The 144,179-nt window shown below is 39.3% G+C and overlaps 1 protein-coding gene across 3 annotated transcripts; it reads left to right on the top strand.

The window, feature by feature from the left end:
• The first annotated feature begins 38,095 nt into the window (after positions 1 to 38,095).
• Positions 38,096 to 101,257, top strand: WT1 (WT1 transcription factor). 3 transcript variants are annotated; one of them, XM_031944141.1, is made up of 10 exons: positions 38,096 to 38,978; positions 46,702 to 46,824; positions 47,854 to 47,956; positions 64,512 to 64,589; positions 65,363 to 65,413; positions 81,919 to 82,015; positions 86,899 to 87,049; positions 93,379 to 93,468; positions 94,153 to 94,236; positions 99,846 to 101,257. In XM_031944141.1, the coding sequence occupies exons 1-10, from the start codon at positions 38,543 to 38,545 to the stop codon at positions 99,965 to 99,967; spliced, it is 1,335 nt and encodes a 444-aa protein (XP_031800001.1). In that variant the 5' UTR covers positions 38,096 to 38,542; the 3' UTR covers positions 99,968 to 101,257. The 3 variants fall into 3 exon arrangements, with proteins under 3 accessions (XP_031800001.1, XP_031799999.1, XP_031800002.1); XM_031944139.1 differs by having other exon boundaries at positions 94,153 to 94,245; XM_031944142.1 differs by lacking the exon at positions 65,363 to 65,413 and having other exon boundaries at positions 94,153 to 94,245.
• The last annotated feature ends 42,922 nt before the right edge of the window (positions 101,258 to 144,179 follow it).

Below are 144,179 nucleotides of genomic sequence, written 5' to 3'. Positions count from 1 at the left end.
GATTTTTTTTAGTTATATACTTTGACTAAACAACATATTTATGGCATGGGACTTGGTGGAAGATATAAAGGGATAAATTGAGAAGAGAAATACTTAAGAAAGAAAAAGTGAGAGAGGGTTAAGAGAAAGAAGAGGGGAAGTTAATTCTAAGGAACTGACCACTGTTTCCAGCTCTGGAACTGCTCTAATTTTTAAAGCTCTGGAGGCTTCACTTAGGCCAGGATGACCCTAGTAGGCCTCCACCCTGGAAATAATCTTAGGGACTTAATTGAGGTCTAGAAAAAAAATTCCCCACCCAGGTACAACCCATATAAAAACTTATAAAAACAAAGCAGTCTTTGGAAATTTATTGTTCTCCAAAGCATTAGTGGCCTAAATTGGCTAAGAGTCACATATATGTAATAGTGCTGGAAAGACTGTTTTCAGTCTTTCCCGATTTTTGCCGCAATCCCATTTGACGCTTTGTTCCAGGCAGATTTATGCAACATTTGAACAGACTCTTGCATTCCATATGTTTCAATTTACACATTCCTTCTGGGGTCAAGGAGGGGAATGCCATGCATGCTAATAACTGGATTTTCTATATGACCTTAAATGTCACAAGCCTTCTATTTGCAGTTCATATGGGCTTTCGACCTTGCTTCTCAGATGATTTTTTTTTCCAAAGTCATAAACTATAGATGACAATCGGATCTTGCTAGTCTGGGCTATCATGAGATCACAAATCTAGAAAGGGTACCTAAAGAGTGCCTTGTTCAATTCCCCACCTTGAAGTGGAGACCAGGAGACCACCTCAACCAGACTTTGGGATCTCCAGAAAATGAATTTATTTTTCTGTAAAATGGCAGGGTGGTATTTAGCCTGTATAACTGATCCAATCCATTTTATGACTTATTGAGATTTCTTGGTAGAGGTTTCCTAAATTGAGGGCAAAATTCTGTCTCAAAACAGTGAAAAACACAAATGAAATCTCTCAAGTTTTTATTAAAAAAAATCTTTGTGCTAATTTTTAAGATTACCTCCATTTCTGACTCCCTTCTCTCCCACCCAGTGAACGATGATTTAAAAAGAGAGAGAGAAAAACAAGCAGATCAGCAAACCAAAAAACTAAAATCTCTGTGCTTTTCAAAGAAGCAGAGTGATTTAGTGGGACAAGTGTTGGGCTTCAAGTCAGGAGAGACCTGGACCCATGCCAGAGTTTTGAATTCACGCCATTTGAGAATTGGATGGAGGAAATCAAAATGTTTAGCCTGCAGAAGGCAAGACTCAGGGGGATGATAAGAGCTATATTCCTGCATTTCAAGGAAAGATGGGATTAGGTTTGTTCTAGTTGGCCCCAGAGGGCAGAGTTGGGATCAATGGGTGGAAACTGGAAAGATGAAAATGGAGATTTGATGGAAGGAAACCCTTCCTAACAATTAGCACTGCCCTGAAGTGATAGGACCACCTAGGAAGACAGTGGTTTCCCCCTCATTTTCTTCCTTCGAGAAAGCACTGGATGACCACTTGATGGGAAAGTTTTAGAGAGGGATCTTTTAAAAGTATGATCCACTTTTGATGTCCTTTTGCCCGAAATTCCTACGTGAACTTATGTCACGTAGTTATACAACTAAAACATTTACTGATAATAAATCATAATTTTGTGACCCCCACATTCAATTATGTGACTCCATATGTGGTTGTGACCCACAGTTTAAGAAGCTTTGGACTACACGGCCATTAAGTTCTAAGATTCTCATCCTGAGCTCAACTCTTTTCTTTGACATTTTCTAACTGTGTGACAATGTCAAACTCTTTGTCCCTCAGTTTTCTCAGCTATAAAATGGACATGATAATGCCTGTAGCACCTTCTTTGCAATAATAAAGTTACTGATGGGGTAGGTGTCAGGCAAGGTAATGGGTATGTCCTCTTAGCTGTTATTTGAGTGCTGGTTAGATGAGACTCTTCACTGGTGAAGAGAATGATTAATCAACATTATATGTAGATGTATGGAACTACCTGCCACCTAGGGGAAGAGGTGGAGGGAGGGAGGGGAAAAGTTGGAACAGAAATTTTTGCAAGGGTCAATGTTGAAAAATTACCCATGCTATGTTTTGTTAATGAAAAGCTGTAATAAAAAAAAAAAAACACTATATATAGAATTGGAGTTACAGGTTGTTTTTTGCTTTGAAAAAGCATATATGTGGTTCTAGACTCTGGGGAAAACGTGAAGAAAATGGCAGACATGTAAAGGATCTGCCTCCTCAACATATTTCTGGTTTCCAGTTTGCCTCCTAAGAGACCATGGGCAATTTCCCCTTGGACGACTCTTGGTGAATTTAGGAAATCTCTCTCCAGCATCTGAATTCATTCATTTCACTCATATGTATTACCAGTTTGGGGACTCATATGGTCGGTATTCCCAGCTACTGGGTTTCTCTGCTGGGAAGTCTAGGTGATGAGCTCCTCCCTAACCCTGCATTTAAAAAAAAGTCAATGGCTCTTTTCAACAATGTGGTGATTTAGACCAATTTCATTAGATCTGAGATGGAGAGAGCCATCTGCATCCAGAAAGAGGGGACTAAATGTGAATCACTCCATGGTATTTTCATCTTTTTTGCAGTTTGTTTGCTTTTTTTTTCCCTTTCTGATCCGACTTTTCTTGTGCAGCATGATAAATGTGGAAATATATATAGAAGAATTGTACATATTTAACATATTGGATTACTTCTGTCTAAGGGAGAGGGTGGGGGAAGAGAGGGAAAAATTTGGAACACAAGGTTTTGCAAGGGTAAATGTTGAAAATTATCTTTGCATGTATTTGGGGGGGAAAACTACTATCAAAATTAAAAAAGAAATGAAAAGAAAAAGAACATTCCATTGAGTATAGGGAATTTTTTTTGCCTTTCTTTGTATCCCTATGGTCACCACTCAAACCTTACGTTTAGGAAGTGTATTGCAAGCCTTAAATTGGCATCTAAGTGATGGTCCAGCCTGGCTCTGAAAGCCCTACAAAACAACACTTCTCTGCTACCATTTACTTCATAACCCAAGCAGCTTCCAGGCATATGAGCAGCCCATTTGTCACCCTGGTGAAAGTCTCCATGGGCTGGTACCACCTCTTGCCAAGGCGGGCTGGCCAAGATTTTTCTTTCTTCTCCTTAATCTACTTTTTGACCAGCACAGTCTGTCTACCTCTCTCTTGGTAACATTTGTCAAAACACGATTGTTCTTCCTCTTCCTTTTTCCATTTGTTAACTAAAAGTCAGAGTGGTCTTGTGTGGATCACTATAGAGTTTATTGACTCTAGAGAGCTGAACTTGTAGCCAAGAGTGTCTCGCGGCTCCCTCGCTCAGGGCACAATACACCTTGGGAACTGGAGTTCGCCAACCTGTTTCAGTGCCAGGAGGAGAGCGACACTCACAAAGGAGTTGCCTTCATTAATCCCATAGCCATTGACAGTTCCGTGCTAGGGCCTTCACCCTTGAAAGGGGATCCCTAGATTATTGCAATCTCTCCTCCTTGTAATGTAGCCCTGGAGATGGAGAAAGTAACAAATTGGCTAAGCCACAGGGAAAGAACAGGATGCATTGTTTTCCTGAGATCTGCTTTTTAATGTATCTGGCATACAAAATGTATCTGACGTTGTCAGTGAAATGATACATATCCTCCAAGTCTGCCTCAGTGCCTTCAATAAATTCACATCAACAATCAGATAATGGTCAAGGCATAGAGGCAGGAGCACGGACTCAGAGATTAGAAAACTTGGGTTCAAATCCTCCTTCTCATATTTACTATATGTATCATCTTGTTTAAGTCACTTATTTGCCTTTAGTTTCCTTAGGTTTGAACTAAATGGCCTCAGAGTTCCCTTCGAGCACTTTTAAGTTTGTACATAGAGGAATACATATTATTTTTGTGGAGCAGAGTGATCACGTTACAGCACAGGGAAGGAGAGTATTATAAAATAAGTCTGGAATGAAAGGGTGGTGTTGGATTCAACCCTGAATTTTAGGCTTTTAACATTATCTTCCGGCAATAGGGAGCCATTTAGGATTCTGGAGCAGAGGAGTAACACAGTCAGGTCTAAGGTGGTTTGTGAATGTGTTGCTAATGAGAACTGGATGTGTTCTGGATCCCCATCAAGGAGATAACTACCTTGAAGTCCAATAATACTGAGTTATAATCTCATTATTGTAATAACCACAGAACCACAGAATGTTAGAACTGTAAGGGACCTTAGAACATAAAATGTTATAGTTGTTAAGGGACCTTAGAACATAGAGTTAAAATAAAAGAAGCCTTAGAATGTAGAATGTGGAATATTGGCCTAGGAAAAGACTTCAGAATATAGAACATAGAGCATATATATGATATTGTGTCTTTCTTACAATGAGAGACAATTCCTGTTTCTTTACTTACAATGGGGAAAATGGAAGAAATTTTGTTTTTTCTTGAAAAAAGATTCATCAGACAATTATTAAATAGGATTATCTCCTGCAGAAGGAAAGATTGATAATTCACATGGAATGGGAGAGAGATTTAGGATTGTTCTTGCTCTGGTTGATTATAAAGAGAAAATATATCAATCTTATATTGGCCCAATAGGAAACTCTTGATTACATACAAGGTAAAGAAGACCTGGATCTGGACTCATCTAATTGCATATCTATTGTTCAGACAATAGCCACAGTGTAGTATAGTACTTTAAAGTTAGGAAATAGGATCAAATCATATATATACATATACATATATATGTGTGTGTATATGTATATATACACATATATATATGTGTGTGTGTATATATACATATATATACACATATATGTGTATGTATATATATATAAACACTTATATGATGTTGTATCTTTCTTACAATGAGAGGCAATTCCTATTTCTTTACTTACAATGGGAAAAACGGGAGAAATTGTGTTCTTCTTGAAAAAAGATTTATGTATATATGTATATATATGCATATATATATTGCATTGAAAAATGTACAGAAGACAAAATCTTGCTGTGTGTGTATGTAGCTTCTTTTTAATTAGCCTTTTAAAACAAAATATAGCCTCAAAGATTATCCTTTAATAAAACATTTTATGTTACAATAACGAGCGATCTCTTGATAAATGTGTATTAGCCATTTTTTTTCAGTCATGCCTGACTCTTCATGATTCTACTTGAGGTTTTCTTGGCAAAGATATTGGAGTGGTTTACCATTTCCTTTTCCAACTCATTTTACAGATGAAGAAACTGAGGCAGATAGAGTTAAGTGGCTTGTCCAAGTAAATGCCAAATCTGAAATCAGATTTGAACTAAAAAGATGTCTTTCTGATTCTAGATTAACACTCTATCCTCTACACTACTTTGCTGCCCTTTTCGATAAATTATACAGCAAGTTAACTAAATGATCTTCTGACCATCACTATTAGTCAAGGTGTCAGAGTGATTCAAATCCATCAGAAGTATTCACTGTCCTCAGAGAGATGGTGAGGATATCCTCTACTGACTTGATCCCATGACTGCACAACTCATGAATCAGAGGTAAGACTTCAACACAGGCATACTTATCTTCCAGGAGAATTTTCTACCCACTGGGCTACACCATTCAATCAACAAACATTTATTAAGTGCTTAAAATGCACCAGGCACTGTACTGGGCCCCAGGACACCGAGGAAAAAAAAAATGAAGCTGTCTCTGCTCAGGGGTCTTGCCTTCTCTCATCACATTAACTACACAAACCCAAAAATCTAATTTTTATAATCCTGAAAAAAGAAGTAGTTGACTAAAGAAAGGAGATTCTGAGCATGGCCTCACAAAGTTTAGCTTGCTCAAAGAGGGATGCTTCCTTTATTAGGTCTGCACAGCAATAGAGATCGGCTGCTGGCAGCTGCTTGGGAGTTTTGTTCATAATCGTTAGTATTATCATCATGATGATCTTTGTCAGAGATAAAAGAAAGCAGTGACCAACAAGCCTTTCAGAGGCTAGCTCTGGATTTTCCACGTACTTATAAATATCAAATTGATGACATGTGGTTGTTTTCCTGGAGCGTTCAAGCAGGCAAAAACATTTCAGCTCTTCCTACTTTGATTTTTTTTCTGAATGAGACATTTCACCTCTTTCTCCTAGCAGTCGTTAAAGGAAAGCTTCAGGTCTACTTCCTGGGTGTTTCCTTTTTAACTTTGTTCTGGATAGCTATTGTTTTATTCTAAATAAAACATCTTCCTTTCACAGATATGGTGAACACAGAGAAGCATAGAAAAGAGTTATATGAATTGATGCGAAGTGAAGTAAGCAGACAAGAAAACAACACAAACCATGAATGTGACAATGTTCTCAAGTAGAGATACAACATAAACGAACAACAATGTAACAATAGAAAACAAAGTAAATGGAAAAAACTACATCATCAAACAATTAAAAATAAACGTGTAAGGCAAATGTCTGAGGCAAAGTACAAGCTTTGCCTCAAAAAAGAAAGAGGGTGACATTCCCTTTTTCTCCCTTTACCTATTTGGGTTGTCAGTTTTTTTCAATATATTGATTTTTTTCCCTCTTCTTTTCTTTTTCAATTTGTTATTTCATAAGATGCCTCTATGAAGGGAGAGGGAAAGAGAAGGATACAAAGGAAAACGTAGGTGATGTAAAAACAAAAGATATTAATAAATTTTATTTTCTTAAAAAAAAACTTTTTCTTTTGCACAAAACTAAATTATTCTTTCTTCTCATTTCCACCTCTTCCATCTCTATTACTAAGGGGGTAGAGTGAAATGAGAAGAGATGATGTCAAAAATCTTCTTTTCTAATGGTAAATTTCTGTGATTTATTGGTTCTATGCCTGGATCAGCTTAGCCAAGGAAGAAACATTTGACCCATGAAATATATCACTTAGCTGGAGCAGAGACGAACATATATTCCTATCTTCTGCGTGTGTGTATATATGCATATATACACAAATTTGACATACCCATGTATGTTTATATATATGATATGTATTACATATACATATGTGTGTATGTGTGTGGGTATAATCCTGCATGAGAAAACTCTTTTCTGCCAATGTAGCTCAGTATCTTCTCTGATACTTATAATCTTAAACAATCACCTGGAGTAGTTGTTCTCAAAGTATAGTCTGGAGAATCCTGGGGTCTCTGATACTCTTTTACAGGATCTACAAATTCAAATTTGGTTTTATTTCTAATATGGTATATATCTATAAATATAACCCATGTAAACAAAACCTCTTTGGACTGAACTGCAGTAATTTTTAATAATATAAAGAGACAGTGAGAACAAAGTTTGAGAACTACAGATCTAGAGCAGATTAAGAAGATTTAACTTCTTAATCTAAAAGTTAAATGATTCAAAGCTACCCAGCCAATTTTTTTTTTTCAGAAATGAAGATCTGAGCCCTGATATTACTGGTTTTGAGGTCAACTCTAACTAGTACATCATACTGCCTCTTACTTGTGAATTCATAGCATTTATATATAGAAATATGTATATCTTTTTATCATTTTCATTTTGCAATCACTCTCCCCTAAATTCCTCACTTGCCCCACAAGAACCCTTTCCTGTAAGAAAGGAAATTAAGCAAGGTAAAGAACTTCTTTGGTCTGGATTGACAAAGTATGCTAGACTAATCTCAAACCCAGAGGCAGGAGATATATTCCACCATGAGATTTCAGAGGGAGTGACATTTGGTCAGTGCCTCGTTCAAGATTCCAATGCCTTTGACTGCTGTTTTCCTTTTCCAACGTGTGCATTTTTCCAATGCATTCTCAATACTTAATGTTGCTAAAGAAGTTACATCATCTTTTTGATGTTTCCTTGTTTCTGAGCCCCTGCTTTTCATTTGGTTTTAAATGAACAAAAATTCAGTCTGACATCAAAAAGGATGTCAGCTGTTTTGTCTTTTTTTTTTCCTTTTCCAGGTCCTTCTACATCCTTAGTTACTGTTGTTTAATAATCATGGGGTCACTCAAAGTGCTTTTGTTCTAGGGACCTTTCAAGGCAAGCCAAGGCAGCGGTTTAGAGAACTTCTCTTGTTTGTAGACAAAAATACATTAAAACAACCAAGGGAGCTATTACTCTTCTGGATAATTATTTTTAATGTCTCATTGGACATGTATGAAATGCCTTTCAGGCCCTTGGGAGACAAATTAGAAGAAATGCTTTGTTTTGTTTGAAATCTTGGAACTTGGTCTTTGTTACATTTCTGTTTGGTTTGGGTGTTGTGTAACACTTCCTCCCAAAGATGCTGCCACATTTTGGCTGATTCAAGGGATACAGACAGGGACAGGAGATAAGCGAGGCCTTTGTGGATCTCTTGCTATCTTCCTTTGGGCCAGTTGCCTTTATCCCAACACACCCACCTATCTTCTACCCTGGTTTGAAGTTGACCTTTTGCCCCATTCAGGTAAACTGGGTCAGATGGTTTTCCCGGCAGGCATCTGGCTTGTCTCTCTTGGGCTCATTTTTCCTCCTGTCCTTTCTCTTCAGCGTCACAGAGAGCTGGGTAGGGAGCAGAGAGAATTGAGTCACCAATCTAATCTATCTATTAAGCATTTATTAATGAACAAGGTAGAGAAGTAGTGTAGTATAGTGGAGAGAGAGTTGGTTTTGGACTCAGCAAGACTGGGATCCAAGTATCCCTCTGATACATAAGAGCTCTGAGACCTCTTAAACCCTCATCACCATAGTAACTCTTTAAGTTGAAGAAAAACCACAGATTGTTATTGGTAGAGGGAGATTCCACACAAGAACTTCCCAATACTTACAAAGTCACAGGTTTGGACTCCACCACATACCCTCTACCAGTTTGCAAAGCACTGAAATACAAAGATACCCCCCCCCATAAAAATCCCTGTCTTGCTAGGAACTTATATTCATCTTAGTTTGGTGGAAAGAACAATAGAGTCAAGTTTGAATCGTGTCCCAGCTACTTCTTATCTTTGTGACCTTGGAGACATCCCTTTGTCTCTTTAGGTTGTAGCTTCTTTAAAAGGAGAGAGTCATTTTGTATGAATGAGCAGGTCCCTTCTAGATCAAATTTCTATGGTCAATGTTCATTTCCTGGTTGCTATAAATTAATAATTTTCAAAAATATCTTTTCCCCCATCATGTTCTCTATGAAGCACATAGGTGATTACTTAATTTTCAGAATTCTGAGAGTGATGTTGCAGAAAGAGTGTTAGGGATCAGAAGCCAGGTTTAAATTCTGCTTTTGACAATTACTTGATGTGAGATTGGGACAAGTCAACAAGTTCTCAGAATCTGAGTTTCCTTATCTGCAAAATGGGGATAATAATACTAATGTCCTTTCCCTCCCTCATGATGGGTGAAGAAATGGCAAATTGTAAGCAAAAAAATGGCTAAAACGTCCATATTCAAAGGTCTAGAGATATCACTGCTAGGTATATACTCCTAAAAGCCACTGATAATGAAGAAAAGCTCCATATACACAAAAATATAGGGTGTCCTAAACCCTCACTGGAATTTAAACTTTATATTTATAGCAAAACTTTTTGTGGTAGCAAAAAAAAAAAAACCAAAACATAAACTACCTAAAACAAAATAAATGCCAGTCAATTGGGGAGGTGGCTAAACATGAACATAATGGGATACTACTGTGCTGTAAGAAATTATGTATATGATGGACACGGAGGCATGGAAAGATTTACATGGACTGATGCAAAATGAACTAGGAAGAGATAAGAAAACAATAGAAACAATGACTCCAACCATGTAAATGCAAAGAGTAATAACCATAAAATAATTGGAAAGAATGTTATGAAATTATTAAAAACAAATCAGTTCCCAGTCAAATCAACAAGCATTTATTAAATACCTACCATGTACCAGCATGTTCTTCTCTAGAGTACAATGGAAGGCAAAGAAGTCCCTGTTTTGAAATGTCTTATAGTTTAATGGGGAGACAGAATGAAAACAGCTATGTACAAAGAAGAAATAGACGGGTCAAATTGGAGATAATCACAGAGGGACAGCACTAAGGAAGGCTGAGAAAGCTTCTAACAGAAGGAGAAACTTTAGCTAAAGTTTCAAAGACACCAAGGAATCTAAGGAATCTAGAAAATGGAGATTAGGAAAGAATTTGATGCTTGGAGGAGAGCCAGTGAAAATGCCCAAGTCAAGAGATGGAAGATCTTGTTCAAGGAAGACCATGGAGACCCCATGTCTCTAGATTGAAAAGTGGAAAGGGTTAAGGTATAGAAGGACTGGAAAGGTAGAAAGAGTTCAGATCATAAAGGGTTTGAACATCAAACAGAGGATTTGATATTTGGTTCTAGAGGCAATGGGGAGCCATTGGAGTTTATTGAATAGCAAGGTGACACAGTCATGTGCTTTAGGAAAATTGAGGCTGGACTAGAGTGGGAAGACACTTGGGCAGGGAAGACCATTCATCAGGTTATTGCAATAGTTTGGGAATGATCTCTAAACATGGGTGATAGCAATGTCAGGAGGTGCAGATGAACGATGTTACAAAGGTATAAATGGCAGGGCTTGGCAACTTATTGGATATGGAGGGAGTAAGAGTGAGGAACTTATAATGATAAGTCAGTTGAGAGCTCCAATGACTGGGAGAATGGTAGTGTCCCCCACCTGCTATAGGGAAGTTGTTTCGGAATCTAGTCCTAACAAAGAAAAATGAGAAAATATCTTCCCTTGTTCCCTTGTAGTCAGTCAGTTAGCCAGTCAATAAACATTTATTAAGCACCTCCCATATACTACTACTAGAGTAAGTGCTGGGAATAAAAAAAAAAGATAAAACATAACCCCTGCTTTCAAGGATCTCACAGTCTAATGGGGAAGATAACCTATGTATGAAAATCTATGTAAAAAAAAACTGTATACAAGGTAAATGAGAATTAATCAGGGAATTAATTTAGGGGGATCTGAAAAAGCTTCTTGAAGAAGGTAGGATTGTAGCTGGGGCTTGAGGAAATTAGGAAAGCCAGGAGGCAGAGATAAGAAGGGGAGAATTTCAGGCACGGGGGACAGCCAGAGAAAATGCCTGGAGTCTGGAGATGGAGTATTTGCTGTACTGGTCTCTGACTTTTACTAACTGTGTGGCCCTGGGTAAGTCCCTTTACCCTGTTTGCCTCAGTTTCCTCATTCTTAAAAAAAAGAGCTGGAGAAGCAAATGACAAATCACTCTAGTAACTTTGCCAAGAAAATCTCAAAAGGGGTCACAAAGAGTCAGACAGACCTGAAAAGGCTCAACAACAACAAAGTTGTTACTAAGAAGCTCAAGTTAAATTTGGGAAATTCAGGAGAGCAGAATAAATACACTTAGTGACAAAACTTCTTCTCTCACAAGAATTATTTAGAGAATGTCAGTTTTGTCTGAATATGAGAACCTAGGCTTTGTGGATACTATTTCTTGAAAACTACCATGTTGTTAATGGCTACAATAAAGTTTTCTTTTAAAATTTTTAAATTTAAAAAATCAATTAATCAGCATTTCTTTTTTCTCTTTACCATATCCACATTTATTTCTATTAGAAAAAGAAAATCAGGGCAACTAGATGATGAAGTTGATAGAACCCCGGCCTTGGAGTCAGGAGGAGCAAATCTGGCCTCAGACACTTAACACTTACTGATTGTGTGAACCTGAGCAAGTCATTTAACCTCAATTGCCTTACTAAAAAAGAAAAAGAAAACCTTCATAACAAATAAATATAGTTAGGTAAAACCAAATTCCCATATTAGTCATATCCAAAAATGTATGTCTTGTTATGCTATTTGAGTTAAAGAAGAATAAATTAAAGAAGATTTGATTAAAGAAGATGCTTTATCATTGATCCTCTGGAATCAGAGGGCCACAATAATACAAAGACAAACAACTGTGAAAGGGTTCAGAACATTGAAGCTGCTTGTCATCCATCCTGATCTTGGAGCACTGCCTGTGAAGCATGCCTCTGACTTCTTAACAGAGAGGTGGTGGTCCACAGGTACAGAAAGAGGCATACATTTTTAGATGTGATTAATTTGTTGGTTTGCTTAACTTTTGATTATTATTATTGTTCTGTAAGAAATGACAAGTAGATGTGCAAGAATGTTTGTGGCAGCCCTCTTTGTAGTGGCCAGAAACTGGAAACTGAGTGGATGCCCATCAGTTGGAGAATGGTTGGGTAAATTGTGGTATATGAATGTTATGGAATATTATTATTCTGTAAGAAATGACCAACAGGATGATTGCCTGGAGAGACTTACATGAACTCATGCTGAGTGAAATAGGCAGAACCAGGAGATCATTATATATTTCAACAACAATACTATATGATGATCAATTCTGATGGACGAAGCCCTCTTCAACAATGAGATGAACCAAATCAGTTCCAATAGAGCAGTAATGAACTGAACCAGCTACACCCAGCGAAAGAACTCTGGGAGATGACTATGAACAACTACATAGAATTCCCAATCCCTCTATTTTTGTTTGCCTGCATTTTTGATTTCCTTCACTGGCTAATTGTACAATATTTCAAAGTCCGACTCTTCTTGTACAGCAAAATAACTGTTTGGACATGTATACTTATATTGTATTTAATTTCTACTTTAACATATTTAACATGTATTGGTCAACCTGCCATCTGGGGAAGGGGTAAGGGGAAGAAGGGAAAAAGTTGGAGCAAAAGGTTTGGCAATTATTACATCACTAAATTATTACATCAAGGTCTATATATTGCCTTGCATATAAGGCAAGTTGTGCATATAACTTGTAAATAAAAAGCTATAAAAGAAAAAAGAAATGACAAGCAGGATGATTTTAGAGAGGACTGCTGGAGAGACTTATATGAACTGATGCTAAGTGAAATGAGCAAAACAGGAGATCATTGTACATGGCAGCAACAAGATTATATGATGATCACTTCTAATGGACGTGGCTCTCTTCAACAGTGAAGTGATTCAGATCATTTTCAATGATTTTGTGTTGAAGAGAGCCAACAGCACCTAGAGAGAGGATTATGGGAACTGAGTGTGGTTCACAACATGGCATTTTCATTCTTTTTGTTGTTGTTTGCTCGCATTTTATTTTCTTTCTCATTTTTTTCTGATCTGATTTGATTTTTCTTGTGCAGCAAAATAATTGTATAAATATGTATGCATATGTTGGATTTAACATATTTTTATCATGTTTAACATATATTGGACTACTTGCCATCTAGGGGAAGGGATGGGCAAAGGGGGGGAAATTAGAACACAAGGTTTTGTAAGGGTTAATATCACAGAATTATCCATGTGTATGTTTTGAAAAATAAAAAGCTTTAACTAAAAAAAAAAACCTTACTGATTTATTAAAAAGAAAGGTTCTGTTGGGAGCAGGCAGTTATTAAGTAGTGTACAATATAATAAAAAAGGGAATGGTGCTTTGTTTTGTTTTTAGTTAAGTTGTTTGAATCCAAATGATTCTTCTTTTGGCATCTTCATAAGGAATTTATTTGGACAGGATTCCTCTAGATCTAAGCCCCAAATAAGAAAGTCATTCTTTAAGAGGGTGATCTGATAACCAATTCCTCAGGGGCACTGAGTACCCTCTTTCTGAGTCCTCAGAGATTGAGGTAATTAGATCTGTGTTTAGAGAATCCCTTGTCTTTAAGGGAACATAACACAATTGACAGAACAGATGTTCCTGCTTATTCAATAATAATACATTGTGTTCATTTGGAACATGGCTAAACTGTTCATGCTGACTTAGATGTCCAACTGCAAAATCTGGGATTCAGATCCTGGGGATTTATCACACCCACTGGAGCACATTGGCTTTAGAAGTTTCTGAATGGATGAGCCATCTCCATTAATGTAGGTTCTGTCCTCTCCAATAGATAACAACTTGTTTCTCTAGCCTACATTTTCTGTAACTTCTTTCATAACACAATTTGGGGGAAAAAACAAAACCCTATAATGTGTGAGAACACTTCAAGCTGGGAAAGGCTCAGAGGGGATGTTGCAATAAATATGTCAGGTATCCGGAATAGCTGGTGATATTTATTTGGTCCTTGAGCAGAAATTATTGGACTGTGAGAAACTTGAGTCATTTCTCAAGATCTCAGATTTCCTGGTAGTGCGTATATGTTGGCAGGCAGCTGAAGTTCATGCTAATTTGTTTATAAATCATCAAAAAAAGGAGGATCCAATAATCTCCCCAATTGGATGTGCTAATGAGACAACCCAATTGGATGACAGAAGTATCTTCCATTTCCTTTAAGAAATATCTTAGCATGATGAGTCAGTCAATAAACATTTATTAAATGCTCACCATGTGCCTAACACTGTGCTAAGTACTAGGGATGGCACTGGAAATGCAAAGAAAAGCAAAAGATAGTTGCTGTTTCCAAAGAGCTAAGTCTGCTGGGAAAATATGCAAACAACTATGAACAGATAAGCTTTATAAATATAAATTGGAATTAATCAACAGAAGAAAGGTGTTAGCATTAAGGGGGAATAGGGAAAAGCTTCTTAGAGTACATGGGATTTTATTCAGATCTTGGAAGGAGCCAAGAGAAGGCAGGAAGTGGAGAAAACAAGAAAGAGAATTCCAGGGTTAGAAATCATTTAGCCCTGATTACCTCCCCCCGCCCCCCACCAAAAAAAAAAAAACAACACTTAAAAAAAAGAAAATTCACAGGAAGTGGAGAAGAGGAGTGAGAGAATTCTAGATCTGGGGGACAATAGATGAGAATGCATAAGACAGATAGCTAGGTGGCATAGTAGAGCCTGGGTAAATTACTTAACCCCTGAGTACCTCCTTTCCCCATTTCCCCCCAGAAAAAATACTTTAAAAAAAAGAAAATGCTTAGGAGGTGGAGTTTCTTTTGAAAGGATGAGCCTTCAGCTAATGCCATAAATGAGTGCAGCTCAGGGGCTAGTGGAGTATAGAGCTCATTTCTAGGGTGTCTAATCAAGAGCTCCAGGATTAGAATGTGCTTTAAGGAGACAGAAAGACAGGAAAAAATACTCATGTTCTAGCTCCATTCCCATTGAATATATATATATATATATATATACATACATATATAAATATATATGTATACACAGACACACACACACATATATATAATATAGGTTCAGTTACTAGTATAACATTTGGTCTATTAACAAGCAATTAATAAATTCATGACTGACTGGATTGGATTTAAGATGAATGTCCCATCTGAACTAAAATATTCATGGGAGGATTTATGGTAGAAAAACAATAACAACAACAACAAAGCGGAAGCAAACCATGAACCTATCAATTAGGAATTGTTGAGCAAACTGTGGTATATAAATGCCATGGAATATTATTACATCACTAAAAAACAGACAAGTATTCAGAAAATTCAGAGAAATATCAGAGGGACTAGTGGTAAAAACAATGCAGAATAAAGAAAAGAACCAAAAAAAATAGAGACAATGACTAAAATAATGTCAATAAAATATTAAAAGGCATTAGAATTCAAGTTAGAGGCAATGACCAGTGCCAGTTTCAGATGATAAATGAAGAAGCCCCAAATCTTCCTCTTTGCTTTAGTGAAGTAGTGGATCACAAGTACGGGATGTAATGTAGGTTGTCTCATGTGGGTAGTCACTGTGATAATTTTTTTATGATGGTGTTTCTCTGTTACAAAGGAAAGTTCTGAGGTTTCCTAGGCAGTAACAATTTTTTTTTGAATATGGAGAATTGATGAAAGAAATCTTTCCAATTTGTCAACCATAAATCTCCTCCTTAGGTATACTACTTCTGTATGTGTAACCAGAGGCATCTTGTTGAGAGTCTGGAGCTGATTCCTGGTTGAATTTCAAAGACTGGGGCTACCTCAGGATAACTGGCTGGTACCAAAGAGATGCATTATTGCTTTTCTCCTTACACCTGTCTTTCAAAGTACAGTGTAGAGTGGGTATGGGGGAAGGAGAAGGCAAAGAGAGAAAGAGTTCATAGTGCCTTGGGGTAGGGCAGAAATGCATGGAAAAAGCAGATGTGTTTGCCCGTGTGGTTTGAGAGAAGAGTTCCTAAAAGTGTATATTCTTATCCCAAGAGATAATGGCAGCCAAGATAATGATAATGCGCTTGCTTTCTCAACTGAAAGAGTTAATGTGATTATAGATCTAGGATTGTAAAGCTCTAGAGAACATCTTCTTCAACCTCTTTATTTTTTAATCATGAATAAACCAAGGCCTGTTGTAATTACATGTCTTGTCTAAGGTCACAAAGATATTAAGAATCAGTGGAGGGATTTGAACCTGATGTTTTTGTGTTAAGAGTCCATGCTCTTTCTATTGTACCAAAGGATTGGTCAGTGTTTCTGAATCTAAACCTCCTGTATAGACTGAGGGACATTTCAATTTCCTAGGCATTTTAAAAAAGGGGTATTTTTTGAGCATTATCTGCCTTAGAGATTACCTTGAAAGTAATCCTTCCAGAGAGAAGAGGAGTTCCTGATATGGTTTGTTTTTCGGAGAAAGAGGGTCCCATATGGTCCCAGTAAGAATAGTAATAGTTTTCTAGAGAGCAATTTGGAACTATGCCCAAAGAGCTATAAAACTTACATCCCCTTTGATCCAGTATTACCACTACTGGATCTGTATCCCAAAGAGATCATAAAAAAGGGAAAAGGACCCACATGTGCAAAAATATTTATAGTAGCTGCTTTTGTGGTGGCTATGAATTTGAAATTGAGGGGATACTCATCAACTGGGGAATAGCCATTCCAGTTGTGGCATATGAATATGATGGAATACTATTGTTCTATACTAAGTAATGAGAATTTCAGAAAAATTTGGAAAGACTTAAATGACTTGATACTGAGGGGAATCAGCAGAACCAGGAGAACATTGTACACGGTAACAGCAATATTATATAATAATCAACACTGATAGAATTAGCTATTCTCAGCAATACAATGATCCAAGACAATTCTAAAAAACTCGAGATGGAAAATGCTATCTATACCCAGAGAAAGAACTATGGAGTCTGAAGGCAGAGTAAAGTATACTTTTTCACTAGGTTTTTTTTTTTTTTTTGCCTTTTTTCTTTCTCATGATTTTCTCCTTTTATCCTGATTCTTCTTTCACAAAATGGATAATGTGAAAATATGCTTAATATAAATTGTACACATATAATCTATATCAGATTGTTTACTGTTTCATGGAGGGAGGAGAGAAGGGAGAAAGGGTGAAAAATTTGAGACTCAGAATCCTAAAATGAATGTTGAAAACTATCTTTACATGTAATTGAAAAAATAAAATAATATTAAGTGAAAAAAAGAATAGTAGGTCAACAAGCCATGAATTGGAGAACAAGAGATTAAGCTTGCTACCAACCTCACTATCCCCATTATTATAGTGAATGATTACAATGTAGGTCTGGTGAGAAGTGGGTTGCCAATTCAATAAACTAAAAATAGTTTTGCCTTCCAGGGGGAGTCTAAACCACTGGGAGGCGTTACAAATCTTGAATTCACCATGTAAGACTGAAAGATAAAGAGATTTCATTGCAACATAAGAGTTTCTCTCATGGCCACTGAAGTTCAATTTGTTTGCAAGGGAAACTTATGGGCTATTTTGTAAATTTTATGTGTTTTCAGTATTTGTTTATATGTTACATCAAGTATGTTTCACTTTTAGCATTTTCTACCGTTCCCTACCCATATGCATCTACTTTCTTCAGCATATTGTATTGAAGCTAGAGATCCTTTTTTATCCATATTTGTGAAAACCTAGACTCAAAACTACATTTGGAAATTTTACTGGAGTAAACTCTCGATGGAGTCAACAAGGCAAAAAGAAAAATGACTTCCTTAGACCATCCTCCCTTAGACCACAAATGATCTGTAGGACTCCAGGGATTTTAGACACCCCTGGGTCATAAATTATAAGTCTAAAAAAGGGGCATCAATAAAACATTTTTTAATCTCCATGATCAAAAAGAAAGTTTATCTGGAGCAGCATCCATCAAACCATGGTATTTGATTACTGGGAAGAGAGAGACAGAGACAGAGAGACATACAGAGACAGAGAGAAAGAAACTATAGATTCCATTTATAACAACATTATTTGTTATTGTAACAAACAAAACGAAATCTGGAAATTCAGTTGAGGAGTGAATGAAATAAAGCATTGTGTATAATGTGTTGGAATATTAAATGTTGTGATGAGGTGCTACTGAAAAACAAATCTAGTTTTCCCATCTGTCTCTGGAGCCCCATCTTATGAACTTAACTCTAGATCTTGTCCATTCTCCTGCCTTTCTTAGTATGGGATAGAGCATAACTTTTAAAGTACAGTCTCACAGTTCTCCAGGAGCTCAAGTGGATAAACCATGGGAATTCCTATTTATCAGTGTACATAGCTGCCCAGCTGTGTCCTGTTATACATTCATTGGGATAAATGAGCAGAAGGTTAAAGGGGGAACAGGGAATACTTGATAAGTCATCAGGGACATTTCATTTGTAGAATTTCATTTATTTGTAATGTGACTACTTGTGAAGTATATTCAATCAATTTTATTGATATTTAAAATGCATGTCTAGTCATGAAATTAAAAACAATAAAGAATCATAATGGAGGTTATTAGACTGTTCCATTCATTAATATTAATAGTTAAAATTTATATGGCACTTAACATGTGCCAGGTACTGTAAGCACTTTACAATGATTATTTCACTTGATCCTCACAACAATCCTGAAAAGTAGATGCTCTTATTTCTCCCATTTTATAGTTGAGGAAACTGAGGCAAATAGAAATTAAATAACTTGCCTACAGTCACACAGTTATTAAGTGTTAATAAGTATCTGCAGCTGGATTTGAACTCAAGTCTTCTTAGCTCTGGGTCTAGCACCCTATCCACTATTCCACCTCGCTGCCCCTTATTATAGAAATTGTTCAGTCTTGGCAGTAATATTAAAAAACAACAAAAGGACAATCAAGAACAACCAAGATTTTGATGCATTTACAATATACATAGCATATACAAGAAGAGATACAAAGTTTGATTTTAAAAGGTTCAAAGAACTTACGATTGATTGTGATGATGATACTGATACAGATTGAGAAATCATTTTTATTTAATGATTATATAATTATGGACCACAAGAAACTATTAAGGTATGAGTGATGAAAATAATATTGAAGAAAAGTAGAAAAATATATCCCCAATTATTCAGAAGTTTGTTCTTTTTATGCATTTAATCATTAAATGCTTATCAAACGTGATTTGTTTAAGTCACACCTTGGATAAAGGAGCTGGGTTGGGGAAATTCAAGAAAAATTTTTAAATGATTCTTGATCTCAAGGAAATTACTGGATGATCCATTCATGTTTTCTTCAATCTCAGAACCTTCCTATATGCAAATTCCAAATGGGATGTCATCGTTGTGGGTAATTCCATTAAAGATGCAGACTGTAATATATCTATACCTTACCTTTCTGGGGTGGAGGGGGGTACTTACTCATGTCCTCCCATAAGTTCCCTTTAGAGGCGTCTTCCCAACATGCTGAGAACCTTCTTTGCTTAATCCTGATTTTGTCAGGATACCAGTGGAACACCTCAGTTGTCTAATTGACATTTCTTGTTCTTGCTTATATTTCTTTAATGACAATGCACTTTACTTTGATAATTTTCTGTTCCTCCCATTTCATCAATTTCTTTGTTGTTTGGAACATTATAATTTTCGATTCTTCAGTGATGGTGGTTTGATGACTACATAGAACAACCCCAGCAGCATGATATATATATGTATAAAATGGGTTTTTGTTTTGGTGAGAAACTTGGGGTCTTTAAAACAGTTTTGCAATTGCTCAGGGGCAATTTAATCTATTCTACCACCTCACTGATCTTTTACAATGTGAAACCAACATTTCTTTATGTCTATAGATATAGATATATGGATAATAGATATAGTGTATATTATCACACACAGAAATATGTACATATACATACATATATACACATATACTTACACGCATACACACAGATAGATGGGAACTCTCTTGGCTGGTGAATTGAGGCACAATGCAGTTAATGGCAAGATGTCCCTTCTAATTCCAACAAATTCATGCCATCTTCCTAAATGGACAACAGAAATTAGATAAGTCATTAACCCGTTAACACTTTGTGATCTCTGTTATCAATTCCTTTCTTTCTGTGATTACATGAGCTAAGATGGAGACCAAATCTCCTAACTAGGTATCTAGGTGGACAAACTCAATAAATTGTCCATACAATGCCATAACACCACCTGGACACAGGCATTCCTCACCCAATTGGTTTCTCCTCCCACCAATGGACATTTAATCTAGTCTTTCCATCCCACCCCTCCCCAGCTCTATTCCTCATTCACTGGACTTCTTTCTCCATCATGTCACAACAACCTTCTCACCCTGGAAGATCACTCTGTCCCAATAATCCTTTCCCTTGATTGGTCCGTTGTTCCAAGGATCTTCATGTTGTGATTGCCCAGATCAGCTATGTTCACTCCTTTATTCCTCTCTGTGAGTCATTCCTGACTCTCTGAACTTCTTTTTCTACTATACCAATCATGAGTATCATCTCTTCCTGTTTCTACTTTCCTCTCATGTGTTATTTCCCCTCCTCCTTTAGAATGTGAATTCCTTAAGTAGAGTGATTGTTTCTCTTTTTTTAAATAAAGAAATATTTTTCTATTCGCATTTCTTAACAGTGGCTGGCACATGGTAATCACACAATAAATGCTTCTTGAATTGACTTGATTATGATTCTTATTCGAGAAACTCTGCCATATTTTGGGTCTTGATGTAAAAAGCCCAATGTTACTTGTAAACAGGAACCCAGGAATAGTTTTGAAAAAAAAATCCCCAACCAAACTTTTAGGTATAGCTTATCAGAACTTTGCCCTAAATTTGTGGTTACTCTTCAGGCTTCTCTTTCACTGCCCTATACATGAGTTTTCCATTCTAGCCAAACTGGTTTACTCGTCACCCAAATGTTGCTTAGGTTTTCTTGCCTCTTCACCTTTGCTCATCTATTCCACTCGCCCATAACACCCACCCTATGTATCCTTCAAGACTCAGTTTGGTTGCTACTTTCTTCATGAAGGTTACTCCACACACCCTACCCCAGCTGAAGTTAACTCTTCCTTCTCTAAACTTAGTGACTCAAAGGATGACCTATTCCCTTTCCTTGCTCCGCCAGGTACCATGATGGACAATGTTGAATGGTGAAGGCCAGTTGGCTTTGGAATCACAAAGACCTGAGTTCAAAATCCTCAGAATACTAGTAGAGTATATTTGATATTTATTATCAATATAATCACAAGTAGGAAAATGCAACATCTCTGAGCATTTTTTTACACCTGTAAATTGGGTATATGGAGAAGCTAGATGGTGCAATAGATAGAGTTCTGGGACTGGAATCAGAAAGACTCATCTTCCTGAATTCAATCTGACCTCAGACACTTTCTAGCTGGTGACACTTGGTCACTTCCCCCTGATTGCCTCAGTTTCCTCATTAGTAAAATGAAGTGGAATCCACTTCAGAATCCTTGCCAAGAAAACCTCAAATTGCAACACAAAGAGTTGCACACAACTGAAAATGATTGACCAGTAACAAATTGGGAATGATATTCATTTAGAGAGTTGATATGAGACTTAAAGTAAGAAATTCATGTAAAATCTTTTACATGTTGCATAAATGTTACTTTTTAGGTGAACATAGATCATCATTCAACAAGCACCTAAAAACTGGACTGTGCATTGAGGATACTAATTCCAAATTGAGATTGTCCTTGTTCTTAGGATCTCATATTTTATTCAGGGACAGTATATAGTTTGTTTTTTTCCACGGTACCTAAGACATGATCTTAAACATAATCTGTACCCTTATAAATATTTATAGAATGTATAAATGAAAGGTGCTATTTAAAATATATTAAGAAGAAGCTGTGAGTAATAATAGATGACATTTATATAGCATTTTTAAGTATCTAGAGTATATGCCAAATTTTATACCTATATTTTTTCATTTGAATCTTACAAATAACTTATCCTCATGTCACAGATGAGAAAAATCAAGCATATAGGGTTAAGTGATTTGCTTATATTTAGTGACATAGATAATAACGAGTCGGGATTTTAGAATCTAGCTCCTCTTGACCAGAGTGTCTCTTTAAAATAGAGAATGTCTGAGAATAAGCAAGATGGTAGACTTGAAGCAAGACCTTTACATTTGCTCCATCACTAGGATGGTACTCTGATGGAGGACCAGTTTTCTTCCTAAATTTAGAATCAAATATAACTTACATTCTTTTGTTAATCTATTAAGGAATCAAAAATACCATGACTATTTCCCTAGCCTGACTGATTAAAGTTCATATTTGTGATCTCTTGGGAAATTTGTAATTATTAGCCTTTCTATCAGTAGATACATAACTTGGGCTTTCTGAGAGTCTATGAAAGGAGGAAGAGGGAAAAAAAAAACTACCTCTTAGATCTGGAACAGTGATCACAATGGACGGTTCATTTGCCTGTGATTTATGAAAGCTGGAATTAATGGACGATTGACCAGCATCAGATTTCTGGAGACTTTATCTTGTTTTTTCTAGGCAACTTCTCATAAACTTGGTAGTATCGAAAGCAGCAAGATGATACTGTGCATAAGTCTGTTTACAGAGCTATTAATAAATGCCATGGGGCAATTCCAGAAAGAGGGTCAAACCAAACTGCTTTTCCTCATCATTTGCTGAAAACAATCCCTAACTTATTTGGAAAAAAAAGTCCAAAGTTACCAACTCTGAGAGTCAGAGTTGAGTCAGCAAGGAAAGGAAAATGAAAATGGTCCCCTCCAGAGACAAATGAGAGATGAATAAGGTCATCTTAGAAAAATTGAGATCAGTATTCTGGGAAAAAAATATTCTTTTTTTTTTTGTTGTTGTGGAGGGAAAGTTATTTTTTTAAAAAAAGGCATACCAAAATAGTAAGGCTTTGGTAAGACATTGGCAGTTTTCAAAGAGGAAATGGAAAATTCTTTGTACATGTGCTCAGAGTCCAGCTTTCAGCTTGGAGTAGTGGAAAGAACATTGGACTGACCAAGAGTTGGGAGCAGAGCTATAACTTTGGTTGACCAATGTGGGCTATGCCTCAAGGCATTGAGAAATAGAAGGCAAGAAACTTTTTAAAAATTCCTTCCTTCAGAAAGAATTATAGATAACATTTAATTAACAAGAATAATAGATTAGAAGTCCTCCAGATGGCCTGTTATTGGTGTATTGCTAAAAAAAAAAATACTCAGCATAGTAATATTCTGTTGGTTTTTATTATTGTTGTTGTTTTTGTAAACTTAATGGTAATAAAAAATCCAAAATGTTTTAAGATCCAAAAAAAAATCCAAGAAGAAGACAGTATGAGTAATTGAGAATCTGTGAACTTAACTTTTGAGAAAATTGAAACGTAATCTGGGAGAAATTAGATTTAGACCAACATCTCATAGCATATACCACAACACTTTCCAAATATATGTATGATCTAGAAATAAAATGACACACCTTTAAAAATAAGAATGAGAGAGAGAGAGAGAATAAGAACATTTTTCTATGAAATAGATGCAGTGCTGAGTCAAGAGTCAGGAAATCAAGAGCTTTAGATAATTTACTAGCTGTGGGATCCTGGGCAAGTCACTTAAACTTATGTGTGCCTCAGTTTCCTCAACTGTAAGATGGAGATGAGAATAGCACTTACCTCCAAGGATTGTAATGAAGATCAAGTGAGATAATATTTGTAAAGTGCTTTGCACAGAGGAGACATTATATAAATATTCATTCCCTCGCATCTCGTTCTTATTTCATCTCTTGAAATTCAACAAATATCTGTAACACAATTACTATTTAGCATAGTGACACAGTGAATCTTGCACTGGGCTTGGGATCAGGAAGTATCTTCTTGAGTTCAAATCTGGCTTCAGATACATACTAGCTGTGTGGCCCTGGGCAAGCCACTTACTCCTGTTTGCCTCAGTTCCTCCTCTGTAAAATGGACTGGAGAAAGAAATGGCAAACCACTTGAATATCTTCACCAAGAAAATCCCAAATAGGTTCACTAAGACTCAGATATAATTGAAGTGACTCAACAACAACAACTATTTAGCAGTACTGTATTAGGCACTTTGGAGGAACAAAAATCAGTCTCTCCTCTCAAAGAACTTCAATTCTACTGGGGGTGGAATATGATGTATATATAGATAATTAAATATAAGGTAATTAGAGGAGGTAATAGAATAACATCTATGGGAATCAGGAAAGACTTCCCAGAAGAGTTAGCCATTGAGTTGAGTTGTAAAAGAATCAGAGAGTCTAAGGAGCAGAGAAGAAGAAGGAGTGCATCCTAGAAATGGGGGGATTCGGTGTGTCTGTTGGAGGGCTTTTTCTGTGTCTCTGTGTAACAGTGGCCTTTGTAACAGATGGACTAAATGCAACAGGGATTTACAGGTAGAACTGAAGTGCCTCGCTCCATATCTCACAGAGACCAGATTTAGATCTTTGAGGTAGTAAGACTTTTGCCGCTAGTCGATTTATTTCTCCTTTGATCTCCTATTGAAGGTATTGGGCTGGAATTAGTTCTATCTATTACAATCAGATATTTGAAGTCTAAGGTCACTCTGTAGTCAACTAGCAATAATTAAGCAGATCCTGCATCAAACACTGAGGATAAAAAGACAAAAGAATACCCATTCTCAAAGAGTTTACTATCTAATGGAGGAAATGACATGCAAACAATTATATACAAACAAGATCCATAGAGGATAAATTGGAGACAATCAATAGAGAGGGGGTATTATCATTAAGGGGGATCAGGAAAGGCTTCTTGTAACAGGTAGAATTTTAGCTGAGACTTGGAAGCAGAAAACATGGAAGCGAGGAAGCAGGGATGAGGATGGACAGCAAGGAAAAACAGTTCAGAGGTATAATCTTTTTGGGGAAAAGCTACTTACCTCTCTACTATGGAGGAGCAGATAGTTCCATCAAGACTTAGAGATTAAAAGTCAGTTTTATCTTGACCGGTTTAGTTTCTTTGCTCATCTCTGATGACAAAGAAACATTTATAAAATCAGACAAGCAAAAATAGTAATGAGGAGAAAAATACTGGTTTAAATACATGTGTTAAGAGGTTCTGTGACCTAGTATAACTTAGGAGACCATAATCTCACTGGAGGGGTCCTCTCTGGGGAGGTAGATGCTGAAAATCATAGACTTGTTGGGGTTGTTGGCTTTCCCCCACATATCTGGGTCTCACAGGTTTCCTGTTCATTAACTAAAGTCCAGCTCTTGCTTCTCTTTGCCCTATATCTTTTCCTCTGCTTTTTTTCTCTTAGAGTTCTATCAGACCACCAGTAGTCACATCTCTCTAAATCCACAGAGTCGTAATGTCCTTACAAGGCACTTGCAAGAGTCGGGCTACATGTGTAAAGCCATAGAAGTGAGAGATAGAATTCTGACCTGAAGGAATCATTTGACACAAAAAATATACTTTACAAATCCTGGGGACTTTTTTTTTTATTTTCAGTTTTTAAACTATGTCCAGGGGAACAACATGAAATAAATCTAGATAGGTACGTTGTAGCCATACCCAGCTGAGTGTATTTTCTCCTAGAGGCAATAAGAAGTTACTGAAGATTTGTGAGCAGTGGAGTAATGTGGTCATTCACATGCTATAGGGACATCATTTTATCAGCAGTATAGAGGATAAATTGTAGTGGGAAGATGTTTAAATGGGGAGATAAATTATGAGGCTTCTGCAGTGGCCCAGGTGAGAATAGCCTGAGTGAAGGTAGTGTCTAAGCACTTGTGAGATGCTTAGAGACTCAATTGTTCTTTCTGTAAAGTGGGACACCAATAATACACCATTGTTATGAGTTATTGACATAAAATGATGTCAATAAAAACAACTCATAAACTTATAAGTTTTCATATATCTTAGTCCTTATCTGGTGGATTTTTTGGAGAGGGAGGAGGGAGATTTTCACAAATGTAAACAGATACCTTTAAGATTTCAAATGAATGTGATGGAATTTCTAGAGTGAGATGCTATAGACATTCACAGTTACAAATGCCGCCTTGATCTGGATTCAGGAGGTTTATTTTGCTGCCCATAAGCAAAGGACAAAGTTCTCTATGAAGATTTGCACAAGCATCCATAGTCAAATAATAATGGGAAATGGTTTTTTGTCTTTAATAATTTCTATTGATATTTCTGTTTCTTATATCATTGTAGTTATTCCAAGCATCTTTCCCCCTTTCCTAATGGGAATAATGGGGATACAAAGAAAGGTGAAAAAACAGTCCCTGCCCTCAAGAAGCTCACAATCTAATAGGTACAAAATTCAATGGAGGCAACACGCTAATGGAAATATACAGGCAAGATAGATGCAGAATAACTTTGGAAAGAATCTCAGAGGAGATGCACCAGGATTCACTTTCTCCCATTGCTAGTAAAAGAAAAAAAATACATATTAAGGATTAAAAAATAGTTTTAATTTACCTTAATGAAAATATTTCACTGTTATAACGGAATATTATTGTTCTATAAGAAACAATCAGCAGGATGATTTCAGAAAGGCCTGGAGAGACTTGCATGAAGTGATGCTGAGTGAAGTGAGTAGAATCAAGAGAACATTGTGCACAGCAATTATGTGATTATTAACTGTGATGGACGACTCTTTTCAACAGCGAGGTGATTAAGGCCAGTTCCAATGATCTTGTGATGGAGAGAGCCATCTGCACCCAGAAAAAAGAGTGTAGGAACAGAGTGTGTGGAAAAGAGTATTTTCATTTGTTGTTGTTGTTTGTTTGCATTTTGTTTTCTTTCTCATTTTTTCCCTTTTTGATCTGATTTTTCTTGTGCAACATGATAAATGTGGTAATATATACAGAAGAACTGAACATTGATATTGAAAACTATCTATGTATATGTTTTAAAAATAAAAATCTTTCAAAACAAAAAAAACAGACAAAAAAGAGAAAATATTGTATTGGAATCTATAGCTTAAAAAACACAAAACATCAAATCTCTGTATCATGTCCCTTCCATAATGTATTTTTTTTAGGGAAGTTTTTTTGTACCTTTGTTTCTCATTGATGTTATATCTATATATCAGGACTGTAAATTTTATGTGCTTTCTATGTAGTCAGTTATGATTAAACTTGGTTAAAACTGTTTTTACATATAACTGGGAAAAATAGAATATTCAAATATTAAACTTAGAGCTCTCATAAAAGTGAAGGGCTGCTTTTCACTGAAAGGAAGTAGAGGGTTTTTGAATATCCTCCTTACATTCTTCATCTATTTGGTCTTTCCTGTGTGGATAGAAAGACCGATCTTCTTTTTTGTGCTTAGAGATAGACCCCTTCCATGACATTCCACAATGTTCTGGAGCTTAACAAAATCAACATGATGTCAGAAAAACAGGATTATTCATAAGACTTTACCATCCACAGGAAATGCCTTTTTTTATTTGTACTCTTTCCTAAAGCTCTCTATATTTACTATTTTATGCCTTAACTCATGTTTATTATTAGAACATCATTGAACAGAATTATTTCTGTTGTGATATTTTCCTCAAAGAATACTGAAACATCCTGATGTATAGGATTGGAGATATTTTATTGTAAAAGACATGCTAAGGTAATATTTTGATCTATTGAATCTGATGCTTTTTCATAACCAATAAACAACAATCACATTGAGATTTTACATCTTTCAATTCATTGTGAAATGGTAAAAATGTGTTCTGTCATTGAATATGACTTGAAAAAGACTGCTTGTTTCCTACTAGTTTTGTCATAAAAGATTTTTTATAAAGGTTGGATATAGATGGGAGGTAGACATATGGGGTCAGCAGTTGTTAATGCTCTCTCAATCATATTTTTTGGTATTATGTTCTGAGTTATTTTTGCGCCTCTAATAATTTTCCTCTTTTGGATAACATGTATATTAGTTGCTAAATGCACTCTAAATACAATTATCATATTGACCATAGAGCTTCTTTATATATGATTGGTCCAAAATGATTACTTGTCTCATGTTTTGTTTTTTTTTAGTGCTGTTTTTATTCTTCTATTAACATATATAGGACTGTGATTTTTTTTTTTTTTGATCCATGTGTGTGATTCCTGTATCTTTAAAGGGAAAATATTTTGTTAAATTGACTTTTACCACTTTCCTTCTTTACAAAGTTTTTCCATCTTTAGCCTTGAAAATCTTTGACATGACTTGGGAATCTTGTCAAGTTGGTTTTACTTTCCATGGTTTCTCTTTGTTTATAAGATGATACTGCTTCTAATGGTCTATTAACCTTCTTTGAACGATTTTATATCAAGTTTATATTCAAGTTTAGTGTTGCTTTTGATAGGTATCTTTCTTAAGTTAGCAAGTTAGATATTTGTTGTCAGACTGTACAGGGATCTTACTGGTAATTACTTTGCATTGTTTATATATGATTCATATTGATCTCATTTCTGTTGTCCATTTCTTATGTATTTTCAATTATTTGCTTGATTTCTAAGACAAGTTGCTTCAAATGTACTATCTTTTCTTCTTATGATTATTCTTTTCTTTTCTTTTAAATTTTTATTTTAGCTCTAATGAGGTAGTGGTTTGATTATATACAGACAGATAACTCAGGGATAACTCCCATCAAAAACAATTATTTTCCTCATTGTTCAAATATAATCTAATTTATTCCTTACAGTGTTATTTGGTGTTTACCAAGTTCAGACTAGTTCTTTTTTTGAAAAGTGTTCATGAGATAGAGAAGATTTCCATATAATCTTCAATTCCTTTGCTTCTTTCTTCCTGAACCATGCTTTTCCATATATTTTCCCATCCTCACTTTTTCCCAGCTTACTTTTAAAGTCACCAAGTATCAAAATCCCAGCTTCCATTTGAAGTCACCAAGTATCAAAATAAATGTTGATTTAATTTGGATGATCTTCTCCAATTATTCATATAATTTTTCTTCCACTTCATTGTCAGCACAGATGTTGATACATAAAACATTAATTATTTTTGTGGTTGTCTTTTTGTACAGCATAAACCCTGCAACACATGATAACTAAATATCCTATGAAAATTATGTTTCTTGTTGCATTGAGCATAAAATAAAATTCAGTCTGCCATTTACTTTCTTTGTCTTTCCAAGGAGTTCCTGTGAACCATCCTTGCATTTAACTATAGCTTTTTTCTTTTTTCTTGTTTTGTTTATAGCAAGAATGTCACGGTTGATATGTCACAGCTATGTTTGTAATATGTCCACCCGCTGGTAATTGAACAAGGATCCAATGTTGAAAGCATCAACAATCGAAGTTTATTGATGATCTAAGAACTGTGATTCTTAGTACCTTCCTTCTCGGGTTCCCTTTCCCTTTGTACTAATCTGACATTATTGCAGAAGAAAAAGGACAACACATAGGACTGAGGGATATTTTTTCTTTTTTTTTTTCATGTCTTGTCTTAACTATTATTCTCCCTTCCTCAAGTCAGTTTGGTCATTTAAAAAACAAGCACCACCACCACAATAACAAAACCCAACTAAACTAAATCTGTTACGGGGCCACAGTCAAAGAATTTCTAGAATGGTTAGGGAATGACATTGTAAAAATACAGTGAATTAAGAAAAGTATGGGAAGACTCATATAAACTGATGCAAAATAAAATAAGCAAGGCTAGGAAAACTATCCATTGTAATAGCAGCAATGTAAATGGAAAGAACAATAAAATCCAAACTGAAATTATGTAATTATAATGAACAAGTTTGGCCCTGGAAAAGAGATGGAGAGGGATATTAGAATAATAAAGTAAGATGTATTTTAGACAGTGGTCAATATGAAAATTTGTTTTGTTTTACTAGGCATATTTGTTACCAGTATTTTTTTCTCCAGTGGGTGAGGAAAATTGGAAGGAGAAAAAAAATAAAGGCTTGGTAATTGGGGGCAGAAAGAAAGGGAAGAAATGAGGAAACAGGTTTCTCCCATATCGCTGGGAAATTAGGGGATTATGGGTGTGGAATGCTTCATATGGTGTCAGACAGTTGATAGAAATATTTAAAAATAATTTTTTTAAACAAAGTAAGATTCACTAAAGAATGGAAGGAAAAGGAATATGTTCTGAATGAAATGATATGTAAATTTAAAAAACATTAAAATATTATTAACTAAATAAATTAAAGGAACAAATCAGATTTGTCCTAATTAAAAATTCTTTTTTTTTCCAGCAGTTTCTGGGACACAAAGTAAAGACTAAGTCGGGTGACCTTAGATGGGTCCAGGAATTTCTTGAAGGCTAGAGTGTGGGGCCATAGCCCATGTCTACCTTTCCAGTCTCCTGATCCAACTGAAATAGAAAATCATACTTAACATGTGCCCTTTATATTGAAGAGATGTCAACATTGATTCAAATTCTGGCATTTTAATATGGATGAGGGTCAGAATTCTTATTTACTCAATAATAAAAGTTGACATTCATATGCTTTTGAAGTTTATAAAGCATACATACCTTTTGTCATCTGAGGGTCAAAAGGAGCCTGTGAAATAGATGCTATAGGTATTACATTGTCCATTCTGATGATGGGGAAACTGAGGCTTAGAGAGATTAAGTGATTTATCCCAGATCACTCAGCTAGCAAGTGTCAAATGCAAGATTTGAATCCAGATTTTCCTGACTCCTGTTCCCAGGCACTCCTTCTCCCAAGGATATTACACCAACTTTTGCTATGTCAATATGCCCAAATAGCAGCTGAAAAGTAGGAAATTCAGTTACTACATTGGGCTACTTGGTCTAGAAACTACCTAAGATTGGTTTTTATCTTTTACTTCATTGATGGATTAGTTTGATGATGCAGAGATCAACTCTGTGAGAAAGCTGGTTTTCTCCATCTTGCCTTAAACCCTTGAGATCTGCAGCAAGGAAAGAAATAGGGAACTCTTTTGGACCTGAAGGCAGGAAAATTGTTTTCAATCCAAGGACTACATCATTGGAACTGACCATCAGAAACAATCATAGACTAGAAGGCAGGGAACCTCATGGATTGTGAGGGAAGGGATTTCAAAACCTGGCTATAAGGTCAAGCTTCACTATAATGCTATGCTTTGAGCAGGTGAGAGGTGCCATCTGTATCAGGACTCCAGGGTGGAAGAGTTGCACCTGTCTTGTTGAATTTAACTTTTTAATTTTTGTATTTCCAATGACCAGCAGAATATTTTACTGATAGTAAATACTTAATCTTTTTTATTTGAATTCTCTGATTTCAGGGAATTTCCTTAACCTAGTTCCTGAAAAAAAAATATCTTCTGTGTCCCCCCTCCCAGAAAGATACATATTACGCTATCCCCACACATGAAAAGTGGACTTTGAAACAATAGTTTCCAAAAGGCAAAAAATGTTCCCTCATTTAACTAAGATAGGAAGACCCAAGGCTATCAACTATGTAAGCATCCATTGCAATCAGTTTTATCTTGCTCCCTCCTTGCCTTGGGGATATTTAAATCAGAAACTCTTTTGACACATCTCAGGACACCTTCCCTTCTCACTCTCCCCCTCCTGCCAATCCCCTTTCTCATTCACTCCCCATCTTTTCTATTCCTTTCTTCTTTTCCAACTCTGGCTGACCCACAGGCATATCCTTCCACTGCAGACTGGATTCATATCCGGATTCACAGACAGACATCCAGGTGTCTGTTCAGTAATGTCTCATTAAGTTATCTACAGGGAGAACGGGTGCCACTACATTTTCTGTTTAAATTGCTCATGAGATTAAATTAGTCTTTGAAAAATAAATTTGCAACTCTCTCTCTCTCTCTCTCTCTCTCTCTCTCTCTCTCTCTCTCTCTCTCTCTCTCTCTCTCTCTCTCTCTTTCTCTCTGTTTCTTTGTCTCTCTCTGTCTCTGTCTTTGTGTCTCTATCTCTCCATCTCTCTATGTCTCTCTCTCTCTATGTCTTTCTGTCTCTCCCTCTTCCCTCTCTCTCCTCAGTGATAATTCCACTAAAAAATTGCTTTCTCTATATCTTTAAAAAATCATTTATAAATCGTTCCCATGAAATGCAAAATATTCCTGTTTTCCTCTTCCCCTCACATGCTGAAATGGCTATACTTAGATCCATTTAATAACCCTCTCTCAACCCGAAAAATTTTGGATACATTTACAAGTTCCTATATATCCAGCATGAAAGATAATACGGATACCTTGTTTTATATGAACTTTTATACACCGGGATTTTGGCAAGAGGAACTAGCTTCATTGGGATATTTTATGGCTTAATACATCGGGATGATTTATATTCACTTTTTGCCTAAGCATTATACTAATAAATTTAACCAGTTTCCCTGCACTGCCCTGGGGTTCCTTTTCTTTAGAAGGTCTTCATAAGAGGAAAATTAAAGCAACAAGTTCTTACCGAGAGGAAGAAATTGGCTCAACTGCCTCGGACCACAAATAAAAATGACTAACTTTCTGGGAGACTGAAGCAGTCATCAAAACCCAGAAGTTTTTAGCTCTAGAAAGATCCCTGCCCTTAAGCTCTTTCTCAGAGCGGGACTTAGAACCAGATCAAATATTGCTCATTTGCTTGGGAAGTGTCCTCCATAATTAAATCCAACACACAGAGGCGCTGACCATTATTAAACTCGCTCCAGCCGGTTGGAGGGAAGGTGAAGGAGATAAAATCCAGCCTATAAAAGATGTTCCATTATCTTCTGTACCTTTTTAAAAAACGCCCCCCCCCCTCCCCAACATTTGGAAAGAATTTTATAAGATCAGAAAGATTCGGAGATTGAGGACCCCCCCCCCCCTTTTTTTTTTACAGGTGCAGAATAAGTACGTTTTTTTGGTTCTTTGCAAAGTTGAATCTGGGGTCAGGAGTTCTAATTGTAACCTCAGACTGGAATTCCAGATGGCGTGTTCAGGACTGGAAGCAACTCTCAGTTCATCAATTTCACGAGCTGGAGGGATCTGTTCTGGTTATGGCCCCGACTCCATTCCCAATGTGGCATTAATGCAGAACAAATTGAGACATATCCTCTATGTAATTAGTTCCAGAATTTACAAGATTTACGGTAAAATAATAGCCCGGATTCTGCCGGATTCTGTTATTTAGGGCTTCCCGGGGGACCCGGGAGCGTCTCGCGGTGGCAGGGCTGCAGTTCGGGAGCCCGGGCTGGCATTGACTTTAGCCTTGGAAGGAAGAAAAGGGAATTCTGATGGAGGATTTTGCACCTCGCACAAGAACCGGGGAGCACGTCTCCCCCTCGCCTCCACGTCCTTTCTCGCTTCCATTAGGGCTGTCAGTTTCACAGGGACCCGAGTCTGGGGCCGGGGGTGCAGGGAGGGCCCGAGGGCAACGGGCAGTGTCAAGTTAAGGGGCGGTTGGGCTTCGGTCACCCCGAGGGGGAGATTAGGTTCTACGTAGAACTGTCCCGCACGTAGCCTATGGGGCAGTTCATTCTTCTCGGAGAGCATTTTTCGGTTTTGTTTTGTTTTTCTTTTGAAACTGATTTTCCAAGTCTTTAAAAAAACAAAACAAAACACAACAAAACGCAACAATTTCTGCGGAGGGCCCGCTTGGTCCTGACCCCTGTGGTTCCCATCACTATCAGAAGGGGGGGAGCTGGGGGCGCCATGAAAAGGGAGCAGGAGGAGCAGGAGGGTGGGCGCAGCGGCCCGGAGCCTCCCACAGCCCACCGCGCGTCCCGGGCTCTGCCGGCTCCGGGGCTGCCCTTCTCGGCTAGGTGCTAGGTTAGCCTCGAAGGAGCGATCGAGCGCTGAGCGCTCCTCCAGAGCTTTCCAGGAGGGGCAGGGGGAGGTCAGGCCCACTATTTATTACGGACTTCAGCTCGCCGGGGCAGGAGGACAAGGTTCTTGACAGATCGCTGGGCTGCTGCATGTTTGTTCAGTTGTCCGCGGCTCAGGAGGTTACGGAGGGAGAGGGGCCCGGGCGGCTCTAGGAGCGCCGGGTTATTCCCTGGTGCCGGGAGGCTAACCTGGCCCTGCCCGCGCTCCGTTAGATGTGAATGACAGCGCTCGGGGAGGGAAGGCAGGAGGCTGGGGACACGGGAACTCCCTCTCAGTCTCTCTCCCAGGAATCCCGCTCCTTTTGATCTCACAATAATATATGTGTGTGTATGGCACAACCGTGGGCACCGAGAAGTACACAAATGTATAGATCCAGAACCGAGAAGCGCTATATCAGAGGCTCCTTTGGCACGGGTTTTTTGCTGGGATCCTCCCTCCCCTCTCCGTCTCCTCCCCGCCGCCCCCTTTCTCGGCAACCATCCTTCCTCCTCCCCCTTCCAGTGTCGCCACTCCGGCTCCAGGGAGCCCCTAGAGAAGCGGTAGGGGGAGGGAGTGCAGCCCAAGACCGCCTCATCTCTCCCCGACCCCGATCTTTCCCATCCCGACCCCCAAGCCCACCCCCGCCAGAGAGACTTCGCACCAGCCGCATCCTCTCTCGGGTGCAGGGAAGGTGCATTTCCCTTTTGTCTCCGGTTTCTTTTCTCAGATTGCTTGGATACCCCTGGGGAGGAAAAGCGGAGGGATTGGGCCGAGGAGTCTCAAGGGGAGGCCCGGGAACCTTTGAGGGAGGTCGCGGAGGCGGTCTCCCACTCCAGATTTACTTGGAGAAGGAAACGGAGTGCGACTAGTGGGCTGCGCTCCCGAGGGGGCGATCTAGTAGGGAGAGGGAGGTTTGTCCGTCGCCTTCCTCCCTCAAAGCTGGGACTCCCCTTTCCTCTCCTTCACAGAGCCCTGGACGCTACCGATTCCCCATCCCTCTCCTGGAGCTCCTAGTAGGAGGGAGAAGGAGGGCAGCCATAGACTGCCCCACCTCCCCCCGACCCCGCTCTTTCTCATCCCTACCCCCACCTCCAGAGAGACTTCGCAGCAGCCTCATCCTCTCTTGGGTGCAAGGAAGGTGCATTTATTTCCCTGCATGACTCGGGAAGGAGGTGAGGAGGCTCCTCTGGGAGCATCCTCTGTGGGAGCCTTGACTCTGGCTTTAGTCACGCGGATAGAACCGAGTCCGGGCCGAGAACCCTTTTCCTTAATGTCCCCAAGACGACAAAATTAATAGGAAGGGAGAGACTAAAGGGAGTCAGGAGAGAAACCTCGTTCGTTCGTTTTGGTGTTCTCCTTGGGGATCTGGTCGGACTGGGGTGAGGGAAGTCCCAAAGTGGGAGAAGGGACAAGAATTCGCTCCCAATTCTCTTATCCCTAAATTTCTTCCAGGAAACGGAACAGGTGTATGTGGGGAGGGAGGGGAGCCGGCAAAGGATTTGGGTGGCCTCCAGCACCCATACTCAAAGCAAAGAAAATCCTTTTAAGTGGAAAACCCGGCAGAGCCTTCACTCACAATTAAGTCACAAAATCCTTCCCCGCAAAAAGCAACAAAAACCAAAGAAAAAGAAGCCCCAAATCCACTCCCCCAACTCGGAACCTACAAAGGCTTCAATAATCGAATCAATCAGGCCCGATTCGTTTAGAATCGAAATCCCGGGATTTTCTCCCCTGTTTCCCCAGAAAATCCTGCTAGCCTACGACGGGTCCCAGTTTAGGAAAGAGCAAACCGATCCTTAAATCCGTGAAAAGAAATCGGACTAGAAAGTCTGGCCTCGCGTTTCCTGGCAGAGTGAAACTTATTAATCAGGGGAGAGTTTTCTATTTTCCTCAAAATGTGGGCAAAACAACTCAGAAATGAGGTATGAGACCCATTTTACTAAAACAAACAAAATAATCCAAAAGATTTGGATCGAGGAAAGGAGGGAGGGACTGAGGAGCTAAAAGGTGAGAATTAGGCAAGATAAAATAGGAGCTATGAAAATATTCTTTAATAACCTAAATGGGGGTAGGAGGTGGAAGGCTGCTGGGTTGCTGCACAATTCTGAAGGCGATGCACAATTATCAGAGACTGCGTGTGTCTGCGTGCGTGTATAAGGATTCGAGTATTCTGAAACAAAATACGAGTGCTACGAAATATGGGGTTTTATTTGTTGGCCGTTTCTTAAATATTCCCCCAGGCTCCTCTGCAGAGGGGACTTTACACAGTCTTCGAAAATATAAGGTGTCTGTAAAGTGTGCTTCCTTCATTCATTCATCCAACACAACATAGAGAGCTACACTTTTCGGGCAGTACCTGATCTGTTTCGGGACGTGTGTAAGAGCATCTCCTCATGACCCACAACCAGGAGCCATTGGTTGAGATTTTTAAAAAAATCATTTCTGTGTAAAATTGCATCTCTCTAACCTTTGGGCTAGTGGGAAAAACACCAATTTCAACAATTCAGCGCCCATTCTACTGGGAAAGCTACTGGGCCCTTCCTTTGCATTTATTTCTCTGAAAAAGAAAGAAAGAAGAAAAAAGAAGAAAAAAGAAGAAAGAAGAAAGAAAGAAAGAAAGAAAGAAGGAAAAAAGGAAGGAAGGAAGGAAGGAAGGAAGGAAGGAAGAAGAAAGGAGGAGAAGGAGGGAAGAACGAAAAAATAAAGAAAAAAGGGAGGGAGGGATAGAAAAAAAAAAAAACAGGTAGTTGCTGCTCGTCCTACAAGAAGAGGACGGGGCATCGGGCAAAGCGCTTTGCGCGATTTCCCCACCCAACGATCCAGATGACACACTCTTGTTATAATCTTAGAAAAAGCAAGGGACAGAAGGGGCACGGGCTCTCTGCTTAGGGCTGTTTTCCTAAACCAGACTATGGCACAGACTGCCTGCACTCTTTCCAAGAAATCGAGAAGGGTTCCACAGGACGGGTTGGGTGGATGGAGAATTTTGCTTTAATTAAACCCTTGAAAATAGGAACACTTTGACTTTTCCATCCCCTCACGATATGTTTCTTAGGCCTTAAGAACGCTGTTGAGCCTCTGAGCTCGCGGTATTGAATCTCCAGGGTTGAATTCTCTTCGGACATCCTTTGGGATCTTCCTACTAATATCATTCAAGCCACCCCTCGACTCCCATTCTTGTTCTACAACTCCCGGGCCTGAGACTGGAATTAATGAAGGAGGATTTGGAGGGTGTGGGATCTCCAGAAAAAGTAGGACGTCGGTAATTGGTGGGGTGGAGGCGGCGTTCATAGACGCGAGAGATAGGGACAGATACCTATGTGGGGGTTTCCTGAGTTCTAAGGCTATAGAACCGAGAGCAATCCCACCCCAACATCCCGGATGGAGAACGTGTGTTTTCCTTGTCGTGCCCTCGAGTTGGTGTGTGGGATATTCCCAAGTGATGGTACCACTGTCACGGATTTTCAAGGAAGGCACTTCCACAGAAGAAGGAACATCGAAACAAAGCACATTTATTATGCTGATACACTCTCGTTATTCCGGGCGCTCGCTCACTTCCCGGGATCAGCTTCCTCCCCACTCGCCAGTCCCCCAAGCCAGATTAGGGGAGGCAAAATCCATCCCTCCGCGCACCCGCACAGCCCGAGCTCAGTCAGCACATCCCTCCGCCCCCCCTCCAGAACTCAGAAGTGCTCTGGCCGCTATAGAAATCCACGGCTACCTTCATCCGCCCCCGCGGAAGGTGCCTCCTGCCCGTAAACTCCAAACTAACGTGTCCCCTCCACCTCTCTTGGCTCTGTAGCAGGTACCAGAATCGTGAGCAAGTGCAAGAGCGTTCCACACTCCTCCCAAACCAGAGAAGTTTCCCCAAGTCCCGCCTCCCTCCAAGTGACCCCCCCTCCCCCGCCTACGGCCTTCCTGACAACCTCTCCATCGCCGGTTCGTCCAGTCTCTGCGTAAACACTTACGGCTTACCTGGAGTGCCCCCCCCTCTGTCTGGAGACCCCGAAACCCGCAAAATCTTAGAGGGGGAGCGCAAGCTTGGGGGCGGGGAGGCAGGGGAGTCGTCCCATGGGACAGTTGACCTCGAGAGGTGTGTGGGGTTGGGGGCGGGGGGCGGAGGCCTTCTCTGTTTGAGATCCTCCCCCAAGTCCACCCCACCCCGCCCCCGGCTAGCTCTCTCTCCTCCCCTCCCCACGCTCAGGTTGCCCCGGGGAGCAGCGCCTGCTGCCTGGTGGGACCTGGGCTGCGGTGTGAATGGAGCAGCTGGATGTCCTAGCTCCTCCTCCTCCCCCGCCGCCAGCCCCTCTTATTTGAGCTTTGGGAAGCCGGGGGCAGCCAGGCGGCCGGGGTAAGGAGTTCAAGGCAGAGTCCACACCCAAGGGGCTCTCTCCAGCAGGACAATCGGCTCCCTCCTTTCCTCCTCACTGTCCTCCCACTCTCCCACTCATCTACCCACCCACCCACCTACCCAACTCATCCACCCCGGACTGCAGCTCATGAGCTGGGGCCCCGCTGTTGGTGCCTCCGCCTCCTTCCCGCCGCGACCCTGGACTTCCTACTGCCGCCGGAGCCGGCTTCCACGTGTGCCCCCGAGCCGGCGTCTCCCCGAGCGCTTCGCCCTGGGCCTTGGTGCCTGCAGCAGCCCGAGCAAGCAGGAGCGAGGGGCCCGGGTGGCACCTGGAGCAAGTTCGCTTCAGTGGGGCAGGGAAGCGAGCGCCTTCAGGGGCGGCGGAGCCGGGGGTCGGCCAGCGGGGAGCAGTCCATGGGCTCCGACGTGCGGGATCTGAACGCGCTGCTGCCCGCGGTGCCCTCTCTGGGCGGCGGCGGCGGCTGCGCCTTGCCTGTGAGCGGCGCAGCGCAGTGGGCCCCGGTGCTGGACTTTGCGCCCCCGGGCGCCTCTGCCTACGGCTCCTTGAGCGCCCCCGCGCCCCCGCCTGCCCCGCCGCCGCCTCCGCCGCCACACTCCTTCATCAAGCAGGAGCCGAGCTGGGGCGGCGCCGAACCCCACGAGGAGCAATGCCTGAGCGCCTTCACGGTCCACTTTTCTGGCCAATTCACCGGTACGGCGGGAGCCTGTCGCTATGGCCCCTTCGGTCCGCCTCCGCCCAGCCAACCGCCCTCGGGCCAGGCCAGGATGTTTCCCAACGCTCCCTACCTGCCCAGCTGCCTAGAGAGCCAGCCGACTATCCGGAACCAGGGTAAGCACCAGGGACTGCGTCTCGGGAGAGGGCAGCGCCACCCCATTCCCGAACCCGGGCAGCCCTGACAATTGCCGCTCGCTTCCTGAATTTGATGGGCCTTATCTGAAATGGGAAGATCCCTGGGGATCGGGAAGGTGGGGGACAGCGGCGTTGTCCCCCAAGATTCCCCCCTGGCCCTCACTCACCGTCTTCATGGAAAGGAAAGGCTGAAGTCCTTGGGCCAAGGGCTTTCATACCTAAAAAAGCCTGGGACAGGGAGCCCGGGGCCTGTAAAAAGATTTCCTCCCGCTCGCTTTCTTTCCCCTGGTCCAGGCCCGATCGGGGGATATTTCTAAAGTGTTCGCAGGAGCCGGGAGGGACCAACTTCTGGGCTAATGAGGCATCCTATAAAGCTGGGGAGAAACGAGGGGGTAAGAGGGAAGGGTTGGTGCTGGGCCGGGAAAGGTGTCCAGTAGGCAAAGATATCCGTTAGTAGTTTAAGAGATTTAATTTTCCACCATCGAGCCCCAAATCAGAGTTTCCCTCTCAGTGTCTTCTATTCCGATCTCAGACAAGGGTCCGGAGAACCCAAGTGCTGCCTTCGCAGCCAGTTTGGCGGCTCGGGCTGAAATGTGAACCCGCTTGTTGATTGCGGATTTCTCTCGGTCTTTATTTTGACCGTTTCGGGGTACTTCCCTTTTCTAATGACTATCCGTTTCTAAGCACCGATTTTGAGGGATGAAGGAGACAGATGAAAGGTTCCTGGGTATCCTTAATATAAAAAGTAGTCAAGTTCGGACTTGACAATATTATTCAAATCTGTGTGATTAAAAACCATGTTATAACGGGGTTGCACCCAATAGAAAAGGCTCTAAAAGTTTTACCCGAACTCTGAAAACAGCCGGCGGTGCAGCAGACCCAGAACTCATTTAAGCCCTCCAACCTTTGGAAGGGAACTGAATTTCAGAGCTGGAAAGGAACTTAGAGGCTCTCTTGGTCCCACTTTTTCATTTTACAGAATAGGAAACTAAGGCCAGAAGGGTTAAGTGATTTCTTAAGGCCTCGTTGGAAGGAAATATTTATTCCCCAAATATAATTCAAAGGAAGGATGCTTCACGATGTTATGGAAAACTGCTTGTGGGAGGGAAGAAGACAGAAAAGGGAACCTGAGGCTGATTTCGTGGGTCTGCGCCTTTTTTGTTAATAGAGGGACGAATTTAGGTACTTCGAGGTAAAGATAGAACCCTCGGTCACCTCCATTTGAGAATGATTCGTTCGCAAACGTCACGGTAATCCAAAAGGGAAAAGTGACCGGGTTGGATTGTTGTCCTGGGGGATTCTGTACTAAAGAAGTTGTGTGAGTCTGTCTTTCCAGTCTCGGAAATCCCACCTGATTTGGGGATTTCGTTATTTCTAGAATTACTGAATTGGTGGGAATATATTCTGTGGCGGATTTTAAGGACTAACTAAATTCAGTGTCCTATTCCAAACTACCTCGACTCACTTACCAGGGTGCTGATTTTTAGTTTCTGCTCTGAAGCCTCCATGACCCATAAGTGGGGGAATTCTGCACTCCCCGAACCCCCCGCCCCCCCACTATTCAGGCCTTCGGAGAAACTGAAACTTGATTCAGCGTCTGAGCACAGAAGTTGCTTATTCCTTCCTTCCTTATCCCTGACTTGTTCCCTCGAAGTGGCCATACGGATAGAGATCTAGGGGTCCTGGGAGCTGTGGACAATCTAAAAGTGGCCCTCTTTTCATGGGGAAGGCCAGAAGAGATGGGAAACCTTCCTAGTCTAGAAGTCCATTCTTTGTCCTCCTTACCAAGTCAAGTCAGGGCCTTTGCCCACATCAGGTTGGAGAAGAATGGAAAGAATACTACACTTAGAGTAAAAACTCCCAGTTGGAGTTTTTACAAGCTCCACTTGTTTATTAGCTGTGTATCTTTGTATAAAACAGTTCACCTTAGTGCCTCAGATTTTTAAAATCAGGGCTTCTTAACTTAAAGCCACAAACTTGTTTTAAGAAACATTTTGATAATTATTTCAATAAAACTGGCTTTCTTTGTGATGTATTTTATTTTATACATTTATCAGTGTAATTCTGAGAAGGGTTTTAAAGGTTTCCTCAGACTGCCAAAGAGGTCCAGGACAAAAAAAAGATTGAGTCCCTTTACTGGATGATCTTTAATGGTTGAAATCCTTCCAGATGTGAATCCTATGATTGCTCAGGGTTGAGACTTCATTCAGGAGTTTAGTAGGGATAGGCATTTACTGTTTCATATAATTGAAAGAACCCTTAATCTGGCACAGTTCTAATTCATCGACTTAATCCCTATGTCCTACATAATTCAGGAAGGGCCCAGAAGTCCAGGTGTATGGGGTCAGGAGGCCAAAGGCAGACACCTTCTTTGATTACCTGAGAGTTTTAGCCAGTCTGTTGCTGTGGACTAAGTATTTTTCATAAACTAGGAGACCAGCGAAAAACTGGCAAGAGTTTTATTTTCTTGTATAATGGGGGAGAGAGGGAAAAAGAGAGAGAGAGAGAGAGAGAGAGAGAGAGAGAGAGAGAGAGAGAGAAAGGAGAAGAGAGTAAAAAAGAAGAGAGACAGAGAGAGAAAGAGAGGGGAAGGAAGAAAAGAAGAAAAGAAGGAAGTAAGAGAAAAATCTTTTGGAGGGACTCCATCCTAGCCATTATTTTATAAGTCTAATTAAATCCCTAAATAGACATTTTACACCAGGGTGAACCACAGCCCCCTTCCCTTCCCTCCCTAACAGAGACAGAGGCCATTTCAGCTTTATTTCAGGTAATAGATTAGAAACTGGGGTTGGAGATTGAAGATCTGGGTGGAAGAGGAGAGACAGATTTCAGGATCTGGTATCTCCTTAGGCACCTGGCAATGGAGAATATTGGATATCTGTCCTCTTGACAGATAATATACCTTGTAATATCCCTTGAGAAACCTAGGACAAGATAACTGGGCCTTCTCGGATCTCCTAGCTTTTTTCTGGGCCACTTGAAGCCTTGCCACTGTCTAGGAGAAAGAGCTGGGATCGCAGAAGGCCTAGTCCACTCTTCAGACGAGTGTACGAAAACCTTTTTGTACTTAGATGAACAAAATGGGTCAGTGTCCTGGCCCTGCGTCCCAGATTCAAATGATTGGGTGCTTGAGTCCAGTGGGGAAGGAGAAGGGAAATTGTTCTTTTTCTCTAGGGCATGGAGTCCCCTACCAGAGCGGCCTTCTGCCTTGCTTTTTTATCCCAAGAGAAGTGAGAAGGGCCCAAATCTCTGCGGAAATTTGTGCTTTCCTTCCCATGCTGAGAGATCCAATTCAGAGCTGACTGAGCTCCCTTCAGAAGAAGCTCTTGCATCTGGGACACTACCCCAGGATGTCAGAACCCATTCCCCTGAGGGTAGAGGGGTAGGGTAAAGGCTTCCGAGGGAAGGAAGAACTTTTGTGGAAGTCTAGGAGCAACTCATTTCTGCTCGATTGTTGAGAGAACACCCAAAGTTCCCTGCCCTTCCCCAAGGCCACAAAAACAGGTCTGTGTACCATCCGGTTGCAGGGTTGCAGGAAAAAGATTTGTGTTGCCTTTTCCCTTATTTTTTTATTTCACAAAACTTCAAGCCTTCCATGGAGAAGGATGCTTTTTTTTCCCTTCTGGAGAGCTGGCTAGGGTAGAGAGGAAGTAGCTTTGGAGTGTGAAATATCAGTTAGATTCCAGGACCACATCTACCACTTGCTAGCTTTATAAGTTTTGTACCTCAGTTTCCTCATCTTTAAAACTATTAAAGTATGAATTGTAGCATCGTAGAATTTCAAGGGAACTTAGCTTTTATCTTGTTCAACACCTTCATTTCACAGAGGAAGCTGAGGTCCCAGGAGATGAAGTCTTCCTCTAGGTATATGGCTAGTTTCCTCACTGACCTCAGAAGGTTGTGAAGAACATGTTTATTAGAGTACTAAGCATTATCCAAATAGAAACCCCTTTTACCGATTTTCTTCTGGGTCATCTGGTTATTGGCACTAGCTAGCTCCTTGCTCTCCCCCTTCCCCCTGCCTTCCACAATGACAATCCCATTTCCCCTTTAAGCTCTAGGCTCCCTTGAAGAGGGGATCCTTAAGACCAGGGCTGACCTCCCTTTCAGCAGTAGGAGGGGAGGTGAGTTAAAATCCACTTCTCACAAAGGCAGTCAAGGCTGCTCTCAGCTTGGAGGCCCAGGCTGACCGTGGGAAAGACGTTACCTTGGCCCGCCAGTGCCTCCCTCTCTCGCCAAGAGCTGGAAAACAGAAGCTTTGCCCATTCCCTGCAAAGCAACCTCCAGTTCCCTTCCAGCTGTTATTCAGTTCTCCCCCACCTCAAGCTGAAAGATTGCAGCAAGCAGAAGGGCTACGAGGTTTAATCAGCTCCATTTCTGATAAGCTCTGAATTTCAACAAACCTCCTTAGCTCCAGACATCTTCAAAACAGAATCTCCCTTATCTTTTTAGGGGAGGGGGGCTCTGAGACAGGCAGGGGGACACTTAGGATAATGGGGTGCTGATGGTTGAGATGATGGGGATGGACACTACCAGAATCTTCTGATTCAGATCGATGACTGAAGGCTCATATGATGCTTTGGAAGGCTGAAGGAATCAGTGAAAGAAACTTTTTCCTGGGGGTCCTCCAGGCTTTTGGTCCCCTTCAGGACCGCAGGCCTCTGGGCACAACCTCCATAAATAGGTGATGCCATGGGGAGAATGAGAAGCGCAGACAGGGAAGGATGCTCCACGTTGAGGTGCAGGAGCTAATTCTATACAGTCTCAGCAGGGGCTGGAAGGCAAGCTGGATGATACATGTCGGGGATCTGTCCAGAATACATGAGCTATTGGGTAAAATGTCTGGAGTTCAGGGATGAGGGAATGGTCATAGGGTGCAACGAGAAGACCATCTTGTTCTCAGTTCTTAAAAAAAGGGGGGGGGGGCGGAATGCAAAATAAGAATATTTCAAAACTCTCCTCTTTCCTAAAATCCCTGGATGATGATGGCCAAATTTTGTTTGGAAATTGTGATTTGTGTCTTTAACTGGCCAGGTCACTGTGACAAAATAAGCAATGATTGGGACAAAAATCCTAATCCTAATCACTGGACACCTTTGCAAAGCACTTTGATTTATCTCATTTGGATTAGAGTATTCATTTAGCATATCTAGCTACTCCATTTTATAGATAAGGACATGGAGATTCAGAAAGCACAAATTATTTGCTTAAGGTCATCGAGATGGTTTATTGAGGACCCATGTAGGGACTGGTTCTGGGTCCCTGTTCATCTCCTAGTATTGTAGTAGCCTACCATATAGACCTCGTTGCTGACCATCTAATCCAGTCCTTTGAGCACCTTGAACATTACAACTGTGATTTGGATATTTGAGGCAGAGCCCTGGGGTTCTCTGCTGCACACACCTGCTTGCTAAAGTGGGGGGACTCAGTTCTCAGCCCTGTGGGTCAAGTAAAAATCTAGCTGTCCCAGGAGGCTAGCTGGGGCTTCCAGGGTAGAGTGTTATAGTTTCAGGGAGACCTTGAATCTCTGAAAAATGTCCTGTGGGGTGCCTCGCTAGGGTCGGTGCAGGAGCTCAGAAAGTGGGTCTAGGGAGACACCAAAGGGTCTTCCAGGTAAGTTAAATGTGCTAGTTTGTTGCTTTTCTTTTTTTTTTTTTTTGAGAGGTGGAGGGAAGATTCCTAGACGTGAAGTTAAGAGCCGGAGATTCCCTTGCTTTGAATTACCAGCTATGGGCTTTAGCTAGGACATTTCCCCCCTCTCGCTCCCTACCTCACACTATCATAAGGAAAAAGCTTTGTAAATGGCTACAGAAATGAAAATTAGATTTATTCGGGACTCACTGAATTTCTTTGGTACCCTGGTTAAATCCGTTCTCTGCCCCCATAAAAGACACTGTACTGGTTTTCAGGGATGAGAGGATTTGGGAGTTGAAAAGGATCTTCGAGATTAAGTCCTCCAGTCTCCTCACTTTACAGATGGAAAAACCGGGGTCCATAGAAGTGTCCTCCGAAGTTCATAATTCAGTTGTAACAGAACTTGCATTTATACCCATTTGCACCTTGTTGCTTATATTTGCAGTGAAAAATTCCCCATCACAAATCTCCATCCTTTGTAGTAATCACTCCTTGATCTTTCTCCCTCCCCATCTATCAGTGTCCCCCACTTTCCTTAGACCCAGATATATACAAAGCAAGAAACACACACAGGGGGAGGGGATAGAGGTGGGATGAAACAGAGCCCTGAGTTCCAACAACCTTGGAAGAATGCCTTCTCTCCCTCCCTTATCCACACCCCTTCCAGATCCAGGAACTCGGGGTGGATTCTCCTATTGTCTCATATATTCTCCCACTCACTGTGCCCACAATGCCAACACACACACACACACACACACACACACACTCCAATTCCCACCAACAATCCAAACCTCTTTCTGCAGTTCCTACCTCCCAACAGGGAGGAAGAGGACAAGCAAAAATTGCTCTTGGTTTTTAGGTGGAAAAAACAAGTAGTAAAAATAGAAATGGCACAGGACAGCAGAGGATGCCAGATTTGGAGTTAGGTGACTTAGGCCTTTGAGCAAGACATTTACCCTTTCTGGGACTCAGTTTTCTTATTTCTAAAATGAGGAAATTGGATTAGGTGGCTTCTAAGGTCCTTTCTTTTCAGCTCAAAGTTTATAAATCCATGCAATAAAAGCGTTCATTTCTCCATGGCACATAATATCTAGGGAGTAAGCAAATCCAAACCAGTTCAGTAAGGTGGCCTTTCTTTCATCAAGAGCTGAATCTGTGTAAAATTTTATCTCACAACTACTCTGTGTGTGTGAGGGTGTAGAGATGAGTATTATTCTCCCCATTTAATCCATGGGAACTCCAAGGTCAGGAGATCATTTGATTGGCTCAGGATCTCATACAAAACACCTGGAGAAGATGATGGGAGCAAAGTTGGTGTTCTAGTCTCCTGGGCTGGGAACGAAGGGAAAGGTGGTCCAAATCAGAGGCAGGCTCACCGAGGAGGGCCCGAAGCCAAAACACCCCTTCCACAGCTGCTAACTTGGGGGATCCGGGTGTAAACTGTGATGAACCGAGGAGCAGCCGACTGATAACATTTACTCGGTAATTACATTAAAAAAAATTTCGGGCTTGTTTAACTGGCTCCAAATCATTAATGAAAGTTGGTGCCCAGCTGCAGATTTGCGGTTTGATGTCACTAAGGGGTCACCAGAGCGAATTCATTTCACTTTCTGAATCTGCTTGGTCCCAGGAGCCTGGCTGTTTGATTCTGGGGAGGAGAGCAACTTTCCCATGGGGGAAGTTGTGTTTCGTTTTAATCCTGTAGACCTGGATGTCAATCAGTTAGGAAAAAGTTGAGGAGCAGCTTTTTGAATGGGGGAGGAGGACTAGCCATATCCCTTCTTCTTCCCTCCCTCCCTCCTCTCCACCTTTCCCTCTTCCCTTCTCTTTCTTTCCTCTGCTCTCCCACTTTTCAACCCCTCACCCCATGCTACTTAATAGATGGTAATAGGGTAAAATGGATGGTTTTAAACTTGTTTTACCCAATGTGGGGGGTGTACAGAGGGCATATCCTCATCCACCACCACTGGCTGGAGAGGGGGAATCCCGAGAGTCTCTAGCCCTAGAATGTTACCTTCCAAGGGAAGCTGGCCCCACTGATCCCTGTGCTTCTCCTTGCTGCTCCCAGGATACAGCACTGTCACTTTTGACGGAACACCCAGCTATGGACACACGCCCTCGCACCATGCAGCGCAGTTTCCCAATCACTCCTTCAAACACGAGGATCCTATTGGTCAGCAAGGCTCTTTAGGTAAGAATGAAGAGAAAAAAATATGGTCTTGCCATCACTCAACCCAGTTTGGGTGCAGGTCATCGTGACTTAAAGAAGGGTAATGTGAGGACTGCAGAAAGAGGCCATGGGGTCCCTTTTCCTGACGACTGGGTGCCTCCTTTCAGCTCCATGGATTGGAGAGGAAAGCAAAAGATGATTTTGATTCACCTCCTGTACCCCCAGAGCCAGGACCAGCCATAGATCAAGATAGGTGGGGTGCTAGAAAGTCACAGTCAAGGTCTGCCTTTGAAAATCGCTTGTTTATAAAAGCTAAAAGAACGGGTTTGCACCAGCCTAGTTAAATTTGGAGAAGCTTCAGGTATTTTTCTTGGGGGGAAGGAAGAGGGGAAAGCCACAGCAAGGAGAGCTGGATGGAGCTTTTAGCTTTAGAGTCAGATTGATTTGGGTTCAGTACTATCTCCGACACTGACCATGGGCAATTCATTTAAGCTCTCAGTCTTCCGGGGAATACATTAAAACCTTAAACGCATTAAGTGACCCCTTTGGTGAAGGCAATTTTCAAACCAGGAGTTCCCTAAAATTAAGAAATGACTGGTTCCACTCCCTTTCCAAACTCCAAACCAACAAAGTTATGAAGAACCTTCTATTAAGGCATGGAATGGCTCAAATATGCTGGTGGGGAGGAATATCCACTTGACAAAATACTAATTTGGGAAGGATATTTTGAAGTACATTTAAAAGAATAAATAATTTAAATGCCAGGGTTGTTCCCCTCCCGTCCCACCGCCCCATTCTCTAATCCACAACAGGCAGGTGCTTCTTTTGTATTAAATCATGACGTACAGAGATTTGAAGCCTCCAGTGGTCGGGAATACAGTGCTGAAAGGGGTATGGGGAATGGGAAGGGAGGAGAGCAATGTTCTAACCCGGGGGAACCAAGACAATTTCCAAGCCTTGCCTAGAGGAGAGGTAAGGCCTTGTTCGGATTCTGCCCACCCCACAAAAAATCGTGACTGTGTACTCTCTCCCACCTCTCCCTTTCTACAGGCGAGCAGCAATATTCCGTGCCTCCCCCCGTCTATGGATGTCACACTCCCACCGACAGCTGCACCGGCAGCCAGGCCCTGCTGCTCCGGACTCCCTACAACAGGTAAAAATTCTCCTCTTCTTCTCACCCTCCCAATCCTGTCCCCATCTTGTCTTAGAAGCCGTATCCTTCCGCGAAAGAGGGACCTGCGCGCTGTCCCGGGTCCTGGGATCCAACTCGGCGCCTGTCTGTAAATAGCAACGGAGTGGCAGTTTCTTGCGGGACATGCTGGAAGCTTAAGGACAGTTCATTGTCTTCCTCAGTCCAGACCCCCAGAGAAAGGAGGGAAGAGGGGAGGAGGTACCCGGAGGAAGATTCAGCCTATCGAGATTTGCCTTAACCACATCCTTGAAACTCCCAGATAGAAAGGAGCTTGGTCAGGCTCTGGTCAAGGAAAGCTCACTTTGCTCCTTACTCCTAAATTCAGGATCTCTACTTTTGTCTTGGCATTCGCACTTTGGAGGGTTCTACTTATTAACAAGGACAATAAATATGTCAAAGTCAGTCTAAACATTAATCACAATAACAATAACCACTGTTTTATTCAGTCTATGAGAACATGATAAGGATAACAAAGAAGATGAGACGATCATGATGATGGTGGTGATAGTGATGGTGATGATGTTGATAGTATGGGAGCATCCCTATAGTTAGGAAGACCTGGGTTCCAGTTCTTTCTCATACAGGTCATGTGACCCTGGGCAAATCAATTAATCCCTTCACTGCCTCTAGTCAACTGTCTCAGACTATGGGTAGCAGAGAAATTGCTGATGGGCAAAATAGAGAAAGTTCCCTCTCTGGCAGTTCCCAATATCAGGGACGTCACAGGTCTGGTCTCTCCCCCATTCCCACATTCATAATAACAATGATGACAATAATGATGGCAGTAATAGGGAGACGGTATTGTGCAGTGAATAGAGTTTTTGATATGGAGTTAGCAAAACCTGCCTGATTTGATATCTGATTTTGTGTGACCCATCTTAACCTCGGAGACATCCTTTCCTCATAGTAAAATAGGTCTAATAATAACTACATACCTCCCTCTCAGGTTGTTATGAGTCTCCAAGTACCTAATATATGGAAAATGCTTGATATGAATGTAAGCTTGTTATTTTTTAATCAGGTATGCTGAGAAAAGGCAACAGGTTTTCAATATAAACAGTCACTAATTACGAATTTGATTGAGGGAGATGAAGAGCCAGAGTTGTGTCTTATCTTAGTAATAGATTATTTTCTATAAAGCTGGCATTTTTAATCAGGAATCCACAGAGCCAGGAGGTCTGTGAAGTTAGAAAAAAAATTATTTCGATATCATTACTTTCTTTTTACTTAATAATTTTAAATTTTTTTGCGATTACATGTAAAGATAGTTTTCAACATTTCATCTTTTTAAGATTTTTGAGCCCCCAATTTTTCTTCCTCCTTTTCCTCCCCTCTCACCAAAATATTAATTTCTTTTGTCATACATTGATTTTATATATATTTTTGAAAACTATCTTTACATGTAATCGCAAAAAAAAATTATTCTGAGAGGGGGGTTCATAGGGTTCCCCAGACTGATCGAGGGGTCCAGGACACAAGATAGTGCATTATTATTATTCCCACATGACAAATGGGGAAACTGAGTTGCAGGGACTTGTCCAGCAAAGAGATAGTAAAGCCCAGAGGTCTGAGAGTTGCTTGCATTCGAGCGTGACTCCCGCAGGATTCTAAGGAGACCCGGGGTGTAGTGGAAAGGGGTGGATTCTTTGAATTCGCAGTTTCTCTGGGCCTCAGTTTCCCGAGGCTGGATTAGATTTCCAAGGTTCCATCCAGCTCTAACTGATGGAAGCTCTAACCTTTCTGGGAGGCTGCCTCTTCCTTTCCCTTTGGGAACCTCGGAAGCCCTTTGGCGATCCGGCCCTCTGGGCGAGGCGCGTCTTGGGCCGCAGCTGCGCGCTCTCGCCAAGGGCCGCCTGGGAGGGTCACGGCCCGGAGAGCGGTCCAGACCGGGCCGGGGGCCGGAGCAGCTCGCGGGCCGCTGGCGGTGTCTGCCTCGTAGCCGCCGCCGTGGCAGGGAGGCAGCCCCAGCTTGGGCCCTTTGTCCTGCTCTCGGGAGCTTGGAGAGAAGCTTTCCTTCCCTCCTCTGTACCTCCCTCCCCCCACCTCCCCTCCCCAAAATTTATTCTTCAACTTTTGGTGAACTTGGCTTCAGGCCCGCGACTCCGATAGGGTTGCTTAGTAACTCGGGCGCAGACAGCGGGCGCAGCCAGGGACTGGAGGGGAGGAGGTGGGAATGGGGATGGGATAGGGGTGGGGGAAGCTGGGAGGAAGAGGGGAAGCGGCCTCGTAGTGTTTTCCGGCTTTCCATTGGCCTCTCATTACCTCATCGTCCCCCTCCCCCGGCTGGGGGGGGGGGGATCCTGATACTTCCCATTATCCCCCACCCCCACCCAACTCCTCTCCCTTTTGCGCGGGTGGCGGGAGGAGGGCAGAGCTGACGTCAAAGGGAAGGAGGTAGTGAGGTAATGAAGGAAGGAAAAAGGCCTGTCAGGAGAGATTGAGTGGGGGTGGGGGGGACAATGACAGAGACTGGTCCTCTGGTACCTCAGGTGGGGAGGAGGGGCTCCGGGTGATTGCACCTGAGGTCCGCCCGAATCCTAGCTCTCTAGGCAATCGAGGCTTTTCTTTGCGAAGGCCACGAGGGATCCCCTGTTTCTTGCCCTGGCTTAAAACACGGCCCGATCTCGGGTTTGCCATCTATTCCACTTCGTGGGTCCAAAAGCCCGTGCGGGTCAGCGCGCCGGAGTTAGCTCTCAGCGGGGAGAATCGATCGCCCGGCCGGCTGGTCCGCTCCCACTAGATCCCCAGGCTCGGTGCAGCTGGCGTTGGCCTTTACTACTCCCGCGGCTCGGAGAGCGCCCTCGGCTCCGTTGGCTTCTGGGATATCCAGAAGGCAACCGGAGCAAAGCTGGGCTTCCCTATCCCCGCGGTCCATATCGGGCTCGGGAGTGTCTGCGTAGTGAGGGTCGCGGAGGGCACGGCAGAGGCAGGAGTTTGCCAGCTGCCCGGGAGCGGGGTGGGCCCCGGCCGCAGCACCCTTACCCCCGTGCCCAGCTCAGGCCGGAGACCCCCGGCCCGGGCCCAGGGTCACACTTTCGACAGCCTCTCTCGGGCCCCGCTCGGGCCTTGGGCGTGGACCCTGGCCTTTGTTCGCTCGCCCCACCTAATCCCACCCCTCCTGGCACACCCAGAGCATCCCTTTGCCATCTTCGAAGGCGCGAGATGCCGAAAGCCCCGGTGGGGGAGTGGGAGCTAGCTCCAGGGAGGAGGCGGGAGGGGGGACAGCCGGGCGCCTCTGGGGACTCCAGGGAAGGAGAAGGGATTGGAACAGGAAATCGGGCTCGGGGGAGCTGGAGGAATCTGGCGAGCCTCTGGGAAGTGTGGCTGCGACCCACTAACACACACACCCTTCCCTCCCCTCCTCCCAGCCCTTGGGACCCCGGGGGAGGGAGGTCACCTCCTCTTTCCTGCTCAGAGCCAGATCCCTTTTAATTAAAGTGATCTAGGAGGTGCCTGGGGTTTGAGTTGGACCGCTTCCAGGCCCGGGGGCGGAAGCCTTGGCTAAGGAGCCCTCAGCCGAAGGAAGGGAGGATACCAATCCCTCTCCCCCAAATCCCCTCAAGGCCAGCCTGTGTCCCGAGGCTGTCTGCTTGCGTGTTGGAGGGAGCGTGTCACGCTACTGTCCAAAGCTCACAACCAGAGACTTGACTGTTCAAGGCAACTCTCAGGGATCAGTGGTCCAGACAGCTGCTAAGATATTCCTTTCTCCCTCCTCCCCCTTTGTAGCTACTATTTCTCCGAAGGGCCGGCCTCACCAGCTGGGATGCTCTGGGGCCAGGGAATAAGAAAAGTTCTTATAGAAAGGACTGTTTTCTATTGAGCTGCTTCCCCCTCCCAGAATCCTTTGGTGAATACTGCTTAGCAGACTTCCTTCTCTTATGAAAGACCCCTCTCCTCAAAAAGGAGACTTTCTTTCTCCTTAGGACTAATCCTAGAGCTCAACTACTTGAATGCAATTGAAATGTCCTTAAATCATCCATCTTAGCCTCCCAGCGAATGACTCAGACTTCTTGTTGTTACCGTTTGGAAGTTGGCAAAGTCCAGTGAATATCTGGACTTTTAGGCTCATGGAGTCCCATTCTATTATTTGACATTTGAAGAAACTGAGACTCAAAGAAGTCTTAAATTATAGAAACATAAAATCAAGGCTTATTATTATTATTATTATTTTTAAAAAAGCTTGCTCCTAATTCAATTCAACAAACATCAAATTCTTAATGGGTGTCATAGGTAAGGGACAGAGTGTTAGTTCCTGGGAATACAAGGACAAAGCCAATTTAAAAGCCTTGCAATCAAAGGTCTTGTTTTTCTATAGAGGAATATAAGTGCAGAGTGAAGTCAATAGACCAAATCTAGACCCTTCCCTCAAAAAAAAATTTGCAAAATAACCTCAATAGGGAGAGTATACTAATAACTGGGCAGCTAGGTGGTATTGTAAATAAAGTGGAAGCCTGGTATTGGGAAGATTTATCTTCCTGAGTTCAAATCTGACTTCAGACACTTACTGTATGACCTTCAGCAGTTCACTTAATCTGGTTTGCCTCAATTTCCTTACCTGTAAAGTGAACCAGAGAAGGAAATGGCAAACCACCCCAGTATCTTTACTAAGAAAACCTCAAGTAGGATTGCAAAGAGTTAGACATAACTGAAATGACTGAACAACAACATCCCATCCTCCGTGTACTCCAAAGATACTGGGGGTGGGATTTGCCATTTTCTTTTCCAGCTCATTTTACAGGTGAGGCAACTGAGGCAAACAGGGGTAAGTGACTGGGCCAGGTCACATAGTTAGTAAGTGTTTGAAATCACTTTTGAACTCAGGATGAATCTTCTTGATTCTAGGTTCTGCACTCTGTCCCCTACACTAGTTACAGCTGAAAACAATTCTAATTGTGCTGCTTAAACATTACCACTATCATCATTATTAGTTACATTTACCTGGTTAGTAAATGCTCGAAAAGTGGAGTAGCATTTTCACTTCGAGGAAATTCTTGGTTGAAATTAAAAATCCCTCTTTGTTTTCCCAGTCTTCCCCCATCTTCTTTCTCAAGCAATGAGTCTCAAAATTTACATTAAACACAAGTTTGAAGAGAGACACATATGGGGGGGGATAAGTGTGAGACTCAGGGTAGGAAACATCTTCAGTCAACTTTTCTGAAAGAATTAGGGATCCATAAGGATAAAGAAGAAGGGATCTATAAGGTTTGCCAGGCTGCCAAAGGGAACCATGACATAAAAAAGTTAAGAGTTACTGCATTTTGAAAACTTTTTCATGTTAACTCCCAGAGTGAGAAATACTGAGTATCAAGTTCCCATCTGAAAAACAAAGTCTCCACAGGGAGAGCCTCCTGTTTCCTTGGCACAGGGATGAGGATAGCCCCTGATTTCAAATCTTTCCAAGTGGAATACACCCTAATCATTCAGAGGAATGGCCCTAGGATGGAGTAGGGGCAGACACCCCACCTCCTAGACTTAAAGCTACCCTTTTCTCAGCACCCTAAATCTGTTTATTATTAAGAGAGTCTGACAGCATTGGTTTCCACTTCTCTTCCTGGGATCCGCCTCAAAACCTAAATCTACTGCTTCTCTCTTTTCTCCTAGACCTATCTCACCCCTAAAAACCTTCTGTGACTCCTTCTTTCCCTCATCTGTTGTTATTCAATCATTTCAGTTGAGACAGACTCTTCTCCACCCCATCTGAAGTTTTCTTAGCAAGGATATTGGAATGGTTTGCCATTTCCTTCTCCAGCTCATTTGCACAGATGAGGAAACTGAGGCAAATAGCAGTTAATTGACTTATCTAGAGTCATACAGCTAGGAAGTATCTGAGGTCATATTTGAACTCAGGTCTTCCTAACTCCAGCCCTACTGCTCTATCCAAAATACTTTATAGCTGCACTTCCCTCTCTTCAATAGCCCAAACAATGGTGTAACCCATTCTGCTTGTTTCCACTGTCCATTGCTGATCCTCTTGGAGTGTTTGGAAAGATACCAGTCAAATGAAATGATATATATGGCTTTGCAACTTTGAAGCCCTTTCTAAGTTCTAGTTATGATCATCATCATCTTCATCAACACCATCATGCTCCCAATCTATGTTTGAATCACAGTCTCATGTCCCCTCCAGGTTTAAAGTCTCTGTTCTCTTTCTTCTTTCTTCCACCTCTGCTTGATCGTTGCTGGTCCAGGAGTCATGTTTTGGCTTCCATCTTTGTATTCAAGCACAGTAGGCACCCAGTATACCCTAACTGATTGACTGACGACAGCTACAGAAAAAGTTAGCTGATCCACTTCTTATGGCATCCTCCCTTTAGCAATGAGAAGCCCTACCTTCAGATACTTCAATGAACACATTATTTATCAATGGCTAGTTTAAATGGAATCCTTTCTAGTTCCTATACTCCCTTTCCTCTTCCTGTCTTCTGGGTTTCTTGAGAGTCCAAGTTATTTTTTTTGATATAATGTTAGCATTAGAAGGGATTATAGAACATAGAATGTCAGAGTTGGAAGGGACGGGACTCAGAGAGAGGAAATGACTTTCTAAGTGACTTTGTGGCAGAATTGGGACCAGAGTCCAGATCTACTTATGTCTGGTCAAGGACTAACAGGGTCATGACTTTGGAGCTGGAAGTCATCTTAAAGCCCACTGACTTCAACCTCCTCATTTTATAGACAGGAAAAATGAGGCACAGACCAGTTAAATGATTTTTACTCAGGGACACATTGCTGGTCTGAGGTCCTCCTATTTCTTAATTTCTATTCCATGTACTCCATCTTGTTTCCAATATATCAAATTATCTCTCTACTCAAAGAAAAAATGATTGCTGGCTTGAATGTGATTACTTTTATGTTTAATTCACAACTGGTAATTTTGTTTATTGGTGATCGCAGCACTAGATTTTTGTTTGTGTTGGTTATTATTTAATTTTATTGAAACATTTTAGTCTGTACCCAATAACCATCAGCAAAACCAAACATTCAAGTGAATAAATAAAAATGTAAAAGCCATTGCAAAAATTCCAAAATATTTATAATGTGATTTTTAAAAAAGGATATGCAAACTTTTCTTTTTGAGGATTTTATTGGTCTGAATTAGGAATTCCATCAGTGCAGAGACTTTGAGGTAGAAATTCTACCCCCCTATGCAGAAAGCAACTCAAGAAAATTGCTTGGGGGAATTGCAAGGTTAAATCTCTTGAATGCCCAGATCTGAGATTGGTCTTCCATCCACTACTCCATCCTTCTTCTCTTATCCTTAGTTTAACAAAATAATACAAAAAACATCCTGTTTCATTTTCTGATTTTTTTTCAGTTTATTTTTCTGCTCTTATTATTATTATTAACATACTTGGGTACATTATTTACCTAATTGGTTAATCATTGTCTATATTGTTCTGATTCTGAATCACCTCACATAAAACAACATTGAATGAGATCAGAACTCTGACCAGTGCAATCAATCAAGCAGTCAATCAACCATCAAGCATTTATTAGGTACCTTCTTTGTGTCTGGAACTAAGCTAGATCCTAGGGATACAGAGAAAAAGTGAGATAGTCCCTGCCCTCAAGGGACCATTCTACCAAAGGGCAGCTGGTAAAACATTCCCTTCCTCTCTCGGCAGAGCTGATGGTTTGGTAGGTTTGGAATGAGACACATCAACATATGGTTAATGTGTGTGTTTTGCTTAATTATATATTTTTATGATTCTACATAAGACATAGAAGGGGAGAAGAACTTTACAGTTTTCTTGAATTAAAAAAAATTCTGAATTTAAAAAATCAAATAAATATTTCCATAACAAAAGTGGAATTGAAAAAAATACAGGATTGTACCTGAGACAGCACATCTATTATGTACAACTTGATATTCCTTTTACAAAGTTATCATGGACCTTTCTTTGCTGCTCTTTTCCTTCCGCTCCCACCCCATAGCAACCTTTAGACACAAATATGTATATATGAGAAGAGGTATTATTGGGTAGCCACAGAGTACTTAAAAAAAGGCCAAAAACAATAGCTATATGTTCATTAAAGTTTGCAAAGCATTATATATATAAATATAAAATATATATATATGTATATATATATATAAAACCTCATTTGATCTTTATAATAACCCCAGGAGGCAAGCATTAAAATTGTCTCTATTTTTTGACAAATGAGGAAACTGAGGTTAAATGATTGGTCCAGGCTTATACACATCTAGTGTCTGAGGCAAGAATTGAACCCAGATTTTCCTGAATCCAGCCCCAGAACTATATTCACTCTATATTTCATATATATACATACATAGTTTGTATATATACTAACACATGCTTATATACCCTAAAATATATGTGTATGTATATATATATATATATATATATATAAATGTAATATAAATATATATTTACATATAAAAGAATACACTATGTACATATATATGTGTGTACCCTAAATACATACACACCACATACACATGCCTATATATACACATATGCACAATACTTGCATACCTAATATATATATATATATAATTATAAATATAATTTTTACATATAATATATACATATATACTTGTGTATCCTAAATAGACACACACACACATATATTTAGAGTACATTAGTAGAATGGATCACTGAGTCAAAGGTGATGAAGTTTTGGATCTCTTACCGTTTATTTTATGTAGGTTATTTAGCAATGAATACAGAGATGCTAGTCAGAAAGTTTCAGTTTGTTCTGAACTTGGCAGGTCACACTGTCCTAAAAGCATGACCTGGGTTGTAGGTTTGTCCCTTAATGTAAGCATATAACTGTGCAATCAGGCCAGTATTAGAGGCAGAGGGTGGAGGGAATGTCTCACAACTCTCTCCTGTTCTTTCCGCTCCCAACTTTTCAAGAGAGTGCCCAGAGATGCATCTCATACAGATGGGTATCACAGATGACTGTCTTGATCATCAGGATAAAAAACCACAATTTGTCCTCCAGGGTAGTAGACAGTACCCTACTATGGTCCAGTGCATCAAGGCAGACTTATCAGCAAGGATGAAATCCAGTGACAATATTCCCTCTACAGCGTTTTGGTTCACGAATAGAAGCCGAGTCTCTGACTGTGTTCTTGGCCAGCTAGTTAGCAAAAGTGAAAAGTTCTGTAACTTGGAGAGATCATAAACACAAGTGAGTTTGGACAGAAGGAAGATTAGAGGTATTTCTAAGGAGTCAGCTTCCAAGGCGACATGGTGGGAAATGTGTGCGGGGGAAAATCCCTGAGTTGGAGACTTGCTTTTTTGGTCATAAAAGAATTCTTCAATGTATCTCTCTCTCTCTCTCTCTCTCTCTCTTTCTCTCTCTTTCTGCTCTCTGTCTCTCTCTCCCTCTCTCTCTCTCTGTCTCTCTGTCTCTCTTATTCTCTTTCTCTCTCTTTCTTTCTCATTCTCTCTGTCTCTCTCTCTTTGTCTCTCTCTCAGGGATAGTGTGAAGTGTGAGAATAGAAATGAGGGTGAGTGATAACAGCAGACATTTGAATGGTCAGAGATTTTCATCCTGGATGAGTTTTCCAGTTTTGACATCTCATTTGTTCCTCCTCTTGGGAAAATGGCTCCTTTAGTACAGCTTGCTTTGCCAGCTCCCAAGACCCGATTCTGAGACTCCTAACATCCAAGATAGGGCATCTCTTCGGCGTGACAGAGATAGCCACCAGTTATGGCTCCTGTCAAGGAGGGAAGGGATTTTCCTACCTTGTGCTCACTGAATGTAGTAAACACTGGCAAGGTTCAACATTTACTGGGAATCAAGCTGGGATTTTAAGAGGGGGGATGGAGGAGTTCCAGGCTGGATTATGGCTGTTTAAAAAAAGTTTTGTGCGGAGGTCAAGAACTTGGTCACCCAGCGGTGTAGGCCAAAACAACCAAATGATCTACTACTGATTTCCTTTTATGTTCTTTTTTGTTGCTTAGGGCTGACTTCCTTTCATTTGCCTCCAACTTGTATGAATCCCAGTTGTAGAATAGAAGTTTCTTCCCTCTCTCAGCTGCCCTCCACTTCAAATATTTCTTACAGAGAAAATAAATAACTGTTTTTAACCTGAAAAAGAACTTGAAAACTTTTTGGGGAGTTTGTGACCTTGAGTCTTTTTTTTTTTTAAGCTTCCTTAAAAAAATTATTATTTTGTTTATTCACATTTTAGGACGGGCTTCTCCTGCATATTTAAAATTGTATTTTTAGCAAATTCTTGTTCCTAAATTTAATCTGTGTGGCACACTACAAATATATACATATACTTACATGTATATGTAGACATGTGTACAATGCACAGATATGTATTTATGTAATACAGTGTATATACACACATATACATATATACTTATACATGATTGAGAAGTTTGAGACTGTCACAGTTCAGAACTGGAGCAGTAGTCATAAAAATCTGAGGTCAGATCCAACTATGTGACGCTGAACAAAATTATTTAAGTTCGGTCTGCCTCAATTTCCTTATCTGTAATAATAAAACCTGTATCCCAGGGTAAAGTGAGATAGCACAGCGGATAGAGTTCCAGGCCTGGAATCAGAAAAGACATATCTTTCTGGGTTCAAATTTGGCCTCAGATACTTACTAGCTGTGTGATCCTGGATAAGTCCTGTTTAATGAGCAGAAGGAAATGGCAAATCATTCTAGTATGTTTGCCAAAAAAACTCTAGATGGAACCATGAAGTATCAGATGTGACGGAGCAACAATAATCCAGTTGTGAATATTATTAAATTTAAAATGTTTTGAAAATCTTAAAATGCCATAGTAATGTTAACTATTATTATTATGTATATATTGACATAAAACATATCTTGCCACTGGACCCAGATGGCTCTGGAGGGGAAAATGAGGCAGGGGACCTTGCTCAGATAATTCCCTGGTATGTTGTGACATCCCCTTCCTGATATCATAGTCATCCTTGAGAACAAAGGATACCCAAAACATAAACATACACATCACACACTATCATATTTATAGAACTTGTACACATATATACATGTATACACACATCTATATCCATATCACATATATGGAACTTCCTCTTCCAGTACAAGTATCCACATACTTGTATATATTTATTAATATATATAATACAAGAATCTATATTGAAACCTATATCTAGGAATATTTCCTTTTAGTAGTGGAGGAAGTTGTTTGGCAGAGAGTTCTGGATGCTAGTGATATCTTTCATTTTTTTTTTCTTTCACCATATTTTCCCCAGAATCCCTCCCTGTCGTCCTCCCCAAAAGCCATCCTTTATAACAAATAGCATTATTCAAATGCATAGCAAAAGAAAAAAAAATCTGCAGGTGATCAATCTGCTGAAAAAAGTCTGCAAACTGCCTTTTTCACATTAAAAACAATGATTTCTTTTTTCTGTAAGGAATAGTTGAAGTGGAGGGCACAGGGAAGAGATGCTCAGCTAGGTAATTTCTAAGACCCGATCCAGCTCTATGATCCCATAATAGCTTCTGTTTTTATACTGAGGTCAGATCCCCTTATCCCAGACCCACTTTGCCCTATGCTAAAGAGAAGGGAGGGATTGGAGGCCCAGATTTTTGACTCTTTGTCATCCTCTGGCAGCCTAGATCCTTTCTCCATCTGTAGGTATTTGTTCTTGTAGGTTTTGCTGTGTAGACAACACTAGGTTGGGAGTTGAAAGAGTGTTCTCTGAGACATTATTATTATTACAGGTACTCAGAGTATGACTTCCTTTTTAAAAAATACCATTTGTTGGCTTCATCTTCAAAATTCCCTTATGAACAGGTAGGATTTGCAGTTTTATTTAATTCAACAAATACATTAGACCTCCGTTTTATACACAAATTTTTGTAATCTAAGTTGGGAATACAAAATTCCCATCTCTCCCCAACCAAAAAAGGAAACTAGCTTCTGCCTTCAAGGACCTTTTCCATTCTTCTGGGATAAAGGATAAAGCATTATATGGATAAACAAATACACAATATATTTAAAGTAATACTTATTAATTTTGAGATCAAATTTTGAAAGTGACCTTTGGTCTAACTGTTGCTTTTTAGCATTGTGTTATGGATGTTTTTCTCAGCACTAATTGCTTCTTTAGTTTTTCTTGGAAAGGGGAAAGGATTTGGTTCTTGAAAACCTGGGATTGAATCCTGGCTCTGTGATTTACTCCTTCTATGACCCTGTCACATTCCCACTGTTAGTTCATCAGTAAGAGAAGCTTGGATGAGAGAGGACTCTTCTAGCTCCAAATCCTATGTTCCAAACTTCAGCTGGGAAGGTGGAGCTGGTTTAATAGGCTGAACTTCCAAGGGTCCCCTGGGAACAGTAGGAAGGATGTGGTTAAAACGAGGCTGATCCCTAGCATCACCACTGGCAAAGCAGTCTGGGGTGTATTCTCAACCCCACCCCTTCCAATCCCCTCCTAGCAGATTCCAGCCTGGAATACTCATTAGGAAGACAAGGATAATGAATAGGTCCTCCTACCAGGATCCTGGTGAGATCTTCATCTCCCAGAGCAAAAGCCTATGTGGTAACTTCTGGGCAAATCATAGAATGAAGCAAGGATCATGCAATTCATTGGAGGTAGAACAAATTAGTGATGCAGAACGTAATTAAGGTGGGGTATCTGCGGCTTTGCTTAGGGCACCAAAATTTTAGATGGCATTGACAACATAGCTCTTTAAATGCATAAATTAAATTAATTAAAACAGGAAGTTAATGTCTGGTCACACCCTACCTGAATTATTCCCCAAACTGCCCATTACTGGAAACCACTTTTGTATCCCAAGTATTTCAGAGTTCCCCTTTCTGGAGGGTAGACAGCTGGTAGAAGTTACTTATTATAGCTTTATTGGAGATGATCCTCTCTATTACTCTTCCTGAAAGTGGATGTTCCCCAGGGGGCATCAGAATATTAGTCTTTCTCCAAGTCATGCCTCCTGTTCTTAAAATATATATATATATATCTATAATTTACTGTTGCAATCACTGGTTCTACCACAAGATCCATAGGAGACTCTGCCTTCAAGAAACTCAAATCTTATTCAAATAACCATTTTAATTTGAAGCTGTTTTCTTGAGGAAGACCACAAAACAGTCTGCTGTTCTCTCTCTCTCTCTCTCTCTCTCTCTCTCTCTCTCTCTCTCTCTCTCTCTCTCTCTCTTTCTCTCTCTCTCTCCATACATACAGACATACATATGTATGTATGTCTGTATATATATATATATATATATATATATATATATATATATATATATATATATATATATATAAATCCTAGTTACTTCAGTGTCAGCAACCTTTGACCTATTCTCTTTGTCTTGTGCCCTTTGAACTCAAACCCAGGGCTGCCCAAACTGAGGATCCCTCAGGTGCAAGCCAAAGATACAGAAATCTCCTTTGAGAAGTCTGTCTCCTGCCACTCCTGAAAATCCCAAGACTTTTCTTCTGTGTCACACTAATGAATTAAAATGAAGAAGGATTCGGGGGATTGGGACTAGGCAAACTGTCAGTAGGGCTGAGTGATTTTAGTGGGTAAGCAATATTTTTAAAAAAGGGGAAAAAAATTGTCACAAAAATATACAGCTGCCTGGGGAATACAATGCTTGTTGGCTTAGATTAATGACAAGATGAATAAATGGATTGCCTGATGAAAAGGCGAGGGAGAACAAAAACCAGTTGAAATTGTGGAGGAGGTCTCTTATTAATGAACTGTCAGCCTGGAGAAAGTGAGCGGAGTCTCCTCCTGAAAATGCACTGGGCTGGAGCTTCTAATAAAAAGCTGGGTCCTGCAGGAATTAATTACACCCGCCTTACAGCAAAGAATCTCTGGAATTGTGCAATGTGGTGGCACGGACCAGCACGGGTTGCTGTTGCCAACCGCAGGAAAGTTTAATACTTTCTTTCTTTTTTTGGGGGGGGTGGTGGAGGGGGATGACATGCAGGATATTATAGTAGCATAATAGCCAGTCAGACAAGAGCATGAATAATGGCGGCCAACCTGTCTGACAAATGATGCTTTGCATACTTGGAGTTTGAAGTCACTTGACTTTTCATATGCAAAATCTCCTCTTGGAATCTGATTTACTCGTTATCAGAAGTTCCTGCCCTGGGGAGTTAAAAAATCATTTTTGGACGGGATTACATGAGACTCAGATGTGTTTTGCTTTGATTAATCGGACTTTGGAGAAAGCACAGGGCTGTCTTCATTTACTCGGAATGGCGGCCGTGTCCATCATCGCCCCGTGGAAGCCTCCTTCCTCAGCGGCCCGTTTCTGTTGGCTCAACAGAAATAGCTTTTTTAATTAAAGCTTGGTGCTGCCCAGGCCTGGTGGAGCAACTCAAAGGCATTGCCATGTGGAGAGGGCAGATTCTTCGGATTTGCCATCCATTATCGCTTATTAAACATTGCTCGCTAATTTGCTGGGTTCTGAGATGTCATATATGATGAGTAAGGGCTTTTTTCTAGCTGTTGTATGTAGCAGTCCTGGTACTCAGACTGCTGGGACAGGAGTCTGTCACTTAGTAGGTCTACCATTTGTGCCCTCACTGACAAGGGGGGGAACTATATCTATATCCCCAGGCTTTAGCATAGTGCCTGATCCATAGTGGTAAATGCTTATTGAGTTGTTGATTTGACTTTCCTGGACCTCAGTTTCCTTTTCTGTAAAATTCTGGTATTGAAAAGATGGCTTCTGAGGTCCTTTCAGCACTAGTTCACATGATAATAGACAAATTTCTTAACCTCTTCAAACCTCAAGAGGTTCCTTAGGACTCAATCTAAGTCACAGATGGGTTGTGATTCCCAGTATCAAGCAGCAAGTATTTCTAAAGTACCTACTGTGCGCCAGCCACCAGCTCCTCTCCTCCCCCCCCCCCCGGTATCCATTGAAATACTTGCTGCTTGATAGCTTGATGAGCATAATAGTACATATAGTAACTACCTCACAAGGGTGTTATAAGGATCAAGTAAGATAATATGGATAAGATGCTCTGTTTACTTTAAAAATCTCTTAGTGTCAGATACTATTACAGATATTATTACCGTTATTTCTACTGGGTGTTTGAATGATTCTGATGTCCAGAGAAGAGCAGCCTGAATGAATGATTCTGATGTCCAAAACAGAGCATCCTGAATGAATGATTCTAATGTTTAAACAGGACAATGTGAATGAATGAGTCTAATATTCAGAGCAGAACAACCTGAATGAATGATTCTCATGTCCAGGCAGAGCAATTGGAATGGTGAAAAGCCTTAAGTTCATAACGTATGAAGATGAGTTGATAAAATTTGGAGTGGGTGAAGACATGATATCTCCAGACATTTGAAAGGGTGACATAGGGAAGAGGAACTAGAAATAATATTAGAACTAGAACTAGAACTAATAGAGCTGGCCAATCTGTGCTGTCCCCAAGCACTCATTAAGCTCCAGCTGTGTGTAGTTACTGACAGATGGTGTCAAGGGCATCCATTCTATAGACACGGTGTCCCCAGAGTCTTTGATGTTATTACTGTTGAGTCATTTCAATTGTGTCTCATTTTCCATGTAATCATTTGGGATTTTCTTAACAAAAACATTGGAGTGATTTGCCATTTTCTTCAGCTCATTTGACTGAGGCAAAGTAGGAAACTGAGGCAAGCAGGGTTAAAGACACTTGAATTTGAACTCAGGTCCTGCTGACTCTAGGGCTGATGCTTCATCCATTGTACCTCAAAATCTTGGCTCCTGCTTAATTCTTAATAGCTAATTAAGCTTAAAAACTACTCTAGGGTGGGGATACCTTGTAAGTACATACAGGATAAATATAAATAAATGCAAAAATAGTTAGATATAAGATAATTAGTGAAGAGATCACTAGCAGTCAGGCAGATCAGGGAAAGTTTCACACAGAAGACGGCTTCTGGGCTGCATCTAAAGGATAAATGGGTTCCATGGGGAGGTGATGAGTGAGCACATTCCAGCTTTGGGGGATGGACCCACAGAATAGAGATGGAAGATGATTGTCAAATGGAGGAACAGAGACAAAGTCAAAAGTGGAATGGGTGTCCTGAGAGCTTAGTGGGCTTCCTCAGTAGCAGCCTTTTAGTGGAAGTTGGGTGACTGCTCATGAGGGATGTTATAATGGGTATTCTTTTTGGATATGGATTGAACTGGATGGCTGCCAAGGGTCAAGAAGCTTGGAACTTCTGTGACAATACATATCATATCCACAATATGAAATGGGGGGTAGAAGAGTTTTCTCTAGAAGAAAATGAAAGGGTTGCTCATTTTTTTTTCCTGAGGTAATTGGAGTTAAGTGACTTGCCCAGGTCACATAGCTAGGAAGCGTTAAGTGTCTGAGACTAGATTTGAATTCAGGTCCTCCTGACTTCAAGGCTGGTGCTCTACCCACTGTGCCTCCTAGCTGCCCCTTGAATGAAATATTGTTAAAGAATAGAGCACAATGCCTTGCATGTAGTAGGCACTTACTTAACAAATGTTTCTTTACTTCCTTCCTCTAATTCTGGCTATTTCTCTCACAGTGACAATCTGTACCAAATGACCTCGCAGCTAGAATGCATGACCTGGAATCAGATGAACCTAGGGGCCACACTGAAGGGGTAAGGTTGATTGCTCACGGTTTTCTCTCAAGCGATTGTTCAGTTACAGTAATTTGGATTTGTCTGACCCAGTTTTAAGTTAATAGTGAGACAAAATCAAGTTGCCTTTCTTTGTCTTTCACAGGTATTTTTTTAAATGGTTGGTGATCTTTGTGGATAATTTTAAGAAAACAAACTGATTTGGGGAGTGGTCTAATGTATACAATTTTCCCCATTCCATGGGCTTGGTAACAAAAATTTAACTTTCAATGTGGTCATTTTGTATTAAATGCCTTGGAGTTCTCCAAACTTGTGTTCATTCAGCTGATTTTCCCCCAACATTCACATTTTGGAGGAAATGTTATTTACAGATGGTATCCATTATACTTATCAAGAAATGCTTTAAGCGTACAAAGTCCAGGCCCCAAATTTGTATTTGAGTGATGATGCTTTGGACAGTCGACAGTCAGATCTGCTTGAGAATGGCCCTACCAACAGGCATCCACCCTGATTGATATTCTACTACAGAGGCCCTCAGATCACTTCAGGAAGACGAGTAACTTGGAGTTGGTTCTAGCTAGCAGGAGAGAGCTCTTTCAAAGCCCCTTCCCTCCTCAGGCAGGTATCAGAAATCAGACCTGGCAGGGCCGGGGTTGCCCGAGTCCTTTGAGATGCCCTGCCATCTTTGCATCTCTTAAGCAAACGCTGGCTCCCCGTTGGATTTCTAGGTAGGGCGGCTCACCCCGCACAGTGCATGCGCCATCCCCACCCCACCTCTTCTTCTTCTCTTCTAGACCTGCTGCTGGCAACTCCAGCTCATTGAAATGGACAGAAGGGCAAAGCAAGTGAGTGGCTGATACTCTGGTTTTCAGAAGTAATGATGCTGCCTTTGGCACATGGCAATAGGAGTATTACACAAATCCAAATGATGAAGGATGATCAGGGATGTTGGGAATGGGCTAAGGAACAACAGGGGCCAAAGCTCAAAGTCTTGCTCTCTTTCTTGTACTTGACTTAGGAATGTTGTGGGAGAGAACCTGAGTCATGGAATATCCCTTTTTTAGAGTCCCATAGATGACTCTTCTCAGTCTATGTTTCACAGCTGTGCTCGTTTTGTGGTTTCTGCTTGTTCCTCTTAGACCTACTGGCTATGGAATGTCCACTGAGCTCTGTATTTTTCTTCACTCACTTTTATTCTCCTTCCCCTAAAGTTTCTTAGGGCAAACCACTGGTTCTGTCAGATCTAAATCTTTTAACTCCCCGATGATTATGCCTTCCTCATCCCCTCTCCCTAGGACTATTCCTGTGGATTATTTTCTCTTTTCATTCCCAGAACCCAGGACCATTTCCCCCCTTTCTTTCACTCAACCTCATTTTCTGTTATACCCAACAGCTTTTCTGATATGAGGGCCGCCATTTTGGATTTTGCATCTACTAGTGACTTGCTGCCAAATACTTCTCTACTATTCAGAGCTGCTTGTGGGCAGTCAGGAACATCCTCACCTCCTTTATCTCTGTGTTGGTTGTGTTGGTGGCAGGTTTTCTTTTGCTTTTACTTCAGCATCTTGCTCTCTCCTACTTTCTTCTGGTCTGCTACTGACAATTTCAGAACTCTTTCTTTTGTGTTTCTTTTTTTCTTATCTTAAATTTCCCTGCTTTCCAACACTGACCATTCTTTCTTTTCTTTGGAATCCCTTACTTGACTTCTTTACCTTTTGGCCTTTTCTTCTACTTGAAGTTTAAAAATTATCTCCCTTCCCCTTAAACCAAACTTATTCCACAAAAGAGACTGAAGGACATTGGGAAATATTCCATGTTTTCCTGTGTATATATTTCCCAGTACCATTCAGGACCATTCAAATCATCCAAGAGATTGTGAAAATTTGGAAAGGTAAAAAGTGGAGGTTGGGTGGGCAGGGAACTACCAAAAAATTAGCTATGACTTAATGTTTGACAAATTGAATATAAAATATAGTAGAATATAAAATATAGTGGAATAATTCAGTAGGATGTGTCATATATATACATATAGATATATCATTATATTATAATCATAACTATTATAACATTGACATTATAATCACAAGCATCATTATATTAATAATAATAAATATTATAATATTAATATACTGAAAAGCATCATTACCTTATAATCATAAATATCATATTAGCATTAAAATAATAAACATGGTTATATAATTATAAATATTATTTAAGTATTATTGTAATTACATAATTAAAATTATAATTGTTACTATTGTTATAATTATTATTCATTAGTCTGCCTTTTTCTGTATTACCTGGAGGAAAGGATTTCAGGGTTTTAGAAAAATACATTTGATTGATTATACCATAATTCTTTCCCATAGTTTTCTCTCTATATTGAATTCATTAAATTTTGGGGGAAAAAATTGAATGGAAAAATAATTCTTGTATACTCACTACCTTCAAAAGCTACAGATTCCTATGAAGTGTCCAGTAGCACCAACAATAACAACAACAGCAATGATAACAGACTGAATTTATAGCTTAACATTTTAAGGATTTTAAAGTGCTTTATAACTATCTCATTTTATTCTAGTAATTACTCTGAGAGTAATTATTTTCACCATCTCATAGATGAGGAAATGAGGCAGATGGATGTTATTATGTAACTTATCCAGGGTCACACAACTAGGGTTGGAACTCAGGTCTTTCTAAGTCCAACTCCAGAGCTCTGGGTACCATTGCCCTTCCTAGAAATCTAGACTTGTTACATAAAGACATTTATTTGAGTAAATAAATAATTGTTGCTGCCATTATGTAGCACTTGCCCTACATTACCTCATTTGATCTGCACAATCCCTCCAAGGGAGGCAGTACATTGTCCCTAGAATTACAGATGAGGAAAGTAGGGTTCACAGAAGTTAAACAACTTCCTCATGCTCCCCACAGAGTAAGCAGCAGAGCAGGGAAACTCTGGTTCTCCAGCTCTTAATACTCCGGCACTTTGTACCACACTCTGGATCAGCACTTTTAGATAAGTTCCTTTTGTAGAATACTCTAATGTTAGGTCTAGAAGGGCCCTTAGGACAATTAACCAATCAATTGATCAATTAGCACCAATTTTTAAAAGCCTGTGCTGTGTATCAGGCATTGTGAAGAATTCTGGATCTGGAGTCAGAAAGATTTTGAATGTCACATCAGATACTAATTGTGTGACCCTGGATCTCTTCCGTCTGTCTCAGTTTCTTCATCTATAAAATGGGGATTGATGTGAGAACAAAATGAGATAATATTGGCAAAACACTTTGCAAACTTTAAAGTGCTATAGAAACTCCAGATCTATTATTATTGTTGTTGTTGCTGCTGCTGCTGCTGCTGTTATGCACTATAGGAGTGTCTTGCTTCTGAAAGGAGACGATAACAAAAACATCCCTACCCTCCAAAAGCTTATGTTCCACTGGATGGAGATAACACTGTGTATAGAAGTAAATACAGATAAATGATAAAATATGGGCTGTGGACAGACAGACAGATTCTTAGAACACAGAGCACAGGATGTAGTGCTGGAAGGAAATATACAGCCTAAATAGATGGACTCTTAGAACACAGAGCACAGGATGTCAGAGCTGGAAGGAAATGTACAGCTTAGAACATAAGTTATCAGAGCTGGGAGAAACCTTACAGTCTAGAACACAGAGTATCAAAGCTAGAAAAGATCTTATAATCTAGAATACAGAGTATCAAAGCTAGAAGAGACCTTATAATCTAGAATACAGAGTTTCAGAACTGGGAGGCCCCTTACAACCTAGAATACAGAGTGTCAGATCTAGGAGGGAATCTTACCATCTAGAATACAGAGTGTCAGAGCTAGGAAATACTATCTAGAGCAGTGTGTCAGAGCTAGGAGGCACCTTATAGCCTAGAGTACAGAGTGTCATAACTGAAAGGGACTTTAGAACCTAGAACACAGAATGCAAAAGTTAAAAGGGACTTTACAATCTAGAATGCAGAGTGTTGGAGCTGGGAAATGTTTTTTTTTTTTTTTTTTTTTTTTTACCTAGAACAGGGTGTTAGAGCTGGGAGGCACCTTATAGCCTAGAGTACAGAGTGTCATAAAAGGGACTTTACAACCTAGAACACAGAATGCAAAAGTTGAAAGGACTTTACAATCTAGAATACAGAGTGTCAGAGGTAGAAGGGACTTTAGAAGCTAGAACTCCAGAATGTTAGAGCTGGAGAACTCTAGAACATAGAAGATGGAATGGTATGGAGTGTGGAATGTCAGAATAGAAAGTAAATCTCCAAAGACCACAGCATCTCAAAGTTGGGAAGAGCCTTCAGCCACAGAATGTCCAAACTGGGAGGGATTTAGGGATCGCTAGCCTGACTTTTCTGTGCGCATTATAGATTTATGTCACCGTGAGTCCCTACTATTAGTTCTATTTTGAAGATTACATATTTTAAAAATCACATAAAAGCTGGGATACCAAGGCAGAAGAGCAAATTATTTGCATGATCCCAATAGAAAAAAAAACTCATTAAGTTTGTTAATTGGTCCAGTTCGGTACTTTGCTTTGACTGTGGAGATCTTGGCGTAAATCTTTATTGCCTGTGATGTAGAATGCTGAAGCCCTTCTCCCTCAATGTTACAGGAATATCTCGGGTATAAAAGCATGTATCAGATAACCGCAGTGGGGAACGGTAGAGGTGCTTGGCTTAAACAAAACTTTAGCCTGTGACCTGAGTTTGAAAAATGGAAATTTAAAATAGCTGGACTATTTGAAGAAGGAGAGAACCTATCTGAACCAGAAGAATTATGGGAGAGTATAAAACGTGGTGCTCAAACTGAGCCGTAATGGAAGATGTGTCCTAAAAGGCAGGAATAGGGATGATGGAGTGCCCGTGGTAGTGTTGTACCCCATCTGTGTGAGTGCCCAGTAGAGGCAGGAGATAGCCTGGCAAGTTTGGGGAATAGTCTGGCCAGGACATGGTGTGTGTGAAGGGGAATGACATGGAATAACTCTGGAAATGTCGGCTAGAGCCCGTCGGAAGAAGGTCTTCAGTGCCAGATGTAGGAATCTGTATTTGATGCTAGAGACAATGGGGTGAGCAGGGGTGTGATGTGATGACAAGGTCTAGCATGTGCCAAATGCTTGATAAATGTCTATTGACCCATTTATTGATTGATGATCAAGGCTGTGCTGCCTTTGGAAGCCAGGAACAGGGATTTCTTATGGCTGCGATATAGAACATGCTATTTCTGACTGAATTCAAGGCAGGAATAGGATATTTTAGGAGGCTTAGTGCTTCTCATAGCCCCTACCAAAATATCATTAGATTTTTTTAAAAATGGGACTCTTAAGGAAAGATGAGTTCCAATGGGCTTTTTTCCTGTAGCATAAGCCAGTATTATGTGAAAAAAAAAACAACCTTTGCTTTTCTGTTCAATTTGGAGTTTTAAAAAGGAACCATCTTTCCTCCATTTCTTCATGGTTTCTGGTTTCTAAAGGATTAAAAAAAGCTCAGGCTGTTAAACTAACACTGTTAGACACTGTTTTGTCTTTTCTGGAGAAAATATCCTGCAAAATGGAGAAACACATCAACCTTGACTGGGGTCCAAGCTATTAAAATGAGGAAGAGGTTATTCTCCAGGGACTTGGGAAGGGGGAGTGGGAAATCGGACACAATGGAAATATGGACGGAATATGGTACAGAACAAATGCTTCTTTGCATGTCCAAGAAATTCACAGCCTGGTAGGAGCAGAGTATTTGATCTGTGGATGCTTTCAAGGAGGAAACAAAAAACAAAATGAAAGAAAGAGACAGACAGACACACACACACACAAAGAGACAGACAGACAGACACAGAGAGACAGAGACAGAGAAAAAAACAGAGAAAGACAGAGAGACAGAAAAATAGAGACAGAGAGAGAAACAGAGAGGAGAGTAGGAGGGAGAGACACAGAGACAGAGAGAAGAGAGATGGAGAGAGAAACACATAGAGAGACAGAGAGAGAGAAACAGAGACAGAGAGAAGAGAGAGGCAGAGAGAGACAGAGAAAGAGGAGGAGAAGGGAAAGACACAGAGACACATAAGAGAGATGGAGAGAGAAACACACACACACACACACAGAGACAGAGAGAGAGAGAAACAGAGACAGAGAGAAGAGAGAGGCAGACAGAGAGAGACAGAGAGAGAGGAGGAGAAGGGAAAGACACAGAGACATAGATAAGAGAGAGACAGAGAGAGACCAAGAGATACAGAGGGAGAGAGATGGAGACACACACAGAGAGAGACAGAGAGAGAGAGAGAAACAGAGACAGAGAGAAGAAGAGAGAGAGACAGAGATAGAGGAGAGAGAGAGGAGAGAGGGAGAGAGAGAATCAAAGAGACAGAGAGAGAGAGAAGAGAGAGAGGAGAGAGACAGAGAGAGAAAGACAGAGAGACAGAGAGAGAGACAGAGAAGAGAGAGAGAGAGAAAGAGACAAAGAAAGAGAGAGAAGAGAGAGAGAGAGAGGAGAGAGACAGAGAGAGAAAGACAGAGACAGAGAGAGAGAGAGAGAGAGAGAGAGAGAGAGAGAGAGAGAGAGAGCGCTGAGCTGAGTGATCTATGGTAAAAATAAGGTTGACGTTTTGGTAGGGCCAAGACTGTAGAATCTGTAGAAAATCAGTGCTAGACATGGTCTCATCACTGAGAATCTTTGCCAAATGAGTTATCTGTCTCTTCTAGCCAAGAGTTACAATACACAGCCCAGCACCTCCAATCTCAGTCTGTGAACATAAGGTACCCTTCCAAGAGATTTACATCTTGAAAATGAATGGCCTGTTTCTAAGTGGCTCCTGAGGGGCTTTGGGCTTGAGATGCAAGGCAAAGATGGAGAAGAGTTTTCCTCGATGAAAAACCATGCCCCAACTCCCCTCTTCCCTCAATAGTCCTTGATTTCTCTTCTAATGCAGTTCTCTTTGGTCTTGGGTTCTTCATTAATTACCTTCTTGTCTTCAGCTTGGCTGAGGTCTGTTAGCCATAATGTGGAGAACAAAGGATGAGACTCTTGGGTTTGTGGAATAGGAAATGACTGGTTATGATTTAATGCTGAGTCCCTTGTTCCTCTCACTTACAGTAGACTAATTCAGTAGCCTCTCCAGCCCCAACCTCCCTTCTCTCATTTCTGTTTTTCCCACTTTACTCCCCTTTTCCACTCATTTCTTTTCAGGCTTTTAGAAAAAGCCTATTTTGCCCAATTTAGACAATTTACCCTATATTATTAACACACAGATGATTAATGGAGTTCTCATCTTAAATAATTTGATAAGATTCCTAAAATGTAATAAAACCTTATTGTTTAATAAATAAACTTTATTTATTCTTTCCCTTTTAAAAAATAATATCTACTCCCCAATTATATGTTAAAACATTTTTTTTAGAGTTTTGAATTCCAAACTCTATCCCTCCTTCTTCCCTTTCCCCCTCCCTGAAATAGTAAGCAGATATAAAATACACGTGTGCAATTGTTCACAAAAGCATTAAAATAAGAGAAAGAAAGTAAAAAATGCGTTCTTCCATGAATTTTCAGACAATATCAGTTCTTTCTCTGGAGGTGGGAGAGCACTTTTCATCACGAGACCTTCAGAATTGTCATGGGCCATTTTGTAACTGAGGATAGCTAAGTCATTTACAATTCTTCATTGTACAATCCTGTTACTATGTACAGTGTTCTCCTGGATCAGCTTATTTCACTTTGCATCATTTTATGAGAATCTTTCCAGGTTTCTTTGAAATCTACCTGCTCATCATTTCTTATCTAGTTCAGCTACTTTTTCTCTGGGTGATCTTGGTCAAAAACTTAACTTATCTCATTTACAATTCCTTGATCTTTAAATTGTAGGGATAAGAGAAGATGATTTCTGATTCTACCTAAATTAAAGTTCCTATGTGCTTAACTGCCCTGAGACTAAGGTTAGATCCCCATCTCTTCATTTCAAACCTTTCTAAAGACTAATAAACAGGAAGCATGCTGTTCATGTTTCAGTAGAATAATTCTGGGAGTAATTCAGGTAGAGAAAGCACTGGAAAAAATTGCCCACCAAACAGATGTTCTAAAATAGTGATGTTAAAATTGACTTAGGAAATTACATATTAATGTTGTCTATGTTCCATTGTAATTTTCTTTATTTTGTTAAATATTTCTCAGTTACATTTTAATCTGGTTGGGACTGAGGAGGGAATATTGCTACAAAAATCTGTATAGAACAGCTGTTAAATTATTTTTACAACTTTTTCCCTATTGCTAAGTGAATAGGAACATTCATTTATTCTTTATTTCCAGCTCTCTGATTTCAGTGTGAAATAAGTCTATTCCAGTTCAAAGGATAAGTTGGTGAATTTAGTGGAAAGAACTCCTTCTAAATGACAAACAGAAACATCTCAAAATTTTCCATCTTTACTTTTAAATTTCCTTTCTAGCCAAGGTTTCTCTCCCCCCCCCCAGTAAAAAGTGATGTTTCTCAAAAAAAAAAATCCCTTACAGAAAGAGTGGAATTCTTTTCAATTTAAATGATACCATTTGAGAACTCCATTCAAAGACTCAAACAAAAGCAAAAACAGTTCCAGCTCTCAGAGACTTTATTCATTCTTTTTTGGGGATCCACTGCAACCAAAAGTAATACAAACCAATTTCACATAGAGGGTGGAGCATTGACTTGGAGGCAAGAGAGTCTACAATGAAGGTGTTGGACTAGATTACATCTATGATTCTTTCCAATCCTGTACCAATCACATGCCAAGTCATGTCAGTTCCACTTTCATAGTATTTCCTTTGTCTGTTTTCTTTCTCTCATGCTATAACTTAACTGCTCAGAGCCTTGATCAGCTCTTTCCTGGACTATTGCAATTGACTTTTAATTGGCCTCCTTGAATCCACTCTCTCTCTCTTTCCCTGCTCCCAATGATCCCCCATAAGGATTCTAAATAGATGTTTTGTAAAGCCCAGTGCTGTCCGTGTCACTTGTCCAATAAAGAAGATCCAGTGGTTGTCTATTGCCTTTAGAATGACATGGAAATTTTTTTTAATTTGGCATTTTACAGTCTGGATGTAGTCTATTTTTTCCAGGCAGAGTGAGGTTGGGTGGAGAGAGAGACAGAGACAGAGAGAGAGAGAGAGAGAGAGAGAGAGAGAGAAAGAGAGAGAGAGAGAGAAAATGAATCCAACTTTTGACAACTACTGTCTGTGCATCCCTTGAGTATTCTGGGTAACTCTCTGAGACCCTAACTTGCAAAATCGGGGCTGACTTGTGCCTCTGAAGGTAGGTCCTCCAGGAACTCCCTAAACTGATGAAAACAAGTGTTTTGGAAATAGCGAGTAGTAGGGAGAAGCTCCTGCTCTGAATTCTAGAGATGAGGCTTCAGAGCCTGAATTCCATTCCTCAGGATGTACCAGAGCTTAGAATCTTCCCAAGATCCTTACTTTCATCCTTTTTGGAGACAATAACCAGGTGAAGACAAGATGTCACGTTCCCTTTGTGTTTAAAAATGATAGTGCTGAGACTTCCCTAGTTAATAACCGAAGGTGTGTGTGAGAGAGTACAGGCCACTTGGTTTTTACTTTTTTGAATATTCATATGAAATGCTAGTTGTTTTCAGAAAATACTATTTATTTTCGACATTTCCCACTGATCTGGCTCTTGGACAGAACTCTGCTTTTCTTCATCTGTAGGGTTATATCCTTTTTTTTAAGCAAAAAAAATCTTCTCTTGTTCTGTGGAAGATCAAAATTTTAATATTATTATTTTTTTAAAAGAGCTATTTTCCATGTATTAAGTATCTTCTGAGCTCCAGTTGAATGCTTAAGGGTTCAGAGAGATTAGAATTCATGTTATATGGTTCCTGCTTTTATAAACTACAAGGGCAGATTGTGAGGCAAGTTTTCCTTGGTTTATTTTTCAATGGCCTAGGAAAAAATATGTAAGGCTAAGTTCAGACTATTGAAGGAAATGAAGTCACTAGATGTATGGTGGACTGATAACTATTGTTGCTCCTTTGTTGTCTTCCTACGATCAGGATAAAATGCTTATAAAAACCCATAGGCAATTTGGATTATTCTTCTTGGGACAGTTAGGTAGCACACTTAACTTCTATTTGCCTCGGTTTCCTCATCTGTAAAAAGGATATAATAATAGCATTTATCTTGCAAGGTTGTTGTGAATATCAAATGAGATAATAATTGGAAAGCACTTGACCCAGAACCTAGCACATATTAAGTGCTATAAATGTCAGTTATTTTTATTTAGAAGAATAGCATCCAAGCGTTGCTTAGCAAAGCTGTAATGAGAATGAGTTGAATGGGTCTTTATTTCAGAGTGCTGAAATTTAGAGAGCACAAAAATATAGTTCAACACTCTTTTTAATCAATCAACAAGCATTTATTAAGCACCCATCTTATTCAAGTACTGTGCTAGACGCTGGCTTTAAAAAAACCAAAAAATAAACTCATCCTGCCCTAAAGGAGCTTTCCACTGGGCCCTTTCACTCTAAGGGTCACTAAATTCATTAATTTCCTCTGACGAATTTGGCCAAATTCCTGTTTGTGATATTTTTACATTATGAAATGTCCCTTAGCTTTGCTTGTCCTGAGCAAGGTTTGCAACAGGTGCCAAAATTATTAAATTTTCTTTTGTTCCTTAGTTATGGTCTTTACTCATACCAACATAAATCTTGAGTCATAAGATTTCAATTTAGGCATCTTGAGGAGGGCATGGCATGGACTTCCTTTTCTAGGCTCTGTCCCCAATTCTTATCACTAAAAGAAACATAACAGGGGCAGTGGATAGAGCACTGGCCCTGAGGTCAAGAGAACCTGAGTTTGAATTTGACCTCAGCACTTATTAGCTGCATGACTCTGGGCCAGTCACTTGACCCCAATTGCCTTTCAAAAATCAATTTTTAAAAAAAGGAACAAAGTATTTTTTTCCTACAAAGAAATATGAAAAAGTAAAGCAGAAGAAGCTAATGAAGGCCCAATGTCCTGGCACTAGACCTTCATGCATATTGAATGGTCCAAATGTTCCAGAGAGCAAAGTCACATTCAGTTCCCCAAACACCTGTGTCACCAAAGGTCCTAGTAGCTGCCTCAGGTTTGTAAAAGCTAACCATTGCTATTGGTTTCTAAGCAAGTGACTCCATCATAGTCCACAGTAAGAAGCAGAGCTGGGATTTTGAATCCAGATCATAGGATTATTCACTAATCAAGCATTTATTACATATCTAATATGTGACATGCCCTGTACTTTGCAAAGGGCAACTAAATGGTATAGGAAATAGAATGCTGGTCCTGGAGTCAAGAGACTCTTTTTAAAGACTCTTCTTCTTGAGTTCAAATCTGTCTTTAGATGCTTGGCAACTATATGACCCTGGGCAAGGCACTTCACTCTGTTTGCCTCAGTTTCTTCATCTGTAAAATAAGCTGGAGAAGGAAACAACAAACTACTCCTGTATCTTTGGCAAGAAAACTCCAAATGGGGTCACGAAGAGTTGGACTTGACTGAAAAATAACAGAACAACAATTGAACTTTGGCATAAAAAGACAAAAAAAGGAAAGAGTCCCTGCTCTCCAAGAGTTTGTATTCTATCAAGAGAGATAATATAAACATACTTAAGAGTGCATGGAATAAAGATGTCCCAAACTGGGAGCTGGAAGGGAGCTTACTGGCCATTTAGTTTAACATTCTCATTTTGCAGATGGGGAGGCTTGTATTGATTGTTTTTCAGTCCTGTATGACTCTATGACCCCATTTAGGGTTTTCTTGGCAAAGATACTGGATTAGTTTATCATTTTCTTTTCTAGCTCATTTTACAGATGAGGAAACTGAGGCAAACAGGGTTAAACAAAGTTAAGTGACTTGCCCAGGATCATGCAGCTTATAAGTATCTGAGATCACATTTGAACTCAGGACTTTCTGACTCCAGACTGTCATTTAGGTCTAGAGAATTTAAGTGGTTTGATTGTGTTACTTGCTCAAAGTAATATAGACTACAGTAATTGGCCAAGGTGAAAGGAGAAGCCTCACCTTGCTGCAGAATAGACCACTCTGACATTGGTGTTTTTTTTTAAAGCTCACAATGAACTTCTATTACCCATCAAATAAAATATAAACCCTGGATTTCAGCTTTTAAGGTTCTCCACCTTCTGCCTCTAGCTTATCTTTATCTCTTATTTCCCACTCATACTCTGTATTTTAGCCAGACTAGGCTATTCTGCATTTGATGTTCTTGTTATGCCCTCTCTGAACCTTCTTTACACTATTTGACACAACTCCTGGGATAGATCTCCCTCAGTGCAGTTTAGTTCTTTCCTTCCTTCAAGGCCCAACTTAGCCGTTACCTCCTATAGAAAGCCTTCCTTGATTGCTTTCTCTCCAAATGAAACTGTTCACTCCTTCCTCAAATTTATCTTTGTACTTTTAAGATTCTTTCCTGTGTCACAGATATTTGTGTCCATTCTTCCCTCTCTCCCTCCTTCCTACTATATTAAACGCTGCTTCAGAGTAGGAGATATGTCCTGTTTTATCTTTGAATCACTAGTGTCTTAGACATGTTATAGGTTCTTAGAGGGCGTGAGCGCTGGCTTTGGAGTTAGAAAAGTCAGTATATACTTGATAATTTAAGGTGGTGGGAGTGAATAGTACCATGGGGCAAAGAGCATTGGCTTTCAAGTCAACAGGCTCAGCTTTAAATTCGGCCTCTGTTACTTCTATCTGTAAGACTTCAGCCACGTAAATCTCTTTATCCCTTGGGACTCATTTTCTTCAACTTCTACTTCTAAATCCACGATTGTGTGTGCCTGTGACAAACAACCAAGGGGATCATAATCATTTCTTGGAGAAGAAACCCATTGTGTGCCATCAGTCAAATGGGAATAAAAATACCTACACTACCAGCGTCCCAGAGCTGTTATGTGGAATGTGCTTTGTAAGCCTTAAATTTAGCACCATAGAAATGGAAGTTGTTATCATAACTTCAATTTTGTTATGAAAGCATTCCTGGGAAATTCTGCTTCATTGTCCTTCTGGAGCTCATTGAGCCGCCACGGTTTAGAGTGAATCAATCAAATCAACAAGGTTTGTTGAACTTCTATTTGCCCGGCATTGTTCTAGGCACCAGGGAAACAAAGAAAATGAATGAAACACTCCATATTTGCAATGACCTTACAATCAAACTCTCAATGGATTTTTGAGACTTTCTGTGTTTTTCATAACTTCAATTTCCTCACCTTGGACAATGTCCCTTACACCCCACCTTTGAGGATGTCCACTGGGGTGATGGTCTCACTTCCGGCAGAATTCCAGTGAACAAAGGGGCAGAAAGAGCATCACAGACCTTATCAGCCAAAGCTTTGATGACTTCATTTCTTTCTTAGCTGCTTCCCATTCACACTTGGCCAGCAAAACTCACTTGTTTTCCTCATGACTTTCACATGACCTCTCTTTTCCCAGAGAGTCACCAAGCAGCTGGGTGCTGCAATGGATGGAGAGCTGGAATCAAGAATACCTAAATTTGAATTCTGTCTCAGACACTTGCTAGTCATGTAATCCCGGGGAAGGCACTTACCCGCTCAGTGCCTCAGTTTCCCCATCTGTAAAATAAGCATAATAATAGCCTCTACCTCACTGGGTTGTTGAGAAGATCAAAAAGTTACCATTTGTAGAAGACTACAAGTTTTGAAGCACCATATAAATGCTAGCTATTAGTATCCGAATGTTCTAAAGTTTGTATTGTCAGAGACTGGAGGCTAAATTTTTTAATGTCTTTTTGCTGTTTTTTATAACCACAGTAATTAACCAAATATAACTTATCCTCACCCCCAGGCTAGAATCTCCCATTGTAACAAAGAAAAAGAGTTAAACAGAGTCACAGAGATCTATCTACTAATACATGCAATCTCTTGTGTCTATCACTTACTACCTGCCTCTCTCTGGAGAGGAGAAAGGTGTGCTCAGTCCACAGTCCTCTAGAACCAATACTGCTCATGACCTTTCAGTGAGAGCAATCATCTTTTAGCATTCCTTTCTCTGACATTATTGTAGCTGTTGTGGATGCTGTTCTTCGGGGCTATTTTCTTCAATCTGCAAACATTCATTGGTGATCTTTCTTGTTTCTCTAAATTCTTCCTATATATCATTTCTTATGGTACAATGATAGTCCCTTCAATTTCTATCCCATTGTTTGTTCAGGCATCTCCCAATTGATGAGTGCTTTGGTGGTGAGTTCTCCTTCCCCACCTATTTTTATGTTCTTTTTCATTACTGAGCTATCTCCTTAAAAACTGAATTTTTTATGGGTGATGTTTGTGGCTTAGAAAAAGTGAAGAAGTGAGTAATAAAACAAGCATTCATTAAGCACCTATTATGTCCCAGACATCAAGCTAAGCATTTATATAAATATTATCTTCTTTGATCATCCTATCAACCTTGGGAGGTAGGTGTATTTTTATTATCAGCCACATTTTACAATCGAAGAAATTAGGGCAGATAACAATCAAGGGACTTGTCATCCAGCTATTATTCCATGTTCAAAGTTGAATTTGAACTCAGGTCTTCTTGACTCTGGTTTCAGAGCCTTATCAACTGGGTTACCTAGCTGCTTCTAAATGAGAGATAGCTGAGTAGAAATACAATTTGTTATGATCCTACACCAAGAAGCCAAATGAGCCTTTCTTAAAACTCACATTCAATCAGTTGCCATAGTCCTAATGTCTCTATCTTACTAGAGGACTGGAACTAAATGGGGAATTCTACAGCTGCCCCTCCTCCAAACCCCTTCTAACAGTTGACTCCCCAATTTACTTAGTAGACTTTTCTTTCTCCTCTCAAATCTTCCAAATTCCTCATCAATAAAATCAGAGAGTTAAATTCAATTATCGTTAAAGTTTGTTCTGGCTTTAAATCCTATAGTTTACATTAGGGCATAAAGAGAAAGGCAAAAGACATTCTCTCTGATTTCTAGCTGCTTAGGAAGAGATAGGACTTGAATTTGAAGCTGTTCAAATCCTGTTCTGTCTTTTACTACCTTTATGACCTTAAGTTATTTCACTTTTGGGGATCTCAGTGCTGTATCTATGATTCTATGAAACAAATGCAATATGTATTATGAATTTTCAGTATCTAGGAAGACTCAAATTGAGTGTGAAAGACTTGGGGAACTGGAAGGGACAGGGTGGAGAATCAGAGAAAACTTCAGGGACATGACACCTGAGCCAGACACCAAAGAGAGTCTAGTTCAACCAAAAGAAATGTCAGGAGATGAAGGGGGGGGCAATCCATTCTTTAAAGTGGGAGTTGGGTGTGTCAGTAAATGAAGTTGGAGGAAAACCAGTGGCTTGTAGATTTAGGGCTGAAAGGGTTTATCTTGTCCAATCTCCTCATTTTTCAGATGAGGGAACTAAGGTCAAAGGAGGTAGCATGGTCACATAGGTCATTGGTGTCAGAGGTAGGGTTTGAACCTAGAGGGAATATTCTCTTCTCTATATCACAATTTGAGCATAAGATTGGTGAATGTAGACTTTAGTTAGAAAATAGAAGGTGTCAAGGGAATGTGTGTGAAATTAAACTAGAAAGACTGATTGGAGCCACCACAAGGAGGTTCTCGAATGTCAGGCTTGAGGGATTTCCATTTTCTTGGTTAAACATTGGTAGCCATTGGAGGTGTGTGAGTAGGTCATTGGTATGATTTGTGCTTCGGGAAGATGATTTTGGCTGTTGTGTGAAGTTTAGCAAAGAGAGAGATTGGAAGCAGGAAGACCAAGTAGGATCCTATTGTAATGGTCTAGGGAAGAGGTCATCAGGTCCAGATTGAAGTTCATAGCCTTGGAAATAGAATAGAAAGGACAGACATGTAAGATTTAAACTAAGGTTGAAATAATAGGACTACGGCAATCGATTGAATGCAGGAGGTGGTGGAGAAGGAAGCCATGTCAGATTTTGAGTCTTGGCAACTGGGAAAATCAGGCAGCCATGTGGTTCAATGGATAGAAAAGTGCCAGAAGACCTACTGGCTGCACAATCCCAGGCAATCGCTTTACCCCATTTGCTTCTGTTTCCTCATCTATAAAATGAATTGGAGAAGGAAATGGCAAACCAGTATCTTTGCCAAGAAAACCCCAAATGGAGTCACAAAGAGTTGGATGTAACTAAAAAAATAACTGAACTGAAACTGGGAAAATCAGTCATTAAAACACATCTCTATGCCCTTTCTAGCTTCTGGTAGTGTGGTTCATAGGAACACATTCTTAAACAGATGAGGAAACTGAGGTTAAATGATAGCCCCATGGCCACATCAGTAGTATGTAGTTTTTTTAGGAAGTTCTATGGTGGGAAATGAAGCTCCTACTTCTGCTAGGGTGGCATACATACTGCTTAACAAGGATTCAAGAACACCATTTATTTAAGAATCCAAACTTTACCAGCTGTAGGGTGCATAGAACATGGGTCTATTGTGCCAACCTATCCTGGGTGGAACATTCCCAATGGCCTCCTCTCTGAGGGCCTTCACTCACCACTCCAACCTCCATTGTTCCTATAGAGATCAATCACCAACATTTCCTTACTTGTAGATTGGTGGGAGGAATATATCCCATCTAAAGTGTTTTTCTTAACTCCCCTAGATTTTCCCCAGGAGGATGAAATTATTCTAATGGTTTTTTGGAGGGGGGCAGGGAGGAGGAGATCAGGGATTTATTTTTAGGTCTAGCCTGGATCAGGCAGAAAGGGTTAAACTAATCTGGAAAGCTGATCTGGGGGTTAAGTGGAGCTAGGCCACTGATTTGTAATCCCCACTCCTCAAGACGCGGCATCTATTCTTGTAAATGTCATCACTTTCTCGGTGCTATCTGGTAACATCTGAGTCATGAGGTGCTGACAAAAATCCAGGGTACTTAAAGTTAAACTTGAAGCATTCTGCTCATTCCTAAGATCCTCTGGCCAGCCAGATCTGCAGTTTGGATGGTAAACATCTTAGCTGGAAACACAGCTCTTCTCTCGGAGTCCTTTTGGCTCACCCAGTGACTCACTCAGATGTGGGTTCCAGGGGCTAATGGCTTCTCACACACTGTGGGCTGCAGTTGATGAGGAAGGCTGGGGCTGGATGAAAAGGGGAGACTGGGGGATGAACGAGCAGTTTGCTTCACTGGTCCAGCATGGCTTTTAAGCTGGTTTGGCTTCCCCTTCCTCCCAACCCCCAGATCAAAGGTCAAAATCAGATGCCTGTTTTGGCCAATTCCAATTATTTCTGATCTTTCCCCTCTGGACTGGAAGCTTGGTGTTTCCAAGAAGGAGCTGTGAACTTCATGAATTCTTCTCTCTTTATGCTTGCAGCCACACCACGGGATATGAAAATGATAACCACACAACTCCGATCCTCTGTGGAGCCCAATATAGAATACACACTCATGGTGTCTTTAGAGGAATACAAGTGAGTATTGTGGGAAGTCTGGCTACTTTTCCCTCCTCTCTTCCCCAAACAGGCCTTTTGGTCCTTCACTGACTAGTTATTCACTGGGCATTTGGTAATCTGCTGCTAATTATAGGGCTCCTCTTGCTGACAGCAAGGACCCCCATCCTCCAGATAAGCTGGTTTCCTACTCCTCCGCAAGCCAATATAAACTCTGTGACTCAAACCAAGATCCTTCCTGCCCCTTCCTCCTCTTTAATTTTCATTTACATTGAGAGACAGTGAATGAATACAGGAATCCTGTAGTGAGTGGACTGAGGATCAGAAAGGACTGAATCTGTATTACCCATATTGGATCTCAGTTTTTCTCATCTATAAAATGGTGACACAAACACCTGTCTGTATGAGGCTTAATAGCTGTATGACCATGAGAAAATCATAAGGTCATAAATTTAGACACTTATAAAATGGTAATGTTTATTCTTGGAATCCCAACCTCACAAGATCATGGTGAGAGCCAAATGTTCTAATGTATGAAAAGCATTTTGCAGATGGAAAAATGTCAATTATTGTGGTCTCAGTATTGGGCTGACCTTGCATATTGGCTTCCTCTATCCAGAGATAGTCACCCAAACAATCGGCCAGTGTAAAGTAGGGAGTTAGAAATCCAAGGCAAAATAACAGTTTAAAAGTTTCTGAGAAATCAGAGAACTTTGTTGAAGGCCATCCCCTAACTCTTTTCAATAGCTCAAAAATGAACACAGTTAACCAAGGTTGGTACTGTAACTGGCTCCTATTGTTACAACTCCTATCACATGTACAGTGCTTTCTTCAAAGTAACTAATGTCCAAGATTAGAAATAACTAGAATTGGCCAAGGGGCTGACAGCATCATCAGCTGAGATATCCTTGTTAATCTTTTCAATGAAGTTTCTTTGTAATGGAACACAGTGATCTCACTTTGGTATGCCTTCCAAAGAGACAGGATAGCCCTTGATGATATAGATAATCCATTTATCTAATATAGAAATTCCCATTTGGCTACTTTCTTCATGCTGAATTCAATTCAACAAACCAACATTTAGAAGGCATCTCTTATGTACAAAGCACTGGGAGAGAATATATATATATATATATATATATATATACATACATACATACACACAAACAGAGCAAATAAAAGTAATCTCAGAAAAAAAGGTCCTAGCTGTGTAGCTATGTAGAATTAATACTTTCTTTCCCTTTCCCTCCCTATAGGAGCCTATTATTTGGGGAGAAAAAAAGAAAGGAAAGGAAATTGAGATTGGAAGAAAGAAAGAAAGCAGGCAAGAGAAAAGGGAGGAAAGGAGGAAAGAAGAGATAAAAAATGAGGAAGGGAGGGAGAAAGGAAAAAAGAAAAAGAAAGAAAATGAGAGATATAAAGAAAAAGAAAGGTGACGGGAGAAAGAAAAAGAGAATGAAAGAAAGGGTGCAGAAGAAAGAAAAAGAAAATGAAAAACAAAGAGAAAGAAAAAGAATGAAAGAAAAGGAGGAAAGAAGAGATTTAAAAAGTGAGGAAGGAAGGAAAAGAGGGAGAAAGGAAAGAAGGGTGGAAAAAGAGAAGAAGGAAGAAAGGGAGGGAGAGAGTGAGAACGGAAAGGAGAAAGGGAGGGAAGGAAGAAAAAAGGAAAAAAGAAAAAAGGAAGGAAAAGAAAATAGGAAAATTAGGGAAGAAATAAAGAAGGAAGCAAGGGAATGAGAAAGAAAACAAGGAAAAAAGGAAGGTAGGAAGAAAGGAAGGAAAGAAATTAGCAAAGAAGGAAGAGAAGAAGAGGAAAAAAGAAAGAGAGGGAAGGAGGGAGGAAAAAAGGAAAGAAGGAACGAAAAAGGAAGTGAAGAAGGAAGAAAGGAAGGAAGGAATTTCTGCACTCATATCTATTCAAATGAGATAATCAAATATAGGATCAACAAAGCATAGATTTAAAGTATAAAAAGATTGAAATCAATAAAAATTTATACATCTTTGAGACATTGTGTTAAGTGCTGGGCATTCAAAGAAAAAAGCTACAATGGTTTCTTTCCTCAAGAAGCCTATATTCTACTGAGGAAACCTAAATAATACATGAAAAGTTTTTTTTTTAAACTTTAAAACATTGTGTATTGTTATTATTACTTCTGTAGATTCAGCCAAGGCTCATAGGATAATGGATTTTAGATCAGGAAAGGGTCTTAGGTGTAATTTAGTCCAATTCTTTTATTTTATAAATGAGGAACTGAGACCTCAGAGGATTGAGGGTGACGTGCCCAAGCCCACACTGGCAGCCCATGATTCTCTGCCTTCAAAATCCAACATTCTTTTCATTTGTCACTTGTTTAATAATTGTTAATGACCGAATGAACTAAAAAATGAATTACATCCAAGATATGGCCTAATTGCTTGAAGCTTGTCCTTGCATATTCAGGAATGTCTACCTGAGCTTAAGGAATTCTTCAGAGATTCCCAAAAACTCCCCTAGCCCTGATGAAGGGGTTTCTTTTCTAGAGACACAGGAATGGGCTGGAATGACCATGAGGTTAGAGATTGGAGGTTGAGGTCAGTACCTTCCTTGATTCTTTCTTAGCAGAGCCAATGTGATGCATAGTGGGGAAAGCCACTGGATTGGGTATCAGAAAACCAGGACTTAAATGCCAATATACATTCACTTTTGCAAAAACTGGCTGCTTAATCACTCTGGGTTTCTGTTTCCTCATTTATAAAATGAAATGCTTAATTAATATGATACTGAAAGTCCTTTTTAGTGCTAAAGACTACAGTTCTTTAATCCAGGAATTCTTAATTTTTTTCCCTGTAAATCATTTTCCCTGTTGCTTGATACCTACAGACCCTATCCCATAATAACATTTTAATGCATAATATAAAATAAAATATGGAAGATTACAAAGGAAACCAAACCTATTGAAATGCAGTTATCAAAACCTGATAAAACTGAAACAAAACCTGTGAATCCAGATTAAGATCCCGTACAGCAATGGAATAATAGAATTTTAGAGCTGAGAGAGAATGAATAGTGAATAATCTAATTGAATCCCTCCATTTTCTAGCTAAGTTATTTTATACCAAGATCTTAAATTATTTCCCCAGTTGTCTTCACTGTTTCAGACTCCTTCCACTGAAAATCCCTTAGTCATTCTATCACTGTAAAATATTTATTGTGGGTTAATTTCCTTTTAGTCTCTTCCAAGCATCCCTGCTTACTTTCAGTGGTCCGTGGTTAGAGCTCTGGAGAAGAATCATAAAATAGAATCATAGGATGTCTGCAGTGGAAAGGACTTGAAACATCACTTCATCCAATTCTGAAGTTTACAAATGAATAAAATGGCTTTGCTTTGTCTCCTGATTTTTCTACCCAGATTTCTAAAATCAAAAGTGATGTTTGTGAAATCTTGGCTAATTATGCCAAGAAATGGTAGTTTATGAGTGGTTCATGAAAATAACTTGGAAATTAATATGATACAATGGGAATATGCTTTACTAGATTTAAAGTGGATTCTAGTTCTAACTCTGGGACTAATTGGCTGGTTAGTCTAAAGAAGGTTAATTAAGTTCTTTCAGACTTATTTTCTCATCTATAACCTGAGGAGAGTGGCCACATGGTTTCTAAAGTTTCTTCTGGCTCTAGCATTTTATAATATAAGGTCTCTTCCAGTTTTAACATTCTGTATTTCAGGTCTCTTTTACATCTTATATTCTACAATCCATGTTTCAAAGTGCCTTACAACTCTAAAACCTTCTGCTCTGTGGACTTTCTCTGATGTTTTATGTTCTAAAACCCTTTCTGCTCCAAGAACCCTAAGATTCTAACATTTTAAAACACTATGTGTATTAATTACATTATTTATTTATTCATTCATTCATCCTTCCATCTTTCCATCAAGTTTAATAAATACTTTCTATATGCAAAGGTCTATGCTAGGTGTTGGAGGGGATAGATCAGCTGTCTCCTTAGTAGGCAAGATGATCTATAGATGTAGGAGAATCTACAAAATCATGGCTTTATACTTAGAATAAAGAACTTTAAGAAAGCTGTGAGATGAACTAAAATGATTAAGGAGATGTATAGGTAACTGGAGACAGAACTAAAATATTAGGACAAGAGGGAAAATGAAGATGGTAATAGGCAGCTGTTCTCAAAGTCAGAAAAACCTGGGTTCAAGTCTACCAGCTGTGCTACATTAGGAAAGTCACATAATCTCTTAGGGTTACTATCATCACAGAGAAAGGGATGATAAGCTTGAGAGGAGGAAGTTTCATATTGAGGAAGAATGAAATTACCGGTTTTTAAAAAACCAGACAACTGGATGGCACAGTAAATAGAGTGCCAGGCAAAGGGGTTGGGTAGACTAAAATTCCTGAGTTCAAATTCAAACTCAGACACTAAACATATGACTTTGGGCAAGTCATTTCACCCTATTTGCTTCAGTTTCTTCATCTATTAAATGAACTGGAGAAAGAAATAGCAAACCACTCCTGTATCTTTGCCAAAAAAAACCCAAATGGGGTCATGAAGAATTGAACACTACTGAAAAATGACTGAACAATGAATTTTTAAAATACAAATTCCTTTCTCCGCCTTATTATTACTTTGAGGAACATCATGGTATCAAGGAAAGAATTCTGGACTTGGAGTCAGGAAAAGCAGGAGTTGGGTGATCCAAGTTGGGTGATCCTGGACACGTTGAGTATCTGAATCCAGATTTGAACTCAGGATGATAAGTTTTCCTGATTCTAAGCAGGGTGTTCTATCACTGCACCACCCACTGCCCACTTCCTCTCCCTCTGCCCTCCAGGGACAGAGCTAAGTGTTCTGATCTATCTTTATACTTCTGTTCCAAGAGTAGGATCTGACTTTGGCTTTGTCTCTGCAGGACGTCCGGCGAGTGCCCGGGGTAGCCCCTACTATCGTGAGGTCAGCCACGGAGACCAATGAGAAACGCCCATTCATGTGTGCATATCCAGGCTGCAACAAGAGATACTTTAAGCTGTCCCACTTACAGATGCATAGCCGGAAGCATACTGGTAAGTCAGTCTCACTTCCAGGTGTCCTCACTCTGAGTTGCGCCATCTTGGACAGCAACAAGCTTCCACCATTGGAAGTTTTTTATTCTGGGATTTGCCTTTAGAACTTTATATAAGGATTTCAAACCTGAATCCAAGTGAGATTTAAGGAGCTGGGAAGAAAGCAAGGGGTTCTGTAGTGGAAAGTAAGGAAGGTTTTGAGAAATTTAAGGATGAGCTAACAGAGTAAATGGAAAAAGAAGGAAATGTTAGATTTGGAACTAAATACCACCTCGGAGTCCATCAAATCCATTCCATTACAGATGAGGAAACAGAGGCACTGAGAGATTCATTCATAAGATCAGTGAATGTCTGGGGTATGATTTGAAACCAGATATCCCTGACTCCAAGTCTTGTGCTTTATTTCCTTTCTCATACTGCTGTCAGCTTGACTAGATTCTCTCTTAGTGCTATTACATGTGCTTAACTCTGAGCTCCATATTTTAGGGGCAGTTAGCTGTCATCATAGTGCATAGAGAGCTGGTTTGGAATCAGAAACATTCATCACTGTGAGTTCAAATTCAACCTCAGACACTAGCTGTGTGACCCTACGCAAGTCACTTTTCCTGGTTTGTCCCAATTTCTTCATCAGTAAAATGAGTTAGATAAGAAAATGGACAACCACTCCAGTGTCTTTGCCAAGAAAACACCAAATGAGGTCACAAAGAACTGGACATGACCAAACAAGAACATATTTTAGGAAAGCTTACAAGTAAGCTGGAGAAAGGAGGGAACAATGGAGGAGGAAAACCACGATGATGACGGCTCTAAAGTTCAAGTCATATGAAGATCAATCGAAATAGCTAAGGATATTTAATCTGGAGAAGAGAAAATAGAGAAGGGAGAGAATGTTAGGTATCCTCAAATAGTAGAAAGACTGACATATGGGCAAGGAATTAGTTATTAGATTTGTTTTCTGTGTTCCAGGAGCAAAGAAATGGAGGAGAGTTACAAATAGGTCAATTTAGTCTATATATAGACTATATAAAGGTATAAAGGATAGAGTCCTGAACTTGGAATAAGGAAGAAGATTTCAAAGCCTGAAGCAATTTCTTACTAGCTGTGGGATCCTGGGCAAGTCACTTAATTGTAACATCTCAGTCTCAGTTTCCTCATAATAGTAAATAGTAAATAGGATAAAAATTGCACCTACTTCACAGAATTGTAAACACAGATCTTCACTTTATTGTTGTTCAGTCATTGTTTAGTCCTTTGACATTTTGGGACCCCATTTGGAGTTTTCTTGGCAAAGATACTAGGGGTATCTAGTATCCTTCTTCAGTTCATTTTTACAAATAAGGAACTGAGGCAAAAGGGTGAACTGCCTTGTCCAGGGTCACACAGCTAGTAAACGTCTGACATTGGATATGAACTCATAAAGATGAGTTTTCCTGATTCTAGATATAAAACTCTTTAGTTAGGATCAGAGGAAATAGTGCATGTGAAGCTCTTTGCAAAGCTTAGCGTGCAATAGAAATGCTAGCTATTATTGTTATTAAAGTCAAATATTCCTAAAGATTAGCATTATCTAAAAGTAGAATATGCTTCTGTGGAAGGGAGTTCTTAATCACTGGCAATCTTCAAAGAAACAAGTTGGGGATGTTGGAGAGAGAAATCTTTTTCAGATACAAGTTGGATTTGATGGTCACTGAGGTTCCTTCCAACTTTGAAATTCAGAGTCTTTGTTTCCAAAGTCTTTCCTGACATTGGCCGATTGCTTCATTGAGGGACCAACACTTTGGTCACAGATGAGGAGCAAAGAAGAAATAAGAGTTATCAAAGAGAAATTCTGTTATGCAAGCCATTGGAAATTTTGTTGAAATGGGTGGAATGTTTTGGGAAATCTTTTTATTTTTATTTTTCAAATTCTCTTTAAAAGAGGATACGTGACTTTCTAGAATAATTCCATTGAAGATATTGTAATACTTAGGAAACCAAGGTCATGTTTTCCCTGGTGTAAAGACCAGTTAGTTGTGCTTTCCTCATGACCACTGATATTCTTAGGCTAGTTTGTGGCCAGAAATTTCACGAATGTGGATTTCGGTTGGATATATCAATTAACTTTAGAGGATCCTTTAACATTCCTTAAGATATGTTAGTATGTGGTTGGAGTAATAAAACTTCTTTCCCAATACTGGAAAATGCAATCCAAGGTTCACAGTATATTGATGATGGGTGGGCCAGTATTATCATCTCTGAGATATCATATGATGTGATATCATTATATCCGAAAAGAACAGTTTTAGTATTGCCATTATAATAACAATGAAGAAGAAATGCACTATTGTTGGGAAGCAAGATGTATCCAGACTACTAAATCTGGTCATGGATCCTCTCTTCCCCCATATCTTCAGTAGATCATTTATTCATTCAACAATCACTTATTTGAGGCATCCTATTTTTTTGACACTCAATTGGATGCTGGAGATGAAGAAAAGAAGCCCTTCCCAAGTCGCTTTAATGCTAGTGCTTTCCCTCCATTACCACCAATTTATCCTGTCTATAATTTTATTTGCATGTTCTTGTTTGCATGTTGCCTCCCTTATTAGATTGTAAGCTCCTTGATGGCAGGAACTGTTTTTTTTAATCTTTCCTTGTATCCCCAGCATTTAACACAGATCCTGTCATATAGTTGACAATTAATAATTATTTATTGACTAAGTAAATAATTGCCCTCAACGAGCTTACATTCTAGGGGAAGGAAAAATGTGTATATGATTAAATCAATATAAAAATATAGAAATATAGAAAAGATAAAATGATTTTGAGAGGGGAGCAGAGAAACCTAACAATTGCAGTAATCAGGAAAGACTTTATATAAAAAGGGCCACTTGAATTAAACCTTGAAGGAGATAAGGGATGATATAAGAGGCAGAGGTGAGGAGACAGCTCATTCTAAGTAGGAGAACAATTACTACATTTTAGGCTCCTGCCAAAGTTGACATTTATTTGCTTGTCCTTCAAGACCCATTACAATCTCTTTTCTGTTTTGATTTCAAATTCTCCCCCTTCAAGCACACTATATACCAGCTCTGCTTCCCACACAGATTGTTCTCTTTGGTTTGGACACATCATTTTGGAGGAATACCCTTCCTTTCTTTGCCCACTGAATTCCTTCTTGGTCTTTATAATCCTTAGCAAATGCTGCTTCTTCCAGGAAACCTGCTTTTCCAGCCTCATTCTGTACATTGTTCTCCTTCCCTTTTATGGGAGAGCCACGTTGGTTTTTGAACCATCCCTCATAATCATCTTCATGAATTGACTCAGTCTGACCTCCTTGCCTTCCCTTAGAATTTCTTCTTTCCGTTGAAATTTTACTCAATCTCCCCATCTTACAAGCCTTTTGGTGATTCATCCAACTGTGAATGTCTCCTCCCACAAAATATCCTTGCATATACTACCCTTGTCTATAATGTGAATCGACTTAAATGGGAACATGATGATCTAGTGGATAGAGCACTAAGCCATGAGTCAGGAGTTCAAACCTAGCTCCAGATACTTCCTAGCTGTGTGACCCTAATCAAGTCACTTTATTTGTTTGCCTTGATTTCCACAGCTTTAAAATGGGGTATAGTGCTTCTACCTTCCAAGGTGGTTGTAAGGATCAAATGAGATAATATTTATTTAAAAAGAAAGAAAAATACTTAGCACAGTGACTGGCACATAGTAAATACCGTACACATGCTTATTCCCCTTCCCTTTCTTCTTTGCTTCCCTGGATAAAATGTAAGCTTCTTGAGGGTAGGTACTATTTTAGGTTTGGATTGCCAAAGCCTGATAGAATATCTGGCAGATGGTGCTCAATAAATGCTTGTTGATTAATTGGTCTTCAAAGAAAAAATACGTGTATGTGTATATATACATACGTGCACATAATATACATCACATGTATAGATCTATATACATCCATACATGGACATACACACATATGCACTGAAGTCAGGAAAATCTGGATTCAAGTTGAGTCAGGCAATAAACATTAAGCTCCTCCTATGTGCCAGGCACTGGGCTAAACCTCTGACACATACTGACTATAGAACCCTGGATTAGTCACCTAATTTTCTCTCAGTAGCTTTGGCAGCTTTTTCAGACTATAAATTGTAGGAAAGGTGCTATCCTACATCGGTAGAAGGATTTTCCTCAACTGGGAGGTTCTCATCCAAATGAAATCTGAGGACCTGTCTCTATCTCTATCCTACATGCCAAGGTGATGTTTTAACCTATTGGCCACGGGGATGCTGAAAGTTCTTCATTTTTTTACTTTGCCGGTGATTTGCACACAGTAGGGTGTTTAATAAATGTTTATTGATAGGTTATTCATGTCATTTTATGTCATATTATTTGTGTCATGGCTCTGTTTGGCAGTCTGGGAAAGTCTATGGAAACCTTCTCAGAATGAGGTTTTTAAACAATCTAAGGAAATGCTAACTTGTAGTTAGAAGTCAGTGAAAATATAGTTGTAATTTTCCCCTTCATTCATGGTCCCAACTCCCCTGAAATCTATCCATAGGACTTCTGGGGGTCCACGAATCTCAGCTTCAGAATCCCTGTTATTGAAGGTTTCCTGCATCAGGTAAGGGCTGGCCAAAATGTGCTCCAAGATCCATTCCAGCTCTCAAATTCCAGGACTCTGGGATCTTGCTCTTATAGTTGGCAACTTTTCCCTCCCCACAATTAAACATTGATAGGACATTTATAGCATTCTGGAAAAATCATAGGCTTCTAGAAGTGATTGGAGCCATAGACATAATCTACTCCAACTTTCCACCTCCTGGGCCTGGGAATTCCACTGAGAAGCCAGAAAGAGATGGAGGTCACTGAGCTGGCCTCTGCAGCTTAGTTCCCAGCATTAGTGTGGCTAATTTTTCTGTGGAGGGGACCTTGCTAATGGAGGCCAGACCTTGAAAAACAGTTTCACAATTCAGTGATCTAATCTTCACCAATAAGAAGAAGCCAAAATTTGCTCATAATAATAACTACAATGTCAATGGCACTTTAAGGATTTTAAATAAATGAACATATATTATCTTTGATCTACTCAACAACTCTTTGATATAGATAACATAATTATTTCCATTTTACAGATTGGGAAACTGAGGCAAAGAAAGATTAATTGATTTACCTAGTGCATGCTATTCAGAAATATCTGAGGCATGATTCTAACTCAGATTCACACACACACATATAGCACTTTCATAGAGATTCCAATAAATCATGTGAGTTATATGGTGGAGTCAAGAGGGCATGAGATTTAATCCTCCTCAGACAGCTGTTAGCAGCATTGTAGTCCTGGCAAGTCACTTCAGGATCTTAGCTTCAGCTTTCTCATGTGTAAGAATGGAACTAATTATAGCATTTTCTTCACAGAATAACATGAAATATTAGCCTATATTAAGACCTGTACAAACTTTTTGTTTGGGGGGTGGGGAATAAGGCAATTGGGGTTAAGTAACTTTTCCAGATTCATACAGCTAGTAAGTGTTAATTATCTGAGGCCAGATTTGAACTCAAAGCTGGTGCTCTATCCATTGCACCATCTAACTGTCTTAATCTGTACAAACTTTAAAAAGCTCAAGAAATGTCAGACATTATTATTGGAAGATGTAGAACAGGAGTTCTCAATCTTTTTGTGTCCTGGATCTCATGGGTAATCTGGGGAAGCATATACACCCCATCCTCCATACTAGTTTTCAAATGCATTTAAGTTGCTACAAGATAGATACAAAACTTCTTGTATCTATCCGGTATGATTTGTATCTGAATCCTAGATAGTTATGTATTTATGTAGTTGTATTTTTCCCCTCCATATCTTCTTAGTCCCCCCCCCCCCGAAATCTATTTGCAGAACTTCCAAAGTTCCATGAGTATCAGATTCACAACTCCTGTTGTAGTAGAGGGATTCCTGCTTGAGATATTATCCATTTTGGGGACTGTTTTTCTTTTTTGGATTTTGTCTTTCCTTTTACATCCAGCATTTAGCGCAGTGCTTCCCACATAATAAGTGTTTAACACATGCTTGCTGACTGAATGGCCCATGACAGGCAGTCATTAAATGTTTAATGCATTGAATTGATTCCAACATCCTAGTTTCCTATAATCCATGGTTCGGCATTTGCCTTCCAGGATTAGGTAAGGATGGTTCTAGAAATGAAGATTTAATATCATCCATAAGAGAACCCTTTATTGTTTCTTTTTGGTATTCTCCAATCCCAATGGAGGCAGTTGTCTTTTGCCCCTCTTTCCCCAATGTCCAATATTATTTTTCATGTGCATTCTGTGTTCTCTTTAAGGTGAGAAACCCTACCAGTGTGACTTCAAGGACTGTGAACGGCGATTCTCTCGATCAGACCAACTCAAAAGACACCAAAGGAGACACACAGGTTTGTAGGTCCAGCTCTTGACAGAATGTGAATATTTTCTTGGCTCTTATTAATGATGAATACTGCTAGTTGGAATTAGGTCATGAGTCAGTCTTCTGTTTAATATTTCCATTAAAGTTTCTCATCTCTGTTGGCTTTCTGCTTCAAACAAAGAAAACCAAGATATTATTTTAATCATCCCCAATTTCTCTTCCCAAGCACAGAATAATAGTCCTATTAATAGTCATCTGAAAATAATGAGAAAGATAGAGGGAAACAGAGAGATAGAGAGAAAGAGGCAGACAGAGAGAGGCAGTGACAGAGAGACAGAGAGACACACAGAGAGAAACAGAGAGACAGAGAGAGAGAGAGAAGAGACAGAGAGAGAGAAAGAAAGAGAGAGGAAGAGAGAGAGAGAGAGAGAGGTTTTAAAGATGAGAAATTTGCCACTTGTGACCTACTTTCCAAAATGACTCTGAAGGTATATTTCAGTTCTTATGGCATTGACAACCTAGCTCCCAAGACAAAAAAAGGCTGATCTCAGTAGCCATTTGTTTCTTGAGTTTGGGATAAATAAATAGTGATCCCACTGAGGATTTATCAGCTCCAGTGACTGCTGGAAGCCTCTTGTGGGGGATGTACTGAACGTCCTTGCTCCGGCCCAAGGTGTCACAGTTTGAGACTCGACTCTCTCTATCTGTTTAGGTGTGAAACCATTCCAGTGTAAAACCTGTCAGAGAAAGTTCTCCCGGTCTGACCACCTGAAGACACACACCAGGACTCATACAGGTAAAACAAGTGCGTAAAACTTTTCTTCACATTTATTTTTCATTATTTTCTTGATGTATGTGGAATGAAGTTGTTTGTGACAAGAGGGGTCCCAAATCCAGTCAGGTCTAATCCAACCCAAGGAAAATGACAATTCATTGAAGTGATGAAGGAGAAAAAAAAGCAAAGAGAGTAGGCAGAGATAAAATCCCCTGCTCCTATCTCACATGTTAAAAAATCAATTATCTCCAAAGGAACAGAAGAGAGTCTTGTTCAAAATCAGATATTATTCACCACTTACTAGCTTTGATGGAAAAGCAGCATATCTCAAAGCCCAACAAATAATTCCTCTTTATTGATCTCACAATTGAGAGGTGAGGTATTGATCTCACCTCTCATAGAGAGGTCATTCTCTCTATTTTGGGAGAGATGGACAGCCTTGGCTTAGTTCCAGAGATCCTACAGTGACTGCCCTGAGGTCAGGAATAATCTTTTCCAAGCTGATGGAAGATGTCCGTAGAAGCACAGAGTGTCAGAATTTTAGGGGTCACTTTGTCCTTATATAACAGATGAGTTAACTGAGGTCCAGAGGAGTTAAGTGTTTTTCTCAAACTCCTTAGGAAGAGCAGCATGGTAAAGTGGAAAGAGTACTGGAATGGGAATTAGGACAGTTCAGATCTTGTCTCTGATCCTAGCTGTGTGATGCAAGGCTAGGCTTTTTCCTCTCCGAGACTCGGTTTCTCTCATTCGGTAAAATGGGGGTAACCATTCAAATACTCGTCTCCATATTCTCCCATCAATCTGCTGTGGGGGTTTGTCCAACATTATTGGGAACTTCCTATTGATCTTTCTGTAGAAGGAGATACCAGCATAACCATATATGCCTCTTCAGAGTTGCTGGTAAGACAACCTCAGAGAACAGTGGAAATAGGAGGCAACAGCAGAGATCCTGGAATCATGAAACCATGGGATCAAGGGCCATCTATTCCAACTGCCTCATTTTATAGATGAGGACTTAAGACCTAGAGAGATAAAGTTGTCTAAGGTCACACAGTCATTAAGGATCAGAGTTAGGACTTGAACCCACATATGCTAATTTCCAGCCCAACATTCTTTCCATACCATGACCCAATGGTCAAGAATGAACATGGATTTTATATTACTTCTTATATTCCTTCAAATGGAATGCTTTTAAACAACCCAGTGTGTGTTTTGTTTTGTTTTCCTGTAGAAACAATAATGATAGCACTTCTTTTTGGAAAGGAAGGGAGGGTTTAAATATTTTTTGAAAATCATCCACTCTGTGCTACGCACTGTGCTAAGTACTTTATGGATAGTATTTCATTTGATCCTCACAACAACCTTTTGAGGTAGGTGCTATTATTGTTATCCTCATTTTACAAATGAGGATACTGAGGTAAACAGAAATTTAATGACTTGCTCAGGGTCACTATTATTATTAAGAGTCTGAGGCTGAATTTGAACTCTAGACCCAGAGCTCTATCCACTGTGTCGCCTAGCTGCTTTACATTGGCATTGTACATTATGAGTCTCATACATGATCTCACATAGCCCGTGCTATTTCCCTTAGTTGATCCCATTGCAATGAACACTGAATCTGATTCTCTGCAATGTCAAGAGAATGAAGACTGGCTTTGACAGAGAAGGGATCACAGGGGATTGCAGGGTTATAGAAGTTAGAGCTGGATGGAGCCTTAAAAATCATTTTGTCCACCCCCCCTCCTACTTTATGGAAAAGGGAAGTGATATCACTAAGAACCCAGAAGGCCCCTTGTTTCCTATGTCATTCATGCTTGGTATAAGGATTGCCCTGACCTAGGATAGAGTTTCAAAGGACAGTGTTCAACAGCATGTATACAATATTTCACTTGCCTACTCTTTGCACAAATACAAGGTATTCTAAAAGTCTTAATGAAATTTTAAGTTTTAGTAGCTTAAAATGACTGCACTAAGACTTTAAAGATACTTTGTACATTTGGGGTGGCTTCTGGAATAGCTTCCTTTTTTCTGCATATGCTCCCCTAGGGTAGGGGGGAATCTAGCATGGAAGGAAAGGGAAAATTTCCCAGATGCCTTTGGAAAATGCACTTGTGCTTGATTATTGATAATTTCATTTGAAAATAACCTCAGTGACATTAGCAGGGATTCTTTTTTGTGAACTTAAAAGAAAATTTACTTAGTGGCATTTTTGCCATGTTGAAAGGTGGAAAGTTGAAGCAAAAGTTGATGAGGCTCTCAGTAGTGATCTGCATCCCCTTTCAGCTTGGGTCCACATTCAGTTTCCAGAATTGAATTCCATTTTCCCCCTCCCACATATAGTTAAATCTAACACATCAAATGAATGTTTTAATGGTTAAAAAGAAGCAATAAATTCTCCCAAAGTGCTTAATGTATTTCTATAAGTGATCATGAAGTTATCTATAGTAACATAAGCCCTTTAAAATAATATTCAATTCATTGTTGCCATTAGGAAAATCTAGTTAATATAATGATCCCAGATGTCCCCTCTATGCCAGTCAACATTCAATTCATTGTTGTCATTGGGAAAGTCTAATTAATATAATGATCTCAGATGTCCCCCTTTATGTCAGTCAACATGAGTGATACTCAGAGGGAATAGTAGGATCATTGGTGGCCTTCCAAGGTCCTTTTGCTGGCTCATAGAATGATTTCCTTTGGCTTTTTATTAATCATACAGCCACAATCTAGTCTTTTGTTTCTGGCAAGGCATGTAAGAGTTTTTAGAAAGTGGAAAATAAAGGATTTTATGGTATTATGCAGCCAACCCTTTGCATGGACATGCAGAGATCTCTTTAGTTGGGAGAAGTTTTGATCTAGAGAATATGAGGCAAAGTTTGATAAAGTAAGACTTCAACTAAGTAGAATTATCAGAATCAGAATCCCCAAGCTCACTGGGACTTTTTTTTCTGGCTGGAAGAGTTAAATGTTTGCCCAGCTGGTAATTCTTCTCCGTATCCTCCCATCAATCTGCTGTGGGGATTTTATTGGACACTTCCTATTGATCTTTTGATATAAGGAGATACCGGTATAATAGCATAAACTATCCGTTGGTCAATGGCCTGTTCTAACCACATAAACTATCCATTGGTCAATACCCTATTCTTTCTGTGAAACTAACTCCAAGGATGGAGCCTTTGAGAGTTGTCTATTGCAAAATCACATACATTTACAAAACTATGTCCACTAGGGGGCCAGGCAGGCAGAAGCTCTTAGGTCTTACAAATATTTTAATCCAACCCTATTCCCCCCAAACCTATACTCTTCCATGCCTGGCAAAATTCTCAGTGACCAAGGAAAGATTCAGTAAGGTTTACTGATGCAGGAAAAGAAACTAGTGATTTTTACATTTTTTTAAGTTTAAAAATAAAATTTCCTTCTTCAGAAATGCATTCACATAAAATCATTATCCCTAAGGTTCCTCCCATCTCAGGGATCCTTGTACTCAGAGGATGAAACAAATAATATTTTCTATTCAAATGTGAGTGAACCAAAAAATTCTATTTGCTCAAACTTCCCTATTCCTCAAATCCTTTGTCTAATTAAGATTTTATTTTGTTACCTTTATTTTTTAGGGACTTGATCAGCATTTAAAGGTTAAAAATTTTAAAAAATCAGCATAAAATTGACATTAAAAATGTCAAAGGGTAGGAGTTAATGGAGCATTCCATGTATTTTGTTAATTAGAATATTCTAATCTATGTGTTTCTCCTATAGCAGGAGTTCTCAACTAGGAGCCGGTGAACTTTCAAAATTTTTGATGATTATAGTTCAATATATTTTATTTTTTGATGCATATATGAACATGAAGGACACTACAGATTTTACTGGACTGCCAAAGGCATTTAAAAATATTAAAAGGGTTAAGAACTTTTCATTGTAGAAGCCTCTTTCAGTCTTCTTTAGGTTTTGAGGATTTTCCTAGAAAAACACTTAAGAGAATCTCAGAGATAGGAAGAGCTCAGAGGTCATCTCCTTGAGTCCATATCGTATTCAGACTCTCCTCTACATTATCCCTGAGAAGCAGCCATCTCGCCTCCTGGAATAGAGATGAGACAGCTCATCCCAGTTTTGGATAGATCAAAACCCAGTTGTTTGAAAATGTCTCCTTCTATTGAACTGAAATCCACGTTGGTTTCTTGGTCCTACTTCTGAACTCTGAGACTAAGAAAAATATTTTCTCTCTTCCCCATGAAAACTCTTAAGTATTTGTAAATAGAGAGTATGTACCCCCTAAGTCTTCTCTTTTCCAGGGTAAATATCACCAGTGTGGTGCAGTGGAAAGAATGCTGGATTTGGAGTCAGAGGACCTGGGTTCGAATCCCAGCTTACTACCTGTGTAACTTTGGGCAAGTCATCTCACTTCCTTGGGCCTCAGTTTCCTCATCTGTGAAATGAGGGAGGGGGGCCGGACTAGGTAATGACTGAGGTCCAGGTCTAGCTCTATCTCCTATGGTCACCATTCCTTCCATCTGTTCTCCTGTGGCATGGCTTCCAGTCCTGACACCTTCTGGATTTATCCAATGCCAGGACTGAACACAATGCTTCAGATGTGGTGTGATCAAGGCAGAGGAGGGGGTGGTGCTCTCACCTCCCTGGTTTCATTGAGGCAGAAGGAGGGTGCTATCACGTCCCTGCTGTGATCGAGGCAGAGGAGGGGTAGGTTATCACCTCCCTGTTCCTCGATACCCTATTTCTTTGAATGTAGCGCCATGTCACATTTCTGATTCATATGAAGCTTGCTTTTTTTCAGGAAAAGAGCCCAAACTAATTTTGAGTCTCAGAATCACAGAACTTTGGAGCTAGAAGGGATCTCAGTGGCCCTCTACATCCAACCCTTATCTGTATGAGAATCAATGACTTACTCCTCATTGTGTCAAGTGATAATGGATAGAAATGCAATATATCATCTTATTAACCACATTATTAATTAATCAATACTATTCATCTATTAATCAATATTATATTAATCATACTACAAATGTAGTCTATGATATTTGACCATATGATGAAAGATGGTCATCCAGTTTTTTCTTGAAGATCTTCACTGGGAGAGTGAGTGCCCAATGGTGGGCTTCATGGCATAGTTGGAGAGAATGTAGTATTTAATCTCAGAATTTGCAAATTCAAATCCTGGCTTAGGTACTTGTTACTCAGTTAAAATGAGGGCATTGGAGTTTATTGCCTCTGAAAAACAGGAAAGAGCTCTAACATTAAAGACATTCAAATCGAGCCTCAGATACTTGTCACCCTTGTGACTTTGGACAACTCACAACCTTCTTAAACTTCAGTGATCTCACTTATGAAATGAGAGGGTTGGATTTCATCACCTGCCAGGTCCCTTCCAGCTCCGAGTCACTTCCCTTCTCTGAGACTGTTTCCTCATCTGTTACATGAGGGCATTGGACTAGCTGACCTCTCAGGTCCCTTCTGGTCCTAAGTCCTGTGATCCGATGGCTTCCCATGGCATCTCCTTTCTGTTCCTTTATCATGACTTAACCCAAGCCTTTGATCCTGGGCCTGTCTTTGGTACTGTGCATGTGCCCACTTCCTCAGCTGCCTGCACCCCTGACCGACTCTTCTCTTAACAGGTGAAAAGCCCTTCAGCTGCCGGTGGCCCAGTTGTCAGAAAAAATTTGCCCGCTCAGACGAATTAGTGCGTCACCACAACATGCACCAAAGGAACATGACGAAGCTCCAGCTGACGCTTTAAAAGGTCCAGGTCAAAGACGCATCTCTGTCCCAGGTAGAATGTTCTATGAACCCTTCTGGAAATGGGCTTTTAAACTCACCTTCAACCACCTTCCCAATAAGGAAACCCCAACCGACCATGAAGACGAATCACCCATTGGGATGGAGCCAGTTCCAGGTTTGTCGATGACCACGGCAGTCTTCATTTTCCCCATCTCTTCGTTCATTCCTCAAGGCTCAATGTCCCGGTTTCAGTAGGACCTGTATCACCTGGGGTTCTCACTGTGAAAGAGAGTTGATGTTGGTAGGTTTCCTCCCCCCCACCTCTTCTCTAAAGTCCCAAAGAAATCTTGAGTTTCTCTTGGGATAGATTCATGACACTATTTTCCGTTGTGGAATATTTATAGGCTGGGGCATGTCTATGTGTCTGCTAATGTAAACTTTGTCACGGTTTCCATTTACTAACAGCAAGACATAAATCAGAAAACCAGGGCATTTGGGGGTGGGGTGGGTTTCTCACAAGGCATTCCCTGGGGTCAAGAGAGATTCTAACCTGGATGGCAGGAAAGTCTCTTCTACCAGTTGACTTAAAGAAAAAAAATCCTTGTTTATAAAGCAGCTAAAAAAAAGAAATCAAAACTAATCAGTACCTCTGCATCAAAATCCATAAGAATCTTACCAGTAAGTTAATATGTTTTTAATATTGTCACAGTGATCTGAAGAAACTGTTCTGTGGAGCTGAAATTTTATTATTATTATTGTTGTTATTATTGTTATTTTGGTATGAATTGCAGCTTATTTTTTAGAGATGTTCACATCTCCTCACATTAGAGAAACAGAAAATTGTTCTAATCATTCAGGACTTTATTGTGTTGGTGAGACCACACTGGTTATGTGGTTTCAAAGTTGTAAAAATTAAGATGGAACTAAGAGTAAAGGGGGGCTGGTCCAGGATCTCCATTGAGAAATTGTTCCTAAGTAACTTAAAAGACTCTGGGTCTACAAGAATATGTGGGGAAAAGAAAGAGACTTATCAGTGTGAGAAAAATATATTGTCGGGGGGGAGGGTCTTTTTTTTTGTTCTGTTTTGAGGGGGGGAATTTATTATTGACTGTGGCTTGAAATGATTGTGTAAATATCTATCTGATAATGCATTGCTCTTAGCCAATTAAAATTAGAAAGTGTATAAATATTAGATGCCTCACTGTTCAGATGTTACTGTTTTAACATGATGATGATAATGATGATGATAACACTTAAGAATGTAATCTGCATTTTTCACCTTCAATTTCAATTAAAACCCATTCAAAAAGGAAACATGTGAGATTCCAACATCTGCCGTCCGTCATAACTGGTATTAGATTCAAAATATTTTATTCATTTAGGACTATTCTTTTCTTCCTTCCTCCCTTCCTTCCTTCCTTCCTTCTCTTCCTTTCTCCCTCTCTCTTTCTTCCCTCCTTCCCCTTCTTTTTCCCCCTTCTCTCTTTCTCTCCCCTTCTCCTCCTCTTCCCTCCTCCCTCTCTCCCTCTCCCTAACATTTTCCCCCTCCCTCTTCTTCTCCCCTTTCCCCTCTCTCTTTCTCTCTCTCTCTCTCTCTCTCTCAAAAAACACCACCAGCATGATGACCACTGGTTAACCTGCTTAGGTCCTGACCACAATATATCCATCTTAGTTGGGAATTGTCCCAGCAAAGGGAAAAAAATAACAACAGTGTTTGATTTCAGATGGTGTTATAAAGCAGTCGTGCTGTTCTTCTGGGGTGGGAGTTATGGCTGGGGATGGGCTTTGTGTGCTCACTGGGGTGAGGGGTGAGATGGGTCAGAGTTAGGGTTGTAGAGCAATCTTTAAGTTACTTTTGTTTATTGGGTCACAGTGGAAACCATCACTTCTCATCCCAGGTCAGCCCATGAAAATCTTGTCCTTAAGTGGTGATTGGTCTTTCTGAGCTGTTCACAGGGATCCCTTTGGATTTAGGAGGTGGTATGCTGGACACCGTGGACAATTTAATTTATGGCTATAGTTTCTTTAAATGCCTTCAGCAGGTTGGAAACCACTCAGTCTTTTCAAGACAGCCATGAATGAAAGGGAAGTCTGACACTAGTGGTAAACTCTGTCTACCTTTGCAAATAAACACATGGATTTGTGATTACCTAGAGGGAAGCTGCATCTCTGAGTCTGCATGAATTCTTGGTTCCTTTTATTCTTTAAAAGGGTATTTTTAGTCCACCCCAGAGAAATGGAAGTGCAGCCACAGAGAGATATGTTCTGTATTGAATTCTGGCTGTAACCTGGGACAACACAACAGTCAATGGTTCAAGTCTGCCCCAGTACCAATTTTTTTAGCAGACTATTGCATCATTGTTAATTATAGCAGAGTTCATGACTCATTGGTATCCTTCATTTTTATCTTTTCCTGCCAGAAGACAACATTTCTCTGGAGAAGCTCAGGATAAGTATGGCAAACATCAGATGTGTAGAGCTCTCCAGGTTTGGGGAAAAAACAAAACCACGTAGCTCTGATCTCTTAATAAAAGTTGGGTTTATTTAGGTTGGTCAAGGGTTTAGAGACATGGAGGCTTATTAGCACCTTAGAGATTCTTTAATCCAAACTCCCTTCTCCTTAAGGTAAGGCTACTTTCTCTCAAGATTACACAGATATTAAAGAGTTGACTGGATATTCAAAGCCCCATCTTCTGACTCGAGGTCCAATGTTCTTTCAGTCACAAACCTATTGGTACTTTCTGCTACCTAGAGTGCCCACTTACTTCTAAAGACAAAGAGGTAACATTTATATAATTATATAATGACTTCATTTATCAGAGGAAGAAATGGAACCAAAGGGTAAGTGATTTGTTCAGAGTCACACTGCTAGAAAATATCTGAAGTTGGACCGAAACTTAGGGTTTCATGATTTCAGATCCAGCACTTTATTCACTGGACCACCTAATTGTTTAAATTTGAGAGCTATCTAGAGGTGTGAAGAGTTTAAGTTAATAGAGTGGGTTTGTACAACAAGAATGTATCAGGGTTGTGTTCAAACTTTGGCTTCCTGATTTGAAAGTCAGCTCTTTACCCATTTGGCCAAATTGCTCAAAGAAAAATAGAAACATCGTTCTCTGAAACTATGAGAGTTGTAATGAACCCTATTAAAATTTTTCTCAGATCAAATTAAAAAAAAAACCCTTGTGGAAAATGACCTTGATCATTTAGTCTAATATTTGTCATTTTTATGAACTTTTTGCTTATCAAAAGCAAATTTCTATTTGTTTCCTCTCATATAGAAGGGTCATGTATAATTAGAGAACTATGAAGGCTTTTTGATGACAAGAGGAATTGCAAAAAGATCTGTGATTTTTTTTTCATTTTGTTCTCCTTTCACCACTGGGTAAATTAAAAAAAAATAGCTAGCATTTATATAAAAGTTTAAGGTATGCAAAGCAATTTATATATTTTACCTTATTTGACGCTATGAAGGTATTATTGTTAGCCTGATTTTACAGAAGAGGAAACTGAGGCTGAAATAATTTAAATAAACTATTCATCTAGCAAACATGTAAAGCAGAATGCAAATGTAAAGCTTATGTCAAGTCTAAAACTCTACCCACCACACCACCTACCTGGGTGTCATGACTGAATAGACAAATCCTAGGGTTGCTTCTGGCAGACAGAGAGATCTAGTGAATTGCCCAGGTTGCATAGTAAATCTCAAAGGTAGAATTTAAACCTTGATTTTCTTCACTCTAAACTTGGAATGGCATCCATTATGAGGTTACCATGCATCTTGCCAAAGCTGGCTCAGTGTATGGGAAGCTCTGAGGGAAAGTGTGGGAGAGGAGCGATATTAGACTGACTACCAAACTGAAATTCTACAGAGCCATGATATTGGTCTCATTGTTGTTTATATGCTGTGAAACCTGGACAGTGTACCAGCGCCATGCCGGGAAATTGGATCACTTCCATTTGAATTGTCTTAGGAAGGTTCTGAAGATCACCTGGCAGGATAAGATAACAGACACCGAGGGCCATTCTGCCAAGTGCTCAACAATAACTCTACTGCAAAAAGACTCCATTGGGCTGGTCACATTATTCAAATATCATTTGTACTTTTGCCAGATTTTATGGAGAACTGATACAGGGCAAATGCTCACAAGGTGGTCAGAAAAAGTGATACAGGGTCTCTCTAATAACAATAATCCTGGATTGCCCAGTATGGCGTGCCCTCATCAGAGAAGGTGCTGTGCTCTATGAGCAAAGCAGAATTGAATTAGCTCAAAAGAAATGTGAAATTTGCAGTTAGGAAAGCACCCGAAATGTTTGTGTCTGCCCTGTGGGAAGGCATTCTGAGCTAGTATTGGTCTGATCAGCCACAGTCAGACACGGTTACTTGACTCTAACATAGAGAAGTCATTTTACTCTTTGAGAATTAAGGACAACAACCAATCAACCAACCAACCAACCAATCAACCGATTATACTTTAATATTTCAATATTCCATTGGAAAATCACTGGAGAGGCTTGAGAGGAAAATGTAGCCTGACTCCATCATGAACCTAAGTCAGTCTAGCTACCCACATTCTAAGGTGAGAACCATAATGCTTTGAAACAACCCATTTAACCACAAGTGGTCTCCAAGAATCAGGGGAACACAGATGCCAGGGAATAAAATATGTCAATTTATTTTCAGAACTAAAGAAAAGACCAAAAGAAAGAGAACAGATCTATGAGAATCTGATTGGTAAAAAAGACTCTTTTTTTCTCTCCAGTGACATTTTGTAGATTTTTGTTTGCAAAATATGTCTTTAATCGCTATTTTAGGTTAAATGCCAGAACTTGAGAAATGCCATAACATATTGCCAGCCGAACAAAGATGAAAAGGGAAAATTGAGAAACACATTTTGAAAGTTCAAGGTCAATGATGATTTTTAAATGGTAGCATCCTGCTTTCTCAAAGAGCCCCATAGAAAGAGGAAAGGGATGTGTAGGAAGTTGTCTGTTTCAATAAGCAACATGTCAGCATGTGCTCAAAGACCTATAGTTCTCAGAGCTAGAAGGAACCTTTTAGAACAAATTCAGTGATTTTCCCCCTGAGGTTCACATAGAGATTTTAGAGAAATCTCTGTGAATTTGAAACGCTTTATTTATTGGTAGCTGTATCTCAATATAAATAGTTTCCATTGCATCCTACTTGTTTTATATGTTAAAACTTCTTTTTTTTTTTTCAAAAGGGGCTCCATAATTTTCTACAAATTGCCAAAGAGCTTCATGCCCTAAAAAAGCTACAGGCTCATAATCTAGTCCTACCCCCTCATTGTACAGTATAGATGAGGAAACAGACCCAAAGAGGGGGACAAGTTCTTTAAATTCACCCAGGAAGTGAATAGAACTGAGCTCAGAACCCAAGTATTCTGATTCCTGGTTCAGTAGTTTTTCCAAGTGGAAATAAACTTTTTTTTTTTTTAACATAGGCTTAATTTTATCAATGTATTTGCTGTATTTGAAACATCTATTGAGACACTTACTCACTCTGTGGCTCTGGGCCTTGGTTTCCTGATCAGTAAAATGAGAATAGGACTCAGTGATCCCTAAGTTGCCTTTCAGTTCCAAATCTTTGATCCTATTTCATTTCCCTTTCCCAAGGAAACTCAAGGGAGCCTGTGACACCGCAAATCTCAGGATCTTCTCAAAGCATCCATGACTGAGCTAGCATGTTCCTTGGGTACTCAGCACTGGACCCTGGAAACATCCATTGCCATCTCCCCAAAGCACCCATTTTTCTAACTCCTTATGTCAAAGAGAGCTCACTTATAGAAATCCCCAAGGATTAAACATCGAACCTCCCCACAGAGGCCAACAATGAGAGGGAATCCAGGCTGGTGTGGGTCATGCACCCTTCTAGTCCCTGCTCACCCTGGGGAGGCTGAGGCTGCTGGGTCTCTGGAGCTGGGGATTCTGAGTTTCACTGGGGCTGGGACTGATCATTGTCCTCACTAACAGAGTAATTCTAATATGGTGAATCTTAAAGGGCAGGTTGCCTAGGAGGGAGAAAGTGGCCCGAGGGAGAAACAGACCTGTGAGACCCATAAAAACTTCCTCCTGAATCAACAATGGAATTAGATTGTGAGTGGACTAAGATGGGAGGGGGAGGAGAGAGAGACAAAGAGAAACAGAGAGACAGAGACAGATAGACACACATAGAGAGATAGAGAGACAGAGGAGATGATGATAATGATGAAGATGAAGGAGGAGGAGGAAGAGGAAAAGGAGAATGAGAAGAAAGAAAAGGAGCAGGAGAAAAAAGAGAAAAAGAAGAAAGAGGAGGAGGAGGAAGCTGGAATCCATTATTCTCCAAGCCTCTCATTATTAACCTTCTTGAAAGGCTCCTGGTTGTCCATCTTGTTTTCCAAATGTGTTACACAGAGCTGAATTTAAAACTTCCCAGATGTGATCTGGCCAGGGCAGCATCCAAGCTTCATTTTCCTGGTTCCTGATATTCTATCTCTCTCTTAACTGCAGTGTACTTTTATGATTGCTCTTTTGGCTCCTGTAATAAGCTGTATACTAATACTGTGTGGTCACTGACACTCCCAGATATTTCCCATCTGTTTCCTTCACCACTCCTCACTTTCTCAATCCTGTGGGTGTACAGTTGATTCCTTGAGCCTAAGGGTAGGACTTAACATTTGCTCTTATTCATTTTTGTCTCCTTAAATAATGTAATTTTTTGGATCGTGACGCTTTTTAAAAAGAGAATTCTGTAAGTCTCTTAGGCAGCCAGGTGGCAAAGTGGATAGAGTGCCAACTGGAGACTCATCTTCCTCAATTCAAATCCAGCATCAGCCATTTATTAGCTGTGTGATCTTTGACAAATCATTAAACTGTTTTCCTCAGTTTCCTCATCTGTAAAATGAACTGGAGAAGGAAATGGCAAAGCACTCTGATACTTTGTTGTGGATAAGCTGGAATCTAGTTCCTCCTTGTTCTAAGATACCAGTGGGTTCCAGAATCCTGGAACTGGTCCTTAATGACTTTAGAGATGGCCAGACTCAACTCCTTCCTTTGACAAATGAGGGAAGTGATTTGGTAAAAGTCACATAGGTGGCAGGGGGCAGGACTGGAGCTCAAATTCAGGCCTTTTCAGAGCTGCTTATCCTCCTTGGGTGTCCATCTGGTCTTCAACTCTCACCTGTGGCTCCAAGAAGCTACAACATGTGTAGGGTGACCAAAGTTAGGGAGGTATCTCTCCCAAGCATGTCAACACTTCCCCTGGGAGGAAGGTGGATGAGAATGTCCCAGGGGCCATGAAGGCAGCTGGAGCAGCTGTGGAGCACTTACAGCTTGGTCAGACATCGAGGGTGCCGTGGTCATCCACCACATCCCAAGCCATCACCAGACAGCCTGACTTTTGTCTTACCACTGACCCCTGATGACTCTGCAAGAAAGAGTGAGGTCACTGACTGAGCATCTCTGTATCATTTAAATCCAATTTAAGCATAAATTAAGACATTACTCTGTGATATCATTGATCCTCTTTGCAATAAAGGACAAATAACAATAGGCAACAAATGGCAGAGTTGAATTCAAATTCAGATCTTCCGACTCTTTTCATTGTGTCATGTTAGAATTTGGACCCAAGTTCCAAATCCATGACCTTTTCCACTAGACCACACTATCTTTGACAAGGAAAAAAGTCCTGGGTTCAAAACTATGGCACTGGATAATCCATATATACATAATGGAGAATTGTCTCTTTTAGAGGGTTTACTTCTATTTGGTGGAAAAGAAAATCCTGGAGAACAAGGATAGTCTCATTTTTGTCTCTGTATCCCCAGTGCCTAGCATAATGCCTGGTAAACAGTAGGTGCTTAATCAATGCTTGTTGCTCAATGGGTTGACAGAGGGGAGTTGGAATCTGTTTCACTGCCTGAATTCCTGCTCGTCCTCTCCAGCTGGAATCCAAACACTGGGGTGAGTTCCGTACCAAGGCCCAGCCTGCCAAGGAGCATTAATATACGCATATTTATCTGGGCTGCAGTGTGTTACAAGAATTCATTAGGACAGTCTGTGATACGGTGCTGAAACAGAAGGCTGGCTTACTCAGGCCAAGGATGAGGAAGTCTAGGCTTGCTGAACTGTTACAACTGATAAAGGCAGCGTCTCCTGGCATATTTCATTTTTTCACAGGGCCATCTGCGTCCAGTCAAGGATAACTGGACTTTCTGAAAAGGCTATTTGTCAGTGTCGGGCCCATCAAACTCCTTCTTGAGGAGCCCAGAAACCCTAAAGGGAGAAAGATGGCAGAGAGGCTTCCCTCGGAGCACAAGGTCGGTGCTGGGACAGGCTGACCAATGTCCTCACGTATACAGAAGCGTTGAAGTGGCCAGGGGTGGGGATGCCCCGGGGTGCTTTATCAGCACGGTTATCACTTCTTTAGCTCTGCATTAGCTGGCCTATAAATCTCTGGAGCACTGTTTTTACTCTTAATTTTGTCATTCTGTTATCGGCTTTTATCACCTGTTTATGTCGAGAACATTTGCTCTCCTCTGTCTCTCTGCCTCGGGTCTCCTCTGGTCACGATTAGTGGACTTCTCTCTAGGGTTTGGGCCTTTTTGATCCCCAGGTCCCAGAAGAGTCAACTGAAAGTAACTGAAGATATAAAGATATAAGCATAAATAAAAAGGTATAGAACACACATATAAACCATACATATATGTATATGTGAACATAAAGTATAGACACATATAAAAAGGTATAGAATATACACATAAACCCTACATCTATGTATATATACATATACATAAAAATATGGACATATAAAAATATAGAGAATACACATATAAACATATATGTATATATACATATAAGTAAACATAAAGTACAGACATATAAAAAGGTATAGAATATACATATAAACCATACATTTTATATAAATGTATACATATATGTACACATAAAGTATAGATACATATGAAATATATAGAACACACATATAAACCATACATATATGTATATGTAAACGTAAAGTATAGACACATATAAAAAGGTATAGAATATAAACATAAACCCTACATCTATGTATATATACATATACATAAAAATATAGACATATAAAAATATAGAGAATACATATATAAACATATATGTATATATACATATAAGTAAACATAAAGTACAGACACATATAAAAAGGGATAGAATGCACATATAAACCATACATTTTATATAAATGTATACATATATGTACACATAAAGTATAGATACATATGAAATATATAGAACACACATATAAACCATACATATATGTATATGTAAACGTAAAGTATAGACACATATAAAAAGGTATAGAATATACACATAAACCCTACATCTATGTATATATACATATACATAAAAATATAGACATATAAAAATATAGAGAATACATATATAAACATATATGTATATATACATATAAGTAAACATAAAGTACAGACACATATAAAAAGGGATAGAATGTACATATAAACCATACATTTTATATAAATGTATACATATATGTACACATAAAGTATAGATATATATAAAAGATATAGAACACACATATAAACCATACTTCTCTATGTATATATACATATACATAAATAAAGTACAGACACATATAAAAGGTATAGAATGCACATATAAACCATACATTTCTATATAAATATATACATATATGTACACATAAAGTATAGATACATATAAAAAGGTATAGAACACACATATAAACCACATATATGTATATATATATACATATATGTAAACATAAAGTATAGACATATAAAAAGGTATAAACACATATTCACATATATAATCATGCATATATATGTGAATATATACACATACATACACACATATGACATTGCATCATGTCTCTGACACTCACCAGCTGGGTGATGATGGACAAATCACTTAATCTCTCTAAGCTTTAGTTTCTCCATCTCTTAAAGTGAGGACAGACAACAGTGACTACGATACCTCCCTAAATTGTTAGGATCCAAGGAGATAATGCATCTTCAAGTATTTTTCAGATCTAAGAGTGTTATGTGAATATTAGCTACTATGGTCCTTATTATTACCTGAATTACTGTTGCAGAAAAAGGAAGAGATTTCCCTCCTTGAGACAAAGGGCAAGTGTTTGCTAGCATTAGGGATTCAGCCTGTAGCAATGGGAGGTATGAAGACAGCTTCTGACTGAGAGTAGAAGACTTTGAATTCAATTCAAATCTTAACTCCCTATGTGACTGTGAGAAAGTAATTTTACCCCTCTGGGACTCAGTTTTCTCATCTGTAAAGCGAGATGACATTTAAGGTTATTTTTAACTGGCCCATCTAGGACAAATGGAAGACAGGACTTTTGGACTCGAATTAGAAGGGACCTCAAAGTGGCCATCCAATCTCCACTTGAAGAGCTACAGGGAGGGGGAACCCAGTCCTTCATTAGGCAACTATACTAGAATCAAGAGAGAAGTGAATTCAAATCCATTTACTAGCTGTAATGGTCAAACCATTTATTCCAGAGCATCAGTTATAGTATCTGTCAGATGGGAACAGTATTAACTACAGAGCCCATTTCTCAGATTGTTGTAAGAAATGAATGAGATAATGAATATAAATTATTGTATAAGCATTAGAGTACTTCATAGGGACATCTAGATGGTTCAGTGGATAGAGCACCTGGCCTGGAGTCAGGAAGAGCTAAGTTCAAATCTGGCCTCAGACACTTATTAGTTGTGTGACCCTGGGCAAGTCGCTGAACTTTGTTTGCCTCAGTTTCCTCATCTGTAAAATGAATTAGAAAAGAAAATGATAAATTATTCTAATATCCCTGTCAAGAAAACCCCAAATAGGATCACAAAAAATCAGAAGGACTGAACAACAACTACATAACCGTCATCATGATCATTAATCATTCCATGATTTTGTTTTCATTCAGAGGCACAATGAAAGAGTGTTGAGCTTAGAGTCAGAAAACCTGAGTTCAAAACCAACCTCAGATACTTATTAGCTGTGTGAGCCTGGGTAAGTCAATTAACCCTGTTTGCCTCTATTTCCTCAACTGTAAAATGGAAATTAAAAATTGCTCCCAAGGATGTGAGGATCAGATGAGATAATTGTAAAATGTACACCGTACTGTTCTCCTCCCTCTTTTCCTTGGCACCGTGACTCTACCTAATCCTAATTGTGAATGCTGGAATTGAAAGATTGCCTCACCTGTTTTCAATCTCATGTTGCCCATGGCCTTCTCTCCTCTCAAAGCAAGATGGTCAGAATCACTCCGGGAAACACTGTGGTTACAGGAGGATAATTAGGACTCAAGATTTCTGGCATGCCTTAGGGATAAACCTTAGAACGGGGCTGGAGCCAAGCCCCAGAGAACATGGAAACTGTTGCCCGGAGCTGCTGAGCATACTGACTCATGCACTCCAATTGGAGACCAAAATTACTGATAGATGATGGGCCATCCGTCATCCAGGAATCTGGCCGCTTCTCGAAGAATAAAAGTATCGGCAAGACTGAGAAGGGAGATGAAGCATTCTCTTTGGCTGGAATGCGACATGGTAGAAGATAAGACAAAGCTGGAAAATTGGCAAAAAATGAAATTTCAGTGAAAGAAATAAATGTACTTGGAGCAAATTATTGACCAAATATAAATTATGTAAGGCTTTTTAATTTAAACAATGAAGAGTTCCCCCCCCTGTCTCTTTTTACTGGATGTTTATTTTGGCCATTAGCTAAAAATGATTATTGATATTCTTGACTGTTGAAAAGTGTTGCTACATGGCGCTGGCATTTTTAGGGGCTTTCTGTACTTGATTAAATTAGAAACACTTGGGTTATATAAACATAGGGAAGGAAGTGGTGAGAGATCATTTAGTCCATCATTTTGCCTTCAAATAACATCACTCCAAGTCCTCCAATGGATACAAGTTAAATTTCACTATATGTAATAAATGCATATTATCAGAGGCATTTTCTCACACACAAAGAAATCCTTTGTAAGGAGTTTTGCAAACCTTAAAATATTATATAAATGCTAGTTATTTTATAATAATTACTATAATGATAACTGTTATCAATCTCCACTTATATTTTCCTATAATTCAAACTTCTTCAAGATTTTTTCAAACTCTCATCTCATCTGATACTTAGCTCAGCCTTTCTTGCCAAGTGATTAATGAGAACACATAGGGAAGGAGGTGATGAGAGATCATTTAGTCCATCATTCTGCCTTCAAATAACATCACTCCAAGTCCACCAATGGATACAAGCTAAATTTCACTATATATAATATATGCATATTATCAGAGACATTTTCTCACACACAAAGAGATTCTTTGTAAGTTTTGCAAATCTTAAAATATTACATAAATGCTAGTTATTTTATAATAATAACTTATCTATCTCAATTTATATTTTCCTACAACTCTTGCCTACTGGTTATTGAGAATGATAATGCTGTTATTTCAATTAATTCAATCAAAAATATTTGTTATATGTCTACCACACACACATCTTAAAACCTGTTTGGTCATAGGAACATAGCTATAGAGTTGGATCTCCCTATTTTACAGATGAGACAACTGAGTCTCAGAAAGGTTAAATGATTTGCCCAATCTCTGTGGTAGAATGGAACCCAGTTCTTCTTAATTCTAGGTCTGGTGCTCTGTTTATTATGTCACTTTTCCTCTTTCATTTCCTATTAATCCTGTAAATAGCTTGTTTATACATATTATATCAAGTCTTCCCCATTCGATTGAAAGCTCCTTGAGGGCAGATGGTGTGTTTTGTCTTTCTTTCTTTCTTTCTTTTTCTTTTTTTTTTTTTTTTTGTATCCCTAGTGCTTAGTGTAATGTTTAGCACATGATAGGACTTAATAATGCTAGTATAATAAGTATAAGTATAATAAATACTTATTGACTCTTTGCTTTTCTACTGGCTAATGGTAAATGTTGTATTAAATGGTAAATATAAAGTTCAGTTGCATGTATTGCTTCATTTTAAATAATATATATTATAAATATATTTATATTTATATAAAAAAATTTAATATAAATAAATATATATAAAGTCACCATGTAAGAGTAGAGTCTACAAATAGGAATTTCTTCTCTTCTATCAATGTGTACTAGCTACATTTTCATAGAACCTCTACTGAATGACCAATTAATGTTACCGACAAGTTCATTTGAAAAACTACCAAGCAGAAGAACTTTAAAAATTAATTTTTTCATTAATAACCATTTATCTTTCTTCTAGCTCTGGGGAAAAAAGAAAAGAAAATCAAAACTCTAATAGCAAATGCATATAATCAAGCAAAACAATTCCCCACATTGTCTGTCTCATTTTGCATATCCACTTTTTTCCTTCTCTGTCGGGGGTAAGCAACTTTCTTTACAAGTGGTTCTCTGAAACTACAGTTGGTCATTGTGCTGCCTCTAGATGGGTCAACTAGGAAGCAAAGATGAAGGATAACTGAAGACTAATTCTTGCACTCTGTAGATATCTACATACTGTCAAGAGGACAGGAGGGAGGGATACTATATATTGGATGCATGGGTAGCCACCCTCCATTTTTCTTCCTGATCACTAATATCTGATTTCCCCAACAACTAGAAGAAGGCATATCTTAAGGGTTCATGAAAATGTATTAAGACATTTAATCTCACCCATGTTGTTTATCCTTTGTTCTAGAAGAGGACCAAAATATCAGGAGAATGATGGCTTGATTTGCAAGTGTGTTGGATTTAAATGAAGCAGACTTGTATCAGCCCCACTCTCTCCTCCAGTCACCTGAATCCAGAGGCATAAGTTAGGACAAATGGTCCAGATACAGTGAGGAATCTTGGTCTTTTAAAGCTAAGGTCTGTTTGTCTAAAGCATTCAGTGTTTAAAGGCTAGAAAGCAAAAGATACCTAGTTTGTCTTCACAAAAGAATCAATCTGGGAAGGGACCTGCAGGATTTCTGTAATAACGATTGTTATTTACACTTACTCAAAACCTAAATAATGAATAAATGAGGAATTATTATTGGCCAATCAGTGAGAATTGGTCTGAAAAAAGCCTATTCTTTTAAAGGCCCATTTGCATTTCTATATTAATGGAATAATTACTGTACATTGCATATTATAAATTATGATATATTTCATATGATATTAATGTATATATACATATATATAATTTAAATTTATGTATGTATTCTTACAATGATTTGTGTCTAAGTCTAAATATATATGAGGAAATTTCTGCCATGTTAATATAATGAAGAGGGGCGTATTCACAAAATGAATTGCTATGTTTGAATTGACTAGATTTGATGCAAATTCTGTAAGCCATTTACAGAAAAAGCAATGATATTATTGGCATCTAAAAAGATATTCCTTTATTGCTTCTGGTGTGAATAAAAATCTCTTTAATTGATTATAGTTGTAGTATATGAGCTAGAGGGTACCTTTAAAAGATTTTGGTTCAAATTGGCTCTTTCTTACCCTGAATCTCTACTTCTGGTTTTAACTCCTTGGGCCCTCTCCTTCCCAGGTCCAACAAAAAAGGCTTTTGCCTATGTACTAATTTTTTCTTTCATTTTAGGTGAAGAACTTTCACCTCTGATTTTGTAATATTTGAAAGGTCAAGAGAAAACCGTCAGGAATCTGAAAGTCCAGGCCCAGTTTTGCAGACAACCCAACATCCCTGCCCCTAAAAAGCAAGAAGTGACCTTCAGGAGGGACTTGTAACCTTTAAGACCCAGTCCAGCAGTAGTTGAGACAAGGGCTCATTAGTCAGTGATACTGAATTTTAATATGAACTTAATGGAAGCATTGCTATGTAGAGATTATCTAAGATTGAGTCCAGTCTTTCCCCAGAGCCCATGGTGATATGGCACCAGTCATGATGATTAATAGCAAAGTGGTGGTGGTGGAGAATATAGACAATACAGGTTCAGGCCAGTGTCAGTTGGAAAACACTTCTGAAGCTCACCAGATTAACAAATACCTTTTAAGTTTAAGCATGTAATATCTTGATTTTAGTTTCTTGTAGGAGTTGTGTTTTATACTCTCTTGTTTATAATTAGAAGTTTATGAATAACTATGGAAAATAAAATAAAGGGAGAAGGAACTTCTGACATCAAGTCCAGGTGATGAGGTAGCGGGAGAAGATGGCCTTTGGGTCTGGAATACACTCATCCCTTACTTTCATCTTATAGGACCCTTGACTTCTTTCATCCACTGCTCCAGTATGACCTTTTACATGAGGTCCTTCTTAATCCCAGCCCTGTCTCCCCCAAAATGAAATTACTTCTTTATTTTTTTGATTTTCTTTTTATATTTTGTTTTTACTTATCTGTGTACATGATATAGTTCCTCAGTCACATACAGGTTCCTTGAGTACAGGGATGATTTCATGTTTTGTCTTTGAAACCCCATTATTTAGCACATAATACCCGGCACATAGTAGGTATTTCATGAGGGCATGTTGAATTGAATTGAAATAAAGAAATGAAGAAAGCCTTTGGGAAAAGGGCTTTGGGTCAGAACTTTAGAAGTGATTCCTGGGTTTCCTAAGACCATTTCTTCATGATTAGTTATTCTCATGTCCACAGTATATTCCAAGGGGTCAAAAGACAATCAGCTTTCATTATAGGCCATTCTGGCTTCTTCCCATTCATAATGTTGTGGTTCTGTTCCTGACCTTGTAGTAAACGGAAATGCCTTTTTGGTTGTTCATGCTCAGCCATGGGAGGTAGATCAACATTTAAAATTAATTGCCAGAAAGTTCAGAGACTTCTACCAAATTTCCCTCAGGGACCAGGAAGAATTAATTCACTTCTAAGGGTATTCTCCTTGGCATCAGCCTAATATTTATAAGGTTTTCTTAAGTATGGGAATCCCTGTCTTCAGAGATTGAATTTCCTCCAATCTCTTGTGAGTATAGAGGGCTTTTAAATCATCAGTAGATTAACATCAGAGGAAGAGATGTTCGAGAGGGCGAAGGGTTTGAACCAATGAACTTTGTGAGTTACTCAGAGAACAGACAATTCACTCTGTTCTATTAAAACAGAAGCTCTTTGCTACTTCCAATCCATGGTTCCCCTCAGAAGGAGCACCAATCTTAGAGTAATAGATTAAGCCTGGAAGCCTGGGATAAGTCTTTGCCATGAGATTGGAGTCGCTGGAATGTCAAGGTTGATTTAGAATTGTTGCCTGGGACTATGTCTAATTCGCAGTCATTCTTTTCCTATTATTTAAGATGTCTATTTTACATTCCTCAGTCCTTTACTTGTCTCTTTTCTACATGACTCTCTGGACTGATCCACCAGCTTCCATCAGCTTTCTCCACCCTGAGGGAAGAGGAAGCCAGACTTGTCCATTTGCCAAATTCCTCCTAAGCTTCCATTTTGAGGAGCTGCCTGGGCCAGCCATATTCCTTTATCCCTCTTTTGGTTCCACTCTTAACTTCTTCACCTTGGCCTCCACTGTGACCTCCAATATGAAGTGTACCTTCATCTCCCCCTACCCTCATGCTGTTCCATTTCCTTTTATGTATTTTCTTCCCTTTTTAGAATGTAAGCTCTTTGAGGGCAGGGACTGACTTTCTTTTTGCTTATCTTTGTATTCTCACAATGCCTGACTTGTGCTTAATAAATCACCTATCTATCTGTCTATCTGTCTATCTATCTATCTATGAATCCATCCATCCATCCATTCATCCATTCATCTCTCTCTCTCTCTCTCTCTCTCTCTCTCTCTCTCTCTCTCTCTCTCTCTCTCTCCTATCGTCAATCTAGCTACCTATCATTTATCTATCACCTCCATCTGTCTCTCTACTTATGGGAATATAATAAAGGTGGTCCTATAACCCATACAATATCATTGTGGTCTATGATATCATCAATATGGAATGGAGGAAGTAAGAGTTTATTAAGTACCTACTATGTACCATGCACTGTGTTAACTGCTTTACAAATATTATCTCATTTATTTCTCATACCAGCCCTGAAAAGTAGGTGCTGTTATCATTTTCATTTTACAGTTGACGCCACTGAGTCAAACAGAGAGTTGAGTGTCCTCCTCAAAGTCACCCAGCTTGCACAGTTTTGTCACTTAGTGGGTACTTATAGAGGTATAAATAGAAAGTCATTCACATCTCATCCTATTTGACTATTGTCCATATTCTGCATTCATTATTACAAGATAACATTATTATAGAGATGAAAGGGTATTTTGAGATCGTCTACCCCCTTTCTTTTACAATTAGAGAAACTGAGGACCAGGAGGTTACATAATTTGCTCAAATTTACTTAGGTAGTAAACGGTAGAGTGAGGATTGAGACCCAGCTTTTCTTCTGAAGGATGCAGTCAAAAGAACATTGATTCTGCTATCTGATGTCCTGGATTCTAATTCTCCTCTGCCACTGACTACTTGTGAAACCATAGGAAACCTTTCAAATTCTCTAGTTTTCATTTCTCTCAACTTTTAAATGAGCAACTAGGTCTCAATGGTGTGTAAGGTCCAGCTTTGGATGTCTCAATCAATAGACAAGCCCTCCCTGTCTACTAGGATGAGCTGCCTCTCATGGCATGGAGATGGGTCACACTGATAATTCCAAGAAGAAAAAAAAGTGCCATTTTTCCCCTTTCTCAGGATTTTGTTACTGCTTCATGCCCCCTATCTTTTTCCTTCAGCAGGCCAATCTGCCCACCTTTATTCTCTCGATCTAGCATGAATTCTGGGGAGAGTCCACCAAAGAAGACCTGCATCAATGGAACCAAATTGTATGTCCATTTTGATCTGAGCACTAAGACGTGGAAGGGACAGTGGCAACTGGGGTCCAGAACTGCACTGTTATATAACAGGAGCCTCTCAAAGCCTCTCACTCATTACTGGTCTGATTAGTTCTTTTTAAGGCAGCCTGCCCAGCTGTCCTGGGACAGTGTGTGCTGGCTGTCTCATTAGCCCACATGAAGAATTATATTCCACTTACCAACAAATTCACATCTTAATTCTCTATGTAAACTTTTTTCTTCCTTTTTTTTAATCAATAAACAAGCTCTGCCTGAGGGCCCGGTTCACTTATAGATCTCAATTATCAGGGTCAATGACTAATCCCCCACTTGATCAAGATTTTCTGGCCTAAGCATCTGTCTTGAGAGTGACAAATTTATGAGTCCAGAGTCATTTCATCTCTTTTTCACTTGAACTAAAGGAGAATTTGTGGGAATTAGCTGCCTGATAAGATAAGTCAGGGGAGAGGGGCAAGCCATTGTAGCCAGTGTAGCAGAGAAGACTGTGGAATTTGGGGGGCTACACTGGAGACACAGCAGAGACCATTAAAGGATTAGAAGGACCTTGATTGAGTAGCTGCTAGTGAGGAGGCTGGTAAATCATTGCAGTATAGACTTGTTAGTCTAAGAAGCTATTGGGACATTTAAGTCCCAGCCTTGGAGGCTGATGCTTCCAAAGGAAGGTATACTCTTATGTTCCAGGAATCATTCATGTTCAGGGCTTTTTTGGCATCAAATTTTAAAAAGTATCAATAGATAAATAGATACATGTTTTACTGATTTTTAAAAAATCATCATTTCATAGTAAGCATCCTTTCTCCAGAATTTTCCATTATAGCAAAGAATAAGAAAAAGAAGGAAAATAAGAATTTATTAAGCACTTACTATGTGTCAAGCACTGTGCAATAGTCCTATAAGGTAGGTACTATTATTAGAACCATTTTAGTTAAGGAGTTGAAACAAAAGTGTTTGTGACTTACCCAGAATCAACCATTAATAAGTAACAGGGGCTGATTTGAACTCACTTTTTCCTGACTTCAGGCTTATCTCCTGTGCCACCAGTAAAATACTTAAGCCAAATCAGCAATTACATCAATTTTACCCGATAGTGTTGTCTATATCCTGCACCCGAAGTCTACCATCTTAATATTGAAAGGCAAGAAAAATGTCACATCCTTCACCTTTGGGCTCCAGATTGGGCACTGAAATCTATCATTTTTCTGAAGATGTTTTTAAAACCCACTATATTCATCATTCTCTTGGTTCTATTTTCTTATCTGTTCATCAATTATGTGTCTTCCCAAATTTCTCTGAATTCCTCACACTTGTCCCTTAGAATGGGAGACATTTTATTTTCTTCCTGTATTAGAATTTGCCCAGTTGTTTCTTAGGTAGTGACCATTCTACTTTGATTCGTGTGTGTGTGCTCGCACGTTCGTGCTTATTGACATAATGGAAAGGATTAGATTTGGAATCAAGGAAATCTGAGTTAGAATCCTTCCTGGAATTCATTAACAATTAGCTTCTAGGAACCCCAGTTTCCTCATCTGTATAACGGGAATAATAATAGCACCTACCTCCTATGCTTATTATGAGGATCAGATGCAATGATATAAATAAAGTCTGTTGCAAGCTCTGAATATATGAAAATCTATTGTTACTCTTTTTTAGTATTCTCACAATAAAAGGACTTTTGGCAGGAACTTTTACAAAATAATACATTTTAGCCCCTGTTTTTGTTGTCAGCATGTTTTTGTCCAATAGCTCCCAAGAAAAGTCATTTCTTTGTACCAAATTGGATTCACTTTGTGCTTGGTTCCTTTAGGAAAAAATGCAGGAACAGAGATAGCATTCATTATTTGATAAGAACAAAGACATTTCCCTCCATGGTATTTGTCAACACAGAGGTTTGGGGTGGGAGGGTGCTGATTCTTTCTAAGTAACTGCCAAATTTGGAGGAGGACTCTTATTTTGCTTAAACAGAAACTTTTCTTTTAACCCTCGCTAATCAATTTCTTCTATGGAATCGGAAGGGCCCCCATAGTACCAATAAATGGAAATAAAAATACATTTTAATTCCTTATGTTTCCCTCCCCCAGATGCTCCATTAAATCTGCAGCAAATCTTCTCGTCCCTCCCACCTTCTTTTAAAGACAGTTATTAATTATCCCACTGACTGAGGCTCATTTGAGGAAACTTACATCTGTGTCCTCATAAGGAATGTTTATTCTCATCTGGAAAGCTGAAAGAACAATCATGTACAATTGGGGGATTTTTGCGTTGCTAATTCAAGAGCTCTGAGACATTGTGGTGAAGGGCTATCACAAGAGGATGTTCACAATTGAACAGGAAATGTCCAGCTTAGGTCACTCAAATGGAAAGCCTCAGAGCAAAGATGCCAGAAAGATTCTTCAACGGGGAATGATTTGATTGAGCTGAAGAAGAGGCTGGACAAATCAGTTCTTCCCAAGGCTCATCTGTAAGATGGAAATAATAATACCTTAGTCCTGATATGGCAGGCCAAGATGCCAAAAAAATCATATTTAGAAAGTACAATGTCAATATTATACTTGAAGTATAAAGTATATAAGGTATAAAGTCAATATTAGCTATCATTATTTTATTATTATTACAAGACTGACTTCATCATCATTTTTACTAACAACAATAATCATTACCAAGTATTTATTAAACACTTACTGTGTGCCAGGAAGTGAGTAAGGGAGGGGAATATAACAGAAGTAAAAAGAATTACAGTCCCTGCCTTCAAGGAACTTACATTCTAATGAGGGAAGACAACAGATTAAAGAAAGGAGATTAAGTTAATAAAATTTTCGACAAATTAATTTCAACTAATTTTAAATTATAAAAATTATATTATAATATCATTATAATTAATTAAATTATAAATTATATTATAATATCAATATAATTAAATTATAAATTATATGATAATGTGATATACAATAATACTATAATTATAAAATTATAATAAGTCAATTTTAAATTGAATTAAAGGAGGTGGCGAATGGTACTGAAATTCTCAGAGTCAGAAACAGAATTGGGAGAGGAATAAAGGATGTCTAGCCTGGAATCTTCCTCAAAATAGAAGTTCGGGGAAGAACTCAATTTAAAAAATAGTAACCATTTTTCTCAGTACTGTTATGGTTCTGTTGACATAAATTCATGAGCCATTTTTGACATGTAGGTCAGGGACATTGATCTCTACCAATAACGAAAGAGTTCTATCTTGAGATTGGGATGAGGGCTATGTAAGTGAAAAAACAGTCCCAGAGAGATCATGACTTGTCCCCTGGTCACAAGAAAAGTAAATGACTGAGTTTGAACACAAAGTTTCTGATCATAGGCAGCTCGCCTTGATAATAAACTCTAGTGATTACAGATGCCACAGACAAATCCTCCCAATGATGAGGAGGAGGCAGGGGCTCTGATAAGACTTTTTTCCTGAAATGGTTATTATTTTCATGTTGAGAATCCTCTTGTAATAAAAGGCTCGTGACTCATTCTTCAGGACACTTTGTGACTGTTTTTTACTCTTAAAGTATCCCAGACTGCATCTCTCAACAAAAGTAACAAAACTCAATCTGGAGAAATCTAAGCAGTGAGAAACAATTGTTACCCCATGGTCTTACAGAGCAACACTGTATAATTCCAAGTTACCAAATGGAAAGTAATGATATTTTTTGAAAAGATACAATCATCTCTGACCTTGTTTAAATTTTATACTTAGAGGAATCAAAAGGATTATTAGGAATAATAAATGAGTAATAATTAGTGATAGATTGGTAATCATGCCTAATATTTATATTGTGCTTAAATACTTTACAAATATTATTTCGTTTGATCCTCACAACAACCTTGAGAGTAGGTGCTATTATTATTTCTATTTTATAGATGAAGAAATTGAGACAAGCAGAGATTGTACCTTGTCACAGTTGTGTCCAGATTGTGTGCAGGGTCACACAGCTAGTGTATGACTGAGGCTGGGTTTGAAGGCAGTTCTTCTTGATTCCAGATTTGGTAACACCTTGTTATCTCCTCGCTAAATAAAAAACATAACAATAAATAAATATACATAGATAAAATATATAATAAATATAATATATAATATAAACACAAGAAATAGAAATATATAATAAACAGAAATATATAACACATAAAATATATGAATTGATTAAATGTTAATTTATTAATATAATTTAAAGTCTACCTGTAAATCAATCTCTACCTCTTCGCCGCTTCCAATAAGAGGTCATTCCTGTTATAATGGAATTTGTCTAACTCTTTGCCCACAATGATTTTGTGAGGTAGTAATATTCAAATAGTATTATCCCATTTTGTAGATGAAGAAATTGAGGCTCTCCGAAGGAAAAGATCCTGTCCAGAATCTTCAACTCAATATAACCCTTCTCTGTTTAGGGATCCCCCTGGCATCTTTATTCGGTAGCATTATTCTGATTGACCCAAGTTAAACACTGGGGAGTATGTAGGGTTGGAAGTCTCAAAGCGGGTAGAAATTGATTTTCATTTGGTATATTTTCATCCCTTTGATTTCTCTCCAAAAGAAACAGATAATCTGCTCTTTCAGTGACACAATTCTGCCTTTGCTCCTTTCATGTTTATGGCCCAATGTATTGCTGTTTAATGTTTTCCATATGCAAATAGTGCAAGTATCACTGAGAATGTCAGTGACTATTAAGGTACAGAGGATCATAGCTGGAAGGGAAAGTCAGGAATCATTTAATCCAAACCTATCATTTTAGAGATGAGGAAACAGGCCCCTAAAGTTTACGTAGTCGGCCCACGATCCAACAGGTAATCAGTGACCCAACTAGAAACTCTATCCCTAAACTATGTAATGAGTCTACAGGGTACAGAGGACAGTGCTAGACACCGCTGTTATAATTATTCAGTCAGGTACATCTCTTCGTGATCCCATTTGGGTTTTCTTGGCAGAGACACTAGAATGGGTTGCCATTTCTTTCTCCAGCTCACTTAACAAATGAATAAACTGAGGCAAACAGGGTAAAGTGACTTGCCCAGGGTCACACAGCTAGGAAGTGTCTGAGGCCAGATTTGAACTCAAAAAGATGAATTTTCCTGAGTCCAAGCCTGATGTTTTATCCACTGTACCGCCTAGCTGCCCATAATAGATGAGATCACATGTCCAATCCACTAGAGAAATATGAAACCAAGGCAGATTGATATGGAGTCTAGCAGAGTTTCAGGGTTGTTATGGACCTGAGGGTTGAGGAAAGGATTCAGTGAAAATGATGAGTTTTCAAGGATGGATAATAATTTTTTAAAGTGAGGAGGGGAAATATTTCAGGTACAGAGAGTAGAAGGAACAGGGCTTGGGGAATGGGAGGCATCCTGGGAGTAGACCAGTGAGGCAGCAGCTTAGTCAGTGTAGAAGGGACTATCACAAGAAGTATGTAATGGTACCTCAGAGTTGTCTTAACTTGCATTTCTCTGATCAATAATGTTTTAGAGCATTTTTTCATGTGACTAGAAATGATTATAATTTTTTCTTCTGAAAATTGTCTATTCATATCCTTAAAGGAAGTGTCTTAAGACATAATGATATTACCTGTTGCTGGTTGGGGATGGGAAGTTACTAAACAAGTGAGGTAATATCCAATTAGGAAAAATGCTCCATTGGAACTGTCTCCACAATGCTGCATTTTTTTCAGTTTTATTTCATTCTATTATTCCAGTTTTATTATTTAAATAGTTTCGTTAGTTGTTGGATCCCCTTCTCCTTCCAGAAAAAAAAAAGAAAAAGATCATCATCATACTAAAGAATGAATAATAACATCTTGCTCAATTCCCAGTGGTAAGAAGAAAGAGCCCTGGTGTTTTATTTGAGCTCTTTCTTGGATTTAGATTAACAAAGCACAACAGACCATTCCATTTGAGGATTTTGTCCTTTAATGTACAGAAAACAGACTCCAACTGGACTTTTTCTTGCCACTGTGACCCAGAATCCACTAATCCTGGTGGAGTTATCATCTTGGTCTATTCCTTCTGTAAGATGTTCATGACTTAGAAAAAATAATCTGTGTGGAGGGCATAGCTCACCATGGTTCTCTTGAAGGGAAGGACTTTGCTTGGCTTGACCATTAGTCATTGATTATCAGTGTTGCATAGGATCTCAGAGGCTGCTTAATTAATCCAAACCTGAAGAAAATGTCTTACTACAGTCTTCATGTCAAGTGATCCTTTGCTTAAAGACCTCCATTGAGGAAGAGAAGTCCTCTATTTTCCAAGACATGCCATTTCACTTTGAGACAGTTCTACTTGGTAGAAAGCATTTCTGACATCAAGTCTAAATCTGCCTCTTTTTAGCTTTCCTCCTTTGCTCTTGGTACAGCCTTTTGGGACCAAGTGGAACAAACCTAATCCCTCTTCCACACACATGACAGCCTTCCCAAGACTTGAACTGTAATCTCTGTCATATCCTTCCCCTTAAGTCTTCTCTTCTCCAGATTATAAATATCCTCAGTTTCTTCAACGTGGTCTCATGTGACATGAAAGCAAGGGTCTTCACTATTTGGAGACTGTAAGCTCCCTGAAGTCAGGCGTCACCTCCATTTTGCATCTGCTTTCCCATCAGGGAGTATGGACCTACATATAGTAAAAACTCAAAGAAATGCTTAAAGATTGATTGATCCCACTTTCTTTCTCTCCTATTTTATCTCTGGTTTGATTTACAGTATATGCATATCCTTCTTAAACTGTGGTACCCAGATCTAAATGCAGTATGCCAGATGTGATCCAGCTGGGGCATAGTACATGAGGTCAACATTATTGACACTGTCAAAGACTCCAGATTAGAGGATGAGAACATGAGGGGATGGCTTTGGCAGGAAATCTCAGACAAATCACAGCTAGGGTATAATGCTCTCAGGAATTAGTCCTAGGACACCCAGTAACTTTACTCAAGGTTATATAGTCATTTCCAAAAAGCAGTATTTGAACCCTAGATAAAATAAAATTATAATTATGAAGTATTTAGTACAGTACGTGACACTGAAAAATGTTAGCTATTATTTGTTAATATTATAATGAGGATGGTTTTCTGATTTCAAAGCCAATATCTTTTTCACTCTACCACAATGCCCCTTCTCAGGCAGTTGTAGAACTGTCATTGATTCCCTATGTCTTGTATGATAAAAATACAAACTTCTTGGTCTCACGTGAAATGTTTTCTCCAATTAGACTCCAAACTAATTTTTTCTACCCATATTTCATGTTGCTAGACTCCCCTCACCACCATCTTTATTTTTTTGCTTTTTATTTTTTTAAATGTATACATATTTATACAATTATCTTGCTGCACAAGAAAAATCAGATCAAAAAGGGAAAAAATGAGAAAGAAAATAAAACTCAAGCAAACAACAACAAAAAGAGTGAAAATGTTATGTTGTGAAACACACTAAGTTCCCACAAGCCTCTCTCTGGTTTCAGATGGCTCTCTTCATCACAAGATCATTGGAACTGTCCTGAATCATCTCATTGTTGGAAAGAGTCACATCCATCAGAATTGATCATTGTATAATCTTGTTGTTGCTATATGTAATGATCTCCTGGTTCTTCTCAAGTTTCTCCAAGTCACTCTGAAATCATCCTGCTGATCATTTCTTACAGAACAATAATATTCCATAACATTCATATATCATAACTTACTCAGCCATTCTTAAACTGATGGGCATCTACTCAGTTTCCAGTTTCTTGCCCATGAAAAGGGCTACCACAAACATGTTTGCACATCCCACCATCTTTTCTAGCTAAATTAGGTTACTAGCTAGTTTTTGCTCTTATCCTCTCTCTCGTGACTGTGATTGTCCCCCATTCCTGAAATGTCACCTCTCCCTCTCTGCTCCTATTGAAATCCTTCTCTTTCTTCCAGGCTCATCTCTTATGCCATCTGAACAAATTCTTTGCTGATTGCCTTCTTCATCTCCCCTCCTGAAGTGATCTTCAAATGTTCTTAGGTTTTCCTTTGCCCCATTACAGTACTCCTTGACTTCGTTGTTGACAAACTTATAGTCCTAAGTTTGGAAGAGATCTTAAAGGCCATGGAGACCAACTCCTCCATTTTACAGATAAGTAAACTGAGGCCCTAGGACTAAAGTGAGTGCACATGGTCACATGGGTAATAAGTGAGAGAGGTGAGATTTGAACCAAATACTATGATTCCATTTTTAGAGATCTTTCCATTGGGCTACTTTCTTTAGTAAAACACTTTGAAAGCAGAAATTGTGCCATTTTTTCAACTATGCACCTTGTACATAGTAGTTTCTTAGTAAATACTTCTTCAATTGAAAGTCACTAAGTCTTTATATCTGCTTCTAACCTAGGACAGAAGATTTAGATCTGAAAAGGATCTTAAAAGCCATTTAGTCTAAATTGCCTATTTTACAGATGACAAAACTGAGGCACAGAGAGACTGATTGGTTTTTCCGTGGTCACCTAATGCCAAAAACAGGATTCAGACCCAGGTCTCTCCCAAGTTTAAATTACAAATTCTCTTTTCAATCTACGAGGCTGCCTCTCCAAACATGGCGCAACATAGCCAACACCGAGATTGAATTCTTTGGGTCATTGTAGCTCAGCAAATTTGCTGAGTCTTTGGGCAATCAAACTTGTATTTGTGAAGGTGACCTTTGAAAAAATAGCATGGTTCATGGGAGGAAACATTTCCAAAGACAATCTAGGAAGAATGATGGAGAGCAGATAATGAAGTAGGATAAGTAAGTCCCCCTTTTTGGAGTCCATAAGCCTGAAGCTGTTAGCTTGATTCATTTCTTTGATATAGAGCCAAGTCCATCTCTACCCACTCCTTGTACATCCCTCCCATTTGGGGAGCTGTCCTCAACTTCAAAGACCCAGGGACCATCTAGGATATTATAAATAGGGCGGCAATGGGGTGTTCTGATTTGGAACTGTGAATGGACGGCCATGAAGGAACCCATTTGGACTGTTTTCTTCATAATTTACAGCCAAGGCTTGTTGCTAAATCTTTGGGCGCAGACATAGTAGGTAATTAGTTATACAGATATTAGGTATACAGATACAGAAGGCCCAGCTGATCACCTTATTCTTTCCCTGATTGGATTTAAGTAAACCTCCACTGACACCATGAAGCCAGGGAAAAGTCTGTCTTGGACTGGGATATGCTTGAGCAGAAGACATTAGTTACCTTGCCCCTTAATAATAAGAGCTATCATTTATGTTGCAGTTGAAGGTTTAAAAGTACTTTAGAGATGTTGTTTATTTGAACCCTTGCAGGACAGGTGTTATTATTATCCCCATTTAACAGATGAGGAAATCAAGGCTGAGAGAAATTAAGTGACTTGCTTGGAGTCGCACAGTATCTGAGGCAGAATTTGAATTCAATTCTTCCTGATTCCAAGTCCAGCATGCTAGCTGCCTCCATGTTTTAACACTTCCTTTTCCTTTTTTATTCTTGAGTCATATCAACAAGAGCTGTTAGTCTAGATCAGGGCTTCTTAAACTTTTTCTACTTGTAACTCCTTTTTGCCAGATGAATTTTTACGCACCCTATGTATATGTATATATATAAAACAGGAATACAAATCAAATGTTTACTGATAATAAATCATAATTTCTAGACCTCCATATTCAGTTGTATGACCCCATATGGGGTCAGGACTCACAGTTTAAGAAGCTTTGGTCAAGATAAAAAGTAATACAAGATGAGAACTTTGGTTTACACCTTCCTAATACATATATCAAAGATTGTTGTTTACTTTTGTTATAATCTGGTCTTGCCTCACTCACACACTGAGTTCGGCAATTACCCCGAGTTCTCCATGTTTCTTTTGCTCTTCACTTAAAGTGGATTTCTTGGGATGGCAGTGGCGAAGGTGCCATGTGACTTTTCCACATGAAAGTTCTGGCTTCCCTAGGACTCTCCATTCTAGATAGTAAGAAGATGGAACCATGTGATGTTAAAGAGCAGAGGACAATGGAATTGGATAGCTAGGGAGCCGAGGATGAATCTAGACTCAAGTTGTTAAGTGGGCTACAGGAGGGGGACACCAAACTTAAATGGCTTTCTTCCTACAACCCAGAAAGCTGAACACTCTCTATCTCTGAGGTGTTATTTGCTCTTATGGATTCTAAAGCTGACAATAGTGACGCCTGTACAGAACCATTTCCTGGGGATCAAATAACCAGCCTCATTCAGTAAGTCATTAATCTGTGGCAGAGAAGGGTTATGAGTCCATTCATTTGAAAAACTACTACATGAACCCTAACCCTGAGCCTCCAAGGACTTGGCCGGTGAAAGATCATGGTAATTTACAGATATTTAGTTTCCAGGGATTATTTCTTGAAATTGCTTTATGTTTAGACAAACTAAACTACTCTTTGGGTTCACTGAAGGGTCCTGTTGTTTCATAAGAAAGGAGTTGGGCGTGAAGTGGAAAGGACACTATAGGAAGTGTCAAAATACTCACTAGTCCTATCTGCTTCCTCCCTCTTCTCTAAATTGCCACTTTGCTGTTGTGACATTGAAGAAGTCACCCAATCAAGTCCCTTATCTTAACAATGTTAATAATAGCTAAATTAAAGAATAATGCATATTATATAAAATAAATATATATTATATGTGTATGTGTGTGTGTATATATATATATATATATATATATATATATATATATATATATATATATAAATGGATAGAGAGAGAAAGAGAGAGAGAGAGAGAGAGAGAGAAATGAAGGGAGAGAGAAAGAAAGGGAGGAAGGGAGGAAGAGGGGAAGAGAGAAGAAAAGACAGAAAGAGATAGCGACAGAGACAGGGAGACAGAGAGAAAAGGAAAGAAGGGGAGAGAGAGAAGAGAAAAAGAAGAAAAGAAGGAAGAAGAGGAAGAGGAAGAAGAAGAAGAAAAAGAAGAAGAAAAGAAAGGAGGGAGAAAGAGAGACAGAGATAAAGAGATGATTAATAGGTGATTGATAAATGCTTATTATAGTAAGTGATTAATAAATGTCACAAGTACCTCATATATATTAAGCATTTTATCATTTTATTTTGAATTGGATGGAAGGCATCAGAAGCAGTAGTTGGAGGCTTGTGCCCAGGCTGAGAGCTGCTGCTCTCTGATCGCTAGAGCCTGATTCAGCAGGCTAGGATGAGAGAGTGTGCTTTATATTTCAACACAGGGATTTGTTGTCTTGATTGCAAAGCCAAGGATAATGAGTGGCTCTTTAAAAAAATCACTTTTCTTCTGGGTGATTCAAATGTCTGGCTCTTAATTTTATGGAAAACCCATTCATCTTCTTCCATAGAACTCCAAGATTGTTGACTGGAAATACTCTTACCAAACTAATTAAAAAAAAAAAAAACAACAAAACCTCAATCTAAAAAGAACCCAGTTCTTTCTTGTCATCTGCTCAGCAATTCATATATCTTTCCCTAACCAGAAGGACTTTAAGAATGTGCATGTAACTAAGGCGTTGCCAGGGTGTATTTTGTAAACATACATTTAAAAAATCGAGAAGAAAACCAGGGCAGTTGCATCCCTCCTCCTTATCCCAGGATGAAATGAAACAGGAAAGGGGAGAGATTGTGTCCCTTTCTCCATTTTTTTTCTTTGGAGCAAATTAGGAATTGCTTTGGCACGCTCTTGATTGTGTGAACAACATACATGGGGTTCAAGGACAAAACAAACATCATAAAGTACAAAAGAATAAATTTAGAGCAGAGACTCGCTAGAGTGGATGGAGGGCTGGCCTTGGAGGCAAAAGTTCCAAGTTCAAGGTTTGTCAGTGACATATAGTATCTGTGTGAGAGTTCATAAGTGATTTGACCACTCAATGCCCCCCAACCAACTCTCTAAGAGTATCATTTTAAGAGGGATTATGGGATTATCCCAGAGTTCCTCCAAATGATACAAATGTACCATCATGGTATGGTGAGAAAAGCCTTGGATATGGAGTTGGGGCATCTCTGCTTAAATCCCAGCTCTGCCACTTGTTTCCTGAGAGACCTTGAGCAAATTATTTTATCTCTTAGGTCTCAGTTTCCTCATCTGTAAAATGAGGAGTTAAAACAAGAGACTTTAGAGTTTGCTTCTAGCTTTAGATCTATGAATCTATGGGGTCTGGACCCAAAAATCTTTCCTGAAACAAGGCTCACAATTCAATTGCTATGTCTTATAGAAGCCTTCCCTGATTTCACCAGTTTTGAACTCTCTCCCTCTTCAAAATATATTTATTGTTGTTGTTTAATCATTTGTTATGTGCCATTCTTTGTGACTCCATTTGGAGGTTTTCTTGGCAGAGATAATGAAATAGTTTGCCATTTCCTTCTCTAGCTCATTTTACAGATGAGGAAACTGAGGTAAACAGGGTTAAGTGACATACCCAGGGTCACATAGCCAAGTATCTGAGGCCAGATTTGAACTCAAGCTAGATCTTTCTGACTCCAGGCCCGGTCCTCTATCCTTTGGACCACCTGCCAATTCCATAAATTAATTTACTATATTTAAATGAGAGGCAGTCTGTTACAATAACTAGAAGACCAGTCTTTAAGACAGGAAGACCTAGATTCAAACCTCACAGCTGAATCATGGTGAATGTCATAGATTAACTGCTTAAAAATGCTAACTCCAAATAAGGTTACAGAGACTAGGATGTGACTGATAGGATTCAACAATAACAAAATGCTTGTTGACTGACTGAACAAGTCATTGCTGGCTTTCAGAGACCAGCTAAGCAACTCTGTAAAATTTTGTGGTGGAGCAATTACCCACTTGCACTAGAAATTCTGTACACTGAAGAAATTACAGATCTGATCCAAAAAAAGAGCACAAGTTTACCCAAAGAATACTTAGGATAATAGATTGGTGATTAGAAGGGATCATAAAGGTCACATTTGTTCCATTTTACAAATAAGGAAACTGAGGCCCAATGAGTGAAAGTGACTTGCCTAACATCCTACTTGTAAATGGTTGAGATGGAATCAACTCAGGTGTTCTGACTTCCAACCCAACACCTGGCTCACTGTGTTGGAACTGTTCATATCCATGTGGTCCTAGGCAATTAGGGTCCTGGAAATGCTAGATTTTGGGGTAAGTAGTCTAAATAACATCATTTCCATTAAGTGAGAAGCAGAGATGAAATACTCTCCCTAGACACCCAAAACTAATATATTTTGGTGCATGGTCCTTTGTACTAGAAATGATAAATTTCCCAGAGTTTTTATAGTATCTGAGAATGGTATTTTAATATGAATCCTAACCAAGTTTTGAGGCAAGGAGAAAAAGAACTAGAGATACATTCCCCAATCCAGAGCTAAATCTAGGAAAAAACTGAGGCATTTTCATGTACTGGAAGAGGTCGACAGCAAGAACAGAAGATAGTCTGAGTTGGGGAGGAGAGGTGAGAAATCAGTGCAAAGGACTGACTCGCTACTGGGAGAGGGAAGGCAATCAGCTCTCTTGAATAGGAAGTTTGGAAGGCTACCTCTGCCTTCTGAAAGGAAGAGTGCTCCCTATGTTAAAGGTACTTGGAACGAAGTCCACTTCACCTCACCCTAGTTTGAGCTCTTTTCCAGCTTGGACCATTCTTCCTACTTGAAAGAGGGTGATAAGAGAGAGAAAGAAAAGGGGAAAGGGAGCAAAGAGGAAGAGATGCATAAAGTCAAGTAGGAAGCCTTGGATTGGTTTGTATCTTCTTGAAATTAAGGGAGTAAAAAGAAAATTACTGAAAACTTGACCCCAGACTCTCCCTTAGAAGTCTAACTCTTAGAAGTAATTTCTTTCTTCCCCTAACTAAAACTGAACTTCATGAATTCTGATATTGTCTTTCTGTCCCTAAGAGAATTACTTGATTACTTGATGTTTAGGGGAAGGAGTTTGGGGGAAGAGAAGGAGGAAAAAATTGGAACACAAGGTTTTCCAAGGGTGAATGTTGAAAACTATGCATTTTGAAAATAAAAAATAACCAAAAATAAAATAATTAATAAAAAGAAACAAAAAAAAATAAAAAACCAAAAGATAAAAAAGTTATCAAAGACTTAATTTAAGTCACACACAAAATAGAATTTTTTTAAAAAGGGTATTTGGATATTAGTGGAGAGAAAGGGGCTTCCCCTTCCCTTAAAGTCCAAACAGGAGAGGAATCAAGTTAAGGGGCAAAGTGCTAAAGTGATTTGTTGGCTGGATTTGGAGTCTGAAAGACATAGACCCTGACGGTCCAGCTGTGTGATTAAGGACAATAAGCTGTTTCTGGCCATCAGTTTCCTCATCTGTAAAATGGGAGTAATAACTGATGGACTTAGATTCTTTTCAACAATGAGATGGTTCAGGCCAGCTCCAGTGGTCTTGTGGTGAAGAGAAAGAGGACTATGGGAATTGAATGTGGATCACAACATAGTATTTACACCTTTTTTGTTGTTGTGTGCTTGCTTTTTTCCCTTTATTTCTCATTTTACCCCTTTTTGATTTGATTTTTCTTGTGTAGCATGATAGATGTGGAGATATGTATAGAAGAAATGCACATGTTTAACATATATTAGGTGCTTGCTGGTCTAGGGCAGGGGAGGGAGAAAAACTCAGGGTTTGCAGGGGTGAATGGTGAAAATTATCTTTGCATGTATTTTGAAAATAAAAAGTTATTGTTTTAAAAAATGGAAGTAATAAGACTTGTACTATTTACCTCACAGTGCTGTGAAGGTCGAATGAGATCATGTATGAATAAGGTGTTTGCAAACTTAGAATTGTTCTATCAATGTCTGTATCTATATAAATATCTATAAATAAGATAAAATAAACTAGAACAAGGGAGGGCCCTGGGATTTCTTCATTTGGCTTGATAGTTTAGACCAATATTGGGAGGTGGAAGTGGAGAAGAATATCAATTTCCTGGTTTTTGCTTTGCAAAGTTTGAAATTTCAAATTATTTTTTGGAGATAAAGTAGTAAGGATGACATTCTTATTGGAGCTCTTTGCCCCCAAGCCTCACCTGTAATTTCATCAATATAGGAAATCAATTCTGCTCTCCATTAGTTAATAACATCAATTCAACTGTGACATCTAGTCTTAGAGATCTCCCTAGGCACTAAAAACTTAAGTGACTTTCCTATAGTCACACAACCCATTTATGTCACCGGCAGGATTTGAATCTAGGACTTCCTGATATATAAAAGCTGGCTCTCTCTACCCACTATACCTTGCTGTCTTGTTGTGACTTCTATAAAATCCTGAGAGCGTAGATTTAAGGAAGGAATCTCAGAAGTCATCTAGTGATATCCAAACACTTCATTTTATAAATGAGAAAGCTGAGACATAAAGAAATCATATAACTATTAAGTAAGAAGAGTTAAGATCTGAAACATCCAAATAAGTTAATTAATTGTAATTTTAATTAATTTTTAAAATGAAATTAATTTATTTATATATAATATATATTTATATTTATTATATATTTTATATAATAAAATAATTAAATTAATTTGATGAGATTTAATTAACAAAGTTATGGGACTTGCTCCCTTCCACTTCTGAGTACCTGAAGTAACACAAGGAATTCCACTCCTAACCGGAATAATTCTTCTAACATGACAAACAATTGCCCCCACAGCCATCCTCTTCCCTAAATTGCCCCCTGCCTAAATATAGAATTTTTATTGGTTGGAGTTACTCTCAGCATATGATTAGTGAGACCAGGGAGCAGTGCAGAAAATGGCCTTGGTCTTTTACATTTGCAGGAGATTTTTCCAGCTGCTTATACAAGGTGTCCCAAAAATCTCAGTGCAGATTGAAACTTTAGTACCTTAAAATTTCTCTGAGTCTTTAAGGATACTTGGTATAAATTATCTTTCATAGAAGCTTTGAGGAACAAGGTTTAGACTCAATAAGACTGCGGACACAGAGCCGATGGTGGAGCTATACTGGAATTCAGGATTACCTCTTACTTAGGGCTATAGAGACAAGACTTTGCTGATTTCCTTCCTCTGGATCCATGGAGAGCCCAGAGTGCATCAAAGAAAAAACATCAGTAAAAGAGGGAAGGGATTTGGGGTCCCTGTGGTAGAGGGGGGGAAATGACTGAGGATGAGCCAAAGGTCAGCAAATCAATCCCCTGCCCCCACCAAGATCTATAAGTTTAGAGCCTTGTAAAGGTCAACATTGTCCCTTTAAAGTACCTCCAGGATTTACATCCTAAGTAACACTTGGTTTCCTCCTCAGTAAACATGAAGATCCAATTAGTTTTCCCAATAATTCAAAGAGCTCCAAGAACTAGGGACTTTTTTTTTTTTCCGGTTGGGAGTTAGCTGAGCCGTAAAGTCTCTTGCTACATTATTCCAAGGATGAACTTTAATCCATATCTTATCTTCAGCTTGAAAATGAACATCCCTTCTTTTCTTATCGTAATGTTTTTGCTTCTCCTTCCCCTCCTCTCCCTCCTTCCCCCTCCTTTGAAGCTTTGGCCATATTCCTTTTTGGCAATTTGAAGGAGTCCTTCAAGCTTACTTCTTTGCTACACTCAGTTACCTTAAGAATTTTTCCTCCTGACACAACTCCAGAAGACTTTTTTTATTGAAAAAAAATTTTTAAAAGATTCTCTCAAGGCCTAATGCAGCTGGGGCTTGTCATCTCTGGATACAGAGAACACCTATTTATTCACAAAGCCAAAGAACAAATCGATCCATATTTCTCTTTGGATTCTTGGCAGAGAATTTCAGAAAGGTATTAACCCCATTTTCAGTGGCTGGCTGGCTATTTCCCACTGTCTCCTCTAAAATTGATGAATCCTCATTTTTCCTCACTCTTATCCATAAGGTTATAGACATAGAAGGAGTCCGAACCCCTCATTTTCAGCTAGTCAATAAGCATTTGTTAAGTTCCTGAGATGGGACAGTTAATGGTACTGTGGATAGAACCTGGAATTTGGAAGACTCATCTTCCTGAGTTCAAATCTGGTTTCAGACATTTACTAGCTGAGTGACCCTTGGTAAGTCACTTCACCGTATTTCCCTCAGTTTCCTCATCTCTAAAATGAGCTGGTAATTGTACAATATTTCAGAGTCTGATTCTTTTTGTACAGCAAAATAACGTTTTGGTCATGTATACTTATTGTGTATCTAATTTATATTTTAATATATTTAACATCTACTGGTCATCCTGCCATCTAGGGGAGGGGGTGGGGGGGTAAGAGTTGAAAAATTGGAACAAGAGGTTTGGCAATTGTTAATGCTGTAAAGTTACCCATGTGTATATCCTGTAAATAAAAGGCTATTAAAAAAAAAGCAATCATTTTAGATAAAAAAAAAAATAAAAAAATAAAATGAGCTGGAGAAGGAAATGGCCAACCACTCCAGTGTCTTTGTCAAGTAGAGTCAGATATTGCTTGAAAGACTGAACAACAACAATAAAATGAGATAATATTTATAAAAAGTGCTTAACATAGTACCTAGTAAGCATATAAATGTCACTCACTCTCTCTATTCTTTACTATGTGCCAAGCCCTGGGAATACAACAAAAATTAAAAGACAAACCCTTGAGGAACTTGTGATTTAATGAAGAAACTGAGGCACAAGGAGAATGATTGAACCATACAGCTATTAAGTGTCTGAGGTGGACAGAGTGAGGGCAGAGAAGAGGTTCATTGTTGCCCCTGACATTTGCCAGTTGGCACATACCCATTTAACTCCAGGTTCACAAGTCAGTGGAAACAGAAGTATCTGTTGCATTCATACTGGTGATAGTGAGAATGAGTTGTTCTTTTAATCAGTCAGGATGAAACTGGTAAAACATCCCTTTGTGAGCTCATGAGGTTGCAAAAAGTCTTCTTGGGAAACAAGGAGGAGCTCAAGTAAAGTTAAGTAAATTTTAAAGTACAGAATATCAATCTTTAATAAGATGCCAAAGGTAACAAAAATCAGTGTTGGAGAAACCATACCATACCGATTCATTGTTGGTGGAGTTGCAATTGATCCAATCATTCTACAAAGTAATTTAGAACTGTGCTTTAAAAGATAAAGGGGAGGAATGGCAGCTAAAATTTCTGCATCTTTTGACCCATAAATCTACTGATAAGTATATACCTCAAGGAATTCAGAGACAAAAAATAAGGTCCTATATACAATAATTATTCATATGTGTGTGTATATATTAAAATGTATTTATTTATAAAAATATGTGTATAAAATATGTGTGTATAAAATGTGTGTATGTGTATGTGTGTGTGTGTGTGTGTGTGTGTGTAACATAGTAGGTGATGCAATAAGTAGAACACAGGTTCTGGAGTCAGAAAGCCCGAGTTCAAATCTGCCCTCAGACACGTACAAGGTTCCTAACTCTGGACAAGACATTTAACTTTATTTGTCCCAATTTTCTCATCTGTACGATGGTGGCTAATAACAATAATAAATTGGTTAATAACCAATGTCACACGACTGATGCAAGGATCAAATGAGATAACAAATGTAAAATCCTTTACAAACCTTCGCTCACTATGAAATTACCAACTATAAATATATTTTGACCATCTTCCACTAACTACTTCTGGCTTAAGGTTATACAGAGGGTTTTTTAGCAGGCAGGAGGCCTCAATTTCTTTCTCTGTAAAATGTACTATTTGGATTAAAGTCTTTTCCAGTTTTATACCTATAAGTTTATGGTCTTTTCTAATATTGAATTTATAATTTAAAAAACTTCTCTGAAAGTTAATTATAAACTAGTACATTATGTGATTCAGGACAGTCAGGTAATCTCTTTGGGATCAGTTTCCTCATTGGTCAAAGGAGGCAGGTGTGGACTTGTGGTTTCTTGGTGTAGGGAGCTTTCCATGTGGAAACTTCCTCTACAGCCTGAAACCCAAGGTGATTCAGCAGGTATGTCTCAGGGTCTTCCTGACACTAAAGAGGATCTTCTCTCCACCCGGCCATGCTTCTCCTCTGAGATTCCATGCTAGGATGCGAGGACAAAAATCAAAGACTTATCTCAAGGGACTTAGATGCTCCGGGGCAACACAAAAGAAATTTGAGAAGGGAGAGAGGATTGCCATGTTAATTTAGCTAAGCCTCCAGAGATTGGTGTGGGTCTTGACTTGTGGGTCTCTGGGTCTTGACTTGAAGACTTTCCAGCTCAGTAGCATCTGCCAGAGTTTGTTGAGGTCCTGGGTCACTAGCAGACCTGGAAATGGAATGCACAGTCCAAGGTTGAATTCTCACATTTTTGACTGTCAGTGTTGTGATGCTGGGACAAGAACTTTGGATTTGAAGTCAAAAGTGATGGATTCAGTTCCTGCTTCTGACACTCATGACCTGTGTGAACAGTAGGGATCTCTCTGGACTTCAACTTCCCCAACTGTAAAAAAAGAAACATTGGTCTGGAAGATCTCCAAGGTTCTTTGCAGCCCTAGCCTAGGATCACGTAAATGGGAACATTAATTTGGACTAAAATGAGGGTGATTTGGGCATCTTCTTGGCTTAAATGGAGATCCACAGATTCAGCTCCCATATTGCCTCTCTAATTTGAAGTTTTTAAATGGTTAAATTTTTTCCCCAATTAATTGCCTAAGTTTGGGACCTATAATTGAAACTCAAAGGCTATTTTAGATATTCTCACACTCAATAAATTGGAATTATTATCAGAGAAACTTTTTTGGCTTCTTTGGGGCAGGAGTACTTAGGCCAAGAAGGTTCCTCAAGGGAATAGAAAAATGGTTGAGCAAGAGAGTCCAGGAACAATCTTTTCTCCCCCCTTTCTTTCTCTCTTCTCTTCTCCCCCTCTTTTTCTTTGTTTCACTCTGGTCCCCCCTTATTTTTTTCCTCTGTTTTTATTTCTGTTTTTTGTCTTTGTTTCTCCCTGTAAGTCTCTCTCCCTGATTTCTCCTCTCTTTTTTTCTCTCTCCTCTTTTCTCTCTCTTGTCTATCTCTATCTCTGTCTCTGTCTTCTCTTTCTCCTTTTCTCTGTCTGTTCTCCCCTTACTTTCTTTTCTCTGCCTTTATTTCTCTATCTCTGTCTCTCTGTCTCTGTCTCAGTCTCAGTCTCTTTCTCTTTCTCTCTGTCTCTCTCTCTCTGTGTCTCTATCTCTCTCTTTCTGACATATAATTACTCATACACTCACACTCACATACATAAGCACTATGAATTTAGCTGGAAACATTTCAACCTAGTCCATTTCTTTTCTGTTTTCTTACCTTAAAAATGATATAAGCAAATTTCACTGTGTTGGAAGCAAAATCTGTTACAAGAACAAGGCCAATATTAGAGAAATGTGCCAAAATTAATCTGCTGTTAGAAAAGAAAACACTGAAAGCCAGTGAGGAAGCAATTGGCCATTCTTCTAGGCAGTTCCAAAGGGGTGCTAACATTTCTACCATATCATGTTTAACAGCCAACAGCAGTTTGTAATGGAAGGAGTGTTCAGCTGGGTAGATTGAAAGTCAAAAGACCTGGACTCTAGTTTTGACTCTGCCATTCAGTCACCTCTCTTGGTCTTAATGTTCTCATTTATAAAATGAGAAAATTGGACCAAATCATCTTTCGAGTTCTTTTCAACTCCTGAAGTTTTTTTGTTTTTTGATTTTTTGGTTCTATATGAACGATTAATGTATTATAAGAACTAGGACAAAGATTGCCAGCTCAACTTTGCCCCTTTCAGTACTACTAAGCAAAATTTCTAGTTAATTTATAAGAACCCAGTGCGAGTGGCCTAAAGTGTGAAGGAAGTTTAAAGGAATTTAATCATTCTCCCATTCAAATAACAAGCAGACTAAAAGGAGTAGTCAATGACACCGAATCAAAGCAATAAAAAGAAGGAATTCAGCCTAAAGGCTTTACTGACTCGTGAATTATAGCTATTGGTCTGAATCACAAAAGAGCTGACATAGCCCTGAGACCATGAAATAGACCCACAAAAGAACTATGGATCTTTCTGGTGTGAGCAGAGGCACAAAATACCTAGTTTAGCAGCAAATTCACAGATGGTAGTGCAGCAGAGGAAACAGCATGGTAGGTGAAACCAGCTAAGGTGAGAAAGCAGAGTTGTTTCTCTCTCTCTCTCTCTCTCTCTCTCTCTCTCTCTCTCTCTCTCTCTCTTTGTGTGTGTGTGTCTTCCTTTCTTTCTTCTCTCTGTCTGTCTATCTCTCTCTTTCTCTGTGTGTGTCTCTCTCTCTGTATCTCTGTCTGTCTCTGTCTTTCTTTCTGTCTTTCTGTCTCTCTGTCTTTTTCTGTCTGTCTCTGTGTGTCTGTCTCTCTGTCTCTGTCTCTCTTCCTCTGTCCCCTCTCTCTGTCTCTTTGTCTGTCTCTCTCTTTCTGTCTTTGTGTCTGTCTGTCTGTCTCTCTCTGTATGTCTGTCTCTATCTCTGTCTCTGTCTCTCTCTCTCCCCTCTCTCTGTCTTTTTCTGTTTTTCTGTCTGTCTCTCTCTGTATCTTTCTGTCTGTCTGTCTGTCTCTCATACACACACACACACACACACACAACAGCTCAGAAGATAACATAAAATAGATCAGTAGATGACATCACCATCTCCATCAGGAAGTGAAAAGCTGCAGCAGCCAAGGCGGAGAGGTGTTCCAATTCAAAAAGAGGCTCAGAGGCTTGAAGTTCCCTGGGCATGCAGGTTCCCTACTTGCAATGGTGTGGTGAGAAAGAATTAAGAACATTTATATATGGCAACATATTACAAAAATAGACTTTAAAGTTTAATTTGTATTATTAACATTTTCTCTATCACTTTCTTAAGTCTAGATAACCAAGCCCTGATGTATAAGATTTGCAGATTGCTGAGATGAAATGTTTACACTGAAAATGGAATGATTGGTTCTCAAGTCATTTTGAGATGGCTCCAGAATATTCCTGCCTATATAAACTCCCACAAATTATGTGGGGATCCATGTAGAATGGGCTTCTATATATACACGAGTTTTTGTTGTCATTAACTTTGCTATGCTCTATAATTAAATGCCTTGTGAATTGATTCAGTATGTCCTCTGGTTGGCTTTGGTAGAGGAGAAAATTTTGAGAGGAGGAAGAACATATGTTGACCCAAGTGTTCCTAGATACTGGTTATCATTTTTAGGGAGATAAATTTTAAGAATCAGGACTGTAATTATATTGAATGTAAATGCTATTTGGAAGTGAAGTCTGTCCTTCAAGGCCTGATTTGAGTCTCACTATTCTATAATAATAATGTCACATTAAAAATACATTTATTTTTAGCATTTTAAAAATGTTTTTGAGTTACAAATTCTCTTCCTCCTTCCCACTTTTCTTCTACCATTGAGAAGGCAAGGAACAGGATATCATTTACACATGTGAAATCATATAAAACAATTTCCAATATATTAGCTATGTTGCAAAAGAAAAAAAAAGAAAAACAAAGATTTCCCCTTAGACTTCATTTCTCTCTAAAGGTGGATAGCATTTTTCATTATGAATTTTTTGAAATTATCTTGGATAATTTTATAGACCAGAGTAGCTAAATCTTTCACAGCTGATGATCTTTATAGTGTTGCTGTTGCTGCGTACTCCTCATTCTGTTTACTTCACTTAACATCAATACTTCATGTAAGTTTTCCCATGTTTTTCTGAAACCATTCTGGTTGTCATTTATTTTTTTAAATAAATGTATTCATTTTAAAAAAAACAAATGCAAAATAAGGAAAAACAAAATAGAAAAAGACAGAAAGAAAAAGAAAAAATTGTCATGTGCTCAACAGAACATAAGGGAGGATTCAAAATATGTAACAATAAATTTCCGCTTCAAGAAAACATATATACTAGAAGACATTGTATTCATAACTGTTCATCTTTTCTGTGCTTCCTTGTACCTTTTTTTTTTTTTTTTGCTTTTTGCTGTGTACTTTTTACTTCATTCTTTTTTCCCCTTTTCTTCCTTCCTACTTCCCCCAAGAAGGCTACAGTTAAGCACAGATATATATATATATATATATATATATATATATATATATATATATACTCACACACATATATATGTCTCAAACAATTTTAATATGACTGAAATATAATGTAGATTTTTTTCCTGATTGACTCCTTTTAAGTTTGACTTTTCTTGTCATTTCTTAAAACACAATAATGTTCTATAACAATCACATATGACATATTCATTTAGTGATTTAAGGTTTTAAAATATGCTTTGCTCCCAACAACCTTGTAAATAATATAAGTATCATCTTCCATTTTATAGATGAGGGAACTTTGTTTCTAAGAAATTAGATGACTTGCTTTTATTATAGCACAGTTATAATCTAGTTAGAATTTGAACTTGAGTATTGACTCTAAGTCCAATACATCTTCCATGATCGTCAGCTTCTTCTCCATGAAGTATTTCCTGACCCCAGCTCCCCTCTTCTCAGTTCTGTGCTACTGGTCCTCTATACTGCTTAACTCTTGTATTGCTCTCTATTTCATGGAGTCATATTTTATCTCCTCAAATAGATTATAAACTCTTTGTAAGGAGGAATTATCACATAAAATGGGTCTTTCACTTGTTAAATTCTAAAAGTTTGTTTTTAGGAAGTTCATGATTATAAATAGAAGTAATATTACAAAGAATTAGATTCCCTGGCTAGTACATAAAAGCCAAGATTATCCACGATAAAGATGCAATATTGTGTACTGTGTAGGAAAAAGGAAAAAACAATACAGCTGCAATGCAGGTAATTAAACAAAACAGGAAAATGTAAGTGAATAATAAGTAGTTTCTTTGGAATGCTGGCACTTCGAGAAAAGCAGATTGAATTACAGAGAGAATAAGATAAATCAAGACATGTACAGAGCTCATGATGGTGATTGTGGTGACCTGGTGTTTTGGAGGCCAGCAGATTGTTATTATGGTGGCAGTTAAGTGGGACAGCAGGAGCACTGCACTTGAAGTCAATTTATTAGCTGTGTGAACCTGAGCAAATCATTTAAACTTTCTCAGTTTCAATTTTCTCATCTGTGTTTTTTTTTAAAAGGAATAATAACATCATTTATCTCTTTTGAGAGGATAAAATAAGATCATATTTGTCAAGTGCTATGTAAATACTAATTATTATTGTTACCATTATTATTATTATTATCTGCTTCAAAAGTTAATGAAAACAAGAGATGGAGGGAGGGATGGAGAAAGAGAGGGAGAATAAAAGAAAGACAGAGACAGAGATGGAGAGACAGAGAAACACTGAGACATAGAGAGACATACTCAGAGAAAGACACACACACACAGAGAAACAGAGAGAGAGAGAGAGAGAGAGAGAGAGAGAGAGAGAGAGAGAGAGAGAGAGAGAGAGTCAGGAGAAAGTCAATAATGTGAGAGCTCAGCTAAGAAAGGCAGCATTGAAAGGCATTATATTTAGCACCAAGAAGATACTGGTCCACTACATTCTGCCTAGACCACATTTGGAAGATCATGTTTCTCCTCTAATGATTGAGACAAATTCATGGGACTATGGATAACTTAGAGTAAAGATAATCATATATTATTATGTCTATGGAAACTGAGACATCATCAGTCCATCCACCTCATTTTACAGATGGGGAAGCTGAGGCTAGAGAGACTAAGAGTCTTGCTCAAGCTCACATGGGAAATAAATAATAGAACTGGGCCTTGACCCCCATACCTTTGGCTTTAAATCCAATGGTTTTCCTTTTGCTGTTCCCAGTAGTCCTGAACCCACTTTGTTTCATGGAGTTCTGCCTTCTATTTTCTTGTCTCTTAGCTTGGAAATGCCAAATCCTTTAAGGTTATGACATATGGAAAAGAGGTTCTAGCTTTGGCAATTGAAGGTGATAGCAAAAATGTTAATTAGACATTTTTAATGACCAAGCTTGTCATATATATATATATATATATATATATATATATATATATACATATATATATGACATTATATATATTGTGTATGTGTATATATATATATATATAATGTCAAACTTGTTCCTGAAGAAGAGACCCCCAAAATGAGCCCCTCACTACAGAAGTAGGGGACTATGGGTGAAGAACACTGTGTAAAGATAGTAAGGCTCAATTGCTTGTTGAATAGTTTCTCTTTTTAGAAAATTCATTGTCATAAGGGATGGTTCACTGGTAGGGCAGGGGGAAAGCTCTGTTGGGAAATAAAAATGATTCAAAAACAAAAGACATCAATAAAATGTTTTTAAAGAAGAAAGGAAGCAACCACATCCCTTTGAGACTCTGACTCCCTGCTTGGCTGCCATCTTGTCAGGAACTGATAAGTGGAGCTGAGCACTAAACTCTAAATTATAAATAGGGGAGGAGAAGACAAGGCGGATAAGCCCAGATACTCATCGGTGGGATTTGCTGGGAGTGCAGAAGGGCTTCTGGTGGCTCTTCCAGTATCATTTCTTACCTACTTCTAGACTCTTTCATTCCCCTGTCCTAGTTTCCCCCCTGTTACCCAATCACAAAGCACAGATCTTTAGAAATCCCAATTCAAAGGATTTTGTTTTTTCTTTCTTCGTTTTTTCTTAAGGTCCATTTTGCCAAAAGAGAGCCCCATGAAGACTGGGTTCAAATCTTACCTGTGACATGCTGGTGGATTAATCAAGGCTGAACTAATCAAGGCCATTTAGTTCCAATTCTTTCATTTTATAATTAAGAAAATTCGGGTTTTTTTTTCTCTTAATAAGGAGTTAAAGTGGTTTGCCAAAGATTATATAGGTAGTAAAGGGGAGAATTAGGGTTTGAATCCAGATCTTCTAACTCTTAATCTGAAGTACTGCTTTTTAAAGTACTGCTAATCTCCCCAGTGTTTGGCAAATCAGTAGGTGTTAATTAATCTTGATTCAATTGAATTTTAATTGTGCTGGAAAGGGAGATGGAAAATTCAAGGCCTCCTAAATATTTTCAATCAGCAAAGGACAGAAGTCTTATTTAGTAGGAAAGATAATGGACTTACAGATAGAAGGTCTGGATTCTAGGCCCTCACCCTGTCATTCTCAGAGCATTTTTCTGCCTTTGTTAAAATGAGGTGGGGGGAGAATTGGGGTGGATATCACCCCTCCCCCTTCCAGCTCTGACATTCTGTATTATCAGAGTTTAGCTCTAGACCTGGAAAGGGACATGAAAGGCCACCAGACCAAAGTTTCTTAAGCTACGAGTCATGATCCTATGTGGGATCAAGTAACTGAATGTGGAGGTTGTCAGAAATTTGACAACAGAAAAAGGTTTCTGAATTCTCTGTGTCCTGCAGGATCAAATATTCTGCCAAGATTTAATTCTTTATGTAAAAATAAGCAATTCACCTCACCAGTAAGCAAATTTACTTTCAGCTTTAATAAATGGTAAAGTTATATGTGTACCAAATAAATGGTACCAACCAAATAAAATTAATTTCTTTAGGATTTATCAATAAGCATTTGATTTGTATGCCTATTTTTGTATATAGTATATACTATATA

The sequence above is a fragment of the Sarcophilus harrisii genome, chromosome 6, assembly GCF_902635505.1.
Source record: "Sarcophilus harrisii chromosome 6, mSarHar1.11, whole genome shotgun sequence".
Lineage (NCBI taxonomy): Eukaryota > Metazoa > Chordata > Mammalia > Dasyuromorphia > Dasyuridae > Sarcophilus > Sarcophilus harrisii.
Note: the sequence above shows the minus strand (reverse complement) of the source record. Positions and strands in the feature narration are given on the sequence as shown.

Coding starts and splice junctions, on each gene's coding strand:
- WT1 (XM_031944139.1), top strand. CDS start 38,543: ATGGGCTCCGACGTGCGGGATCTGAACGCGCTGCTGCCCGCGGTGCCC. Junction 64,590..65,362: donor CTAGGGGCCACACTGAAGGG/GTAAGGTTGATT, acceptor CTTCTCTTCTAG/ACCTGCTGCTGGCAACTCCA. Junction 82,016..86,898: donor GTGTCTTTAGAGGAATACAA/GTGAGTATTGTG, acceptor TTGTCTCTGCAG/GACGTCCGGCGAGTGCCCGG.